General features: G+C 39.1%; 1 protein-coding gene, 1 non-coding gene and 2 pseudogenes across 2 annotated transcripts; 3 read left to right on the forward strand and 1 right to left on the reverse strand.

Annotated features, from left to right (window-relative positions):
- Positions 1-54,278: 54,278 nt before the first annotated feature.
- On the forward strand, positions 54,279-56,447 carry LOC126031347 (26S proteasome non-ATPase regulatory subunit 5-like; annotated as a pseudogene).
- Positions 56,448-64,007: 7,560 nt separating this feature from the next.
- Positions 64,008-64,142, forward strand: LOC126031985 (small nucleolar RNA SNORA51). The gene has a single exon (XR_007503788.1). It is a non-coding gene; the product is annotated as a small nucleolar RNA SNORA51 (small nucleolar RNA).
- Positions 64,143-66,033: 1,891 nt separating this feature from the next.
- On the reverse strand, positions 66,034-76,276 carry LOC126029714 (protein SET-like; annotated as a pseudogene).
- Positions 76,277-83,319: 7,043 nt separating this feature from the next.
- Positions 83,320-121,440, forward strand: TBPL1 (TATA-box binding protein like 1). The gene is made up of 7 exons (XM_049788033.1): positions 83,320-83,381; positions 110,050-110,228; positions 113,078-113,160; positions 113,502-113,565; positions 115,719-115,822; positions 115,910-116,004; positions 119,321-121,440. Exons 2-7 carry the CDS (start codon positions 110,094-110,096, stop codon positions 119,398-119,400), a joined length of 561 nt encoding a protein of 186 aa, XP_049643990.1. The 5' UTR covers positions 83,320-83,381; positions 110,050-110,093; the 3' UTR covers positions 119,401-121,440.
- The last annotated feature ends 456 nt before the right edge of the window (positions 121,441-121,896 follow it).

Genomic DNA, 121,896 nt, shown 5'->3' on the forward strand with positions numbered 1-121,896 from the left:
CAACAAGAAAGGACAAGATTAAAGTTTTAACAACCACGAAGTCCAGGAGAAAACATTCCCAGAAAAGGACATTTTGATTTTCCTGCATTGTACCATGTAAGACCTCCTAGGAGCAAGAAGAGGAAACTCCACATTTTCTGTCCAGAGTCTGGGGTGACAAACCAGAGAAGAAACCCTAGGAGCTCGGCCCAAAAGCGTTAATTCCCTATGGCAGCTTCACCACTTGCCAAGAGTGCCAGGCACACGGGCATTGCTGGTTCCTAATCATGAATTCTAACCACCAGCCTGCCTTGCGGTTAAGGTTAGCCTGGCGTTCAGTCCCTAGCCACGACTTCCGGAGAACTGGGTTTTAATTTAAACATCTTCCAGGCTAGGAACAGCTCGTTGGGGGGAGATTAAGTTGAGATAAACAGAGAGGCAAGGCCGGGGAGCCTGGGACCCGGTTCCCTCGCTGCCCTAGCGCAGCCCGCGGCGGCCAATGCGCCAGATGCCACCGGGGCTGTTTAATGTTCGGGGTTATGACCGCAGTGTTTACAAGACGTCTTCGGTTATTTATACTGTTATTCCTCACTGAGGGCCCTGAGACTTCCGCTTCATTTGCTCTTTCTTTTTGGTTCCCCTATCTCACCCTCCCTCCCATTTTTTTTCCCAGTTCCCTGGGTACCTGGAGTAGTCGCTCCCGCACGCTCCCTCTGGCACTTACCTTAACTAATCCCCAAGGCCGCTCAAAGAGGGGAGCCCACAGCCTCAAAAGCCGGCAAATAATCCTACAAACCCTTCCAGAACTTCCAGACCTCAATCCCCGCGCCTCCCGGTTCTCTGTTTCTGACAATTACCAAATTACCACTTGCAACTCTTGATGCTGCCAAAATTGGGCATTTTGGAGACCCGTCACCCACATGCCTCTCACTGGCACACAGAGGATTTCTGGGTTTCCTTCTGTTTCACTTTTGTCCATTCCTGTGCCCCAATCCCTGCCCATTTGGCTTTCTAGAGGCGCTCAAGCTCTGCCCACCTGTAAAATTGCATATTTCATCGGTTCTACCGGAGGAAGAGTGCCCTCATCCTTGCATGTTTGAAGATGAAGTCCACTAAATGAAGTCCTTTGCATTTCACATTCTGCAATTTTTACAGGCTCCTACTTCTGATTTTACAAGCCAGATACTTGCCTACAAAGAGCAGAGAATACCCTATTTACACTCATTCATTCTTGTGAAGTCCCCAAACGGCAACAATGTAGTTGGCTTCCAAAATTCTCTTTCCTTTTATCTCTTAAAACTTTTGCAGTAAGCATAAAGCAGAATCCATGAATACAGAACACTGAGTTTAAGCCTGAGTTTTGTGTCCAGCTTTCTTCTGCAAAGGTTTGGATACTCAGTTTTCTCAACTCTGCAAAATCAAGATAGAAATGAATAATAAAGGGATCAAGAATCATATTCATGCCTTTCTCTTTCACCGTTAAAGCCTCAGAAGGATTCTAATGAGATGACTCGATGCAATCATTTTGTAAAGAGATTTGTGCAAGAACCAGTAACATTTAGTAACCAGTAAACTGGTGGCACTGAGTTAATTGTACTAAAACCATCCTGAAAGTGCCCCTGGCCGAAATCTCAAAAGGATGTGTTTCTTCATTTTTTTTTCTCATCTGAACCAAAGCATCCCATATGAGATAAAGGTCATAATATTTCTCATATACCTCCATCCTTCCCTACTGTTCTCTAAATTTGTGCAGGGATATCTACACAGGTCACACTTCCCCCAGACTGTAGTATTCAAAGAAGAAAGATAGGGCCTATGGCCATCAAAGACACTGGCACCTGGACGGGCAGGAAGCCTCATTCTCCAGGCTGAGCCTCAGGAGGGTCTTATTCTCTAAGTTTTAGGGACTGAAACTCATGGTTGTTCTGATAGCACGAACACCGCAACTTCAGCTATGGAAGTGTGACCATCTGACCTCCCTTCATATGGTCACACATTTGTGATCCACCTTTCCGATTCCACCAGTCTTTCTCTGCCAGTTAGATGCACACACTCGACAAGCCTTTCTTCCCTGGGCTAGTTCTCCAGGAATCTGTCCCAGTAGGGCGTGGCCACCGGCCTCCTTGGGCCAGCCCTGATTTCTTAGTGTGTCTTCTTTTTGGATCACTTAGTTGCAGCAGAAAGGGGGGGAGTGAAGGGAAGTGAGGGCCTCCCCTCCATTGACGCAAAAAGCAGGGGTGAGGTGTGTTATGTCTGTGACCTCTTGTTATGAGAAGTAACTTAGGCTGCACTTTCAGAAAGAACCAGAACAACCAAAGCAGGTTGTAAACAGCTAAGGAAAATGAAGCATCTCAAATTAGCAAGACTGTGAATATTTAGGAGGTTAGACAGTTATGAAGGGAGATTGGGGAAGAAATTTTTAGTCTCTATCTCCCTTTTGGTTCTCTTTATTGGTATCCCACCTCTCACCTCCTATTTCCCACAAGAGAAATTTTATGTATTTCTAGCAGATTTTCCCATTACCAAATAAACCAGAGATATTTCTCGAAGAGAAGTGACAAAGTCTTGTGATAGATTTAACCACCAGTGGGAAACAGTTCCCAAGAAGACTTTTAAACAAGAGACTCATCAGCAGGTGACAAAAATCACCTGTTTGGCTCCAGGAAGGAGATGGTTAGTTCTTCCAATTCAGGAGGGCTGGGAATTTCTGACAAGAGTGATGCTGATGCAACTGGTCCAAGAAGCATACTTTGAGCTGTTGTCTCCTCAGGGAAATAAATACAGAGGCTTATGCAGAGGAAAAAGAGGGACAAAAAGGGGACTTCACACTTAAGAGAGTAAATGTCCTGCTTCCTCTGCAATGGCCCAGCATGCTGTGCTGTTGATTCATTAAATGACACTCCGGAAGTGAAACCGCTGGTCCTGGGGAAATTGTACTGAGTGCGACACTGATATGTGCACCCTTCTAAGGAGTCTTATGACTTGCAGGACAGATTATAGACATCAGGTGTTGCATTCAAGACCAGGGCTGTGGGGCCGGCGAGGTGGAGCTAGAGGTAAGGTGCCTGCCTTGCAAGCGCTAGCCAAGAAAGGATCCCCCCTGCGTTCCATATGGTCCCCGAGCCAGGGGCAATTCCTGAGCGCTTAGCCAGGAGGAATCCCTGAGCAAGCATCAAACGGGTGTGACTCAAAAACAAAAAACAAAAAAACAAAAACAAAAACAAACAAACAAACAAAAAGACCAGGGCTGAGCTGAGAGCTCTGTGGAAACCCTTTCAGGGCAAAGAAGGCGCCTGGGCCTCAGTCTGAGTCAGTCAAGAGGAAGGTCCCTTGTGAATCCTGGTCAAGAAAGGATCAACCCTAAGGAAGTCGCCGGGTTAGGTCCCGCGGCTGGGCAGCAGGGCGGGGCGGAGGTGCTAGGTGAAGGTAAGAGCTGGGGAAGGGGGTAGCGGAGGAATTGGGGAGTGGAACTGAGCACCGAGCTCAGTTTGGTGACTTTTCCCACTGAAAGCTGTGAAATAGGCGAGAGAAAGAATGAGTTCGGTCTCCATCGTTTTCCTGCCGCTCCCAGAGACCCTGGGCCAGCTGGACCCGCTGCATTTGTGCATCTGTGATACAGCCGCGACTGAACAGCCCAGAATAGGGAACTTCTGCCCCACGCAGTCGTCCTTTTTTCCTTCTTCTGCATCTTTTCTTCTAAAAGCTGGCAGCTGGCAGAGTTCTTGAAACTCGAGAGGTTCTGGCTTCCTCCTGTTCTGACACCACTCCTCGCCTTTGCTCTGTAGATTGGGGCAGATTTCACAGGTCCAACCTCTACTCAATTTGGGAAAGATTAATGCCCCCACCACATCCCCGAAGTCCAGGCTTAAAATGACATCCAAGTCCAGAGGAGGGGAAAAGGGCTGAGAATGACCCAGGAAAAATCCCTCTAGAAAGACTTCTAAGAAAAGGAAATGGAAGGGGCTCAGAGATAGTACAACTCGGTAGCCACTCAACAGAACCAAAGCCAGTAGTGATCCCGGAGCACAGCCAGGTGTGCCCAATAACAAAATGATGATGATGATGATGATGATGATGATGATGATGATAACAATAATAACAGAAAAGAAATTGGAGAGCAACATCTCTTGTACCCAGCTTCCAGTATAGAGCCTCACACCTTAAATGTTCAATCATGAGTCAATTATTAATTCTTTACAGCGGGGCTGCGGCTAGTTGTGTTGAAACTGAATCACCTGTGTTAAAGACTCAGAGTTTATCTTAAAACAATAAAGCAAAATCCAGCAAAAATAATAAATCACACATGATGGGACCAACTGGAGGGTGGGATTATTGAATTGTCCCACCTTCAGATTAAATCTATTCTTTCCTTTCCAGTAGAAATGACATTAGTTTCTGATCAGAATTATTAGCTTAACAGGCTCTTTAATAAAGTAGATAATTTGATAAGTTTAAATTTTAAAATGTTTAAAAGTTTAAAATGTTCACAAGAAATTTATTTTTAAGAGCATTCGCATCTACAGAAATGCCTACTTGTGTGTGCAATGCATAAAAAGCATTCCTTGCAGAATTATTTTTAAAAGCTTCAAACTATCGTAAATTATTTATTCTGGCAATAATAGAAATAAACACATTGTGGCATAGTCAGACAACCAAATATTTTAGATGAGAGATGAACTATTGTCACACATAACTATATGAATATCATAAAATGACAATGAATAACAGATGTCAGACAACTCAAAGTATCTTGTATATGGCTAGAATGCATGTAAGGTGTTTGCCTTGTACATAACTAACCCCAGTCCACTTCAATACCACCAGAAGTGATCTCAGAGTCAGGAGTTCCACCAGGTGTTGTGCTTCAACATTCCAATCCCTCCTCAAGTAACCTGCATACTAAAACAACAACTTATTTTAAATAAGGATGTGGGTGAATAGTAGATCGCTTCACCTTGCATGTCTGAGTCTCTGGCAACACAAAATTTAATAGATAAAAAGCAATAAAATGAATCAAGTTACACAGAGAAGGTAAAAACTACATGTGATAAATATCATATAACCTCTGATAAAATGGCAATAAGAAAGAGAAGAAATAAGTGTTGGGAGAATATGGAGAAATAGGGACCCTTGTGAACAAATCAATGAGACTGAAATAGTGGGTAAAGCTATAGCAGTAGGTCCAAATATGAAAAATAGAACTATCCTATAAAAAAGCACTATTCTTAGTGGATATTAAACTGAAAAAAAAAACCTGGAGCCAAAAACATCATCCCCATGTTTATTGCAGCATTAATTACAATAGAAATGACATAAAGTATTTGTATATGTACTAGACAGATTCACGAATTAAAAGATGTGGTATGGAGAGCACTCGCATGCCAGGATTTCTGGGTCTTTGACTGATATGTTGGGGGCTCTGGGCAGGACAGCTAGCCACAGGCCCCCTGGGCTGAACTAGTCCAGGGGACCAAGATCCCCCCAAACCTGGTGGGTCTTCAGGGCCACGCCTGGTTAATCGGGCCCTGGGGGGAGGGGGGAGAAATCCCTTCCTATGCATCCAAAAACTACAGTACCCCCGCGCGTACTTCATATATTAAGAGTATTCCTTACTGTTATGTTACGTTTTACGCATCCAGAATCTTTATTTTGTATTGTGCCCTTTCCCACATCCCTACAAAGCTCTTTTTTATTCCTTTACTCTCTATCCCCCCCAAACATCTCTAATCTACATTACTCTTTTTAATCAGTAGTGTACAAGCCTTATCACAGACCAAAGCCGTGTATTGTGTGTAACAAACCCAAACTGTTTCAAGATACATAAAATGGACACGTATTTCTTTAGAATATTTTATGTTTTTTCTCTGACAGCTATAATTCTTACTAAATGTTGTCTTATATAGTGACGATTCTAATCACTTTTCATCTTCTCTTTTTGAGCTGTTTAACAAGGAATCTTAGAGAAAGAGTCCCCCAGATTAATGCTTATGATTGAACCATAATTGTTCTTATCACCCCCATATGCGCCAAGAACACCACGTGGCATTGCTCCTTTTTTCATAGGCACATTAAAATGGGCAAATAGTATACATATAAATAAGATCCTATCTAATAGAGATTGGTACAGACAAATCTTATAGTGCAAAGGGACTTTACACCCTGAACATTGACATAACGACCTGGCACAGACCTCAGAAGAAAGGGCATTTCCCTGAACCAGGGAAGCCATCCACAAAACATCCAGGCTGGTCTATAGCATCAACTGGAAGCAATCCTCTACCAAGGAAGACTCTACACTGCTCAGACATTGTCCTGCTCAAAAGAGACTTCCATTAACACTGAGAAGACTTAACAACAACAACGACTTGCTTACAGGACAGGGCTCCCTGCATTGCCCTTTGATTGTGAGGTGAAACCAGGGGACGCTCCACATCCTGACTTCAATGTTGGATATACAGATACCAGGATCTTTAATACAGAAGCTTGATACCAACAACAGAGACTGTGTGAAAAATATAAGTGTGCTGGCACTACAGACAATGTCTTGGATTGATGTTGGATATACAGATACCAGGATCGTTAATACAGAAGCTTGATACCAACAACAGAGACTGTGTGAAAAATATAAGTGTGTTGGCACTACAGACAATGTCTTGGATTGGATGATCTAGCGTGCCTGGAGCCTAGAGTTGGTCTTGTGCCAGGAAACTTCAGGGGTCGGGTCTTTTTGTATTTAGGCCAAGGTTATTTCTTTCCATGTCCCTCATATTTTGGTGGGCCTATGCAAAGAACAATTGCCACTCTAACACCATTTTTACTGTGCTCCTTTGATTCTAATCCTTAAAAAGAACCCAGTTAAGATTTGAGGTTAACTTAAGCTAATATGCATGAATATGGAAATGTAAAAAAAATGCTATGCCTGTAATGTTTAAGGAGTTATGTAAGTTTTATGGCTTTAGATTGCCTTATGTGCTGTTAAGAAATATTATAGTGTGTTACAATCTTAATGTTCTTTGGATGAAATTTCAAAGTTGGGATATCAGCAAGGGGACTTCTGAGAATTATGTTATGTATTGTCCTTCCACTGTAACTTTACCTTGTCCTCTTTCTTTGCATCCTTGTTCTCATAATTAAAAATAAAAAAAAATATTAAAAAAAAAGATGTGGTATGTACATAATATACGATGGAATACTATTCAGCCATAAAAATAAAATCTTGTCTTTGTGGCCACATCTATCAACCTTGAGGGTCTCATGCTAAGTGAGATAAATCAAAGAGAGCTAAATACTATAAAAACCAAATACATAGAGAAAACCGATTGATGGCTTTCAGAGGCACTATTTCCCAAAGAAGTTAGCTAGCACAGTGTTTTTCAACCACTGTGTCATGGCACACTAGTGTGCTATGAGATATTGTCTGGTGTGCCATGGGAAAAATTCCAATTTCATCTGTAACATGCGTCTTTGGCTCACAAATAGACCATCCATTAGATTATTTCATAATAAACTAATTATAAAATAATTTCTTTATATATAATCAATATAGGCACAATTAATTTTTTAACATTTTCTAATGGTGTGTGCCTCATGATATTTTTTCAAGAAAAAAATGTGTGAAAAACTGTAAGTGTTGCCTGTGCGTGTTTTTCCACTGCCCTGTCTCCTGTACCTCTTGGAAGTGGGCCGAAAACGGCCCAGAAGGATAGCTCTCCCAGAGGCTGATCCAAGGGCCAAAATGCCAAGGAACTGTGTCCAACCATGAAAACTGGCTATCCACAATATTCTGCAGATATTTTTGTGATTTTCGGGCTGGGAATATCTATGCCCGACCAGTGATTTCTGACTGTGAGAAACTGTAAGTGTTGCCTGTGTGTGTTTTTCCACTGTCCTGTCTCCTGAACCTCTTGGGAGTGGGCTGAAAGGACCCAGAAAAATAGCTCTTCCAGAGGCTCCAGAAGAGCAGGGCTGCTCCACTTCGCTTTGTGGCCGTGCATTCTTTCTAACCAATGAACCACACCACAACATGCAGAAAAAATCACACTACAAGCGTGACAATGGGGAAACTTTGCAGGCAAATACCATGCACAGAGAATGAAGATGATAGCACAGATGACCTAAAGAATTCCAACCATCTGATTAACTTCATGGATAAGGAGTTTAGAATAGAAATATGGAAGATGTTTGTAGAACTCAAAGAAAGCATAGATCGATCTGAACAGAACACAAAGACAGAAATCAGAAAACTCCAAACTGAAATAACAGATCTGAAAAACACGGTAGCTCAACTAAAAACCTCAGTGGATGGCCTTGCCAGCAGGGTAACAGCAGTTGAGGACTGTAAGATTAGATGCAGAAAAACTCAACACAGCAGAAGAAATTGGAAAAGAACCTTAAGACAAATGATCAGGCAATGGAAAAAGTACTCAAGGAATGTGAACAAACAAAAAAAGAAGTCTTTGATAAACTCAACAGAAACAACATAAGAATCATTGGAGTTCCAGAGGCCCAGGTAGGAGATCTCCAGGAAGAATCAACTGTCAAAGACATCATCAAAGAGATACTTCCAGAGTTAAAGACTACATGCAATCAAATCCTGCATGACCCAAGAGTACCAGCTAAAAGAGACCCAAAGAAAAACACCCCAAGACACAGCCTCATTATGATGACAAATCCCACAGATAGAGACAGAATACTTAAAGCAGCAAGAGCAAAAAGGGAAATTACATTCAAAGGAGCATCCCTAAGACTTACAGCAGACATGTCACAAGAAACCCTCAAGACCAGAAGACAGTGGTGGGATATTGTGACAAGACTGAATGAAATGGGTGCTTCACTGAGAATACTGCACCCAGCCCAACTCACGTTCAGGTTTGAAGGAAAGATGCATAGTTTCATGGATAAACAACAGCTCAGAAACTTCACAAATGAAAAACCAGCCTTAAAGGAAAAACTGAAAGGTCAACTTTAAGAAAAGAGAGACCAACAAACATAGCAAACTTATCTACAAAGATGACATTAAATCTTATGACAATCATCTTTCTGAATGTCAATGGACTAAATTCACCAACCAAAAGACACAGAGTGGCAAAATGGGTCAAAAAGATGAATCCAACTTTCTGCTGCCTACAAGAAACACACCTGAATAGTCAGAACAAACATAGACTCAAGATCAAAGGCTGAAGGAAAATCATCCAATCAAACAACACCCTTAAAAAAGCTGGGGTGGGGCCCAGAGAGATAGCACAGTGGCGTTTGCCTTGCAAGCAGCTGATCCAGGACCAAAGGTGGTTGGTTCGAATCCCGGTATCCCATATGGTCCCCCGTGCCTGCCAGGAGCTATTTCTGAGCAGACAGCCAGGAGTAACCCCTGAACAACGCTGGGTGTGGCCCCAAAACCAAAATAAATAAATAAATAAATAAATAAATAAATAAATAAATAAATAAATAAATATATATATAAAGCTGGGGTGGCCATATTAATATCTGATGACACCAACTTTATACTCAGAAAAGTGGTAAGGGACAAAGACGGACACTATGTATTAATCAAGGGATATGTGCAACAGGAAGAAATCAGACTATTAAACATATACGCACCCAATGAGACACCAGCAAATTATCTAATACAATTACTGACAAATACGAAAGAAGACATCAATAATAACAACATAATTGTGGGAGACCTCAACACGGCCCTGTCTACACTTGATAGGTCAACCAGACTGAAACCCAACAAAAACATACTAGCCCTGAAAAGACTAATGGAAGAAAGAGGACTAGTAGACATATATAGGACACTCCACCCAAAAAACATGGATACACATTCTTCTCCATGTACATGGGTCATTCTCCAGAATAGACTACATGCTGACACATAAAACATACCTTCATAAAATCAAGAGGATAGAAATCTTGCAGGCTACTTTGCTGACCACAATGCTCTGAAACTAGATGTGAACTACAAAGCCACACAGAAGAAAAGCTTTAACAAATGGAAATTAAACAGCCTGCTACTGAACAACCAGTGGGTCAGGTATGAAATCAAGGAGGAAATCAAAACTTTCCTGGAAACAAATGATAATGAAGACACAAACTGCCAGAATCTATGGGACACAGCAAAAGGGGTCCTGAGAGGAAAATTTATAGCTTTGCAAGCACACATCAGGAAGGAAGAAGGGGCCTACCTGAATAGCTTAATGACGCAGCTCATAAAATTAGAATGTGCTCAAGATAGGACCCAAAAATAGGGAGAGAGAGAAGGAAATAACAAAGCTGAGAGCAGAAATCAACAAAATGGGAACCCAAAAAACAATCCGAAAGATCAACGAAAGCAGAAGTTGGTTCTTTGAAAAAGTAAACAAGATTGATAGACCATTGGCAAAACTCACAAAGAATGAGAGAGAGAGAAAACGATAACCTGTATTAGAAATGAAAGGGGGAGATATGGACAGATATTGCAGAGATCCAAAGGGTAATCAGAGACTACTTTGAGAAACTTTATGCTACTAAACATGAGAACCTAAAAGAAATGGATAAATTCTTGGACACTTATAACCTATCACAGTTAAGTAAGGAGGATGTAGCATATCTAAACACCCCCATAATTATTGAGGAAATTGAAACTGTAATCAAACATCTGACCAAAGAGAAAATTCCAGGTCCAGATGGATTTACTAATGAATTCTTTCAAACCTTTCAAGAGGAGCTACTACAAATTATTGCCAGGCTCTTCCATGAAATTAAAAAAAAAAAAACAACAGGAATACTCCCAAACAGCTTTTATGAAGCCAACATCGCCTTGATACCAAAACCAGACAGAGATACTGCCAAAAAAAGAAAATTACAGACCAAAATCCCTGAATAATGCAAATGCAAAAATCTTCAACAAAATCCTGGCAAATAGGATCCAATGCATCATCAAGAAGATCATACACTATGACCAAGTAGATTTCATCCCAGAAATGCAAGGATGGTTTAACATCCGTAAATCTATCAACATCATACACAACATCAACAACAAGAAAAATAAAAATCACAGGATCATATCAATAGATGCAAAGAAAGTATTTATAAGGTCCAACACCCATTCTTGATCAAAACTCTCAACAAGATGGGAATGAAAGGAACCTTTCTCAATCTAGTTAAAGCCATCTACCACAAGCCAATGACAAATATTTCCTCAATGGAGAAAAACTAAAAGCCTTTCCTCTAAATTCTGGTACAAGACTAGGCTGTCCGCTCTCACCACTCCTCTTCAACATAGTACTGGAAGTGCTTGCTATAACGATCAGGCAAGAAAAAGATATCAAGGGAATCCAGATAGGAAAGGAAGAAGTCAAGCTATCACTGTTTGCAGACGACATGATACTCTACTTAGAAAACCCTAAAGACTCTACCAAAAAGCTTCTAGAAACAATAGACTCATATAGCAAGGTGGCAGGCTACAAAATTAACACACAGAAATCAATGGCCTTTTTATACACCAATAATGATAGGGAAGAGATGGACGTCAAGAAGGCACTCCTATTCACATTAGTGCCACACAAACTCAAATATATTGGAGTCAACTTGACCAAAGACGTGAAGGACCTATACAAAAAAAAAAAAAACAAAAAAAAAAAAACAAAAAAAAAACTATTAAGCCCTGCTTCAAGAAATAAGAGAGGGCACATGGAAATGGAAACAAATACCCTGCTCATGGATTGGCAGGATTAACATTATTAAAATGGCAGTACTCCCCAAAGCATTGTACAGATTTAATGTGATCCCTCTAAAGATACCCATGACATTCTTCAAAGAAGTGGATCAAACACTTATGAAGTTCATGTGGAACAATAAACACCCTCAAATAGCTAAAGCACTCCTAGGGAAAAGGAAAATGGGAACATTACTTTCCCCAACTTTAAACTGTACTACAAAGCAATAGCTATCAAAACAGCATGGTATTGGAATGAAGACAGACCCTCAGATCAGTAGAATAGGCTTGAGTTCTCAGACAATGTTCTCCAGACATACAGTCACCTAATCTTTGACAACGGAACAAGAAATCCTAAGTGGAGCAGGGAAAACCTCTTCAACAAGTGGTGCTGGCAGAACTGGTTAGCCCCTTGCAAAAAAGCGAACATAGTCCCCCAGTTAACATCATGTATGAAGGTAAAATCCAAATGGATTAAAGACCTTGATATCAAACCTGATACCATAAGGTACCGTATTTGCCTGTGTATAAGACGACTGGGCGTGTAAGACGGCCCCCTATTTTTGCAGTTAAAACATAGGTTAAGGCCTATATTTGCTGTATCAGACAGAACGTTCCTGTGCTGCATGTGCTGCATGTGTTCCTGTGCTCATGTACCACAGTGAGCCAATCACAACAAGCAAAGGTTCAAAGGTTAGACTGTAATAGACTTCCTCACTGACTCTGGCCAGTCTGAGCAGGCTTTTGACAGTGTAGATTCGGGTCTAGAACATTGTCTAATTTGCATTCATAAAAAGCCTGCTTGGATTGGCTGAGTTAGAGAGGCGGTCTGAGCAGCCTTGCATTCATTGGTGCAGGATCGAGTTGGAAAATTCGTTTTGTGGCAATATTAGGACAATTTTCGTTTAGCGGCATATTGAAACATTTTTCGCCATATATTCGGCATATAAGATGACCCCCGATTTTTGGTTGACTTTATTTTTGTTTCAAAAGTTGTCTTATACGCTGGGAAATACGGTATATTGAACAACACGTAGGTAAAACACTCCATGGCATTGAGACTAAAGACATCTTCAAGGAGAAAACTGCACTTTCCAAACAAGTGAAAGCAAAGATTAAAAGATTGGAATATATTAAGCTGAGAAGCTTCTGCACCTCAAAGAAAATAGCACCCAGCATACAAGAGCCATCTACTGAGTGGGAGAAACTATTCACCCAATACCCATCAGATAAGGGGCTAATATCCAAAATATACTGGGCACTGACAGAACTTTACAAGAAAAAAAAAAACATCTAATCCCATCAAAATATGGGGAGAAGAAATGAATAGACACTTTGATAAAAAGAAATACAAATGGCCAAAAGGCACATAAAAAAATGCTCCTCATCACTGATCATCAGGGAGATGCAAATCAAAACAACGATGAGATACCATCTCACACCACAGAGATTGGCACGTATCACAAAGAACGAGAACAATCAGTGCTGGCGGGTATGTGGAGAGAAAGGAACTCTTATACACTGCTGGTGGGAATGCCGTCTAGTCCAACCTCTATGAAAAGTGATATGAAAATTCCTCTAAAAACTGGAAATTGAGCTCTCATTCGACCCAGCTATTTCACTTCTAGGGATATACCCTAGGAACACAAGAATGCAAAAATACAAATACAATACAATACAAAAACCCCTTCCTCACACCTATATTTATTGCAGCACTATTCACAATAGCCAGGCTCTGGAAACAACCAAGATGCCCTTCAACAGACGAATGGCTAAAGAAACTATGGTATATATACACAATGGAATATTATGCAGCCATTAGGAAAGATGAAGTCATGAAATTTTCCTATACATGGATGTACATGAAGTCTATCATGCTGAGTGAAATAAGTCAGAGAGAGAGAGAGAGAGAGAGAGAGAGAGAGAGAGAGAGAGAGCAGAATAGTCTCACTCATCTATGGGTTTTAAAAAAAATAAGTCATTTTTGCAACAATCCTTAGAGACAATGAGAGGAGGGCTGGAACTTTCAGCTCACTTCATGAAGCTCACCACAAAGAGTGGTGAGTGCAGTTATAGAAATAACTACACAGAGAACTACCATAATCATGTGAATGAATGAGGGAACTGGAAAGCCTGTCTAGAGTAAAGGTGGGGGTGGGGTGGGATGGAGGGAGATTTGGGACATTGGTGGTGGGAATGTTGCACTGGTGAAGGTGGGGTGTTCTTTACATGACCAAAACCTAATCACAATCATATTTGTAATAAAGATGTTTAAATGAAAAAAGAGAAAAATATGACTTTACACAAAAAGGTTGAAAAACACTGAGCTTTAATTTTTCTTTAAAAAAATTACTGTAATAAGGCCCAGATACAATAGAGTTAAGGACTGGAAGGGCTGGAAGGACTGGCTCACAATTTGAAGCTCACCACAAAAAGTGGTGAACTCTGTTAGGGAAACAACTACACTAACAACTAACATGACAGTGTTAAAGAAAGAGAGAAGTAGAATGCCTGCGGGGAGGAGAGGGACATTGGCGGTGGGAATGTTGCACTGGTGATGGGGGTGTTCTGTTTATAACTGAAACTCAACTACAAACATGCTTGTAATCATGGTGTTTAAATAAAGATTTATATTAAAAAATATGGGGCCGGGCTGTGGCGCTAAAGGTAAGGTGCCTGCCTTGCCTGCGCTAGCCTTGGACGGACCACGGTTCGATCCCCCGGTGTCCCATATGGTCCCCCAAGCCAGGAGTAACTTCTGAGCGCATAGCCAGGAGTAACCCCTGAGCGTTACCGGGTGTGGCCCAAAAAAACAAAAAAAAAATAAAATAAATAATTAAAGTGTCTAGAAGTGAAAACCAGTCTCCAAATTAACTCCCCACCAGAAAGAGAGATCTTCCTTTATCCAAAAGTGAAGGCTAGAAGGAGGAATACCTAGCAGCCTCCTAAATTCAGGCCCTGTGTGTAGGTGCTTTTGATTTCTATCTGTTATGGTTCAGCACCACACAGTAATGTATGCAAAGCTGATGCTTTAAGTAAAATCATGCTGTTAGCCAGGATGCACGTCATGCTGTGGAAGAAAGCAAAAAATGAAAAAGAAAAACACTGAGCTAGCCAATAGTAAACAATTAAAATGTTGTGGTGTTCCATTGCTTCAGGTCATCTTCAATACGATTTAACAGTTTATCATGTAGATCACTTACTGATTTCTCACCCCTTTATCTGCTGTGAATGCTGCCATATTCTTTACTTCCCTTTATATTTTTTCTTCATTGATCATTGTGAGATACACAATTACTCATTTATACAGATTCCTTACTTGTTCTTACCACCTTTCAAAAAAAGTTATTATTTTGTATGTTCACTCTGCTTCTTCATTTACTTTGCATCTATCTCCACTAAGTCTATCAGGCGAGGATCTGTTTGACTCATTTACATTTGTTTTACACTGGCAGCCACAATGATTAGTACATGAATGCATAGAAATGAGTACATATAATGTAATAACAGGTTCTTTTGAAAGAATAATGATTTTAGGCACATTCGTATTGTGTTACTATAGACACAAACTTGTTCAAACATGTCTAATTTTAGATGTTGGTAATTGATATGGCCTATAATAAAAATGAATCCATAATGAAGAAATCACTAGCAATCCTTTTGCAGTGGCACTAATCTGAACTATTAATTGTCATCACACATGGATTCCGTTTTTAGCACTAAATCACATGAAAGGGTTCAAGATATGCACTATCCTTCAAAATGATATGTATCTCCTTCCTGCATTCTTGGCATCAACGGGATTACACATGGCAAAACTCTCTGCTTTGCTCACCAATGAATCTCATTTATAATATTTTTCCTTTTATGGAATACCACCCATCTTTAACAACCGTCTAATATCTTACTCTCAGGCATTTATTTATTCTGTAACTTTTTTTTTTAATTTACACCTACCTTCTCTCCCTACCAAGGACTAAAAAGAAATCTAAGACATCTCTAAAGCCAGACAAATTTTTCAAACCAGCAAGGGTCATTTGGTTGCAAGAAAAAAAAATTTCTTTAAATTGACTCAAATAAAAAGGTAAAATGAAGCATTGTAAAGTTGGCTAAGGAATCTGTCTGAATTCTCCACGAAGAAAGTAAACAATAAGGGAAATCCTGGGAAACTAAAAAGTCAGACATAAAACTCTCTCTCCCCCTTTTTCCTTTCCACCTTTTCCCCTTTGTCCTCATCGCTGTTTTCTAGCCTGTTACATGCATTTTCTTCTCTGCCATCTGATTTTCTGTACTAGATTACTTTCTTACACTCCCCAAATATAGTTCATTTTTATGTTGTCCCAATTCTTCAAGAACTTTTATTTGCAGACTTTCATTTCCTAAGTTTCAATCACTTTTCTCTCTCAGGGAGAAAAATCTTTTTAGTGTTTTTAAATTTTAATTCATTACAAAGGAACCACTTTGTACCTGTTCTAGGGACTCCAATTAAATTCTCCACGTTAGCTGTAAGTTTCTGTCATGTTGCTGCAGTTGACTGGGAATTTGTGCAGAGTTTGATTGGTTTTTGAGATGGAAGTGGTAAGATAAGAATCCCCAATCTATTGGCTAGTTATTTTGATCTAACGCAATTTGGGTTATGGTGGCTGCATATGGACCAACTGATTTTTTTTCTACTACACCAATGGCAAATACATGTGTTAGGGAAACGAACCTATTTGCAAGTCTTATTTATTGTGTCTGTGATAGGGAGAGGAAGACAAATAACAATAGCAAAAAACATATGTTCATATAACCTTGAAGATGATTTTATTAAGAATATCACCACTAATGGGGCCAGTGAGGTGGCGCTAGAGGTAAAGTGTCTGCCTTGAGGCGCTAGCCAAGGAAGGACCGTGGTTCGATCCCCGGTGTTCCAAATGGTGCCCCCAAGCCAGGGGCGATTTCTGAGCACTTAGCCAGGAGGAACCCCTGAGCATCAAACAGTGTGGCTTGAAAAACCAGAGAGAGAGAGAGAGAGAGAGAGAGAGAGAGAGAGAGAGAGAGAGAGAGAGAGAGAGAGAGAGAGAGAGAGAATATCACCACTATTTTGTTAATAAAATACAATGTCAGGGGACCATGGAAACTCAATTGCAAAAGTGTCCAGGAGGTGGAAACATGAAGTTCTGAATCTTATCTTTGCTTTGCCCACATGCACAGAGCAAAACCTGGGTTGCTGTGCTATTTGAAACCTGAGACACAGAAGCAATGTGGAATTTTCAGCACACCACAACTAGGTGGCTGTGAACACTGAACCTAAAAACTATGACACACATGAAGGCACACACACACGGTGAGCACTTTGGTTAAGTGTGCAATATCACAGTCTCCATCATAACAACAAACAGGAAGAAGGGGAAAGAAATAAAAGACAAAAAACATTTTAAAATATTAGTATTTAACATATTTGATATCAGCATATTAAATTCAGTCTTCTTAATTTTCCTCAATTACACAGACACATTCATCTTCACTGCCATATGTCGTCTTTCAAACAACACTAGCCAGGAGGCGTCATTATCATCCTCAAGTTTCATACACAGCACCTGGAACTCAGGAGGGGCAAGAAATCACCAAACTTCACATTGTGAATAAGTGATAGAAAACTGGGTATAGAATTAATGTATTTACTTAAAACAGAAATATTTTCTTATTTTAAACGTTTTTGGAAAGAAAAGAATTAAGAAAGGTTATAACAAGAAAGAGAAGAAAGAAAGAAAGAAAGAAAGAAAGAAAGAAAGAAAGAAAGAAAGAAAGAAAGAAAGAAAGAAAGAAAGAAAGAAAGAAAGAAAGAAAGAAAGAAAGAAAGAAAGAAAGAAAGAAAGAAAGAAAGAAAGAAAGAAAGAAGGAAAGAAGGAAAGAAAGAAGGAAAGAAAGAAGGAAAGAAAGAAAGAAAGAAAGAAAGAAAGAAAGAAAGAAAGAAAGAAAGAAGGAAAGAAAGAAAGAAAGAAAGAAAGAAAGAAAGAAAGAAAGAAAGAAAGAAAGAAAGAAAGAAAGAAAGAAAGAAAGAAAGAAAGAAAGAAAGAAAGAAAGAAAGAAAGAAAGAAAGAAAGAATGGAGGGAGGAAGGGAAGGAGGGAGAAAGAAAGGCAGGGAGGGAGGGAGGGAAGAAGGGAGGAAGGAAGGGAGGGAGGGAGAGAGGAAGAGAGGAAAGAGAGGGAGGAAGAGAGGAAAGAGAGGAAAGAGAGGGAGGGAGAGAAGAAGAGAGGAAAGAGAGAGGGAAGGAAGGAAAAGGGAAGGAGGGAAGAAAGGAAGGAAGTTCTGTTGGTCAAAAGTGTTCTTAGGGACTGAAGTTTGAATGCACAAATAACCAAATCTGATCCTGACCCTATTTAGCTCTCCTCTAAATTACTAGGTATAGCCCTGGTAGGCCTCAGTACCTTTGGGCCCAAGAAGTAAAATTTTTTCTTGGCATGCATTGAAACATCTGGCACAACTATCTATCAATGGACATGATCCCTGGAGTCCTCAATGATTGTTTCGATAGTCATCAACACCTCCAAAATTAAATAATTTCAATAAAAGTATGACATTATTTTTTTATTTTTTCCTTATTTAAATATTTGCTTTAATCGGAAATAGATTTAAATATTTTTATATTTAAATAGATTTAAATATCTTTTATTCTATATCATACTTAAGGATACCCAGAAGAGAAAAATTATTGGCAAGTTAGTCAAACTACCCAGACTGTTTTATATGAGTCTAATTTATTCTGATTTATTCATTTCATCATTAAAATCTACTGATTTTCTGTCAATCATGCATCAATTAGTTTTTTGTTAGTTTTATTTTGGTTTTGGATTTGGGGCCACAGCCAGCAGTGCTCAGGGTCTACATGTGGAAAGGTTTAGGGAACCATACAGGGTGCAAGGGCTGAATACCCATCAGTCACATGAAAGGGAAATAACCTTCCCACTGTACTGTCTCTCCAGCCTTTCATTACTTTCATCATATAATAAAACCTCCCTACAACCCAATCAGTTAAAGTAAAAAGCATTTTTTTTATTTTTAAATTTAAAAATCTTCACATTTCAATGTTGAACAATTTGAAATCAAATTAGAGAAATTTTATCAGGTAGATATTACAGAGGCTAAAGTTTGTGCGACACATGCTCTCAGTCTGGTTTATAACCTGACACCACAGGGCAAAGTGGTCAAGGGCACTGCAGGACCAGTACAGCATCCTCGAGTCCTAACACAGAGCTCAGGTCAATTTCTAACCAGGAGTCCTCCTTCCCCTAAAAGTTTAAATTGACCTTTTTTGATTTTTATTCAAAAGAAATATAAAGAAAACACTAATATAAATGAATCACAGTATTTTTATTTTTAGAAATTTGGAGGTCCCTCTGACTTTTAGTTTTATTGCTTGGCGTGTATTATGATTCAAATGATGACTCCGAAGACATCAAATCTAATGCCCGAAGATGGCAAATGTTACTTTATTTAAAAAAAAAAGTCTCCAAAGATGTGTGTGATTAAGGACATTGTGGCAAAGAAATCATCCTTCATAATTTTGGGAAAAGGGTCCTAAATGCCACAAGGCATTTAAAGGTCTTTCTAAGGAAGCAAGAAAGAAGAGAGAGATTGATCATTGGTCTAAGGTTTGTATACTAGAAACCCAGATTTAATCCCTGGCTTTACCTGATCCCTGGAAAAAACACCTGATTTCAAGGAACAAGCCACCAATCACAGAACCAGGAGTAGCTCCTGAGCATTTTCATGTGTGGTCGAAAGCCTCCATCTCAATCCTCAAAATAATTAATACAGAGAGGAAATGTTAATGTGAAAACAAGGGTGAAGTTTAGAATTAGAGCCATCAGAAAGTGAAGAGACTTGGAATGAAGCTTCAGTGAAAAACTCATCATTGCCAACACCTTGATTTCCACGAGTGAAACTTAATATAAGGAGAACTAATAAAGAATAAGATCCTATTGCACAGTGGAATCAAGTTTATAGCCATTTGTTATGGTAGTCACAGGAAATTAAAGCAGCATGTAGTTTTTCCTCTGCACACATTTCAGAAACAGAATATGACAATGTGAGTTGTGTATGGTTTCTTCCTTAGCATGTAAACATTGCCTTATAAGAAAATACAGAACTATTATTCCTATAGTGAGAGTTCCCTTTGCTACTTCCATCCCTTTTGTGTAAAAAAATGTAACATACTGTATTATTATTCATATAAGTAAATTATTGCAGTACTTACTTGGAGTAGAGTCTTTTTAAAAACAAATTAATAGGCTTTATTGATTTACTTCCCTTTTCCTTTCCCTTTTATTGCTGTTGCTGTAGCTGTGATGACCAGGGGAATCACACTCTTTCTTGAAGCACTTGAACCCTTGCTTGCTGTTCTTTGCAGGGGAGACATATTTTTTTGGAGTGCCAGTCAGAAGTCACATGTTTTTGGATCCAAGGAGCACAGTAGGCAATACCACCAGAATTTCACTGAACATATGAGGCTTGACATGTGGGACCACGGTGGAGATCAAATTTTCTATCTCATGCCAAGAATGCTGTCTCCAAACCTCTGCAACTGAACCCTTCAATGTCTACTTCCCTTCACTGACGTGCTATATTTTCTTAAAAAGACAATTTGAATGGCAACTAAGCTCAGCATGTGTAATACAGATAATTCAATGTTAGAATGACATTTAATGTTAAGATATATCTCAGTTTATGGGGCCAGAGCAATAGTACAGCTGGTAGAGTATTTGCCTTGCACATGAGTGACCTGGGACCAACCTGGGTTCAATCCCCAGTAGTTCGTATGTCTTCCAAGCCTTCCAGGAGTGACTTCTGAAGGCAGAGCTAGGAGTAACCCTGAATGCTTTCTGTGTGTGGTACCAAAACAAACAAACAAAAGAACATTTGAATTTAGGAACATGCTTTCTATAGTGGCCTTTGCAATGTGATTTTTTTCCCCCTACACTTTGTGCTGATGTACATTGATTAGGGGATAAGCGCAGCCATGGAGTGAAACATAGTGGTTGTTCTCCTCTGCTTTTGTGTCTCTGGGCAGGAAAAACCTGTGTTCTATCAGCCGAGGAAGGGTGTTGCCTCTCAGGTTTAATATGTCCTTTGGAAAAAGGGGTATTGACCCCTCTGTTTCTCAAAGCTTCTTCCAGCCTTGGCCCAAGCTAGGATTCCTTCTGTTCTGTGTCTCTAGACAGAAGCAGCCTTTGCTCCCTCAGCAGAGGAGGGGTGTTGCCTCTCAGGTTAAATATGTCTTTAGGGTATAGGGCTACTTACCCCTTTGTTTCTCAAAGCTTGAGCCAGCTTCTCCTGAGCAGGGGTTTCTGCTGCTTTTGTGTCTCTGGGCAGGAGAAGCCTGTGTTCCAATTATAGGAAAATTTTAACAAAATTCTGTTAACAAAAGTTATACCAAATCAGTCATTAGCTTTCCTATATATGTTGTAATGGGCAAGTGAACTGTTTTGATTAAAAATAGACATTTTTACTAGTAGCTCCCAAATTGCAATATTAGATATGAATCTAAAAATACATGTGCAAGGTCTCTATGAAGAAAACTACAAAATTGTGATTAAAAATCAATTATCAAATAAATGTAAATATTCTATGTTCATAAATATAAGTACTCACTATTATTCAACATCAAATCTCAGATTAATCTAGATTCTAGTAATTGAAATTAGATCATGGCTCTATATGAGGTTACCTAGTGAATCTGGGGGTCACAAAAATTGGTAGTTATAAAATATTTCTGAATGTGCAGTGACTAGCCAATTAATTCAAGTGAAAACATAAAGATAGTACTAAATCGATAGTAAAACAAATATGTGGGTCACTTGTCTACCATATGGCAAATCTAGTTCCATGCCTAGCATCAATTAATCAACACCACTGAAAAGTGATTCCTAAGTACAGATTCAGAAGTAATCCCTGAATATTGTCAGGTATTGCCCAAAATAATCAAAATCAAATATATAGATGAGACTATATTAAGTTGAGAAGCTTCTGCACCTCAAAGAAAATAGTGTCTAGGATACAAAATCCACTCACAGAATGGGTGGACTATTCACCCAATACTCATCAGACAAGGAGCTATTATCTAAGATATACAGGTACTGACAGAACTTAGCAAGAAAAATATAATCTAACCCCATCAAAAATGGGGAGAAGAAATTAACAGATAATTTCTCAAAAAAGAAATACAAATGGACAAAACGCACATGGAAAAATATTCCTCATCACTAATCATCAGGGAGATGCAAATTGAAACAACAGTGAGGTGACATCTCATGCCACAGAGACTGGCACAAATCACAAAGAACAAAAACAATCAGTACTAGGGGATGTGGAGAAAAAGGAACTCTCATCCACTGCTCGTGGAAATGCCATCTCATCCATTTTTTATAGAAAACAATATGGAGATTCCTCAAAAAACTCGAAATTGAGCTCCCATATAATCCAGTTATACCACTCCTAGGGATATACCCTAGGAACACAAAAACTCAATACAAAAATATCTTCCTCACACCTATATTCATTGCAGCACTATTTACAATAGCCAGAATCTGGAAACAACCAAGATGCCTTTCAACAGATGAATGGCTAAAAAAAAAAAAAACAACCAAACAAACAAACAAAAAACCTTTGGTACATAGGCACAGTGGAATATTATGCAGCCATCAGGAGAGATGAAGTCATGAAATTTTCCTATACATGGATGGACATGGAAACTATTATGCTGAGTGAAATAAGTCAGAGGGGGAAAGAGACACAGAATACTCTCACTCATCTATGGGTTTTACGAAAAATAAAAGATATTATTGTAATAATGCTCAGAGATGAGGGCTGAAAGGACCAGCTCACAATATGAAGCTCACACAAAGAGTGGTGAGTGCAGTTAGAGAAATAACTACACTAACAACTACCCTGACAATGTTAATGTGTGAGAGAATTAAAATGCCTGTCTTGAATACAGGCAGGGGGGTGGGGGAGGAGGGATAAGGGGGTCATTTGTGGTGGGAATGTTGCATTGGTAAAGGGGGGTGCTCTTTTTATGGGAAAAATTAAAAAAAAAAAGCAAAAGCAAAATCAAACAATGAAATTGAAGAGTATCTGGCAATGCTCACTATTTTTTCCCTTGGCAAAAAAAAATGTTTGCAAATTGAAAAAATTTAAGAAGTTCTAATCAATATATTTATATTGATTATATTATGAATATATATGATATATATATATTGATTAGGGGCCAGATAGATAACACAGCGGAAATTTGCCTTGCAAGCAGCTGACCCAGGACCTAAGGTGGTTGGTTCAAATCCTGGCATCCCATTTGGTCCCCGTGCCTGTCAAGGGCTATTTCTGAGCAGATAGCCAGGAGTATCCCCTGAGTACAGCTGGGTGTGGCCCCAACCCCCCCCCCAAAAAAAAAGAAATAAAAAAAGAAGTTCGATTCAAGATTCAATAAAATCCCCATAAAATTCTGTTAAGTTATTTTCTTAATATTGACAAAATAAATCTGAAGTGTAGAGAGAAGGGGGCCAGAGCAATAGTGCAGCAGTAGGATGTTTGCCTTGCCTGCAGCTGACCCAGGACAGACATTGGTTTGCTTCCTGGCATCCCATATGGTCCCTCAAGTCAGGAGCGATTTCTGAGCACATAGCTAAAAGCAACCCCTAAGGGTCACTGGGTTTGGCCCAAACCCCCCCCCCCAATAAGTAAAGTGTAGAGAGAAGCAAAATTTACAGAACAACCAAAACAATATTAAAAAGAACAAAACTAGTGATCAAATATTATTCAACTTTAAGTCTTATAGCACGCAGTATGATATTGGTGAAGAGCTATCAGATCAGTAGAACTGAAAGAAATTGAGAAATATCACAAAATAGTCAACATATCTTTGATAAAAGAGCAAAAGCAATACATTATAGCAGAGCTAATATTTTATGGCAAATGATTTTGGAACAACTAGACATCCATATGCAAAACTGTGACTTTACACAGCACTTATATTACACAAAAATAAATACAAAAGAATCTCATTTCTAAATGTAAAATGCAAAATTGTAAAAATAGACTATAAAACAGAATAATAGGGCCTGAGAGATAGCACAGGGTAATGTACTTGCCTTGCACTTGGCTGACCTGGGGTTAATCTCTGTATCCAATATGGTTCCCCCAAGACTTCAAGTCTTGAGCTCAGATCTAGGGATCTAGCTCTACTAGATTTTCCTCAAAAATGTAAAAAAAAAAAAAAAAGGGCCAGAACAGTGGAGCAGTGGTGAAGCATTTGTCTTGCATGCAGCTGACCTAGGACGGGTGGTGGTCTGATCCCCTGGCACCCCATATGGTCCCCTAAGTCAGGAGTGATTTCTGAGTGCATAGCCAGGAGTAACCCCTGAGCATCACAGGGTGTGCCCCCCCCAAAAAAAAACAAAAACAAAAAATAAAAATAAAGAAAACCAAGAGTATATTGGGTTTGTGATGACCTCTTTGGGGTACACCAAAACCATATTCCATGGAATAACTGAAATTTTAAATTTTATTAAAATTTTATACCCAGCAAGATACTGTCAAGAGAAGAATATAAACCAATGAATAGGAGAAAATACTTACAAAAGACATCTCTAATAAAGGCCAAAACATATGACAGACTTTTAACAATCAGCAAAACCCAATCTAAAATAAGAAAAGAAACAAAGGCCTTAAACAACACCTTACTAAAGAATATATACAGATGGCCAAAAATATATGAAAATTTCTCCATATTGTATGTCATCAGAGAGATGGAATTTACATACTGCAACACATCAATTAAAATGACAAGTTTCATGACACTAACCACAAAATGCTGCAAAGAAAATGAAGAAATTGAAATTCTCATTCATTGTTAATGAGATTGCAAACTGGATAGCCATTTGAAAGGTTTGTCAGTTTTTTAGAAAAGTTAATATACACTTATCCTAAAATCCAGCACTCCTGCAACTGTGCATCTGTGCATTCACCTGTGAAGCAAAAGAGTAAAAACTTTTTCCAAAACAATAACCTAAACATTAATATCTATCTTTCACTTATAATGACCAAAAAGAGGAATCAACTAAGATATTCTTCAGTAGGTGAATCGAGTAAATAAACAAATGCATAACCAGTTAATGAAATATTATTTAAGATAAAGGTTCTATCATGCAATGAAAGAAACTTTAAAGACATATTGCTAAGGACAAGAATTTCACATGAGGGTGATTTCTATACACTGTGACTCTACCTCTAGACATTTTGGAATAAAAATCTATGGAAGTAGAAAAAATTAGGCAGAGAGGAGACCACATATTCTCGCAGCCCCGGGGGTGAGGGAGGAAGATATGGGAGGTAGGATGGAAATGGAGGTGTAGGAAGAACAATTCGGTGATGGGAATCCCCCTGATATTAAGTTAACATGTACCTAAAATATTATTGTCAACAATATGTAAGCCACTATGATCAAAATAAAAATTATATTATTAAAAAATATAGTGACTGTCAGAGGTTAGGAGAAATGGCAGAAAAGTACAGTGTGGAGGGGCTAGTAAGCAGAGCTCAGAGGATATTTAGGGTAGTAAAAACACTCTGACACAATAATGGTTAGTAAATGTAGTTCTATATATTTCCAGATTTATAGAATATACAAAATCAAGATTGAACTCTGGAGACCGGATATGATGTAGTGGCTAAAATAATTGTTTTGCAAATTTTACTCATGAGTTTGCTCCCTGATACCAGTGTCTGTATACCAAGCACACTCTTGGAAACTATTTTCTGTAACCCTGGATTCTACAAGTGATTTTCGACTGTTATGTAGTGTATCCAAGTAGGAGATTGTGATGCTCTGATAAACTCCATGACTAAAAAATATATGTGGGTCTATGGACAGAAGCGCATCCTCCAGAGAGCACTGTGCGAGAAAACCCTGAGCAAATCCCTAGGGAACATTTCAACCAAAATGAATACAATTTTCAGTACAAAGATCTATTCACATGTAAGGGAAGGGGGAATTTTGAAATAGCTTATCTTCCTCTCAATTTTTTCATAAACCTTAAACTACTCTAAAAAATAAATATTTTCAAATACACACAGTAGCACTAAAATTATAGAGATCTTAAAATTATTTTAGAGATATTTTCAAAAAACCATAATAAAATGTTTCAACAGTAGTTTCAAATGTGCAAAATATAAAGTCTCAGCAAAAATATAGGTTTCAAATGAGGAAGAGGAGAAGGGAAGATAACAAGAGCAAGGAAGAAGAAACAGAAAATAATCTAAACACTGGCAGTTTTATTCCTAACAGCTCCAAGCTGGACCCAAACATCTGTCAACAGGTATTTGATTAAATAAATTTTGGGACATCCATTAAAAGAATATTATTCAGTAATTAATACACTGTTAACATATATAGCATCCTGGACTCATTTCATGTAACTTTCTTGAAATGACACAATTATAGAAATTTGGAACAAAGTAGTGTTTATCCAGACACTAGGATATAATTGAGATGATGTAAAGTAAATATGGCTAGAAATATCAGCTTATGTATCTAGCAATATTTCAAAATTAAAACCTTTTACTGGGGTCGGAGAGATAGCATGGAGGTAAGGTGTTTGCCTTGCGTGCAGAAGGTTGGTGGTTCAAATCCTGGCATCCCATATGGTCCCCTGTGCCTGCCAGGGGCGATTTCTGAGCAGAGAGCCAAAAGTAGCCCCTGAGCACTGCTTAAAAAAAAACCTTTTACCAAGTGTGGGGAGGGGAGAAGGGCTGAATAGGAGAGACGCCTGGAATAAAAGTAGAAGGAAGCAAGCATATTGATGGAGAGTGTAATGTTAGAATGTAACATATCATAAACAGTATTTATAATACACAGATATTATAATTAATATTATGTATTACATGCATTCTATGTTTATTATATGCATTATAAATGTATATGTATCTTATATTATATATTAAACAGTATTATAAATCACATTGTCTCAAATTAGGAGAGGAGAGAAACTGAATTAAAACTGAATTAATTAAAGGGCGGAAGAGAGGAAATGAAGGCTAAAACACTTGCCGTGCATGGGCTAGGCCTGGCTTAGACACTGGCACCGCATATTCCCCTTTCTTGCCCACTCCCCAAGGCCAGCACCACCAGAAATGATCCCTAAATAAAGAACCACATAAGCTCTGAACTCGAAACAGAACAAAAAATACATTTGTAAAGAAACAGAAGATTAAATCTGAGAGATTAAATCTTCATGTCCTAATTGTTTCATATGCTTTCTTTAATCATCTATGAACTGAAGGGTTATGGTTTTATTTCAATTAAGATTAAATATACCACCTAGAAGTAGAGATAGCAATAAAAGTGTTATTTTGTTTGAAAGTGAAATCTACTTGTAATTAAAATTGTCATTACAGGGGCCACTAGTACTACTACTGCAGGCAGGGTGTTTGCCAGATTGAATTCCTACTTTTCCTGATTTATGCTCTCTTAATGCAGAGCTAAGAGTAAACCCTGAGCCCAGCCAAGAGTGACCCCCAAACAAACTAAATAAAATAAATAAAATCAGATAAAACAAAACAAAGCAAACAAGAACAAAAAATCATTTTCACAGGTAGCACTTGATAATAAAAAAAAAATGATTTAGAGGCCTAAGCGGTGGCACAAGCAATAAGGCGTCTGCCTTGCCCACACTAGCCTAGGACGGACTGTGGTTCGATCCTCCGGCGTCCCATATGGTCCCCCAAAGCAGGAGCAATTTCTGAGCGCATAGCCAGGAGTAACCCCTGAGCTTTTCACCGGGTGCAGCCCAAAAAACAAAACAAAAAAATTCATCGAGCACTTCTATTTAAGATCGGAACTTTTTATCAAGATAAAAACATGAACGTAAATGCTTCATTGAAACCTATTTCAAAAATCCACCATCCTATTAATTAAAATATTGTTTCATTATGTAATAAAAATTGACGCTACTATCTCAAGTCAGTAAGATTTTTACAATAATTGCTCCTGATACAAATATCAAAGTATTTAATAAACATTTTTAAATGTTATGAATAGATGTTCTTTTTCATTAATTTGTCATTTGAAAAATATTGCAAAATGTCAAATAAAATCTCATTCATGTGGAAATCATTTTTTAATAAAAAACAGTTTTTATAAAATGATTTAAATCAATGTCAGTCAATTAAAACTCATGCTGGGTATATTATGAGTATTAAGTTATTGTTTCGAAAAATCACTGCTCTGATTAGATAATGGATTCATTAAAGTTAGGAAAATGACCTTAGGGCTGAACAGAGAGTACAGTGGGTAAAGTTCTTGCCTTGTGTATGGTCAACCCAGAGCCAGTCCTGGACAACCTGTAAGACCCACATAGACTCACCAGGAGAGATCCTGGAGTTCAGGGTAGGAGGAATCCCTGAGCATAGCTGCATGTATATCAAAAATAGAGATTCAGAGGAGAGGAGAGGCAAGTTTTATCTTTTTATTTGCTTTTCTATCCATGAATTTTACACATAAAATAAAGTTATCCAGTGCACACCTTTTCCTTGTTTTATTTATTTTGTTTTGCATAATTCTCTCAAATTCCTTTCATTTTGTTACCAATGGTAAAATTTTCATTGGGTTCATTGCAGTCAATCATTCTCAGAGTAACAGGCTACTACTGTTTGTCAATGATGACAATCCATGTAATTTTACATTTTCTTTTTTTTATTTTTATTTTCTAGAAGTTTTCAATAGACACTTGTTAAGTGTCTTTCCTGGGCTGATCAATAGCAGTTTTGAGGGCTCTTATTCAGCTGGTCCCAGCAATAGAACTTCTGCATTGTACTGACCCCTATTGGCTTCATCCCCAGAAAGATAAAAAAAAAAAAAAAAAGACGGAGAATCAATTGTCTTATTTATTGCCTCACCTAAAAACCAGTGGATAATTCAAACATTTTGTTGTTCCATGTATGTGTATTGCTAAAAATGTGTGCAAATACAGATTTGGGATTATAAATACATTTTATAGTAATTGAGAGAATTTCAGAAATACAATGATAGAATCCCTTAACAATCACAACTATAGAATCCCTAAATAATGCAAATGGACTATGTTAGGAGGGTTCTCCAAAGAAACAAACCAGTAGGGTTTTATCTAGATGGCAATTTTCATTTAACATCTATAAGTAAGTACTTGGAAATTGCAACTTAAAAGGATGTACAGCAAAACCAAATTATTGAATAATGCCATTTTGTTCTGCCATTTGTTTGGAGATTTTTTTCCTCATCAACTTTATAAGAATACAGAATTGAACAAATTTATGTTATTCAAGAGCATGCTGTATATATGCACATGCATTTTAATTTTATAAATGACTCATCATAAGAAAATATTCATGTAACTTTGGAGGGTAAGCAGTTATAAGTCTGCCATGAGCAAGCTAGAGTCTCAGTAAAATATAGTTGTGGTCCAGATGTGGAGATCTGAGAACCAGGAGAGCCAAAAGCAGATATTCATATACATATCCCAAGTACTACAACCAGGGTAACTAATGCTATATACAAATCCTACTCTGAGTGATTCAAGAGATAGATGTAGTATTTGATTTATCTGAGAAAGAGGTTGAATTATTTTGAGTTTTTTGTTGTTGTTCTATTTAGGCCCTAAAGAGACTAAAGATGACTACTCGTTTTAGGGGGACAATCTGTTTTACTGAGAATATTGATTCAAATGCAAATATCATCAGCAAACACCCTCACACGTACCCAGAAAAAATTAACCAAATGCATTTATGCAAACTAAATAAATTGCCTGTCACATAGACACATAAAGTTAACCATTACACTATGTTATTGCACACTGTAAATAAATAAAAACCGCAACAATACAATTCAGCCACAACTACAAATGCTCCATCTCTTCAGGAATAAAAGCTTAGGTGCTTCTACCAGCAAAGAATTATGACCAGCTGATACTCATACTGAAGGCAAAGGAAACCCAATATGCATAACGAAAGATCCTAGTAAATACTATGTAACATATAACCAGATGCAGGAATAGGAGCTGTAATGGTATAAATAGATATTCCTTGATTTCATTAATGTTTAGGTTTTGAACAATTGATCATATTTTATTTCCTCTTATCTAGTTGTTACCTAGCATAAAAATAGACTAATGATAATGATGAGAGACAGTTTTATATCTCAATATTTAAGTTGAAATATATCAAATAGAAGAGTAAATATAACTAAAAGTTTTTCAGTCTTTTGGGGGGAAAATAATGAATTTTGGTTGTATACAGAATATTGATGTCAGGCAGAAATATCACTGTTTCCTCCTCAAAGAAGCCTTTAGTCTCAATGTCATGGAGTGTTTTTACTTGTTCTTTACTTCATTTGGATTTGACCTTTGTGCATGGTGTTAGATGGAGGTCCGAGTTGCTTTTTTACTTCTGGCTGACCAGTTATCCCAGAACCACTTTTTGAAGAAGCTTTCCTTGCTCCATTTTGTGTTTCTTGACCCTTTATCAAATATTAATTGATTGCATGTGTGGGGAACATTCTCTGAATACTCAAGTCACCTCTCCTATTTTGAGGGTCTATCTTTATTCCAATACCATGCTGTTTCAATGACTATTGCTTTGTAGTACACTTTAAAGTTGGGGAAGGTGATGCCTCCCATCTTCTTTTTCCTAATGGTTGCCTTAGCAAAGGTGTTTATTACTTCAAATGGGTTTCAGGAGTGCTTGACCTCCTTCTTTGAAAAATGTCATGAGTATCCTAAGAGAAATTGCATTAAATCTGTCCAAAACTGTGGAGACTATTGCCATTTCAATGATGTTAATCATTCCAATCCATGAACAGGGTATGTGTCTCCATTTCCTTGTGTCTTATTTGATTTATGGAAACAGGGTTTTGTAGTTTTCTCTGTATAGGTCCTTCATCTCTTTAATTAAGTTGACTCCAAGGCATTTGAGTTTGTGTGATTCTATGTGAATGGGATTATTTTCTAAATGTCCATTTTTCTATCATTATTTTTGTATAAGAAGGCTATTGATTTTTGCTTGTTAATTTTGTAGGTTGCCACTTTGCTGTATAAATCTATTATTTTAGAAGCTTTTTGATATAGTCTATAGGGTTATTTTTTGTTTTAATTTTTATTCTGATTAAAGTGTATTACAAATCTTTCACAGTAATAGTTAAGGTACATAGTGACAATGAATCAGGACCATTCTCACCACCAGTGTTGTCCTCCCTCCACCCTAATCTCAGCATGTATCCTATATATCCCCTCTTTGTCCCCTGGACTGCTAGTGTAACTGGTCCCCTCTGTGTATAGCTTGTTGTAGATTGGGTATTGATTCTGTTGTCATTGACTTTGGATTTGGTGTTAAAGTTTGATCATTTTTTATTTTCACTCAATATTCATACGACTATTTGCTCCTGATACCATCCATTTTCCCCCTCAATTTATGAGGCAGAACAAGATGATTCAAGTTCTATGGTTCTTTTGGGAAAAGAAAAAAATGAAAGCTGGGAGGACTCTGTCTAAAGGCTATATGTACAAATTTAAAAGAGGAAAGGGGAAAAAATAAAAACAGAACAAAACAAACAACAAAACAAGCAACTACATAAAAGCATAATAGCAACAAAAAACAACAACAACAAAGCAACAACCAAAAGAAAGGAAAAGAAGAAAGAAGAAAAAGAAAAAAAAAAGGGCTCGTGTGGCAAGGTTTTATGCCTTTTTTTTTTTTTTTTGCATAGGCACAGTAAGTATTGAGAAAATTAGGGAATTCCCTTGGTCTAACACATACAGAATTTTTCTGCCCTTGAAGCATATTGTCATGAGAACAACTAAAGGCTCCACACATGCTCAATATCAATGCCAGGAAATGTTCGACTCAGTTGTAGATGACAAAATCAGTCCTCTTTAGCTAGAGATCTTGTTATTTGACAGGTCATAAGATAAAGTCTAGAATAGAGTCTTTATGGTTCTAGAAGTTCTGTTCCATCATGGTTGTTGTAATCAGACTTCTGTGTAACTGCCTCTGCTCCTGCCCTTTACTGGGAGAGAATTCCGGCCAGCAGCTTTCTCTCAACCAGGACAGAAGGCAGAAAGCAGCTACAAATAATTCGTGAGTGTTAAGCTCTTTTGTGAACACCTAAAACATTAAGCTGCAGAAGTTAGTAAATGCTCAAGGTGCGTTCCAGTCAAGAGGCTTTAATGAGGGCAAGCAGGGTTTTTATGCCCTGCTCCTGTGGGAGGGGTAGTAACATAGGATTGAAACATAGACCAATCAGATTTGTACAAGTATAACAATTTTAACCAATGGGAGCATAAACACATTTTGATGGCTGGAAGGATAAAGAGGAACCTGGCGGGATGGGGGGAGGGGAAGCAAATCCTTAAACAAATAGCTAATTGATATTTACGCAAATACAATTTTTGTTTAGCCTATTTTCCATTTAAATCTTTCTTTTGTGCAAGCAATAAGGATCATAATTTAAACTTTACAAAAACCTATCTATAATTACGTTTTTGAGAGCAGTTACAAAAACAGGTTCCATGGAAAGGTTAAGGAATCTGGTTAAGCCAGATTCTGTGTGCCGGGCTAAATTTATTTGCAGAGTTTCTTTTTGGCTCGGGGCTAAGCAAACTTTATGGCTTGAATCAGGCGGTGGAAAATTCATACAGAGTTCCTTTGATATGTGGGATGCTCCGTCTCCCACACTTCTGTAATTAGTGGTCTTGGTTTTTTGTGCAGATCCTAGGATGTAGCCTAGGATAAAGTATTTTCTTGTGGTTCCAGTAGTTCTGCTCCATAGCAGTTGTCAAAGTCAGACCTCTGGAATTAAAGATCTTGGTTTTTGTACAAATCCTAGGCTGAAACCTACGTGAGGGTCTTTTTTATTGGTCCCAGAATAAGTTCTGCCCAATCATGGTTGTCAACGTCAGTCTTCTGTGTTAGCAATCTTGGTTTTTGCACATATTAAAGGATGATGTGTCTTCTGATTTCATTTTACCATGAGGTTATGAGATAGGGCAACCTGCTCTTAGGCCAAGTTGTTGCTTTTTCTCATTGTCAGGGTGTCACATCAAAACTGGTGCAAATTGGTGCCAGAGCAGTATTAGGAATTCCTCGGGGGAAATTTGGTTCCTGGTGCTGTTGCAGGGAACTGTATTGGTTCTGTTTAGGATCTGGGGGTTGGGGTTGGATGGTCACTATCCAATCACATGGAGTCTAAGTGGATCCACATGACACATGTTCAGGGTGGGAGGCACCCCTGTATTATAAGATGTATGAGTTCTTATCTCTAATAGATAAAAGCTTGTTTCTATACATAAAATTTCCCCTTTTGTAGTCTGCCTTGGAAAAGGGAATGGTGGCATATTATATTGCTTGTGCATTTAGGGATAAGAATGACAGGCCTCACAATCTCTATACCCTGGTTTTGACCTGAGCTTTTATTCCAAGCAAAACTTTTTCTTCTAGGTTTTCATACCAAGCAGAATCAAAGCAGGTAAAGTTAAAGAAAAAAATATAGAAGAAATAAATAAAAATAAATAAAGAGTAATTAAATAAAAAAGGATGGATGAGGCTACCTTTCTTTGGGAATAAACTAAGAGGTATTATGATAGGGTATTAAACATACAAAGGAAATATAGGTATCCCCATTTAGTCTTTTGAGATACTCTTGTTGAAAGTGAGATCCAGGCACATTTTTATCCCACACTGTGGTCTTCTTGAGTATGAGAAATGATTTGCAGCAGTAAGGGATCAGATAGTGTCCTTGAACTGAGGGTCCTTCTGGAGCTGAATCCAGTAGCATGCTGCAACAGCCACATTTGGGATGTGTGTCTGAGAATGACCACATAGAATGAGTCAGCAAGACTGGTGGTTGCAGTTTCTTGCCCGGGCATGGCAACTGAGAGGGTTTCCTTTGGTTTTGGGATCTGGGTGGTGGCTTATTGTGGCAAAAGGTTGGTCTCAACCTACTGAGTTGAGAACTGAGGGTAAAAAGGGTTAAATAAGGAGTGATAATGGATCAGGATTTGGGTTGGTGAGAGAATAGAAGGATTTCTGAAGGGGGTGGAGGAATAATATAAGAGGGGCTATATATAATATAGGCATGCATTGTTTACAATATAAGTTTGGCAGACAAAGTCCACTGTATACAAACTCATGCCCACATATAAACAGAACATTAGAGATCTATTCTTAAGTTGTTGGAGGCCTGACCCTCATTAGATGACTCTTAGCACTTAAGAAATAATTGAATTAAGAAAAGATAAATAGGGGCTGGAGCAGCAGCGCAAGTGGTAGGGCATCTGCCTTGCATTCACTAACCTAGGATAGACCGTAGTTCGACCCCCCAGCATCCCATATGGTCCCCAAGTCAGGAGTGATTTCTGAGAACATAGCCAGGGAGTAAACCTGGCAGTAACCTCTGAGGATCTAAGGTTGTGACCCAAAAGCCAAAAAAAGAAAGGAGGGAAGGAAGGAAGGAAGGAAGGAAGGAAGGAAGGAAGGAAGGAAGGGAGGGAGGGAGGGAGAAAGAAAGAAGAATAAAGAAAGGAAGGAAGGAAGAGGAGGAGGAGGAAGAAGAAGAAGAAGAAGAAGAAGAAGAAGAAGAAGAAGAAGAAGAAGAAGAAGAAGAAGAAGAAGAAGAAGAAGAAGAAGAAGAAGAAGAAGAAGAAGAAGAAGAAGAAGAAGAAGAAGAAGAAGAAGAAGAAGAAGAAGAAGAAGAAGAAGAAGGGAGAGAAGGAAAGAAGAAATAGGAAAAAAGGTAACGGAATAATAGTAATTTGCAAAAAAGTATTTGATGAGTCGGACCTGTAAACGTAAGTCTGTGGTGCACTGTTGACTGTTTCAGTGGTCTCAATGATCATATGTTATAGGTCCTAATCAAAGACATAAACAAAAGGAAATAGGTACATTAGAGTATTTTATCAAGACATTGTCATAATGAGCACTGTATATGGTATTTACTGTGATTGAGCACCGAGGCATAAAATTAGGTTCACCCTATGTTTCCTAAAACGACTGTGGACAAAGAAGCTGAAGGGTTATTTTATACCTAATAAGATTAAGGCATTAAAACATATTGTTAATAATCATTGCAGGGAGAGTCCCTGGCTTCCAATCATATTCTGCACCAGGTTCTGTGGATAAATACATTAGAACATAGGTCTTCGTAGTGAGAGGCTGATAGCACACCTGTTCACTATAAACCATTGTTTCTGTTGTTGCTGCTGTTCTGTTGAGGCTTTGTGTTGCTCCTCTTCCATTTGATTTGAACACTTGTTCTTGCTATAAGTCTTTAGGGTTTTCTAAAGATAGTAGCATGTCATCTGCAAACAGTGAGAGCTTGACTTCTTCCTTTTCTATTTGGATGCCCTTGATATCTTTCCTTGCCTAATTTCTTTTTTTTTTTTTGACTGGGAATTTTTTTATTTAAACACCGTGATTACAAACATTATTATAGTTGTATGATTACAGTCATGTAAAGAACACCCCCCTTCACCAGTGCAACATTCCCACCACCAATTTCCCAGATCTCCCTCCTCCCACCCCCCCCACACTTGTACTCGAGACAGGCTTTCTACTTCCCTCATTCATTCACATTGTTATGATAGTTTTCAGTGTATTCATCTCTCCAACTGCACTCATCACTCTATGTGATGAGCTTCATGTCATGAGCTGCACCTACCAGCCCTCATCTCTCTTGTCTCTGAGATACTGTTAAAAATGTCTTTCATTTTTCTTAAAGTCCATAGATGAGTGAAACCATTCTGTGTCTTTCTCTCTCCCTCTGACTTATTTCACTCAGCATAATAGATTCCATGTACATCCATGTTTAGGAAAATTTTATGACTTCATCTCTCCTGATGGCTGCATAGTATTCCATTGTGTATATGTACCACAGTTTCTTTAGCCGCTCACCTGCTGAAGGGCATCTTGGTTGTTTCCAGAGTCTGGCTATTGTAAATAGTGCTGCAATGAATATAGGAGTAAGGAAGGGATTTTTGTATTATATTTTTGTGTTCCTCGGGTTTATTCCTAGGAGTGGTATAGGTGGATCGTATGGTAGCTCAATTTCCAGTTTGTGAAGGAATCTCCATATCACTTTCCATAAAGGTTGTACTAGACGGCATTCCCACCAGCAGTGAAAAAGAGTTCCTTTCTCTCCACATCACCACCAGCACTGCTTGTTTTCCTTTTTTGTGATGTGTGCCAATCTCAGTGGCGTGAGGTGGTACCTCATAGTAGTTTTGATTTGCATCTCCCTGACAATTAGTGATGTTGAGCATCTTTTCATGTGCCTTTTGGCCATTTGCCTTTCTTCTTTTTCAAAGTGTCTGTTCATTTCTTCTCCCCATTTTTTGATGGGGTTAGTTGTTTTTTTCTTGTATAGTTCTGTCAGTACCTTGTAAATTTTGGATATTAGCCCTTTATCTGATGAGTATTGGGTGAATAATTTCTCCCACTCAGTGGGTGGCCTTTGTATTCTGGGCACTATTTCCTTTGAGATGCAGAAGCTTCTCAGCTTAATATAGTCCCATCTGTTTATCTCTGCTTCCACTTGTTTGGAAAGTGCTGTCTCCTCCTTAAAGATGCCTTTAGTCTCAATGTCCTGGAGTGTTTCACCTACATGTTGTTCTATATACCTTATAGTTTCAAATCTGATATCAAGGTCTTTAATCCATTTGGATTTTACCTTTGTACATGGTGTTAGCTGGGGGTCTGAGTTCGCTTTTTTGCAAGTGACTAACCAGTTGTGCCAACACCACTTGTTGAATATTCTTGCCTAATTTCTCTGGCAAGAACTTTCAGCACTATGTTGAATAGTGGTGGTGAAAGGGGGAAGCTTTGTCTTGTACCAGATTTTAGAAAAGAGGCTTTTAGTTTATCCCAATTGAGAATCATATTTCACATTGGTTTGTGGTAAATGGCTTAGACTATATTGAGAAAAGTTTCTTCCATTCCTATCTTGTTGGGAGTTTTTATCATAAATGGGTATTGGACCTTATCGAATGCTTTCTCTGCATCTATTAATATGATCATATGGTTTTTAATTTTTCTTTTATTGATATGATATATTATGTTGATTGATTTACATATTTTAAACCATACTTGCATTCCTGGAGTGAAATCTACTTAGCCATGGTGTATGACTTTCTTGATAAGGCATTGGATCCTATTTGTCAGGATTTTATTGAGGTTCTTTTCATCTGTGTTCATCAGGAATATTAGTCTGCAGTTTTCTTTTTCGCAGCATCTCTGTCTGATTTTAGTATCCTAGCTTCATAAAAGCTATTTGGAAATGTTTCTGTTTCTTCAATTTTCTGAAAGAGCCTGAAAAGGATTGGTAGTAATTCCTCTTGAAAGGTTTAAAAGAATTAGTTAGTAAATTCATCTGGGCCTGTGCTTTTGTTTTGGGGAAGACTTTTGATTACCACTTTAATTTTCTCAATAGTGATGGGTCTGTTTAGATATGCTAGATAATACTGATTCAACAGTACAAGATTATAAGATTCCAAGAACTTATGCCTTTCTTCCTGGTTCTTATGTTTTATGCATACTCTTTCAAAGTAGTTTCTGATTACCCTTTCATCTCTGTTTTATCTGTAGTTCTCCCCCCTTTTATTTCTAATCTGGTTTATTTAATTTCTATTCCTTTTGTTGTGAGTTTCACTAGTGGCTTATCAATCTTGCTTATTTTTTCAAAGAACCAACTTTGGATTTTACTGATTTTTCCAATATTTTTCATTTTCACTTCATTGATTTCTGCTCTAAGCTTTGTTATTTCCTTCTGCCTACCTATTTTTGGTTCCTTTTGTTGATCATTTTCTAATTTTATAAGCTATGTCATTAAGCTTTTTATGTAGGCCTCGTCTTCCTTTCTGATGTGTGTTTGCAAAGCTATAAATTTTCCTTTTAATACCACTTTTGCTGTGTCCCACAAATTTTGGTAATCTGTGTCTTATTTTGCATTCGTTTCTAGGAACCTTTTGATTTCCTCTTTGATTTAATCTTTGGCCCACTTGTTGTTCGGAAGGGATCTGTTTAATGTATGTACATGGAATCTATTATGCTGTGTAAAATAAGTCAGAGGGAAAAAGATAGATACAGAATAGTCTCACTCGTCTATGGGTTTTAAGAAAAATTAAAGACATTTTTGCAATAATCCTCAGAGACAAAGAGAGGAGGGTTCGAAGGTCCAGCTCATGACATGAAGCTCACCACAAAGAGTGGTCAGTGCAGTTAGAGAAATAACTACACTGAGAATTATCATAACAATGTGAATGAATGGGGGAAGTGGAAAGCCTGTCCAGAGAACAGGCGGGGGCGGGGTGGGGAGGAGGGAGATTTGGGACATTGGTGGTGGGAATGTTGCACCAGTGAAGGGGGGTGTTCTTTACATGACTAAAACACAACTACAATCATATTTGTAATCAAGATGTTTACATAAAATATTAATAAAAAATAAATCGGATAAAAAGAAGAGATCTGTATAATTTCCAGGTTTTATAGTTTTACATATGTCCCTTTGTAGTTTACTTCTAATTTCAGTGCATTTGATCCGAGAAGGCAGTCTGTACAAGTTCTATCTTCCTGATTTCATGGAGGTGTATTTTATTGGCCAACATGTGGTCTATCTTGGAGAATGACCCAGGTACACTGGAGATGAATGTGTATTCAATGTTCTGTAAATGGAGGGCCCTGTATATATCTACTGGGCCACTTTCTTTCATTTCTCCTTTCAAAGCTAGTATATTCTTGTTAGGTTTCAGCCTTGTTGGCCTATCAAGAAGTGACAGGGAGAGGTTGAGGTTTTCCACTATTATTGTGTTGCTATTGTTGTCTTCTTTCAAATTTGTCAACATTGTATTAAATATTTTGCTGGTTCCTTATTGTGTGCCTATATATTTAGGAGTGAGATTTCTTCCTGTTGTACATACCCTTTGATTATTACAAAATGTCCATCTTTGTCCCTTATAACTTTTCTAAGTCTAAACTTTGTGCCATCTGATATTAATATGTCCTCTCCAGCTTTTTTAAGGGAATTGTGTGCTTGGATAATTGTCCTCCAACCTTTAATTTTGAATCTATGTTTGTTCTGACTATTCAAGTGTGTTCTTGTAGGCAGCAGAATTTTGAATTCAGCATGTTTATCTATTTTGCCACTCTCTGTCTCTTAACAGGTGCATTTAGTCCATTGATGTTGGGAAAGATAATTGTCATGGAATTTAGTGTCATCTTTGTGTAGAAGTTTGGTGTGTCTGTTGGTCTGTCTTGTCTTAAAATAGATCTTTCAGTTTTCTATTCAGGCTGGTTTTGAGGCCTGTAAAGTTTCTGGGCTGTTATTTATCCATGAAGCTATGTATACTTCCTTCAAACCTGAAAGTGAGTCTGGCTGGTGCAGTATTCCAGGTGAAGCATTCATTTCAATGAGTTTTGTCACTATGTCCCACCACTGCCTTCTGGCCTTGAGGGTCTTTTTGTGACAAGTCTGCTGTAAATCTTAAGGATGCTCCTTTGAATGTAATTTCCCTTTTTGATCTTGCTGCTTCAGTATTTTATCCCTATCTGTGGGATTCAGCATTGTCACTAGGATACGTCTTGGGGTGCTTTTATATTGGTCTCTTTTAGTCAGTACTCTTTGGGCCTGGAGAATTTGGATTCATGCACTCTTTACCTCTGGGAATTTTTCTGCAATGATATTCTTTTTTTTTTTGTTTTTGGTTTTTGGGTCACAGCCGGAAGCACTCATGGGTGACTCCTGGCTCTATGCTCAAAAATCGCTCCTGGCAGGTTCAGGAGACCATATGGGATGCCGGGATTTGAACCACCATCCTTTGGCATGCAAGGCAAATGCCTTACCTGCATGCTATCTCTCTGGTCCCTGCAATGATATTCTTGACTATTGTTTCTTCCTGTGTCTCTGAACTCCAATGATTCTTATGTTGTTTCTGTTGAGTTTTCAAAGACTTCTATTTTCATCTATTCACTTTCTCTGAGAATTTATTTTATTGTCTGATCATTTGCTTTAAGGATTTTTTCCATTCTCTTTTGTTGTATGGAATTTATGCATATCACCTTCTAGCTCACCGATTTGGTCCTCAGCTGCTATTACTCTGATAGAGAAGCTTTCCAGAGAGGTTTATATTTTGCCTATTATGTTTTACAGTCCTGTTATTCAGTTTGTAGTTTTCTGCTTTCTATTCTCTTGATTCTTATTTGTGGTTTTGTTCAATTCTATCAATGTTTTCTTTGAGTTCTATGTACATTCTACATATTTCTTCTCTAAACTCTTTATCTGAAAGTCTAAAATGGTGGTTGGAGGGGCCGGAGAGATAGCATGGAGGTAAGGCATTTGCCTCGCATGCAGAAGGTTGGTGGTTCAAATCCCAGCATCCCATATGGTCCCCTGAGCCTGCCAGGTGTGATTTCTGAGCATAGAGCCAGGAGTAACCCCTGAGCACTGCCGGGTGTGACCCAAAAACCAAAAATTAAAAAATAAATAAATAAATAAAATAAAGTAATAAAATAAATGGTGGTTAGCAATTTTTGGGTCATCTGAGCTACCAATATCATTCTCTAAGCATGGTGTTGGCCTGTGTTGTTTCCCCATTGTTAAGCTTTACATGTTTTTTTTTAACGTGTTGTGGTGGGGTTTATTGGCTAGAAGATTTGTGTTACCGTGAAGGGAAGCAGAGTGACAGTGCTCTGATTCCGTTTTGTTCATTTGCTCTGATTTTTTTCTTACACATATAAATAAAATAATATGGAATTTAAAGGTCCATTATCAGTGAAATTTATCTTTTTAATGAAATAGTTTCCTTAGATAAATGTAAATAACCCATTAAATTAATGATATGTCCTTAAAAACAAAGCTGAAGTTTACTTGGGGAAAAAGAAACTTCACCTTCAGCTATTATTCACATAATAATTTTCTTCTATGATTGCAAAATTGCAGCTGTATTTTCAGATGGCCTGTTCTACATATTTCAGTTTTGCTTATCCAGCCCCCACAACCAAATAAGCCAATTCCTTGCAATAAATCTCTTCAAATAGATAGCTCCTACTCTCTGCTCCTCTGATTCAGCCAGGTTGACACACACACTAAATGAGCAATAAAACTGCATAATATCAAGTGTGCGCCAATCAGCTGCAAATGAGTTGAAATAAATGTTTCATTCTGAATTATCCAGGTGAACAAAATCAACCATAAAGATAGTTAGGTGTGAAGAAAAGAGGCACAGAATTAAATCCTTAGCAAAACAACACAAAAAAAGCATAGACTTCTATTGGTGCTTTTAAAGACAGAGGGACAACGAGCCAAAGTTCTGATAGCCCTTTGAAGTTGGCAAAAACAAGAAATGAATTCTTCTCTAGAGCTGCCAGAGGAGCTCCACTCTACTAAAACCTTGATTTTAGATCAGTGGTGAAGTACATTCAAATTCTGACCTTCCAGACTATGAGGTAAAAAAAAAAATGTAGTTTTCTGTTGTTCGCTTTTAAAATAAGGACCAGAACCAGAGGTGCTGAGAGTAGAGTGAGGCAGGGATTGGGCTAATATCAGTGATCCACATTTTTTTTTTTGTTTTGGGCATTGCTCTTTGGCAATACTCAGGGGTTACTCTTAGCTCTGCCCTCAGGAATTACTCTTGGGCGTTAGTGACCACTCAGAATGCTGAGAATTAAAACAGGTCTGCTGAGTGCACCCTACCTGCTGTGATACTGTCTGGTCTATGAGCCATTCTTCTGAGCCATAATCACAGCCTTAATTTGTAAGCAATAAGTCACATATTTGTAGTAATTTAAAACAGTGGCATTTGGAAACAAATAGACCAACTCTATGAAAGCTTTCTTAGACTGAAATGCTTGTATAAATTGCAAATAAATAAATATTTTAGTCCATGAGATAGATATAATAGATATATACATTTTGGTACCAAAACAATAGTATCAGTTTAATCAATTCTTACAAAAATTCAGAAAAGGGAACCATTATTATGATTATCTTGGGCAAGAGAATATTTAAATTGAAATTGCTACTGGGATATAATAGTTTCATGACAAAGCCTATTTGATTAATTTATTGAGAAAATGATTCATAAGAAATGAGTTTTAAAACACTCTGAAATGTCTAGATTAACTGTATAAAAGATACAACAAGGTATTTAAAGAAAGGAATTTGGGATTACAAACAGCGGCATTTAGGAGTTACCACTGGCTCTGAGCTCAGAAATTACTCCTGTAAGATTCAGGGGACCATATGGAATGCCAGGAATTGAACCCAGGTTGTCCTCATGCAAGGCAAATGCCCAACCCAATGTGCTATCACTGGTAGGAAAGTTACCCCAGGTTTACTAAGAGAGTTTTAGGTATTTGTTGTTGGTGGTGGCAAAACCCAAGTATAAAGTCTTCAGATAGAGCTTCAGGTGGTAACCTGAAGTAGGAAAGCATCTGTCAGAGATAAGGAACTATACCCACAAAGGTTATTATAAATATCTTCCAGGCTCACAACACCTATGCTATCTTCAAAATCCAACTTAAACAACTTCCCATCCATAAATCCTTTCTCAATTACCTCAGTTTAAGAATGATACTAGAGTGTTAGATTCTAAAATAGAGTAAACCAGAATAATTAAATCAACTAATAACTAGAAGAGGCCTTTAAGACTTTCATTCATTTGATCACTTAGTGAAGTAAATATATATCTGAATCCATGGATAAGTCCGCAAAAGTGATCTGAATTAAAAAAGTAAAGAAAATTGTCCAGTTTTATTATATTCAGAGATTCCCCAATCAGCGATAAAAAAATATGTTTCCATAATAGTATAGAGGTGGTTTAGTTTTCATGGAAGTTAAAATGAAGGATCCATACAGAAATCATATAGTAATTTGAACAAAGATATGTTAAGATGTTATTCACTAGAGTAAGAAGAAAAAACTTCAAGTTTGAGAAAGTTTTTTTGTGTTTTTTTTTTGTTTTGTTTTTGGGCCACACCCGGTAACGCTCAGGGGTTACTCCTGGCTATGTGCTCAGAAGTTGCTCCTGGCTTGGGGGACCATATGGGATGCCGGGGGATCGAACCGCGGTCCGTCCAAGGCTAGCGCAGGCAAGGCAGGCACCTTACCTTTAGCGCCACCACCCGGCCCCAAGGTTTGAGAAAGTTTACCCAGAGAAAAGTCTAAATTGAAATTGAAGTTTTCCTGCACAAGATTAGGATTCAAGCATTATGAAGAAGTTTATCGGGCAGAGAGATACATATGTTGTTCTAAGCCAAGACTGGTCCATAGAAGCAAACAGGTAAAATGGGACTAGCAGGCAAGTGGTACACATAAATAAAGAATGGCAAAGTGGGAACCATGATTGGAACTCAAATGGAAAATTTGTCATCTGAGAATTCTGCATGAGAAAGTCATCCTTAGAAAAGACAGCGGGGGGCCGGCGAGGTGGCGCTAGAGGTAAGGTGTCTGCCTTGCAAGTGCTAGCCAAGGAAAGGACCACGGTTCGATCCCCCGGTGTCCCATATGGTCCCCCCAAGCCAGGGGCAATTTTTGAGCGTGTAGCCAGGAGTAACCCCTGAGCATCTAACGGGTGTGGCCCGAAAAACAAAAAAAAAAAAAAAGAAAAGAAAAGACAGCGGAAGAGTTGCTGAGTAATGTCCTTTCTCCTCTCATAAATGCTATGGTCCACCATATGTGCTGTAGTAGCCAGGTTTGCTAGACAGAACAGACTGGAGAATCATCCTTTCCTTTACAGAATGTCCCTCCTGTGCCATCTACTGCCAAAGCTTTACATCTCGGTACTACAAGAGAGTCATTAAAATCCATGGGCAGAGAAACCATGTATCTCCAAGGCCAAGGGAATTCTCATTCTAATTTCCCCAATGTTTACTGTGCCTATGCAAAAAGACAAAAACAAACCACCAAAAAAAAAAACACAACCATTTTTTAAGAAGTTGCTGGTCTGTTTTTTTTTTTTTTTGTTTGTTTGTTTGTTTTTGGTTTGTTTCTTCGTAGCTGATGGTTTTGGTTTTTGATTTACTTTCTTTTTCCTTAATCGTTTTTGTACTTTTTTTTTGTTACTCCCTTATTGGTTTTTTTGCTTTGTTTTGTTTTTGTCTTGTCTCATTTTATTTTGTTTTGTTTCTCTTCTTTCCCCTTTCTTCTTCCAAAGGGATACTTACAGCACCTAGACAGAATCCTCCCATGTCCCTTCTTATATCGCCAATGGAGCCACATAACTGGAATCACCTGATCACCAGCATCATATTTGGAGGGAGAAAATAGATGGTACCAAGACCAAACAGTCGTATGTCCATTTGGTAGAAATAAAAGTGATCAGACTTGAACACAAAATCCAAAGTCAATGACAACAGAAATGATACCCAATCTACATCAAGCTGTATATGGGGGGAACAATTGCACTATCATTATGGGGGGTAGAGGAGGGGGAAGAGGGAAGCATGCTGGGAACAGGAGTGGAGGGAGGACAACACTGGTGGTGGGAATGCCCCTCATTCATTACTACTATGTGCCTTAAACATTACTGTGAAAGATTTGTAATTCACTTTGCCCACAATAAAAAAAAAATCCATCTCCAGAACTATGATCTATAAATTTGGGGCTCAGTGGGCTATCAAGGGTAGATTCAGGCAGAAAAGCAACACATTGATTAATGGAACACCCTGGAAACAATTTTGTTCTATCAACCTGACAAAATGAATGTTCAAGTCAGCTTCCCAGGTGTCTAAATTCCTGAGTTTCTTTAGATGATGACAACCACAATCACAATAATAGAATGTCAAGGGAAGAAAATAAATGACAGAAACTTATGCTATAATAAGTGTTTATATATAGATAGATGTTAGGTAATAGAATTCTCACTATTTTATATACTAAACCATATGTAATTAGAATCCAATGTTCTTTAACATGTGACACTTAAAGGGATGGAGTGTATTGGTTGCTTTACATGCAGGAGCCTCAGGGCTGAGCCCCAATACAGTAATATAAGGCCCCTAACATCTGTAGATTTTTCCCTACCAAAAAAAAGGCAAATTTAGGTAACAAGATAAATTTTAAAATTATTAACCTGAAAGTATCTGACTAGAAAGAAAATACATGCTTTCTCCACAACTCAGCCTGTATCGTCACTGGATTGTTTTTTTAGTGTGATGTGCCAAAAAAAATAAAGTCAAGTTTGAGGTATGGTGTTAAACATTGTGCATACCTTTCCTATAAAATACTTACACAATACAATGAGTAGGTATCATTAGTTAATTTTCCAGATTATAAAACTAAAGTCTAGAGGGCCTAAATCACTTGACTTAAGCTATCAACTGTGTTCGTTTCTCAACTTTTTTCCCCACCATAGTCTGCTTCTGATCTTCTTTCCTTCCTGTGATTCCTGGGCTACCAGTTTGTTTCCCTAATCTTGTGCCTTGGTACCCTATTTTAATTCTCATATGTGGCCTCTTCGGTATTTCTGGAGAGACACAGCTTGCCTCATGCTTCTGGTTGATCCAAGAAATGTAACTAGAATATGGACCTAAATAGGTCTGATTTTAAAGCTCAGATTCATTCCCTGAGACCAGGGCCCATTTGGTGATCAGGTATTATGCAATTTAAATTTTTTAGTCTAAAAATGTATGATGGGAATAATGCATTTTCAGTTACTTTCAATTAATGAACATTAATTATTTGAGATAATTTAAATCTTTTAAGATTACTACCTCCTAGAAAGATAGTGCAAAGGTTAAGACCTTACAGAAGCTGATCATATACCCCACAGTGCCTGATCTCCAAGCCTCGCTGGAAGCAGACTTGGAGGTTCCGAGCACTGCAGGGGTGGTCCAGGAAATACACAGAACTTCACTGAATTTTGAAGTGCTTGCACTGAACTTCAGGCCTGGTTGGCTGTGTGTTCTGAGCACTCTACCAAAAAAATGTTGCATTAAGGCTAGCGACATGGCTCATCTAGTAGAGCACATGCCTTGATGTGTCAGGTCTTGAGTTTGATCATCAACACTGTTAGGATTCTCAACAGGCTCACTCCCCTAACACTGCCAGATTAGCACCCTTGGATTTTACCTCTATTATTTAAAAAAAATACAAAGGAAAAGAATGTTGTCTTATAATGAATCAATAGAAAATTATATTTATAATACTTTTGTTTATTGAGAGAAAAGTTATGGGTATATCCCTTGCTTATTATCATTACTTCCAAGTAAGAAAAGGCTTGGGATTGTGGGTGCTTGATATGAACAGTTTGCAGTTATTTGGGGTGAATATATTACCAGATACAGTGAATCTTTCTGGTATGCTTGTTTTCATCACCTTTTACTTTCTGTCTGCTTTCTAGCTAGTACGATAGTATTATAGCCCAATAATGTCCTCTATCCAATGCAAATAATGCTCGTGCTTTATATCTACTTTATATCTAGCCAAAAACAGTGCACATATCCAATACTCAAACCCATGTAGAACTCAAGACTTGGTTGACTTACGCCTTCATTAAATTCTCTTGAATTTAAATGATCTCATTGATAATTATTATCTCATAATAATTATGTTCTCCATACTCGTAGTTCCTGATTATGAAAATATAAGAAAGAGCACTTCAAGAGTTTGATATCCAGTGACATATTGTTTCATTGAGACCACCACCCTCCTTCCTTCCCTTTCTTGTCGTTATTGTCATTACCTCAATGACATTTCTTGTGCTCACCAGAGTATGACAGCTCCAGGGACCCAAATAAGCAATACTGTTCTTGGCTCATTGAGTAGGCAGAGGATAGAACCTGAGACCATGATCCTGGAAGGCTGGGGTCCTCGTCTGAGCTATTCTTGGGCCCTAGAATTCATTTTACAATGTAAAATTGTATTGTTTCTATCTCTAGTCTTAGAAAAATTCCCCTTTTCTTCTCAGTGTTGCTACTGGTGCCATGACCAGATGTCAAACTCTTTGTGATAATAGCACACTTTTCAATAGTGAGGGCTTGCTGAAAATTCCACTATTGGACACGGAAGGATCTGATGGCAGAGCTCCATGATTGGAGCTGGCATGTGGACCAGCGCTAGGGATCCAACTCAAGACACAATGACCATAAGTTTAAACTGACTTACGCCCTCACTCCACAGCTATTTCAGATTTTTGGGGGGGGTCACACCCGGCAGCGCTCAGGGGTTACTCCTGGTCCATGCTCAGAAATCGCTCCTGGCAGGCTTGGAGGACCTTATGGGATGCCGGAATTCAAACCACCGACCTTCTGCATGCAAGGCAAATACCTTACCTCCATGCTATCTCTCCAGCCCCTTTCAGATCTATTTTAAAGAATATATAGTCAATTCATAATCTCAGTTATAGTAACATTTTAGGCTGCGTCACGAGTTGGTCAGGACTTTCTGAAATAGTCCAAAAAGATTTAATATCACTATAAATATCACTTAGAAGTATATTTAAAAGTTCATTTAAAAGTATCACTAAAAGTTGATTACTATTAAAATAAATGGACTTTCACGTTTTGTCATTTTCCCAGACATTTTCGTATACAATACATCCTTTTTCTTCTGTTCAAGTATCACGCCACTAGGTGGCAGCCTTGTCTCTCCTTTCTAGATTTTCACTTCAAGTATAAGAAGATTGAAGCACTAGGAAAAATAGTGTGACTATGTATCAAAACAAGGTAAACCCTAAAATTCCCTCTAACTCTAATTTATGATAGTACATCTGAATTGCTGCTGGACCAGTCCCTACTAAGATTGAGAGAAAAGGGTGTTGGGACTGTGGAGTGACCTTTCAGAACAAACAGAGCAAGCACTGTCAAAGTAGATGGAGGAAGCAGTGAGGTGTTCACAGGACTTTCAAACAAAAGATTTGAGAGCAATTACTGCAAACCTTTACGGAAGTTTAAAAATTTCCAGCACAAAAGGTTTAACTCTAGGAAGTCTCAAATGAGCTAGACAACACTGATCTTAAGTGCTTTATTTCCATGTCCTAGAAAATGTGCTAAAATTAATCTTATATATAAAAACTAGTCATTTTAAATGTATGCACTAGACATTTATACATTTTATAAATTTTAATTTTATACATTAATTTCTCATGAAAATAATTCTAATAGCTTCTGGGGAGAAAAACAAAAATATCGTAATTCAACCAAGCCATAGTTCCAATATGCTGGGATGGGCAACACCTATCAGTAGTAGTATAATTTCTGAAAATAAAATGAATTAACATGAAAAAAAAAACCGGCTAACCTTTGCAAAAGCTGGCTCCCTGTGTGTGACACCAGGCGGGGAAAATCCGCGAAAGTACACCGGCCCAGTGGGGCTCAGCTGTGAAAGACTGTGAGTGTGACCTGTCTATGTCTGTCTACTGTCCCTCTTGCGTGAAACTCTTGGCGAGTGGGGCAAAAAGAGGCTCCAGAAACCTCGCTCGCCCAGACGCCATTTTCAGGGAGGGACTTCAGAGCATAAAAACCGGCTATCCTTTGCAAAAGCTGGCTCCCTGTGTGTGACACCAGGCGGGGAAAATCCGCGAAAGTACACCGGCCCAGTGGGGCTCAGCTGTGAAAGACTGTGAGTGTGACCTGTCTATGTCTGTCTACTGTCCTCTTGCGTGAAACTCTTGCGAGAGGGGCAAAAAGAGCCTCCAGAAACCTCGCTCGCCCAGACGCCATTTTCAGGGAGGGACTTCAGAGCATAAAAACCGGCTAACCTTTGCAAAAGCTGGCTCCCTGTGTGTGACACCAGGCAGGGAAAATCCGCGAAAGTACACCGGCCCAGTGGGGGCTCAGCTGTGAAAGACTGTGAGTGTGACCTGTCTATGTCTGTCTACTGTCCTCTTGCGTGAAACTCTTGCGAGAGGGGGCAAAAAGGAGCCTCCAGAAACCTCGCTCGCCCAGACGCCATTTTCAGGGAGGGACTTCAGAGCATAAAAAACCGGCTAACCTTTGCAAAAGCTGGCTCCCTGTGTGTGACACCAGGCAGGGAAAATCCGCGAAAGTACACCGGCCCAGTGGGGCTCAGCTGTGAAAGACTGTGAGTGTGACCTGTCTATGTCTGTCTACTGTCCTCTTGCGTGAAACTCTTGCGAGTGGGGCAAAAAGAGGCTCAGAGGAGCACGGACCGGCTCCGCTTCGCTACGCGGCCGTGCACTCTTTCTAAGGAAAGAACTCCATTGCAACAAGAAGGAAAAATCACACTAAGAACGGCGCTATATCACAGAAGCAAACATTTCTCTCTGGACTGTCTTCTCTGTTACATGCTCGGGCCTAAGATTTGACCCAGTGTGAGGCTTCATCCACGGAGGACTCCCCTCCCTTAGAGGCAAGTCAGCCCATCCAGAAAGGGAGGAGCCAGAGGAGTGTGCTGCCTACATCATATAGACAATGAATACCACTACAACACGTAGAAAAACCCACAATACAAGTGTGACAATGGGGAAACAACGCAGGCCAGCATCAGACATAGAGAATGAAGATGACAATTCTGAGGACCAGATAATGACTGAACAACTAATCAACCTCTCAGATAAGGACTTTAGACTAGCAATATGGAAGGTGCTCAACAGACTCCAAGAAACCATGGATCGAGTTGAACAGAACACTAATAAGAACCAAGAAAATATGAAGGCAGAAATGACAAAACTCCAAACTGAAATAACATGTCAACTAACAGGACTGAAAAAGTCAGTAAACGAAGTGAATGACAAAATGGATAAGCTCTGGGACAGGGTATCAGAAGCTGAGAATAGACTTGGTGCTGTGGAAGATGAGATACATAACAATTCCATACAGCAGGAGAGATTGGACAAAAAACTTAAAGCAAATGAGCAGACAATGGAAAAATTAGTCAAAGAATGGGAACAGACGAAAATAGAAGTCTATGATAAGATCAACAGAAACAACTTAAGAATCATTGGAGTCCCAGAGACCCAGGAAGAAAATTTCCAGGAAGAATCAATGGTCAAGAACATCATTAAAGAGAAACTCCCAGAGCTAAAGAATATATGTGATCAAATCCTGCATGCCCGAAGAGTACCAACCAAAAGAGACCCCAGAAAAACCACCCCAAGACACATCCTAGTCACAATGACAAATCCCACAGATAGAGACAGAATTCTGAAAACAGCAAGATCAAAAGGGGAAATCATGTTCAAGCAAGCTTCCCTGAGATTTACAGCAGACCTGTCACCAGAAACGCTCAATGCCAGAAAGCAGTGGTGGGATATTGTGACAAGACTGAATGAAATGAATGCTTCACCCAGAATACTATACCCAGCAAAACTCACTTTCCGGTTTGATGGAAGAATACATGGTTTCACAGACAAAAAACAGCTCAGAAACTTCACAGGACACAAAACCAGTCTTAAGAGAAAAACTGAAAGACCTAATCTAAGACAAGACTACCCAAAAGACACACCAAATTTTGAAATAAAGATGGCGTTAAATCCCAGGACAATTCTTTCTCTCAACGTCAATGGACTAAATGCACCAGTTAAGAGACACAGAGTGGCTAAATGGATCAAAAAACTCAATCCAACCTTCTGCTGCCTACAAGAAACGCACCTGAATAGTCAGAACAAACATAGACTCAAAATAAAAGGCTGGAGTGGCCATACTAATATCAGATAATGCAAACTTTATACTCAGGAAGGTTGTAAGGGACAAAGACGGACATTTTATATTAATCAAGGGGTACGTAGAGCAGGAAGAATTCACTCTCCTAAACATATATGCACCGAATGAGGGGCCAGCAAAATATTTAATACAACTGTTGACAAATCTGAAAAATAATATCAACAACAACACAATAATTGTGGGGGACCTTAACACGGCTTTGTCAACACTGGAGAGGTCAACCAGACTGAAACCCAACAAGAATATACTAGACCTGAGGAGAGAAATGGAAGAAAGAGGCCTAGTGCATATATATAGGACACTCCATCCCCAGAAACCTGGATACACATTCTTCTCCAATGTACATGGGACATTCTCCAGGATAGACTACATGCTGGCACATAAAACATACCTCCATAAGATCAAGAGGATAGAAATTTTGCAGACTACCTTCGCTGACCACAAGGCTCTGAAATTATTTGTGAACTCCAAAGGGACTCAGAAGAAACACTTTAACACCTGGAAGTTAAACAGCCTCATGCTCAATAACCAGTGGGTTCGAGATGAAATCAAGGAGGAAATAAAAAGGTTCCTGGAAACAAATGACAATAAAGACACAAACTCTCAGAACTTATGGGACACAGCAAAAGCAGTACTGAGAGGAAAATTTATAGCTTTGCAAGCACACATCAGGAAGGAAGAAGGAGCTTACCTGAGTAGCTTAATGACACAGCTAATAGAACTAGAAAATGCTCAACAAAAGGACCCAAGAATAGGAAGACAGAAGGAAATAACAAAGCTGAGAGCAGAAATCAACGAAGTGGAAACTCAAAAAACAATCCGAAAGATCAACGAAAGCAGAAGTTGGTTCTTTGAAAAAATAAACAAGATTGATAGACCACTGGCAAACCTAACAAAGAAAGAGAGAGAGAGAAACTTGATAACTCGTATCAGGAATGAAAAAGGAGAGATCACTACTGCTATGACAATGATTCAAAGGGTAATCAGAAACTACTTTGAAAAACTCTACGCCACTAAAAATGAGAACCTGGAAGAAATGGATAAATTCTTGGACTCTTATAATCTTCCACGGTTGAAGGAAGAGGATGTAGCATATCTAAACACCCCCATCACCATTGATGAAATTAAAACAGTAATCAAATGTCTGCCGAAAACAAAAGCCCAGGTCCAGATGGATTCACTAATGAATTCTATCAAACTTTCCAAGAGGAACTACTGCCAATCTTGGCAAGACTCTTTCATAAAATTGAACAAACAGAAACACTTCCAAATAGCTTTTATGAAGCCAACACCACCTTAATACCTAAACCAGACAGAGACGCTACCAAAAAAGAAAATTACAGACCAATATCACTGATGAATGCAGATGCAAAGATCCTCAACAAAATCCTGGCAAATAGGATTCAATGCCTCGTTAAGAAGATCATCCACTACGATCAAGTAGGTTTCATCCCAGGAATGCAAGGCTGGTTTAACATCCGTAAATCTATCAACATAATACACAACATCAATAACAAGAAAAATAAAAACCACATGATCATATCAATAGATGCAGAGAAAGCATTTGATAAGGTCCAACACCCATTCTTGATCAAAACTCTCAGCAAGATGGGAATGGAGGGAACCTTTCTCAATATAGTGAAGGCCATCTACCACAAGCCAGTGGCAAATATTATCCTCAATGGAGAAAAACTGAAAGCCTTCCCTCTAAATTCTGGCACAAGACAAGGCTGTCCTCTCTCACCACTCCTATTCAACATAGCACTGGAAGTACTTGCTATAGCGATTAGGCAAGAAAAGGATATCAAGGGAATCCAGATAGGAAAGGAAGAAGTCAAGCTCTCACTGTTTGCAGATGACATGATACTCTACTTAGAAAACCCTAAAGACTCTATCAAAAAGCTTCTAGAAACAATAGACTCATATAGCAAGGTGGCAGGGCTACAAAATTAACACACAAAAATCAATGGCCTTTCTATATACCAATAGTAATAAGGATGAAATGGACATTAAGAAAACAACCCCATTCACAATAGTACCACACAAACTCAAATATCTTGGAATCAACTTGACTAAATATGTGAAGGACCTATACAAAGAAAACTATAAAACTCTGCTCCAAGAAATAAGAGAGGACACACGGAAATGGAAACACATACCCTGCTCATGGATTGGCAGGATTAACATCATCAAAATGTCAATACTCCCCAAGGCATTATACAGATTTAATGCCATCCCTCTAAAGATACCCATGACATTCTTCAAAGAAGTGGATCAGACACTTTTGAAATTCATTTGGAACAATAAACACCCTCGAATAGCTAAAGCAATCATTGGGAAAAAGAATATGGGAGGAATTACTTTTCCCAACTTTAAACTGTACTACAAAGCAACAGTTATCAAAACAGCATGGTATTGGAATAAGGATAGGTCCTCATATCAGTGGAATAGGCTTGAATACTCAGAAAATGTTCCCCAGAGATACAACCATCTAATTTTTGATAAAGGAGCAGGAAATCCTAAATGGGAGCAGGGAAAGCCTCTTCAACAAGTGGTGTTGGCACAATTGGATAGCCACTTGCAAAAAATTAAACTTAGACCCCCAGCTAACATCATGTACAAAGGTAAAATCCAAATGGATTAAAGACCTCGATATCAGCCCCAAAACCATAAGATATATAGAACAGCACATAGGCAAAACACTACAGGACATTACAGGCATCTTCAAGGAGGAAACTGCACTCTCCAAGCAAGTGAAAGCAGAGATTAACAGATGGGAATATATTAAGCTGAGAAGCTTCTGCACCTCAAAGGAAATAGTGCCCAGGATACAAGAGCCACCCACTGAGTGGGAGAAACTATTCACCCAATACCCATCAGATAAGGGGCTAATCTCCAAAATATACAAGGGCACTGACAGAACTTTACAAGAAAAAAACATCTAACCCCATCAAAAAATGGGGAGAAGAAATGAACAGACACTTTGACAAAGAAGAAATACGCATGGGCCAAAAGACACATGAAAAAATGTTCCACATCACTAGTCATCAGGGAGATGCAAATCAAAACAACGATGAGATACCACCTCACACCCCAGAGAATGGCACACATCACAAAGAATGAGAATAAACAGTGTTGGCGGGGATGTGGAGAGAAAGGAACTCTTATCCACTGCTGGTGGGAATGCTGTCTAGTTCAACCTTTATGGAAAGCGATATGGAGATTCCTCCAAAAACTGGAAATCGAGCTCCCATATGATCCAGCTATACCACTCCTAGGAATATACCCTAGGAACACAAAAATACAATACAAAAACCCCTTCCTTACACCTATATTCATTGCAGCTCTATTTACCATAGCAAGACTCTGGAAACAACCAAGATGCCCTTCAACAGACGAATGGCTAAAGAAACTGTGGTACATATACACAATGGAATATTATGCAGCTGTCAGGAGAGATGAAGTCATGAAATTTTTCCTATACATGGATGTACATGGAATCTATTATGCTGAGTGAAATAAGTCAGAGAGAGAGAGAAAAACGCAGAATGGTCTCACTCATCTATGGGTTTTAAGAAAAAATGAAAGACACCCTTGTAATAATAATTTTCAGACACAAAAGAGAAAAGAGCTGGAAGTTCCAGCTCACCTCAGGAAGCTCACCACAAAGAGTGATGAGTTTAGTTAGAGAAATAACTACATTTTGAACTGTCCTAATATTGAGAATGTATGAGGGAAATGTAGAGCCTGTTTAGGGTACAGGCGGGGGGTTGGGTGGGGAGGAGGGAGATTTGGGACTTGGGTGATGGGAATGTTGCACTGGTGATGGGTGGTGTTCCTTTTATGACTGAAACCCAAACACAATCATGTATGTAATCAAGGTGTTTAAATAAAAAAAAATTATGCATAAAAAAAAATGAATTAACATGGGCAAGAGATGCAGCACAGAAGTTAAGGCACGTGACTTGAACACAGCCATCCCTGCTTCCACTTCCCATAACACCAATGGTTCTCTAAGCATTACTAGGAGTGATCGTCAGTACAGAGCCAGGAGTAAGAACTAAGCACCACCACGTGTTCTAAACATCAACTTCCTCCCCCCAATCAAGAGGGTCTGCACGGTGTCTGAAAAGAGAACAGGAAAGGAGAATTGAAACTATCCTCTGCAAGATGGTGGCGCAGGTGGTACCCCTGGGCGAGCTCTGCGCCTGGGTCCCCGCTTCACTCTCCTCGGCCACGACAAACGGCGGGAACAAACCACTTTGTGTGTATCTATTCTAGAGAGATTGCTCCAAGCTGTGGAACCAGTTGATGTGGCTAGGAATTTCAGAGTTGACCCGCAGAAAGGACTGGCTCACCCCAAGGATTCTGTAAAGACCCTCTCTCTGTCACAGGTTGGAAGAAATGTTGAAAGTTCTGATACAGTTACTGAGATTTTGAACAAAGCTGATTTGTTAAAACAAAGTGTTTATTGCATTGGTGGAGAAAATTTGTCTCTACCTAAAGCGGCCATTAAATCTTTGTCAAGAATATCACCAACTCAAGCTGGACTGGAGACTTTATTTGAAAGTAATCTGCTAGATGATTTGAAACATGTAATGAAAACAAATGACATTGTTCGGAACAGAGTATATGAGTTAATTATGGAGATTCCTTCTATGTCACCAGAATCTTTAAACTAGTGGATTGATAACTCAGCTCCTCAGAGAGCTGACTGGTGAAGATGTGCTGGTCAGAGCTACATGTATAGAAATGGTGACATCACTGGCATATACTCACCATGGACGACAGTACCTTGCTCAAGGAGCGATTGATCAGATTTCCAATATAACTGTTGGGGCAGATTCAACCCTTTCTCTAGCTTCTATTTGCCAGGATCTGTGAAGGTTTTTGGAAGCCTAGCTGTCATGGATAGTCCTCAACAGATATATGAGCGCTATCCAGTCTTTGTGGGAAAAGTCTTTGAAATGACCGAGAGTCAGGACCACACCATGGCTAGCGTAGCGGTTGGATACCATTGGAATCCTGGGATCTACTGTAAAAGGGAAACAGGTTTTACATAAAGCAGGAACTCGCTTTGAACGCTTGCTCATGAAAATAGGATATCAAGCAAAGAATGCCTCAACAGAGCTCAAAGTTAGGTGTTTGGATGCAATTTCATCTCTTCTTTATTTATATGAAAGTAGGATATCAAGCAGAGAATGCCTCAACAGAACTCAAAGTTAGGTGTTTGGATGCAATTTCATCTCTTCTTTATTTATATGAAAGTAGGATATCAAGCAGAGAATGCCTCAACAGAACTCAAAGTTAGGTGTTTGGATGCAATTTCATCGCTTCTTTATTTATCACCTGAGCAGGAGACTGATGACCTCCTGGGGATGACAGAATCTTGGTTTTCTTTTTTATCACTAGACTCCTTGGAGCTCCTCCTGGGCATCAGCAATCAGCCTTTCCCTGAACTGCGGAGTACAGCCTTAAAGGTGTTCACGGCCATGGCGAACCAACCCTGGGCTCAGAAACTTATGTTCAATAGTCCAGGGTTTGTAGAACATGTGATGGACTGATTTGTGGAGCGTGACAAGACTTCAAAGGATGCCAAGTATGAACTGGTGATTTCAAGACCATTACTGAAATCTTTGGGAATCCAAATTACTTGAGGCTCAGAGCATACCTGAGTGAAGGTCTATAGTACTATATGAAGCCTGTCTCCATGACTGCAGTAGAAGGAGCTGAGTGATTTCTTCTGGAGGCTTGACCACTTTTTACTCAAACTTGCAAGGTACTTGACTCCACTGTGTTTTACAAAACGGAGAGTGCCTTCTTTGCAGAATTATTATAGACTGTCTACTATAATTTGATTTTCAGCATTTTTGTTTTTCTACAGTGAAATACAATACCAAATCAGGAAAGCAAGAAAACTGTGCTTATAATTAAACTAGATGTTTTCCAGAAAAATTTGACTGCCTTAATCTTGGGAAGAAAGTGTTGTTCTCATCCCAGAAAATTTCCATGGACTTACAGTCTTATTTAAAAGTTAGTTTCAAGGGCCGGAGTGGTGGCACAGCAGTAGGTCATTTGCCTTGCACGAGGCTGACCTAGGATGGACAGTGGTTTGATCCCCTGGAGTCCCATATAGATCCCCGAGCCAGGAGTAACCCCTGAGCGTCACAGGCTGTGGTCCAAAAACCAAATAAAAAAAAAGTTAGTTTCAGGTAAAATGGAACCAAATTGATTCTGAATTTTCTTCATCACCTCTTTTGCTTTTTTGCAGTGTGAGACATTGAACTAAGGGCCTCACACATGCAAGGCAAGTGCTCTTCCACTGAATTAGATTCCTTACCCATTGTTTCTTATTGTTCTTATTCCTCATTCTATTTTTATTTTCAGCATCTTAGATATAAGTATTTTTTGAAAAAGAAAAGCAACATGCAATCTTTAATTTATGCTCATTGAGAATAAATATTTTAATAAGGTCTCCTGATTTTATAACGTTATTCCTGTGAGAAGCAGTAAATCTTCAAAAAGTGTTTTTAGTCTTTATGATACTATTTGCTATTTATCAGTGAGTTTTATCTGTACTTGTTAAAGGAGGAGCAATAGCTTGCTAGACCAGAAAGATCCTGTCTGTTTACTGGCAGGTCACGGTTCTTGAGTCTTGCTCTTGGTTTTCCAAATCTGTCATATCAGCATTGAGTGGATAAGAGATAATATGGCTCCTAATAATTTTTGCTTGCTTGTTTGCTTGATTTTGAGCCATACATGATAGTGCTCCTGGCTCTATACTCCAGAATCACTTGTGGCAGAGGTTGGGGGACCATATGTGCTGCTGGTCACAGATTAGGCTCATGCAAATCTAATGCTCTACCCACTGTTATAGCACTCTGGCCCCTGATTCCGAATAAAGGGTCTACTGTGGGTAAACCAGAATACCTTCTCATTGTTCAATAAAGGATCTACTTAATTTTTGATTGGTTCTCCATTTTCTAAAGCCTGCTTTCTAAATGACCAGTCCAGAGTTTTCTGCTCACACATGCTATCTCAGTAAGACGTTGTCTTAATTAAACCATGGTAACTGGCCATTCTCCCTGGTCTATAACTAAATGGTTTTCTATTGACTAGAATTCTTGTGTCTCTGTATTTATAGTCTTTGTGGTATTTCTGGCCATTAACCATATTTTGCATTCCTTCATTTCCTTTTTTTGGTTTCCAAACCGACTGTTTGCTTATTGTTACAACAATAATTAGATCATAACCAGATCTTTCCTGGCCTAGGAATATTCCATTTTGGGTTTTTGGCCATGCCTGGTTCTGCTTGGGAGTCACTCTGGGGATCATTCAGTGTTAGGTAAAACCCCTGGCTCATATATGCAAAGCAGTAGCTCTGGCTCCCTTAGTCTTTTCTCTGGTCCACACCCATCTTTTTAAGGTAACTTGTTTAATCTCTTTATGAAGTTGATTTATTTGTGTAACATCAGTGTTCAGAAAATTTCCCTCCTTGTGTATACTCATTCTTGATTTTGTGTGAGATTTTTAACAAGTAAAACATGCAAACTATTTTGCATTTAATAAACTCATTGTATTAATTAGGAAAGAAAGAAAGAAAGAAAGAAAGAAAGAAAGAAAGAAAGAAAGAAAGAAAGAAAGAAAGAAAGAAAGAAAGAAAGAAAGAAAGAAAGAAAGAAAGAAAGAAAGAAAGAAAGAAAGAAAGAAAGAAAGAAAGAAAGGAAGGAAGAAAGAAAGGAAGGAAGGAAGGAAGGGAAGGAAGGAAGGAAGGAAGGAAGGAAGGAAGGAAGGAAGGAAGGAAGGAAGGAAGGAAGAGGAAAGAAGGAAGGAAGGAAGGAAGGAAGGAAGGAAAGAAGGAAGGAAGGAAGGAAGGAAGAAAAAAGAAAGAAAGAAAGAAAAAGAAGAAAGAAAGAAAAAGAAGAAAGAAAAAGAAAGGAAGGAAGAAAGAAACAAAAAGAAAGAAAGAAAGAAAGAAAGAAAAAGGAAGAAAGAAAGAAAGAAAAAGAAAGGAAGAAAGAAAGAAAGAAAAAGTAAGAAAGAAAGAAAGAAAGAAAGAAAGAAAGAAAGAAAGAAAGAAAGAAAGAAAGAAAGAAAGAGAGAGAGAGAAAGGAAGAAAAAAATAAAGAAGAAAGAAAGGAAGAAAGAAAGAAGAAAGAAAGAAAGAAAGAAAGAAAGAAAGAAAGAAAGAAAGAAAGAAAGAAAGAAAGAAAGAAAGAAAGAAAGAAAGAAAGAAATAAAGAAAGATAAGAAAGAAAGAAAGAAAGAAAAGAAGAAAGGAAGAAAGGAAGGAAGGAAGGAAGGAAGGAAGGAAGGAAGGAAGGAAGGAAGGAAGGAAGGAAGGAAGGAAGGAAGGAAGGAAGGAAGGAAGGAAATATCCTCCGCCAAGTAGGTTAATCTGCTGATGGGTGTGGTGTTGGAATAATGCTTGCATGAAATCATCATTAACAGTCTTTTAAATCATATTACACCAAAACATTTAAATAACTAAAATGCCCACATTGCTCAAAAACAAAGTCCTGATCATGTTGCATATCTACATAACCCACCTCATGTGTATACCTAAAAATAAGATTTGTTATTCTAATTTGATAGCACTATATGTAAAAAATTTGTAAACTTTTCCCCCAAAATTTGGAATACCAGCTACTTTTTTATATAGATAAAATATCTTAGGTTTAGGGTCAGAGAGGTGGTGCTAAACATAAGGCGTCTGCCTTGCAAGCGCTAGCCTAGGATGAACATCGATTCGATCCTTTGGAGTCCCATATGGTCCCCCCAAGCCAGGGGCGAGTTCTGAGTGCATAGCCAGGAGTAACCCCTGAGCGTCAAACAGGTGTGGCTCCAAAAAAAAACAAAAACAAAAACAAAAAACAAACAAACAAAAAATCTTAGATTTAATATTTAATTGGAGGTTTTGAATTGAACTGAGGTGAGTAATCCCAGGAAAAATCATGGCCAGGAAAAAAAAATATACAGAGCAACAAAATGAACCAAAATTTTTGTGAGTTACAAAGTTATTCATGACCAAGTTTCATGTGTACAATGTTCCAAAACCAATACTTTCACCACTGTTTCTTTACTTCCATCAAAGTTCTAGGTTCCTCTCTCATACACCTCTTGATAGGCATAATTCTATTTTACTTTTCCCTCTTTTTTTTTTTTTTACTTTTTTTATCTAACTCGTGGCTGCAAAACTATATTTTAGAGAGATGGACACAGAAAATTCTCATTTCATCTCTGGAATTTAAGAAAACTAAAAGACAATATGATATTTATACCCAGAGACATTAGAGATGAGGGCTGGAAGGACCAGCCCATAATATGAAGCTTAGTACAAAAAGTGATAAGTGCAGTTAGAGAAATAACAACTAGACTTATCACTATTGATAAAATTGAAATGGTCATCAAAAGGCTTCCTTTTGACCAAGCCCAGGTGGATTCAGTAGTAAATTCTTTCAAACATTTAAAGAAGACCTGCTGCTAATCCATTTCAGGCTCTTCCAGGAAATTGAAGATACAGAAACACTACCAAAGAGTTTCTCTGAAGTTTCCCTGATACCAAAAGCAACAGAACCGCCATAATAAAGAGAGACAGACAGACAGAGACATGCAGAGAGAACTACAGCTTGATATCCCAGATGAACACAGAAGCAAAGATCCTCAACAAGATACTAGCAAATAGAATCCAACAGCTCATCAAAATAATTATACTGAATGACGAAGTAGGATTTATCCTAGAAATACAAGGATGTTTTAACATATCCAGGTAAATCAATATAATACACCATATCCATAAAAAGAAAAAGAAAAATCATATGATCATATCAATAGATGAAGAGAAAGTATTTGACAAAGTCTAGCACCTGGTTATGATAAAAATAACTCTCCAAAAGATGGAAATAGAAAGAACTTTTCTCAATATAGTCAAAGCCATTTACCACAAGCCTATGGTAAACATTATACTCATTAGCAAACAACTTTCCTTTAAGATCTGATACAAGACAAGCAGTGGTGAGGTGTCTGCCTTGCCCACACTAGCCTAGGACAGAACCCACGGTTTCATCTCCCAGAGTCCCATATGGTCCCTCAAGCCAGGAGCAATTTCTGAGCTCAGAGCCAGGAGTAATCCCTGACCATCACTGGGTGTAGCCCAAAAACCAAAACAAACAAACAAACAAACAAACAAAAACAAGAGGATATGGAAATAGAAATCAGAAAACTACAAACTGAAATAACAGGTCTGAAAAATTCAGTAGGCGAAATGACAACAGAGTAATAGCACCTGAGGACCAAATCACTGAGCTGGAAGATGAGGTTTATAACAACTCCACACAAGAAAAGAAAATGAAAATGAGCCTTAAAACAAATGATCAAATAGTGGGAAAAAATCCTCAAAGAATGTAAACAGATGAACATAGAAGTTTTGATAAACTCAAAGAAACAACCTAAGAGTCATTGGAGTCCCAGAGACCCAGAAGAAAATCCCCAGGAAGAATCAACCGTCAAGAAAATCATTGTAGAGAAACTCCCAGAGCTAAAGCGTGCATGCAACCATATTCTGCATGCCCAAAGAGTACCAGATAAAAGAGACCTAAAGAAAAGCCCCCCCCCAGGACACATCCTAGTCACAATGATAAATTACACATATAGGGATAAATTACTGAAAGCAGCAAGATCAAAAAGGGAAATTACATTCAAAGAAACAGTGGTACACATACACAATGGAATACTATGCAGCCATTAGGAAAATAAAGTCATGAATTTTTCCTATACATGGATGGACATGGATAATATTTTTCTGAGAAAAATAAGTCATAGGGAGAGAGATAGACACAGAATAGTCTCACTCATCTGTGGAATTTAAGAAAAATAAAAGACATTATTTTAATAATACCCAGAGACAATAGAAATGGGGGCCATAATGACCAACCCAAGATATGATGCTTACCACAAAGAGAGATGAGTTTAGTTAGAGAAATAACTACACTGACAACTATCATGACTATGGTAGTGAGTGAGAGAAATAGAATGCCTGTCTCAAATATAGGTTAGGGGGTGGGGGAGGAGGGTTAAAATGGGGGCATTTGTGGTGGGAATGTTGAACTGGTGAAGGGGGGATGTTCATTTTTATAACTGAAACCCAACTACAAACATGTTTGTAATCATGGTGCTTCAATAAAGATATTAATTTAAAAAATCAAATAAAGTGAAATGGAGTTTGTGAATACCTTGCTAAAAATTAGCAGTTTCTTTCTGATTTGATAAATATGTTCTAAAATTTATTGTGCTTATAACTGTTATATACTAAAAGTCACTGAATTGTATGCTTTAAATGAATACATTATATGGTATGGAATTTATGTCAATAAATCTGTTCTGCAAATAAAATATTTAATTGGAAACAACTTATATTTTAGAGCACAAGTGTGGAATAAGATAAAACAGTTTAAACCACAATCTTGTCATTAGATCAATCTCAATCTTTCCCCTGTCTTTTCAGAGCTATTATATATACCTCAGAGGATTGTGAGTTGTACTTGCAGTGTTGATTTTCTTTACTGAATTTTATTATTTCTTATTCCCTTATTTTTCTAGTGCCAGTTATTGATATCCAGGGTATGATACATTTGAAGCATGCATTCTGTCATTGAAATATATTACAGCTAGTAATAGATTTTATTAGTTTCTATGGTTTCCCAATGGTATGTGTGGTACATTCCTTTGTATAGCATCTGATTTTGGGGGGGATCTGGTTTGGAATTCCACTGAATCTACAGACCAACTAAGGAAGAAATAGTCACTTGAAAATAATGAATTTATTTCAATACCATGCTGTTTTGATAACTATTGCTTTGTAATGCAGTTTAAAGTTGGGGTAAGTAATACCTCCCATATTCCTTTTTCCAAGTATTGCTTTAGCTATTCGTGGGTGTTTATTGTTCCAAATGAATTTCAAAAGTGTTTGATCCACTTCTTTGAAAAATGTCATGGGTATCCTAGAGAGATCACATTAAATCTGTACAAAGCTTTGAGGAGTATTGTCATTTTAATGATAATAATCCTGCCAATCTAAGAGTAGGGTATGGATTTCCATTTCCATGTATCTTCTCTTATTTCTTGTAGCAGAGTTTTATAGTTTTCTTTGCATAAGTCCTTCACATCTTTAGTCAAGTAGACTCAGATCAGTGGAACAGGCTTGAGTACTCAGAGAATGTTCCCTAGATATACCATCACCTAATTTTTGATAAAGGTGCAAGAAATCCTAAATGGAACAGGAAAGGCCTCTTAAATAAGTGGTGTTGGTACAACTGGATAGCCACTTGTAAAAAAGTGAACTTAGACCTCCAGTTAACAACATGTACAAAGGTAAAATCCAAATAGATTAAAGACATAGATATCAGACCTGAAACCATAAAGTATACAGAACAACATGTAGGTCAGAAACTTCATGACATTGAACCTAAAGGTATCTTTAAAGAGGAAACAGCACTCTCCAAATAAGTGGAAGCAGAAATAAATAGATGGGACAATATTAAGCTGAGAAGCTTCTGCACCTCAAAGGAAATAGTGCCCAGAATACAAGAGCCACCTACTGAGTGGGAGAAACTATTCACCCAATACCCATCAGATAAGGGGTTAATATCCAAATATACAAGGCACTGACAGAACTTTACAAGAAAAAAAAAAAACAGAAATGAACAGACACTTTGACAAAAAAAAAAAAGAAATACAAATGGCTAAAAGGCACATGATAAAATGCTCCACATCACTAATGATCAGGTAGATCCAAATCAGAACAACTAGGAGGTACCATCTAACGCCACAGAGATTGGCACACATCAGAAAGAATGAAAGCAAGCAGTGCTGGCAGGGATGTGGAGAGAAAGGAACTCTTATTCACTGCTGGTGGGAATGCCTTCTGGTCCAACCTTTGTGGAAAGTGATATGAAGATTTCTCCAAAAGCTAAAATTGAGCTCCCATACGATCCAGCTATAGCATTCCTAGGGATATATCCTAGGAACACAAAAATACAATACAAAAATTCCTTTCTCACACCTATATTCATTGCAGCATTGTTTACAATAGTCAGATTCTGGAAACAGCCTTGATGCCCCTCAATAGATAAATGGTTAAAGAAACTATGGTACATATACACAATAAAATATTAGGTAGCCATCAGAAGAGATGAAGTCATAAAATTTTCCTATACATGGATGTATATGGAATCTATTATGCTGAGTGAAATAAGTCAGAGGGAGAGAGATAAACACAGAATGGTCTCCCTCATCTATGGGTTTTGAGAAAAATGAAAAACATTTGTGTAATTTTCTCAGAGACAAAATAGAGGAGGACTGGAGGGTCCAGCTCCCGACATGAAGCTCACCACGGGGATCGTTTAGTGCAGTCACAGAAATAATTATACTGAGAACTATCATAATAAAATGTGAGTGAATGAGGGAAGTAGAAAGCCTGTCTAGAGTACAGGCCGGTGTGGGGTGGGGAGGAAGGACACTTGGGATATTGGTCATGGGAATGTTGCACTGGTGAAGGATTATATATATATATATATATATATATATATATATATATATATATATATATATATATATATATATGTTTAAAAAATCAAAAAAAAGAAAAGATAAGATAAAGCCTCCCAATTCTTACCACAGGCTGTGTTCTTTACACCGAGTGTTGTAGAAAGAGGAGGTACAGTAAATGCACCCCATATACACCTCAACCCAGGCCCTTTGCCTGGTCTGTATTGTGAATTGGGGCGGGGCAAAAAATAAAATAATTAATTTATTTTTTAAAACTTTATTTTTGTTCAAACAATCAGATTTAATCTCAATTTTTTCCAGTGTTCAAAATAAAATCCAAGAATTACATGTAAGTTCATGACTAGGTATCTTGACATATAAATCTAAAGTCCCCCATTCCCAAGTTCCCAACTATAGTGAGAAGAAAACCAAAAATTCTAGGTTGTCTATTCAAAAGTAACAAATGTATCTCTACAAATCAAGCCAATGACCCCAGTTCAAAAATGTTTCTTTATTGGAGGACAATTCCTGGCTGGTATAGATAGCCAAGGATTGACTCAAGAGGCCAAAGTCAGTATAGCCCATCTAAGACAGCTTTGCCTAACAATCAGGTCTTTCCACTGAGTTTCATACATCAGCAAGCTTTGAAGAAAAACAGTACTTTACAGCATTAGACAGCTACTTTTTTTATTTGGAGGGAGCCCACACCCAGCAGCAACCAGGGGTTACTCCTGGCAGGCTTAGGGGACCATATGGGATGCCAGGAATAAACCTGGGTCTATTCCGAGTCTCCTGCATGCAAGGCCAGCGCCCTACCATTATGGTATCACTCCGGGGCCCCAGCAGCTAGCTTAGTTATTCTATTCTATGCACGCTGGCACTTGACAGAACAGTCAAACATCTTAGCCCCAATCAAAGAAGGCTTCCATGCAAGAGGAAGAAGCAAGTCTGGGGCTCAGCAATCAGAGTATTCTGAAGTGCACTAATGGTGGTGGCAGGCACTATTATTCGGCCAGTTCACTGTCCATCACCTGAGCTATGCAAAGGGCACAAGATATCCAGTACAGAATTCTCTGGTCAGCTCAATGTGAATGAATCTTAAGGAACCCACGGCAAATTGTGCCCCGTTTGTTTCCCAGCTGCTGAGACACAATATGATCCCTTTGCTCAATCCACGTAGCCCCAAGTTCTCTTTGCAACATGTGTCGTCCAAAAATGAATTAGGGTGAGCCTGCCATGTCACACGCCAAATCTGGAAGTCTTCATGTCCAGCTATTTTGAGAGAGAAAAAAAATTCAATCCTTTGTGTACACATTGAGTTTTATTGTAACAAAGCAACTTGTACACTTTTAACGTTCAAAACTGAGCATCTTTCCTTTCCAGTGAAGCAAAAAAGAAATTTTAAAAATGAACAGGAACAAAATTACAATAGAGAACGTCAATTCCAGAGAAGTTCCTACAGGTTTCTGCTGGTTCTCCCTTCCAGTGGCAGGGCTCAAGTCATCATTAGGAGAGAATTTTATTTTAAAAGGATGTCCGTTAAACATCACAATTAAACATGCCAAAGGAGAAGTCATGTTGTCCAGATGCCCACTTAACCCACCCAAACATCTCAAGCCCACCCTTTTGCTGCCGTTCTATAACCCCCTTTTACTTTTTGTAAAGTGTTTTTCTTTTCTTAAACAAGAGAAAGTAGACGGATACATGTTGGCAAATGCTAACTGTCCATATGCACACAGAGACGGTGTGATCTCTGAGCCCGAAATGCAGAGAAAGGAGGGGGAAAGCTAGACTTCTGTGCACTACTACACAGGGGCCCAGCACCCTCGGCTTCCAGCGCATCAAAGGGAGCAAAAGGGCTTTCTCTTCCCCACAGAGCACGGCGGTGTTGATTCCACAGTGTTTGCAGAGGCAAGAAGGGATACAACGAATTTGGAACAGAAAGCGGTAGAGATCTTTTTCCCCCACTCAATTCTGTTCAAGGTTTCCCCAAATGAAGTTGAGAACCATGGTGTAAAGGAGAAAAGAGACCTCGAAAGCGGAGAATGAGCACAAGAGGGCGGGGAGGGGAGAAGAAAAGACAAGGCTGCAACTTGCTCCCAGGGATCGGAGGAAATGAGAAGGGACGGAAAACCGTCTGTGTTCCTTTAGTCGTCTTCTCCTTCCTCCTCCTCTCCTTCCTCCCCTCATCATCATCTTCATCTTCTTCACCTTCATCTTCATCCCTTCTCATCAATATCTTCCAACCCTTCTTCCTCTTTCATCTTCTTCTTCTTCTTCTTCTTCTTCTTCTTCTTCTTCTTCTTCTTCTTCTTCTTCTTCTTCTTCTTCTTCTTCTTCTTCTTCTTCTTCTTCTTCTTCTTCTTCTTCTTCTTCTTCTTCTTCTCCGTCCCCTTCTTCATCATCCATGTCAGGAACCAAGTACAGGAGTTGGCCAAATGCCATCCTTGACAACCTCGCCCAGCTCGCCTGCCCCAGCATCAGAGTGGTCGGTGGACCAGGGAAAGCAACTCTCGGGTTCCTCCTGCTGCCTCTTCCTGCTGGCCTTATTCTGCGTGTGACTTGAGCGTTTGGTCAAATCCTTTCCAGATTTCCATTTGACTTCAGTGGCCTTCGAAGATGGATCACCACTCTCATTCAGATGGAATTCTTTGGAGAGAATTTAGTTTCGAAATAAGGGTTTTCATCAACATAAAAATCTATTCTGTTACTGATTTAATATCTTCAAACTCTGTCACTTCAACTCTTGTCAAATACTGCAGCGTTTCTTCATCCTCCTCCCCATGCAGTGCAGACACTTGCGGATGGTTGACAAACGTCGTTACCCCAAATTGGGGATGTTGGCGATCAATTCCGACCTCTTCTCAAGAAAGGCTGACGGAGTTTGTTATATTTCTGTTCTACTTTCAAAATCTCCTCACTGGCGTGTTCATCAAGTCTGTGTGTTTCATTTTGTACTTCATTGATATGTTCAGTTGCTTCCTGTTGTTCTTTTTCTCCCTTCCTCGGGCCCAGCGAGCTGAGCGCCTCCTCGGCCTTGGGGTCGGCGGCTGCACCCCGGGGCTGGGAATCCGGGCAGGTGCGGGAGTCGCAGCGGCGGGGCCAGAGCACCTAGCTGGCCCAGGTGAGGCCCTTTAAAAGCCGCCTTTTGGAAACTTTTAATCTAATTAAAGGACCACGGTTTCCAAACCTATATTCAGCTGAGTTTTAGGTTCATCATACTTCAATACCAATTCCACACTTGTTTCAACTCCCATCACTCGAGTTCCTATTCTCCATCATCCCGCCATGTTCCGCATACCACCTTGGCAGACATATTAAAGGTCAGTGGTTTCAGTTTACATTCTATGTTTTCAGTGTTGAATCTGTTCTTGGTATATATAGGTAGAGCACTCTCCTATGTCTTCAATAAAATTGAAGTCCATATCTCTGTCCTCACATTACTTCCCTTTCTCATCTTCTTCCTTCCCGCCTTGATTTCTTTTCTTCTCTGTCCTTTTCCTCCCTAAGTTCTGGCATCAAAAGTGATCTCGGTATGCCACCTTTTGCTACATTGCATTTTCTCATCCAGTTATTCTACATACCACAGATAGGAGAGGTAATTCTGTGTTTGCCTTTCTTCTGGCTCAACATATCTTCTAGTTCCAATCAGGTTGCAGCAAATTACATAATTTTATTTTTCCTTATAGCTGTATAATATTCCATTGTGTATATAATCCTGTCATAATCTTTTCATCTGCTGTTGGAAACCTAGATCAATTGCATGTCTTAGCTATTGTACAAAGTACAACCATGAATAATAGTGTCCTTTTGAATGAGTGTGGATAGATTCACACATCTTGAGGATAGACAACACAAAGTGGAATTACTATGTGTATTATGTTTTATGGTAGCTCAATTTGGGGGGGGTGGATCACACTTGGCGGTGCTCAGGGGTTACTCCTGGCTCTGTACTCAGAAATTACTCATGGCAGACTCGGGGACAACATGGGGTGCCAGGATTTGAACCAGGGTTGTCCTAGATAGGCCACACACAAGGCAAACGCCCTGCATCTGTGCTATCTCTTGGGCATTATGGTAGCTCAATTTTAAGTTTACTGAGAACTCTCTATACCGTTGTCCACAGAGGTTGAACCAGACCTCATTCCCATTAGTAACAGCTGAGAATTCTCTTTATTTTTCCACCACCTCCCCAAATGCAGATTGTTCCCATTATTTTGGTTTTGTATTTTTGTTTGTTTGTTTGTTTCAGTTTGGGCCACATATTAGCTGTGCTCAGGGGTTACTCCTGGCTCTGCACTTGGAAATCACTCCTGGTGGGCTCAAGGAACGTTATGGGATGCTGAGAATCCAACCTTAGTTGGCTGGGAGCAAGACAAGTACCTTACCAGCTGTACTACTGTTCTGGTTGGTCCCTTTATTATTTTTGATCTGTGTCATTCTCATTGGTGTGAGATGATATCATTGTTCTCTTGATTTAGATTTCCCCAATGTTGAGTTGATGAGCATTTTTTTCCATGTGCCTACTGTGATCTGCTTGTTTTTCCTCTGAGAAGTGTCTGTTCATTTTTTCTTCACATTTTTGATAGAATTTTTAAATTTGTTTTTGTTAATTTCTGTTAATACTTGATATGTCCTAGATATCAAGCCTTTATCTAGATTGCTGAATATGAATGTAATATTTTTATTATTTAGCTAGCTGTCTTTTAGTTTTAGTTCATGTTTCTCTTGCCATGAAGAAATTCTTTAAATTAATGTATTACGATTTGGTTATTTTTGTTGTTATTGCCTTTGCAGAGTATCAAACCACTGAAGATGTCTTTGAAGTCCAAATCTTAAAACATTCTGCCTATTTTTTAATGCACTTTATAGTTTCTGGTCAGATGCAGAGGTCTTTGCTCCACTTTGAATTGACTTTTGTGTAAGGTGTGTGATATGTATTGATCTTTAATTTCTTACAAATAGTTATCCAGTTATCCTAGCACCATTTGTTGAAGCAGCTATCTTTACTTTATTTCATGTCCTCAGCTCTTTTCTCAAAAATATCAAGCCTGAAACCATAAGATATATGGAAAAACACGTAGGTAAAACACTCCATGACATTGACACTAAAGGCATCTTCAAGGAGGAAACCGCACTCTTCAAACAAGTGAAAGCAGAAATTAACAGATGGGAATACATTAAGCTGAGTAGTTTCTGCACCTCAAAGGAAATAATGCCTCGGATACAAAAGCCACCCACAGAATGGGAGAAACTATTCACCTAATAACCATCAGATCAGGGGTTAATATTGAAAATATACATGATACTAAAAAAGACCATCTAACCCCATAAGAAAACGGGGAGAAGAAATGAACAGACAATTCCTCAAAGAACAACTACAAATGAGCAAAAACACACATGAAAAACTGTTCCACATCATTAATCATCAGGGAGATGCAAATCAAAACAACAATGAGGTACCATCTCACACCACAGAGAATGGCGCACATCACAAAGAACAAGAACAATCAGTGCTGGTGGGGACGTGGAGAGAAAGGAACTCATACATATGGGGTTTTGTCATTGAGTATTCGACTGTGACCCACTGATAGGAGACCCTATTATTCAAACACTTTTAATCGCTATATCTTTATAATAGTGTTAGTATATTAAATTTTCGTAAGAAATTATTTCATACAAATGTTATAGCTTTAGACCAGAGAGATAGTACAGAAGGCAGGGTTCTTACCTTGCATGTGGTCAACCCAGGTTCAATTTCTGGCACCACATATGGTCCTCCAAGCCCTGCTAGGAATAATCTCTGAGCACAAAGTCAGAGAATTTCATGAGCACTGGGTATGGCCTAAATATCCAAAAGATAAATTATGGCTCTATATTTATAATATATGTCATTATTCAGTAGTATAATGTTTACATCAATGTCTTGCATACTTACTTATTCATTGATGCTTTTTGTGGATTCTAGAAAGATTCCAATATTTTATATCACATTCAACTATTCATTGCTAGTTGAAAATAAAAGAGTTGTCTATCCCTTTTCACTTCCACTCTTTTCTAGTGTCACTGCTGGGTTAACACTGTCATTTCCAGTAAAGGCTAGAACAGTAAAATCTACATCCTGCAAGTGCTCCTGAAGTAGCTGTATCATTGTGTTTTCCAAATTCTTTTTTTTTTTTTCTCTTTTACTAATTTTAGAAATTGATGGGAGATTTGAAAGGCAAAAGTAACTTAAAGGTCACATTTTTGTTGCTTTCATTGTTTTGGCTTGTAGAAAAGGTCACTGAGAGAAGGAATTTTTGTGGTGGAATTTTTGTGAACTAAAATTGGCTAACATTTCACAAGAATTCAATAAAGAAGCAACTTGGACATATGGTTTACTCATTTTGGATTCCTAAATTGCAGCTTTGGTGGCATATTCTCTGACTTTTATTACATTCAGTTGATTATATGACGATTTGTTGTGGTATTTTTGAGGGATCATGTTTATGTGGTTCGGTAAAGCCAGTGACTTTATATGTATCCTAATCTCCTTTATTAAATAGATATTTAATATTAATATTTAATATTAAGTATTCAGAATCATATTTCTCTAGTTCCTATTTGTCAGCTTTTACAGAGAAATGCAACTAAGTTTTAAATTTAACGTAGCATTTTTATGCAATAGTCTTGTCATTTCAATTATTTTATATTAACGATTTACCCATAACTTACTTTAACTTTCTATGTATATGAAATTTCTCCTGCTAGTAATGATTAATCTGAATTAATAATAACTGTATGTTAAATCTAAAGTTTTGCTTGGCTAATGTTTCAATGAAGGGCTTTTTGGAATAAAATTTAAAGGTTATTTTCTTAGTTCCTCTCTTTTTTTTTTTTTTTTTTGGTTTTTGGGCCACACCCGTTTGACGCTCAGGGGTTACTCCTGGCTATGTGCTCAGAAATCGTCCCTGGCTTGGGGGGACCATATGGGACGCCGGGGGATTGAACCGCGGTCCTTCCTTGGCTAGCGCTTGCAAGGCAGACACCTTACCTCCAGCACCACCTACCCGGCCCCTTAGTTCCTCTCTTAAAGGGAAATAGTCTTTGATATTTCACCATTATGGTGAAATAAGGTTGTTTGCAATAAGGTTGTTATATTTATAGATTCTTTTTTCATCAGTATATGAATGTAAATCAGTATCTTGGCTTTGTTAAGGTCATATTTTAAGCCTTCATTGCATTTTTTTTTTATTTTTTTGGTTTTTGGGTCACACCCGGCAGTGCTCAGGAGTTACTCCTGGCTCTACGCTCAGAAATTGCTCCTGGCAGGCTCGGGGGACCATATGGGATCCGGGATTCAAACCACTGTCCTTCTGCATGCAAGGCAAATGCCCTACCTCCATGCTATTTCTCCGGCCCCCCTCATTGCATTTTGAAGCTTATTAAATGAATTTTTCACAAATAATAGATCATTGTTATGATTTTATTTAATATAGTCATTTAGTGGATCCTGCAATCACTCACTTTGTCATGATATAGTACCTTTTAAATATATTGGTTAGTACATCATAATCAGAATTGTTACCTCTTGTATCAGTATCTATCAATCAATATCTGGATAAATATATTGCTTATTATTTTATTGAGTTACTTTTATTATTGTTAAAATTCATAAGATCTGGGGCCGGGCGGTGGCGCTAAAGGTAAGGTGCCTGCCTTGCCTGCGCTAGCCTTGGACGGACCGCAGTTTGATCCCCCGGTGTCCCATATGGTCCCCCAAGCCAGGAGCAACTTCTGAGCACATAGCCAGGAGTAACCCCTGAGCGTTACCGGGTGTGGCCCAAAAACCAAAAAAAAAAAAAAAAAATTCATAAGATCTAACAAGTTGAGAATTGTGTATTCAAGAATATGGTTTAACTTTCATTTAAAAATTTTGCTGAATCCAGTATATATTCCTTTTGTTTCTGAATACTATATTTTCTATGATGCCATCATTTATTTACCAAACACTTGTGAATGGATGTTTGGATTTTTTTTTGGTTTGTTACAAATATAATTGCTATGAATATTTGAGTGAAAGTACTTGCATTGTTTTATTTCTAGAGAGAAGAAGAATGGCTAAATCATAGCATAAGTACTGACTTAAATTTTTTTTTTTTTTTTTTTTGGTTTTTGGGTCACACCCGGCAGGGTTCAGGGATTACTCCTGGCTCTATGCTCAGAAATCGTTCCTGGCAGGCACGGGGGACCATATGGAATGCCGGGATTCGAACCACCGTCCTTCTGCGTGCAAGGCAAACACCTTACCTCCATGTTATCTCTCGGGTCCCACCATCAATTTTTGAAAATAATTGTAGCTATACTAGCAGTGTGAAAAATATCTTTATTTCAGATTCTGTTAATTTGATATTATCAGTAATTTTTTGCGGGGGAGGAACACCTGATGGTGCTCAAGGGTTACTCATGAGCTCAGAAATCGTTCTTGGCTCTGTAGCTACAGAGACATGATTTTATCATCCACGATGGAGTGGAAAGTTTCCAGACACCACCAAAGGACCAAGGGGAGAGTAAAAGAACATGTATGGAGCCTGTAGTTATTCCCATGACAGTATACTTCAAGGGCGGAGAAACCCTGTATCTCTTAGCCCAAGGAATTCCCTAACTAATTTCCCCAATGTTTACTATGCCTATGCAAGAAAAAAAAAAAAAAAGAGAGAAGTACAAATTAACTTTTTTTTGTTTTGCTGTTGTTGTTTGTTGTTTTTTTCTCCCATGTGTTTTCTTTTTTTGGTGTGCTTTGTTTTGTTTTTATTTCAGGACCATGGTTATTGTGTGATTGGTGTCTTTATTGCTGTCGTGCTTTTTGAGTTTTTTGTTTGATATTTTTAAATTTTTTTTAGTAGTGTTGCTGTGTTTTTCTTCCCTTTTTTCCTTTCTTCTCTTAAATTGATATTTATAACCTCTAGAAGAACTCCTCCCATTTTTTGCTTGTTTGATTTTTGCCCCATTTTATTTTATTTTTTTCTTTCTTTCAAACAGAACAATATAATTTGAACCATCTTGTTCCGTGTCACAAATTGAGGGGAAAATAATGTAGAGTACCAAGACCAGACAGTTGTATGAAAATTAAGTAGAAATAAAAAAAAAATAATCAGACTTAAACACCAAATTCAAAGCCAAGGACAACAGAATCGACACCCAATCGACCCCCCATGCTAGACACAGAGTGGACCACTTATACTAGCAACCCAGGGGGCACAGGAGGGGGATATGGGATGCATGCTGGGAACAGGGGTGGAAGGAGGACAACATTGGTGGGGGAATGTCTCTGATTCAATGTCACCATGTACCTAGAAAATTACTGTGAAAGATTTGTAACCCACTTTGGTCAAAATAAAAATTAAAAAAAAAAAAAAAGAAAAGAAAAGAAAGAAATTGCTCTTGGCTAGGAGGGCCATATAAGATGCCAGGATCGAACCTGGGTTCATTCCAGATCATCTGCGTGTAAAGCAGATGCCCTACAGCTGTGCTATCACTCCAGCTCAATATTATCAGCTTGTTTAAAATAGTCATTCTAATAGCTGTATACCTGATAAAAGTTTATGTGCATTTCTCTGTTCACTAATGGTATTCATTTACTTATTTGACATCTTTAGAAATTTCTTGATGAGGTGTCTGGGTATATATTGCTTATTATTTTATTGAGTTATTTTTATTGTTAAAATTCATAAGATCTAACAAGTTGAGAATTGTGTATGCAAGAATATGGTTTAACTTTTCATTCTATTTACAATGCTATTTAAATACTAGTAGTTTAAAATTTTGCTGAATCCAGTATATATTATTTTAATAAGTATTATTTTGATATTGTATAAGAAAGAATATTGATTCAGCTAGATTTATAGTCCAACGCAGTATCATTTGCCTTGCTTGTGTCCGTCCAACTTGGGTTTGATCCCTCACACTGTACATGGTTCCAAAGTACTGCCCGGAGTGACCCAAGCACAGAACCAGGAAGAAGTCCCGAGGTGTGGCCCCAAACCTTCTGAGCTGGCCTTCCTCTTCACCAATATTTGTTTAATCCAAAGCCAAATTTTTTTCTATTACCTTCAAGAAGTTTCATAATTTTAAGATCTATGCTTAGATAAGTTTTTTGTTTGTTTGAGGGTTATATTTGGTGGTGCTCAGGGATTACTCTTGAGGAAGGGTTCCTGGACTAATTAATATAGGGTGACAAAATAGAACCCGAGTCCACAGGGTGCAAGACAAGTGCACTGCCTGCTGTTCTACTGCTCCAGACATTATTTAAGATATTTTTTTATTCTATAAGTATGGATTCAAGTTCTGTTGTTTTGCCTTAAATTTCTGTTTGAATTGTGTAATTGTTTTTGTGGTGTTTGGCCAGTAAATTGCTTCGACAGTATTAAAGAATTTTGCCAAATTGGATGAGAGAGAGACAGAGAATAGAAGATAAAATACTTGTCTTGTATGCAGCCAGCCTTTGTTCATTCCTCCGCACTACTTATGATTCCCTAAGCATTTACATGGGTCATTCCTGAGTAAAAAGTTAGAAACAATCCCTGAGTACTCCCAGGAGTGGGTCACATATAAAAATATATTTGCCTGATTATTAAAACTGGAAAGACATTCTCATGTGTAACATTATGTGTCATATTTCAGTAACAAGTCATTCTGAGAGTTCATAAAATTAATTTAGGAATATTTTATATTTCCATTTTTTGTAATATCTTTATTTAGGCACCAAGGTACCAAAATAAACATGGGTAAATATGTTTGTAGTTGAGTTTCAATCATAAAAAGAACACTCTCCTTCACCAGTGCAACCTTCCCACCACCAATGGCCCCTATCTTCCTCCTCCCCCATCTCCTGCATTTATTTGAGATAGGCATTTTATTTCTCTCACTCATTAGCATTGTTGTGATAGTTGTTTGGATAGCTATTTCTCTAGATGCACTCACCAATCTTTGAGGTAAGCTTTCAAATTTCATCTCTATTGTGTCTGGGTATTTTCGATTGACAGAGTTAGAAAAATCCCATAATCCCAGAGATATTATTATCATACTTTTATTTTTATTATTTTTTGGGGGGTCACACCTGGCAGCTACTCTGGCTCTACGCTCATAAATCGCTCCTGGCAGGCTCGGGGGACCATATGGGATGTCTGTATTCGAACCACCGCCACTCTGCTTGCAAGGCAAACACCTTACCTCCAAGCTATCTCTCCGGCTCATGTCTTTTATTTCTCTTAAATCCCATAGATGAGTGAGACTATTCTGTGTCTATCTCCCTCTGATTTATTTCACTCAGCATAATAGTTTTCATGTTCATCTATGTATAGGAAAATTTCATGAATTCATAATTCCTGATGGCTGCATAGTATTCCATTGTATATATGTACCACAGTATGTGTAGCCACTCAGCTGTTGTTGGGCATCTGGTTGTTTCCAGATTCTGGCTATTGTAAATAGAGGTGCAAAAAGCATATAAATATATAACTTGTTGAAAGATAAAAATTAGTAAAATAGATATGAAAGTTTTTGTAAAACAATGAATAACATTACTTGTCTGAAAGAAAATTTGAAAATGTTTGAGCTAAGTAAATATTAGAGAAGAAAAGAAGAAAAAACTATGGACTCAAATACTCCAGGTATGTTGGTATTTGGGCTGTTATCAGCAAGAGATTTTGGATTGAGTGCATGCATCAGCCCCCTGCCTTCTCCTACTCCCGGAATCCCCGGTAGCCAAAACACGCCCCACAAAAACTGCAGCATCAACAATAAATAGTACTTGGAACTCCAGGACTGTGCAGCCACAAATAGCATTTTTATTTAATGCTGTCATTTCTTAGGAACAGGCCAATGTGTAGTTAAAGTCACCCTATGTTCAGAAATAAATGAAGTAACAGAATGTTCAGCTAGCAACAAGAGCTTACTAAACCTTCTGATAATGATTTAATAATCTCATTGAAGATACAATAATTTTCATAAATTTGCTTGTCACTATACTTTTATTCACTTCTTTTTAATTTTTCTCTTTTAAAATAATTTTTCTCCCATTTATTTGGAAGCAAATGTATTAAGATGAACTATGTGATACATGCTCTTTAAATAAAGTACATTTAGGAGGGCCCGGAGAAATAGCACAGCGGCGTTTGCTTTGCAAGCAGCCAATCCAGGACCAAAGGTGGTTGGTTCGAATCCCGGTGTCCCATATGGTCCCCCGTGCTTGCCAGGAGCTATTTCTGAGCAGACAGCCAGGAGTAACCTCTGAGCACCGCTGGGTGTGGCCCAAAAACTAAATAAAGTACATTTAGCAGGGAGGTAAGGTGTTTGCCTTTCTTGCAGAAGGACGGTGGTTCAAATCCCGGCATCCCATATGGTTCCCCTGTGCCTGCCAAGGGCGATTTCTGAGCATAGAGCCAGAAGTAACCCCTGAGCGTGCCGGGTGTGACCCAAAAACAAAACAAAAAAAAAGTACATTTAAAAAATAAGTAAGACTTCCGCTGGCCAGAAGTCAGTATCTAGGACGGGACGGTGGGTCCTCCTGCCATCTAAATCTTGGCTCTCCATTAATGACAACAGAAGTCTGAAGGCACAGCAGTCAGAGGCGATGGCTCATTCAGGCTTCGTGGCATAAATTGTGACAGTAGATCTGAAAGAAGGGACCCAAACCTTCCATTGTGCTTCTAGAGACTCCTTCGAGTTTAGTTCTAGTTCAGCACATCCTCCTTGAGCCTCCAACTCTTGCAGTGTAACCGTGGCTCGTGGTCCCAAGAAGCATCTGAAATGTGTAGCAGCTCCAAAGAATTGGATGCTGGATAAATTGACTCTTCCACTCATCCTTTTCTTAAGAAACAGACTTAGGGCCGGGCGGTGGCGCTGGAGGTAAGTGCCTGCCTTGCCTGCGCTAGCCTAGGACGGACCGCGGTTCGATCCCCCGGCGCCCCATATGGTCCCCCAAGAAGCCAGGAGCAACTTCTGAGCGCATAGCCAGGAGTAACCCCTGAGCGTCACAGGGTGTGGCCCAAAAACCAAAAAAAAAAAAAAAAAAAAGAGACAGACTTAAATATGCTCTAAGTGAAGATCTGCGTGAAGATCTGCATGCAGAGGTTCATTAAGATTGCTGGCAAGGCCCACCTTGCCCTACAGGTTTTATGGATGTCATCAGTGTTGATAAGGCTGGAGAGAATTTCCTTCTGATTTATGACACCAAGGGACACTTTGCTGTTCATCGTATTACATCCGTGGAAGCCAAGTACAAATTATGCAAAGTGCGTAAGGTCTTGTTGGCTTCAAAGGAATCCCTCATTTGGTACTCACGATGCTCGCACCATTCGCTATCCTGATCCTTTTTATCAAGGTGAATGACACCATTCAGTTTGATTTGGAGAGTGACAGATAACTGATTTCATCAGTCATGACATCTCTTTCCTTCTCAAAATTAAGTTAAAATAACTAAAGAACCACAAAGAGGAAAATCAATATATAAAATTTAAGGCCAGCCTGGCATACCATGAGAATACCAAAAGAAAATAAAGTTACTTTGTGTGTTGCTTATTTTGACCCAATTTCTACAAAGAAAATGTATTCATGTATAATTCATTAGAAACTATTGGTACGTTGTCATTAATAAATAAGCTATATGGGTAGAGTTGTTATAATAAAATTTAACAGCTAAGACTCTAAAAGTCACATGTTTGACAAATGTCATAAAGATGATCTTCAATAAGGACAATGATCAGACTAAAGATCCTTACTTAATTCATGCGGAATTTATGATACAATAAAAATCTAACTACATATATTTATTTCAAGTGAAATAGGAAATTGCATCAGTGACATTTACTTATTTTTATAACCTTTTGTTTTTGTTTTTGGGCCACACCCAGTGATGCTCAGGAGTTCCTCCTGGTTATGAGCTCAGAAATTGCTCCTGGCTTGGGGGACGATCTGGGACACCAGGGGATTGAACCATGGTCCGTCCTAGGCTCGCGCGGGCAAGACAGAAGCCTTACCCCCTTGCATCACTGCTCCGGCCCCATAACCTTTTCTAATAGAGTTGAAATGTTAACTCTTTAAAAGAAGTTACAGTTGTGTCAATACTTTTATTATATACAGTTATAACATCTCCACCCTGTCTTATATTTTGAATTATTATAGTTTAGGTCATACATTTACAATAATGTTGGCATTTTTTGTTTGTGTTTTGGGCCACACCAGTGACACTTAGGGGTTACTCCTGGCTATAAGCTTAGAAATCGCCCCTGTTGAGGGACCATATGGGACACCGGGGAATCGAACCGCAGTCCATCCTAGGCTAGCACGCGCAAGGCAGATGCCTTACAACCTGCACCACCACTCAGGCCCTATAATGCTGACATTTATACAGTTGATGTATAGTTACTTCCCTCTGTGGCCTATATGTCAAAGATACTCCATCAGTGCTCTAGTACTATTTCTAGTCTATTATTTTTATGTTCCTTTAGATACATGGATCTTTCTTCTCTAGTCCTTATTTTTGTTCATCTCTGTCCAAGTTCTATTAATTTTTATTGCTTTATCATATCTTGTATTTCATAATTTAACATTCTTGTTTTGCAAAATTGTCTGTTGGATTTTGCATTTTTATTTAGATAAAATTTAGAGTATTATTAATAAAAATTGACACAATTTATTAGAAAAACACTAGAATTCTAAATACATTAAAGGATTATTGACATCATTAAAGTATCATTCAGTTAATCCATTGCTTCCAAGTGTTAAGATGTGGCAAGATAAGTCAATTCCAAAGATATAAACCCACTTTTGCCCTTCTTTAGTTCTCTTATTAGATGCAGTAGTGTGAGATACTAATATAGAGAAGTAATCTTGAATTTACAGATATTAATGTGCAGTTAATTTATTAGCAGTAAAGTCTTAGGTATGTCTAGAAAATGTTGTTATTCCAATGAAGACTTTTTTCCCCTTTATTATGAAAGAGGTTTAGCTGAGAAAAGAGGCCACATCCAGGGCTCAATGTTCTTTTCACCTCTTAACAAATTAGATGTTGGCAGTAATGTCAGTCAGGTGAGCCAGAGAGTTTGAGTACATCACAGCTACATCCGTACCATTAAGGCCAATTTATTAATGGGTCCACTGAGCAAGCATTGGGCAAAAGAGGCTGGCAAGCAAGCTGGATGGCACCCACAGGCTGCTAATGTCAACCTGTGAGATCTCCTCTCCAACAAATAACTTTAGTGTACAGAAAGATGGGAACCAATATCATTATAGTTTGTTCAGAAAAATCTAATAATTTCTTCCCTGCATTTCCTTGCCAATCTTCTATTTCAAATTCTGTCCATGTATAAAAGCTATTCATAAGTTCTCAGTTGGTCATCCTTCACTCCAGTTGTGGAAGAATTATTCTCATTTAGAAGATTTTCTTTCACCACTGATTCTCCATCAGATAATAAGCAGACTGGGGATGTTGCAGTGGGGACTGGGAGTAAGAAAACTATTACTATTGTAAAAAGTAGATGCTAGGGTATTCATCCAGTTATAAACTTGTCAGAAGAACACACTGGACCCAGAAAGCAAAAGTCCATCCCACTTCAGAGTTTCTCTAGCTAAATATAACAATACTGAAAGGCTACTGACTTATCTTCACAGCAGAGATACTGAAAGACTAGATTTGAAAGGGAGAGCAATAATCAACTCCACGGTGTTTTCTGTTTGTTTGTTTTGCAGGAGTGCACACCTGGGGGGTACTCAGGGGATCATTTGAGGTACTGAGGATTGAACCTGGATTAGCCTCATGAAAGGTATGAGGCTATCAGCTATAATATCATTCCAACCCTTTAACTTTTGTAAAGTATTACTTAGCCCCAAAAGCCATTTTACCTCGAATAATGGTGGTTATTCCTGCATCAGATTGTAGGTAAGCAGAGTAGAAGTAGGTCCTTAAAAGGGGAGAACAAAATATTTCACAAGTGTTCACACACATACACACACGCACACACACACACACACACACACACACACTGCTCTTTTAAAATGAAATATTCTTGTGTGTGTGGGGGGGGGAGGGTTAGGCCATACCTGGCAGCACGAAGGGGTTACTACTGACTCTGTGCTCAGAACTTACTTCTGGCAGTCTCTGGGGCCATAAGAGATGCTGGGGATGCAGGTTGGCCTCATGCTGTACTATTGCTCTGTGTCCCCCACCCCCCCAAAAAAAAAAAAAAAACAACTTTCTTTATTCCTATACTCCACCTTGCCCCACTTCCCTCCACTTTCCTGTTTTTGCAGACTGGAGGTCAAATACACCCTAGTGGAGGAGTTTATACAACTTGATTGTGGTCTTCACTAGGGGGTCTCCACTCCTGGACTTCCTTCTTTCTTTTTAAGTTTTGGTGATTGCTGTAAGTTACACAATTTTTAGTTATGGTGTTTGCCTAACCGTGGCTCTTGCCCGTGTGTGGTGTTCTGGTAACTGCTAAGGTGTCAAACAGTACCACACCCTGGGTACTGCTGGAGCATGTGTCAATACTGGAAACTATATTACCATATGTTTGTTAGGCAGGCACCTGTGCCTCTGAGTCATCCTTGGGACCCTCAATATTTTCTAAAAAAGCAATTGTGCCATAATCCATCGAAACTAAACAATTATTGCCCAGTGAGAAGAACTTAAAGTCATAACTACTTATTCCAGTTCCAAAGATAGGATCCTCAAATAAAGTCAATCTTGATTAGGTTCAAGTTTGGTTATAAGATGAGTAAGTTTATCCCTCATGCTTAAATATATAAAAAATGATGTGGAATGGGACAATAATAATAAATGATCAGGGGCAAAACAGAGACGTGGTATGCTATGACTGTGAACAGACACCCTATCCTGCAAGACAGATTAATAAGGGTAAGAAAGAACTACAACACAGAACCGAGACCTTTGATCATACATCAGGGTCAACTTTTCCTTTGTCCACTGTGCTTAAAACTTCTGCTCTTTGAAAATCAGTAAAGAGGAATTTTATCTGGGACATTAATGTTGAGACAGATGATCCATAGATACCTTCATCAGGCTAAAGGCTTTCTGGTAATCATTTAAACTATACTTGAGCTACCAGTCTGTATCACTTGTGGAAAGTTATTAGCTTATGACACATAAGTTTTGAATATGAATTCCATGTCTTTCCTGTTTTCCATCTGTTAAGTACTGACCGAGTAGTTCTGTTAATATCCCTAGATCTTAGTTCAGTATCTTTGCCATATACTATTAGAAGAGATGGTTATAGCATCGGAGTCTATCTGCTATTTTATACCTTTCGACTGGCATCAGGAGTAATTTATTTTTTCCATTGATAAGGGAACACAACAGAGAATATTTGGAAAGAAGCCGGAGGGGTAGGCTTCACTGATTCTATTGTTCTGTTGGGTCTACATTCTTAGTGTATTCATTACCTAGGGCAGGAAATTCATTTGTTTCTATTGGCCGCATACATAGTATCCAATGCTAACCAGGATAACTAGAACATGGAGTAGAAGGGCAACTCGCAATGATCTTGTATATTTGGTATCCCACTTTAGCTGTGTCTTTCAGTAAGACCAGAATGAGCTCGTTTGCAGGGGTGGCAGTATGTCATTGATAGAAAGGGTCGTGGCCCATGCTCTACCGGTGCGCCTTGTTCTTTTACTTGGTTGTCCCCTAGCTCATCTAACTAGTCCTCTTACACAGAAGCCGGCTGTCCACCCTGTTCCGTCTGCCTAGCCTTTCGGCCTTTTCTCGGCTTGGTGGTCGGCTGGCAGCCAAGTGTCACCTCGCACCCCCACTCGGACGTCGCTGGGGCGATTCGGCCTCTTGCACATAGTGTTCTAGTCGACAGGAGCCAGGGAATCTTTTAAAGCTAAGCTGGAAAACATAAAGCGAATGGAGATGCCGATGTCTAAGGAGTGTGTGTGTGTGTGTGTGTGTGTGTGTGTGTGTGTGTGTGTGTGTGTGTGTGTGTGTGTGTGTGATGGGGCCGCCCTGGGGGTGCTCGGGGACAGGCGGGGGGCTGGGGGCAGCCCGGGTTCCAGGTGCCCAGGCCTTCCTTCCTTCCTTCCTTCCTTCCTTCCTTCCTTCCTTCCTTCCTTCCTTCCTTCCTTCCTCCCTCCTTCCTCCTTCCTTCCTTCCTTCCTCCCTCCTCCCTCCTCCCTTCCTTCCTTCCTTCCTTCCTTCCTTCCTCCCTCCTTCCTCCTTCCTTCCTTCCTTCCTTCCTCCCTCCTTCCTTCCTTCCTTCCTTCCTTCCTTCCTCCCTCCTTCCTCCTTCCTTCCTTCCTTCCTCCCTCCTCCCTCCTCCCTTCCTTCCTTCCTTCCTTCCTCCCTCCCTCCCTCCCTCCCTCCTTCCTTCCTTCCTTCCTTCCTTCCTTCCTTCCTTGCTTTCCTCCCTGCCTTCCTCCTTCCTTTCTTCCTTCCTGACTTGCTCTCTCCTTCCTCCTTCCTTCCTTCCTTCCTCCCTCCCTCCCTCCCTCCCTCCCTCCCTCCTTCCTTCCTTCCTTCCTCCCTCCCTCCCTCCCCTCCCTCCCTCCTCCTCCCTCCCTCCCTCCCTCCCTCCCTCCCTCCTTCCTTCCTTCCTTCCTTCCTTCCTTCCTTCCTTCCTTCCTTTCCTCCCTCCCTCCCTCCTTCCTTCCTTCCTTCCTTCCTTCCTTCCTTCCTTCCTTCCTTCCTTCCTTCCTTCCTTCCTTCCTTCCTTCCTTCCCCGGGTGGGGAGCGCATTCCCGTCCGCCGGGTGCTGCTCGCGGGTCGCGCCGCCTGGGGAGCCTTGGAGCTGGGCGCGGGCCTCGGCGGCGGCCCTGTCCGGCTCTGTGGCCGAGTGGCCTCCGGGCCGGTTCCGTGCGGCTCGGCGCCCTGCCGCGGGCCCGCAGCGAGGGGCCCGGGCTGCGGAGGCGCCGGCTCGGCTCGGCTCGGCTCGGCTCGGCTCGGCTCGGCTCGGCTCGGCTCGCGGCCTCAGCCGAGGCACGAACGCGCGTGCAGCCGCTTCCGGCCCGGGGTGTCCTCCGGCCGCGGCTTCCGGCGTGGCGTGCCGCGGCGGGGGGGGGGGGTGGGGAGGGGGCGGCGCTTCGTCCCGAGCGGGGCGGCGCAAGGGGCGGCGGAAGGGGCGGGCTCGGGCGGGCAGCGAGAGCGGAAGCGGGCGGCTAGCGGGCCGCCGCGGCGGGGGCGCTCTGGCCGGGCGCGCGTCTCGGTGGCGCCGGCGCCGGCTCCGGCTCTGCTCATTGTCGCGGGCGGCGGCGGCGCGGCCAGGCCCGGTCCCGGAAGCTCAGCTCGGCGGACGCTGGGACTGCGACGCGCGAAGGACGGGAGCCCGCCGGGCCGGGCCGAGCCGAGCCGGGCCGCGCGGCTCCTAGCAACGGCGGGCGGCGTTCCATGGAGACGGGCCGCGCGCCCGCCCGCCGCGTCCTCGCCCTCGCCCTCGCCCTCGCCCCGCCGCTGCAGCTCGTCGTCCGCGGCCGCCGCTCGACGCACGGTAACGGCAGGGCGGGCGGGCCGGGGAGGCGAGGCGAGGCCAGGCGAGGCCGGGCGGGCGGGGGTCGAGGCGAGGCGAGGCCGGGCGAGGCCGGGCGGGCGCGGCTCGAGGCGAGATCGGGGCCGCTCGCTCGGGCGCGGAGGCTCCGGCAGCCGGGCCGGGCCGGGCCGGGCGGAGGCGGAGGCGGAGGCGGAGGGCGTCGGGCCGGGCGGCAGCGGGGCCGGTCCCCGCGGGCCCCGTCCCCCCTCCCGCCCGGCCCGGGCACGACAGCCGAGGTGTGCGTGCGCGCGCGCGTGTGTCGCTGTGTCTGTCTCCGTCTCCGTCTCTGCGTGCGCGTCCGCCCGTCCGCCGCTCCGTCTGTGTCTGGGGAAGGGCCCAAGGCCAAGAGAGCGGACTCGGCCCCGCACGGGCGCGCCCGCCTCTCCCAAAGTGCGGGGCGGACGGAAGGGAAGGGCGGCAGGACCCTCGGGCCTGCCTGGTCCGAGGCACGATCGCCCTGCCGAGGCCCCGGACGGGACGGGACGGGACGGGACGCGCGCTCGGCTTGGACCCCCGGCTCGGGACGCGCCCCCAGGCCCAGATCCCCGGCACACACGGGCCGGACCGCGGGGCAAAGTCCCAGGGAGAAAGTTCAACGCCCTCGCACGGCCCTTGGGGCGTCTACCCGCCCCCCCCCCCCGCAGCCCACCCGGGCCCAGTGCCCGCAGCCCACGCCCCGCGGCCCGAGTCTGCCCGGACAGCGCCCTCGCACCGCCTCGTTTGGTCCCCCATCTCGACTGCAGGGAAGGAAGGGACCGGAGGGAGTCGCAGCTCCTGGCCTTTCTGGCGAGGCTGGTCTCCAGCACTCTCATTCCGTAGCCCCTGTCCTCCAAATCAGCCTCCAAGGGTGACGACCTGCTTGCGACTCTGTGCTCCGGGCGGGTCGGCTGACGCTTGCTGGGATCCAGTATTGAACTCAACGACCAGCAGCCCCGCTGCGTCTTGCTTCACGCCCGTGCACAGACGGCTGGTTTCCTTTCAGAGGAGAAAGGTCTGAACGCTGACGGCGAACTTACCATTGCGTTTTGACAGGCCGTGAACGACCAGATGCTCCTTTCTCTTCTTTAGCTTACTAAACATCACTGGCAGCTGCTTAGTCCGTCCATACAGCTCGCCCTCGGCCCTGTGCTCAGGGAGGACCACAATGCAGGCTGTTGGGTAGTAGTGGCGCACGTGGGATTGCTTGCACTTCCTCTTCTGTCTCACTGTCATCTCTCCCTCCATTCTGTGTTTGAGTGACGGTGAGCTCATAAAAGTGACTTTTATGGAGTTTGCCTGGTTTCTTGTGAAGTTTACTATAGATATCCTTGGCCTTAGGCTCATCTTTATTGTCTTGACTTTCTGTGTTTCTCCCCTCTGGAGAATTGGAGTGGCTGTGTCAGAGTCTCTCTTTCTTTCTGAACCACTGCTGCTTGTGTAGTATGGCACGTAAGGGCCTTACCGTGTATCCAAGACTTATTTATTGAAATAAATAAATAAATGTAAAAACACTTGAAAATTTCAAAATAAAGATAGTCGAAAAAGTCCAAATAGTAAAACGATTTAATTGTAGGCTGGTCTCTTCTTAAAAGTCAGACTATTGTAGTGCCTGGCATGTGCTTTTAATTGCACCTTCAGGTTCCATCATTCTTTTTCTTGAAAAAAACATTGCATTTGTTTTTTTGTTTTTTTTTTTTGTGGTTTTTGGGTCACACCCGGCAGTGCTCAGGGGTTATTCCTGGCTCCAGGCTCAGACATTGCTCCTGGCAGGCACGGGAGGACCATATATGGGACGCCGGGATTCGAACCGATGACCTCCTGCATGAGAGGCAAACGCCTTACCTCCATGCTATCTCTCCGGCCCCATCATCTTTGTACCTGATTATTTTACTAAAACTGAATTTTGCTAACTTTAATCTGATGCTAAAAAAACTTCATGTCACTCAAAATTTTTGCATTTTCTGTTATGCACATGGAATGCTAAATTTGGTGTCACATTGTTTGAATACGTATAACATAGTTGAGTATTTTTCAAGAACTGAATATTTTCTTAGGAGTGAAGCGCATTATTTAAAAAATCAGCAAGTGCACTCAGTAATCTAGTTGAGTGAATGTCGATGTCGAATGCAACATTTAGATGGAGACCTATAATACCCTACGATCTATTTCCTTTTGTTGCATCATAGACTGTATGATGAAAGTATGAGTGCTATGAAAAAACAAGGTGTCAGTTTACTTCAAAGTTATGCTAAAAGATTTCAGTATATGTGAAAAACCTGTAGTACTCTTTAAGATTTAGCTGTATTGTGAAACTTGAGCTAATAAGAGTTTCCTGAAATTTATGCTCCTGTTTGTTGTACTTTTGATATGCCTGATGCCACATCAGTGTGGAAACCTAGATGAAAAGTGTCTTCAGGTAGTTTATGTGCCCTCATAGAGAACATGGGTACCAAAATACAACAGGCACAACTTGAATTTGAAGAATTTTATTGTGAGCATCCTGATTCTGTGTAGTCTGTGGATTACATCAAACCTGCTAAATTAGAAGTCTGAGAATCAGGACTGTGCGTTGTCATATTGCGTTCATGTAGAATAGGTTATGTGTGATAAATAAGATCAATAGTGAAGGTTATCTTTAGGCATCTATCTAATCAAGGTGGACTTCTAATTCTTGCTACATAAAGCTTCAGTTTTTTTATCCTGGTTGTAGGGATGCAAATATAATCAGCAGGCATTTTTTAAAGATGTTTAGTATTCTGCATTCATCAGTTCAGGTGATTGAAACAATGGTTATGGTCTCTTGCCTTAGATAAGTAAAGTATTTGCTCTTATTACTGACTGCCACCAATGGAAATTTCAAAAGGATGAAAGAATAGATACATATTTGAGGTTTTTCTTAGCTAGGTAAATTTGGATTTTGGATTTTGACACAGCTTTTTAAAAATAGGATGCCTCCTGGCCCGACTCCTACAGAAAACAGTATGGAGGGTTCTCAGTAAACTCAAAATTGAGCTGCCATATGACCCAGCAATCCCTCTTTTGGATACCTATCCCCAGAATAGATACTTTGATCCAAAAGGATGTATGCACACCGCTGTTCATTGCAGCACTCAGTACAATATCCGAGATTTGGAATCAACCTAGATGTCCAACAACAGAGGAGTGGATCATGACAATGTGGTACATATATAAAGTTGATGAAATCATGCAATTTGCAGCAATGTGGATGAAACTGGAAGATATAATGTTAAATGAAGTAAGCCAGAAAAAGAAGGATAAATATAGAATGATTTCACTTATATGTGAGATTTAGAATAACTGCATGAAGAAATTCAATAGTTTAAATGGGAGTTTAAATGGTCTAAAACACCCCAGAAGTATAGTGGCCCCAGAGTATAGTGAGGAGAAGGAAAGAAACTGAATGGAGGAGGAAAAACAACTATGAAAGGATGGGGCCAAGGAGCCAAGTGTTCTCCAAGTGGTGCATTGGTGGAGATAAAAAAAAAAAAAAGGACAGAATTAGACAGCCAAGCCAAAGTAAGCAACAGTCGAATCAAAGGGTGGTGGTATAGGATGCTCTCTGGGAACATTGGAGGGAGGTCTACACTTGTGGGATTGGCCCTGATTCTGTTGCGTATGTGTGTGTGTGTGTGTGTGTGTGTGTGTGTGTGTGTGTGTGTGTGTGTGTGTGTGTGTGTAAATGCAAAAAAGTAAGCTAGGTCAAACATGTCATTTGCCAAAATTAATTTGGTCATACTAGAAAGTGTACTCCTTTGGTCTGAAAATAAAATTCGGAATTTAGTTTGTTTCTTTTACTTCTTTTTATTTGTTTTTAGGCCAGCAGTGCCCAAGGCTTTTTTTTTTCTGACTCTGTGCTCAGAAATCACTGGAGCGCAGGGGGTTGAGGGAAAAGCAGGGCAACTATATGTGGTAGGGGGGATCAAACCAAGTAGGTAACATACAGGGCAGACACTTTACTGGTTTTATGCTGACAAAGAATCTCTTAGATATTCCGGTCATTCAAGGTTTGAAAACACACAGAGTGAGTTCTGGAGCAGTTCAGGTCTATTTTCATATGAGAATCAAGAATACAATAAAATTTTTACTGAATAGGGCCAGAGTGATAGTATAGCAGGTAGGGCATTTGCCTTGCATGTGGCTATCTTGGATTTGATCCCCAGAATCCCAAATAGTCCCTGATCCTGCCAGGAGTTATTCTTGAATGCAGAGCCAGAAGTTACCCCTGAGTGACACTGTGTTGTCAAATAAACAAAAATTACTGAAAAAGCATCTCAGAATTTTACCATGTGTATTCATCCATCAAGAACACTAGTGCTGGCGGCCAGAGAGAGAGCACAGTGGTAGGGCATTTGCCTTGCATTCCCAGCATCCCGTATGGTCCCCCAGCCTGCCAGGGGCGATTTCTGAATGCACAGCCAGGAGTAACCCCTGATTGCTGCGGGGTGTGGCCCAACAACCAATCAACCAACAAAAATAAAGTTTAAAAAAAAAGAAAGAAGACTAGTGCTGGGGAGATCAAACATAGTGCCACATGCTTCTTCAGCTTCTAGATGTAATATCTTCCTCATCATTATCGTTGTCATTTCCCCTTCCTTACCTCCCACCCCCAAACACCTTTGAATCATTAGATGGAGCTTAATTTCGCTGAAGTGTCCCTGGTCACCTTCACCTCCCAGCTTGTTCCTCCGCACAGTTGGAGGTGACCCATATTCTTAAAATGAAACTAAAAGACTACTGAGAGTGGGTAGTATTAGTTCTTGGTGTTTAGCACAGTAGACAACTGTTCTCAGATATTAGTAAATGGCTTTTAACTCGGAGAGGACTTAGCATTGTGAAGGAAGTACAATTTCGTCCAATAAGTTAAAAGTTTTGTTAAATACTTTAGAAGAATAATGTTAACCTTCCTCCTGAAAACTTACCAGTGTTTTCATTGCCAAGCAAGTGTTAAACTTTCTTGGGCTTAGGGATAATAGAGTCTGGGCTCTGGGTCTAGGCTGCCTGCATGTAGCAGTGTGCTTTGCTAGTGAATAGAAAGAAGATTTGAGCTAGTTCTTCGCTGCTATGACTATTCAGTTTCCTCAACTGTAGTAGAAGGTTATTATTAATTCTCCTTGTGCTGCTGTGAGAATTATGTAAATCATGTAGAAAACATGCTAGGCATAGTGAACTGGGAAAAGAGTCGCCTGTGCTACTTAGTAGTAGCAAAGGTACTGGTAGTAAGTAGTATATTAAGGTGAATCTTTTGTTTATTTCCTCTGAAGGCTTTCTATTCATGCCTTGAAATTCTTTGTTGTCAGACCATGGGATTCACCTCATGAGGGAATCACTTTTGTTTAATTTTGTATTGTCACCCAGGCATCTAGTTCTCACATGGCAGGTGGGACAAGGCAAAAGAGACATCTCCATTTCTTAGAAAAAGTAGTCCAGCAAAGTCTGATCTGGCACACTGTTGCAGCTATTGAAATGTTATTTCCCTGTGGACTTAACTGATTGTTGAGCTGTATGGTATTTCTGAATAAAGGAATAGACTCCAATGGTTTCATTTAACAGACTTAGTCTTTCTTTAGAAAGACTTTTTTTTTTTTTTTTACTTGTATAGCCTTTAAGTGAGGGTAAATTTGAAACTTGTTGATGTCATTGTCAAGCCATTTAACCTGAGATTTTTTTTTTTTACTATATAAACATTCTACATAGTAGTTTGATAATTTTAGAAGGAGCAGAAATTGCTGTTCTCTGGCAATAATTCAAATGGCTCAAATGACTACATAAGACTGCAGAATAGTGTGTTTATGAAAATGGTCAACACCAAAATCTGAGGTCCCCTATCTAATTAGAGAAATAATTTGATAATTACAGCTACTATTGCTCCAAGTTTAGTTGTTTAGTTTGCTTATATGGACTTTTTGGAGCACCTTACTGTAACATAAATGTCCTACTTAAACACAAATAATTGCAAATCACTCTTTCCTATTTTGACAAATGCCAGGTCTTACAAAAGATAGAGGCTTATTTACCATGATTAGTAAAGTATTACTTTAAATGTCTGTGGTAAAGTTTTATAATTTTCCATGTTGGACAGTCTTTGCCTTATTATATCTTATATATGTATATAAGACATATATATCGTTATATATATAAACATAAGAAATATATATAGGGGATATAAGAAATCTATATCTATATATTATATATAATTATATATTTATACATATAAATATATATACCCCTGTATACACCAGAGGAGATTAGCAAAAGTTTTTTAAGTTTAGACAGGTGATTGTTGATTTTCTGTTTTAAAGAAAGAAGAAAGTGAAGCCTGATGCGATTGATTTAGTGGCATAATCACTACACTGAATGGAATAGATTTATTTAGTAAACTTAATGTCGGAATTATTTCCATAGTCATGCATTTTAGTAAAAAGAGGAAATATTCATGATAATTGATATATATGCATATACATGTAGATGTATCTTTTAATTTTATTGTTTCAACAACTAAGAGATTCGTAGAAAAATAGGCTTCTAAGTTGTCACTATAATTGTCCAAAAATAAAACTTGCCCTGTCTTTTATCTTTTTCCCTGTTGTTTTTCCATCAGTTTCTCAGGAATGGATGTTGCTGTCCTTCATATATAAAGTTAATAAAGCCAATGTCCAAATTGAAGATATATAGTTGGTTTATGACTGTGGTCAACAGTTATTGAACTGTTTGAACCTTATAACATTGCTTGAATCAGAAGTGATTCGAGGTAGACCTGAAGCTTATGGGAAACGAGTGTCTCCATTCTTGTAAGTTTGTCTTGTTTTCAATGAGCCACTCATACCTTTTCTCTCTTACCTCCTGTTGTCTCCTCTGACTTTCTTGTGTACAGATACAAGATAGTGAAATTATCATAAATATGCCTTAAATGCCTGTAGATTGACCATGACCCAATATCCTCTCCGGCTTCCTGAAGTGCCAAGGAGCAAAGTTTAGGCCTGTATTTGCAATGCTTGTGCTCCACCCATTTAAGCTCTCTTGCTGGCCTTGTACAGCCACATTGAAGGTGTTGTGACCATTTCACTAGACCTTCCTATGTACAGACTTAGTGTGCTAATTTTAAAAGTACACTGGGCTTAATCGTTCAGTTTCCTGCTCATTTTTTGAGGTGATGGTCATGTGTGTGTGTGTGTGTAGAACAGGAATGGAACTTGAAGTGTAGGATATTTTACGGGTTAGTATCTTTCATTAGTGTGTTGCTAATATACATCATTATAGCAGAGAAACCTTTGGCTAGTATGTAATGTTGAAGATATTGCTTCAAAACATAATGCAAAATTCCTTAAATAAATATTTATTTTGTCATACATTAAAATGTGTACGTTTTATTTACTCTTTCAAGTTTTTTGCTTGGAACTTGTTAAATTAATTGGAAGGGTTTCAAATGTCTGAAATTACATACTTAGCCTTTTCTGTCCTAAAGCAGAATAATGGCTTTTACATCAATCCCCATTCAACTGAATGGCTAATGCATTGACAGTTTTGATAGGATAGCCATTTTATGACCCCTTTCAAAGATGGGTATTTGGACATGGGTAAGTTAGGACCATTGAGGTGAATTGGAGAATATCTCTTGGGGAAGCAGGACATGAATAAATAGATCAAAAGTGCTAAGGTTGATCTGGAGAAATAATAAAGGGGTTAAACTGTTTAACTTGTGGACAGCGTACCCTGCTTCAAACTCTGTCGCTGCATGTTTCCCTGAGACAGCCAGGTGTGGCCCAAATACACACACACACACACACACACACACACACTCTCTCTCTCTCTCTCTCTCTCTCTCTCTCTCTCTCTCTCTCTCTCTCTCTCTCTCTCTCTCTCTCTTGCTCACTCGCTCTCTTGCTCTCTCCTGTTAAGGGCCTATTTATGTATTTCAGTTAAAATGATCTCAGTAGATAAATGTATTCTACAAAAGCAATTATAATTTATTAAGTGTAGGAACTTTACACAATGCCAGAAAATGATGTAAAGAAATAGGATACATTTAAGTGAACTTAGTGGTTTAGGGCTATTGAGATTCTTATTGTTATAGGGAAAGTATTTAGTCTTCCTCACTTACTCCCCAGCACTACAATTCTCTTTTGTTTTTAAAACATTCGTTAATGTTCCTACTGTTTACCGTATTTATTCGAGTATAACGCACACCCCTAATTTTCGATTAAAAATTGGTATAAAATTTTGTTTCATGCCAAGCATTGTAATTGAGAAAAAAACGTTTTTGAACGCTTGCGGCCATGATAAAAATCATTTATTGACAACATAAACTGGTATAAACACAATACCGAAATAAAATGACTGGTAACTATTTATTTAAAATGCTTCTAAGTCAGATTCATCATCAAATACACTAAAGAGTTGTTCCCATTCTTCTTGAGTTAATTTTTCATCAGTGTCCCAGTTGGCAGGAACATCTGTTTCTCCAGTTTCTTCGCTTTCTTCTGAGTCTGAATTCTACAACAGGTCGTCTTCTGTGCCGTCCCATTTTATTGCTGAAGCCTGTCTTCAAAAAACTCTTGATGATCATTTCTTCTGGTATGTCTTCCCATTGTCACGAGAGATAGGCCAGGTTTCTTGAGGTTTTTTTTTTTTTTTTTTTCTTCACCCTGAGTACAGTGCACGGCTGCAGCCTGGAAAAGGCACAGTGCAAATTCACAGTTCGCCTGCGCCCTCATTGGACCAGCCGCCACTGCCACTCCTCCCCAGCCCTCATTTATAACGCGCACCCAGACTTTGATTTCTTTTTTTGGTAGAAAATTTTGCGTGTTATACTCGAATAAATATGTATTTAGTTTTGATCAAATGCCAGCTACTGAGCAAAAATTTAAAGTCACATTTATAATAAACAGTCCTGGGCCCGGAAAGATATTACAGTCAGTAGGGTGTTTGCCTTGGACTCTAGCATCCCCTGAGCCCCACCAACAGTGATCTCTAAGCTCAGAGCCAGGAGTAAGTCCTGAGCAACTGAGCAAGCATACTAAGTTGTCTAACTTCAAAGTCTTCATAGTCCCAGGGAAAATTCTCCACAACCACTGTTGTCATAGTCCGGCTTCAGTAAATAGGGGTCTTGTTTTTGCAAGGGTGTCATGAAGCGTTTCCTGGTTTCATCTCACTGTTAGGTGTTGAGGAAGGGAAACCTGCCCTGAAAGCAAGTTGTTGCTGTTTCAGAGTCGTCAGGGTGTCCTGTGAACACATCCTGGAGCAAGTCTGTGCCAGGGCAGCATGAGGGCCTTCCCTTGTAGAAGTTTGTTTCCTGGTGCTCCTGCAGAAAACTGCTGGTTCCAAAGGTTGGATACCTGGCTCAGGGGTGAACAGCCAATGTCCAATTGATTGAAGCTTAAGTCAGGTCACTATGACAAGTGTTCAGGGTGAAAGGCTCCCCTTCAATAAAAATTTAGGAGTTCTCGCTCGGGGCCAGAACGGTGGCACAAGTGGTAAGGTATTTGCCTTACACGGCTAACCTAGGATGGACCGCAGTCTGTTCCCCTGGCATCCCATATGGTCCCCCAAGCCAGGAGCGAGCCATTTCTGAGCGCATAGCAGGAGTAACCCCTGAGCATCACTGGGTGTGGCCCAAAAATAACAACAACAAAATATCTGGAGTTCCTATATCTATTAGATAAGAACGTCTCTCTAGATGTAAGATTTCCCCATTTTAATGTATCTATGCATAAAGAAACAATGTTACAGGTTACTATTGATGCATATGGGGCTAAATCAAGCTAAATAATCCCTATAACCTGGTTCTAACAGAAACTCAGAACCCAAGAGAAACCTATGTACTAAGATTTCCTACTAAACAAATCCAAAAAAGGGATGGTGTAAACTACATCTACATAAGGAAATACACAATACGAATTATACCTATTAGGGCCGGAGAGATAGCATGGAGGTAAGGCTTTTGTTTGCCTTGCATGCAGAAGGATGGTGGTTCAAATCCCGGCATCCCATAGGGTCCCCCAAGCCTGCCTGGAGCAATTTCTGAGCATAGAGCCAGGAGTAACCCCTAAGCACTGCCAGGTGTGACCCTCCCCCCAAAAAAAAAACAAACAAAAGAATTATGCCTATTAAGGAAATATACCTAAAGTAATAAACAAAGGAAATATACAATTCTCCTTTAAGTTTTTTGAAATAGTCTGTGGCGGGGCATAAAATCTGGAGCACAGCTTTAGCCAGTTACGTGGTCTTATGGTGTCTGTAAAACGACTCGCAGCAGTCACGGATCAGGAAAGGATCTAGCCAAGGGTCTCTCAAAAGCTGAATTTGGTAGCCAGCAACAGTCCACAGTGTGAAGGGAGGGAGGTGGGAGAAAAGGGGCCACATAGAGCAAATTAGGAGCAGTGGCAGCATCAGCTTCTTCCCGGAGCTCTCTATTCTTGAGGAGATGAGAGAAACTGTTTGAACTCTGCATTCACACTCCTATAATAAAAAATGACTACAGAGACATTTGAACTTTATGCATGCCAATCCTCATACCAGCTAGAAGCTGAAAGAGGTTTTATTTGTTGACTACCTACTGAAGTATGAATTCTTAGTGGTGATATCACTAGCAAGTATTTGCACTTATCAGTACTTGCAAATGTATCGGATTTGCCGGTGTATGAGACGACTGGCGTATAAGAGGACCCCTAATTTTGCAGTTAAAACATAGGTTTAGGCCTCTATTCGCTGTATCAGACAGAACGCTCCTGTGCTGCAACTGTATGGACCACAGTGAGCCAATCCCAACAAGCAAAGGTCCAAAGGTTATGCTGTCATAGACTTCCTCTCTGACTCTGGCCCATCTGAGCAGGCTTTCCACAGTGTAGATTCGGGTCAGAACATTGTCTAATTTGCATGCATAAACAGCCTGCTTGGATTGGCTGAGTGAGAGAGGCGGTCCGAGCAGCCTGGCAGTGATTGGCGCAGGATCGAGTTGGAACATTCGTTTTGTGGCAATATTCAGACCATTTTCGTTGAGCGGCATATGGAAACATTTTTCGGGATATACTCGGCGTCTGAGATGACCCCCGACTTTCGGTCCACTTTTTTTTTGTTTCAAAAGTCGGCTTATACGCTGGAAAACATGGTAAATCTAGGGCTCTGTGTTTGATCCTCCATAGGCAACTCCACTGCACCCAAATGTAATTTGATGAGCATTAGCTTCAGTGTCAAAATTAGTGTTCCAGAATTTAATCAGTTATTACAGGTAAATCAGAACAAGTTTTTCTCCAAAGTAGCCATAATATGGGCAAATAGGGACACCCTGCAGAGCATGTCAAAGAAAACTACTTGCACTTCAGATAAAGTGACCCTGTGAACAGTCTTATTTGTATACTTTCTTATATAGAGGCGTCCAAGTTTATTTCTCTTGGGATATTTCTATTTTGCTTATCCTTCGCTAAAGAAAAGTGAACAGATACCTATTTGTAGAACGAAGCCCTCCAGGTCTGATATTTTTCCCTGTCTGTTCTTCTATTCCACTCTGCCCCTATCCTCCTCCTTACAATAACTACTGTTTATATTTGAAAGGATGCTATTTGAGATTTTTCTCATTCAGTTTCTTAATGCTCATTTATGTGATACATCAGATTTGTATTGTTTTTGCCCATTGCTTTCAGTAGGCTTGAAGAAGCATCTGGTTTTGTGTTTTTGTGTTCTGAAGCTTGATGACTACAGTAACTAAAAATTCTTGCCAGTTTTGAGCCTTTGTGAACAGTGATGGACATAATTACTAATTCTGAGAATAAATTAATCATGTGCAATATGTGCTATATATTTTGCATGAGATTTCAGTTTTCACAACTCATTATAATCAATACTGTTATGATGAAAGACATTAGGTATAAAGAGATTAAATAAACACCATTGTCACACCACTAAAGGGTAGTATCTGAATTTATTTTTGTAAATAACATCTTTATTTAAGCACCATGATTACAAGCATGTTTATAGTTGGGCTTCAGTCATAAAAAGAACACCTCCCTTCACCAGTGCAACATTCCCACCACCAATGCCCCCATATTCCTCCTCTGCCTCTGTATTCAAGACAGGTATTCTTTTCTGTACCTCAAAGGAAATTGTGACTAGGATACAAAAGCCACACGCAGGATGGGAGAAACTATTCACCAAATACCCACGAGATAAGGGGCTAATATCTAAGATATACAAGCTACTGACCGAACTTAACAAGAAAAGCACTTCTAACCCCACCAAAAAAAATGGGGAGAAGGTATCTGAATTATTTAACCCAAGTAGTTTGTTCAAGGATTTACTCTTTTAATTTGACGAGAGAGAGAATTGCTTTTTTAATGATGTTAAGCCTTTGCAGTTTATTAGATATCTTTTGGAGCCAGAGCCATAGTATTGTGGATGTGGCACTTTGCTAGCATGCAGCCAACCCACATTTGATCCCTGGCACCACATATGTTCCCCGACCTTCCACCTAGAGTGATCCCTGAGCCCAGGAGTAAGCTCTGAACACTGCCACTGTGTGGCCTAAAACAACATTTTTTGAAAAAAGGTGTTTAGTCAAGGCTGGGATACGAAGATGTATAAGATTTGATTATGTATCTAAGGATTCTAATCTCTTATCAAAGAGACAAGAACATCTCTATGTAAGAAAAGTTGCAAATGTAAGCATTAGCTATTCAGTAATGGAATTCATAGGAAAGGTACTTGGGTTCCATTTTAGGGATCAGATTGTCTCAGTTCCTTGCATTTCTTATTTATCTTGGCTTAATTACCTAGTTTGTTAGAATGTCCAGAATTTCACCTCCAGCCTAGACCTTATCATGGAATTCTCAAAATCTCTTTCAGTTTGGCATATTGAAGACTCATACCTCTTGTTTTTTTCTGACTTCCTTGCAAACTTGTACTCTAGCCAGTGTTCCAGACTTAGTAAATATTCTCTTAGGTCATAGATCTGGAGTCAGCCTATCTCCTTTCCCTTACCGACTTGTAGTGACACAGCTCTGATCACTATCTCTTCTCAAAATGCCATTATTCCCTTTACTTTCCATTTTCTTCCACCTTTGTTCCCACTACTGTCATATCTTGCCATGCCTGTTGCACTGGGCTCTGTTGCACTGGAGTTTCCTACTCATTTTTTACTGCCCCCTGGGGGATCCTGAACAAGGACAAGAGTGGTATGGTGGTAATCACTAATGTAATTGGGGCCACTTTCAGTTTGCTTAAAGAAGATAGATTGGGGGGGCACACCCAGTGACCCTCAGGGGCTACTCCTAGCTATGCACTCAGAAATCGCTCCTGGCTTGGGGAACTGTACGGGATGCTGAGGATCCAACTGAGACCATTCCTGGGTCAGCCGCTTTCAAGTCAAATGCCCTACCGGTGTGCTCCGCCCAAGAAGATAGATTTCTTTGGCCACACCGCGAGATACTTTTTTCCCCTGAAAATGAGTGTTTAGACCAAGTAAGTCTGGAGACTTAAGTGTCAAAAATTAGTTTATTTTCCTTAAACTTCATTTTCAGGGCCCTGAGAATTAGTACAGGGTGTAATGGCACTTGCTTTGCATGCAGCTGACCTGGACTTGATCACCACTATCCCATATGTTCCCCTGAGCACTGCCAGGAATGATTGTTGAGTGCTGAGTAATCATGTGACTAGGTATGCCCTAAAAGCAAAAAGTACATTTTCACAAAATCAGCATAATTTTTTGAATATAATTGCTGAGAGCTCTCAGTTGTTGATTTTCAATATAAAAGCAAGAACTATGCAGTCTTCTTAATAGAGATGTTTCATTGTGATACTTCATTTTGATGCAAGCTGTGTACATAAATTTCCACGTCAGAATTTGTGTTTAGATTCATCCAGAGACGGTGAGTGGAGATTTATGTTACAATGAAGGTAGTTTAACATAATGAATGTATTAATGGTTATATCTATCAAATACCTTTGCTTTTATTTAAGCATTTAAACATTTTTAGATAATAAGGTTGGTAAAGTCCTTTCCCTTGGAAAGCACAGAGGTTTTTGTTAATTTTCTTCATAGGAGTTAGAAAAAAACAACACTTTATTATAAGTCTTTGGATTCTGCACAGAAATATTTTCCTTCTAAAATATCACCAACAGATTATCCTTCATGCATCTGAATTTCTATCTTTACTGTCCAATTTAAGCAAAGTATATTTTGACAGGGAAAGTGGTGATTTCAGAATTTAAATATAACAATCTGATTTCGAAATTTTCTGCAGTATGTCTTCATCTGAAATGCTTGAATTCTGGCATTTAAAGTTAGATGGGCTCTTAGAAACCCCACATAGTGGACAACTTTTCTGACTTCCCTAACTGTTGTTCCATTTTCTTAATTCATTTTTTGAAACTTACCTCCTGGGGCATCTACAGCTTTATAGGGTTTTGAATTTGGAAATACCTTCTAACACTTTCTGTTATATTCAGATTTAGGAAACAATCCTCTTTCCTTTCTTGCCTTTAATATCCTGAGATTACTCACAACCAATTATATATTTAATATTCTCTCACTTTCCTCTGTTACCTTAAATTGATAGCAGTGCCCCTCTTAAATGATCAGCACAGCCAGATGTTGCAGGAGCACAGCGAGTATTCTTGCTTTGGTCATTGCTATCATACCTAGGGTTTTGTTGTTTTTTCTTTTCTTCAATAATTAAAAACGCTGTATTGTCTTACTGTGACCAGTCTTTTGTCTTAAATAACTTTAATTATGGGAAATTTAAGAAGAAATGTTGAGGGAATGGTACAGTGAACATCTACATTTGTATCTGAATGTGTATAGTATGCGTATCCACCACCTAGATTTGGCAGTTAGTAAGATCTGAAGTGGTAGCTTATTTGTGTCCGCAAAATACAAGTATATCCACTTTATAACTTTATTTTATACCTCAGGATAGTTCTGATTTGTTTGGTTCCTGTGACAAGATTCCAGATACTGAGGGAATATGCTGAAACTTTTTAAACTCATGTTATGCAAGATACATTTAGTTTCAGGAAATTGAAGACAAGATACTCCCCCCAAAATAATTCAGTATTTTATCTCTTTAAAAAGACCATATTGTGTATAAACTAACCATCCTATTATTTTACCTAACATAATTATAGTAATTTTCTAATATGCAAAATCTCAAGTATCTCATAGCTATTTTGCTCAAATTAGGATTTTATTATTAAAAATGTGAGCTTTTCACTTATCAGTATTAAATTTTATTTTTGATTTGCCTTAGAGTCTACCTCAGGAATCAGCAAACAGTTTCTTTTCTTTTCTTTTCTTTTTAATTGTATTTTATTTTATTGAAACCTTGTCATTTACAAGGCTTTCAGACATACAATGAAGCAGGGACGATCCTCCCACCAGTTTTGACCTCCTTCCACCAATGTTCCCAGAGAGTATCCCAACCACCACCCTTTGCTGCTGCCCTGCCAATATAATGGGGGCAATTTAAAGTTTAAATTGTTAAGGTTTGGGTTTCTTGGTGCCATTGTTGCTGACTTTGGCTTGGATATTTCGTTCTGTTCTTTTTTTTTTCCTCTCCATGAATGCACCTGAGAGCACTTGGCTCCCTGGCCCCCATTCTTTCATAGTTATGTTTCTCCTCTGCCACTCAGTTTCTTCCCTTTTCCTTACTCTACACTGGGGCCAAGGGTGTTTGAGTCAACTCCCATTTAGACCACTGCATTTCTTCATACAGTTATTCTAAATGCCAAATGTAAGTGATATTCTGTATTCATCCTTCTCTCTGGTTTACTTCATTTACATAATACCGTCCTGTTCCACGCATGTAGCTTCAAATTGCATAATTACATCATTCCTTACAGCTATTACCACGTATACTCGAGTTTTTCAGCATAAAATTTGTGCCAAAAAACCAAACTCGGCTTATACTCAGGTCATACAGGTTGTATATGTGCACCGAGTCAAATGCACATAGTCTCCAGTCGTCTCCTGCAGTCTGCTGGAGGGGCCGGTGCTTCAGCTCAGTCCACAGGTGGTGGCTAAGCTGAAGAGGTACGTGGCTCAACTGAACTGGATGCCACTGAACTATTTAACCCACAGCATTCAATGGCAAATTTAATTAAGTGAAAAACCCATTTAAGGCGGTAAAGTCATGTAAAAAAATGTTTATAAATCCTGAATCCTTATAATCAGGGGTTTGAAGTATAAGGATTCAGGATTTTTAACCATTTATTTACAATGCTTTACTATCTTAAATAGTTTATTCACGTTATTAAAGTTGCCATTGAATACTATGGGTTAATGGGATATGTTAATGGTATACAGCATATCAATCATGTATTGTAAATGCAATCACTTTTTTCTTAGTTATTTACTGATTCTTCAATTATTGTAATTGTTTTGGGTCTGTATTTTTATTTTTGAAATTTGCCAGTGGCTGCTGCATTTTCCACCTTGGCTTTTACTCAAGTCACTACATTTCCCCACTTTTTAGTGTAAAGTTGGGGGGTTCGGCTTATACTCGTATATAGGTATATAACCATTGTTTTTATATACCACATCTTCATGATCCACTTGCCTGTTCTTGGACATCTAGGTTGATTCCAAGTCTTAGCTACTGTACTGAATGCTCCAATGAATAGTGTTGTGCACACATCCTTTTGGGTGAATGTGTTTTCACTCTGATTGGTACAAAAGAGGGAATGCTGGGACATATGGCAGCTCAATTTTGAGTTTACTGAGAACCCTCCATATTGTTTTCCATAAGTGTTGGACGAGGCAGCATTTCTACCAGCAGTGGATGAGAATTCCTTTCTCACCACATCTGCACCTGCACTGACAGAGATTTGTTCCTCTTTTTTTTTTTTTTTTTGAATTTTGGGCCACACCTGTGACACTCAGGGGTTACTCCTGGCTATGCGCTCAAAAATCGCTCCTGGCTTGGGGGACCATATGGGACGCAAGGGATCCAACCGAGATCCTTTCTGGATCAGCCATGTGATGTTCCCATTATTTTTTGATATGTGCCATCCTCAGTGGGGTAAGATGATACCTCATTGTTGTATTGATTTGGATTTCCCAAATGATAAGTGATGATGAGCATTTTGTCATGTCTGTTGGTTTTCAGAAGGGTCTATTTGATTGCACAGCAGGGACTGGGTTTGCCTTGCGCATGTGGCCTACCTAAGTTTTATCCCTCACATCCCATGTGATCCTGAGTCTGCCAGGTGTGATTTCTGAGTGCAGAGCCAGCAGGAACACCTGGATATGGCTTGAACACTCCCTCCCTGAGAGACAGAGATGACAAATATCAGTTTTCCAAAGTCAACAATTAATGAAATCATGAGACCCAAACTTTAACAATCAAAACTTAAAATGGACCTGTTATCCTGACACACTGGGGGCAAGGTTGGTGGCCGGGGAGGTGGTAGGATTGGCCCTGAAACATTGTATGTCTGAAACCAACTATGAAGTTCTTTGAAAACCACAATGGGTTCAATAAAATATTTTTAATTGAAATAGAAAACACTTGCATAAATATATACACCCTAAAGGACAGGATAGTAACTATCTTTAGATTATGAGTAGTTTAGTCTGCACAAATGATACTATCTATGCCAATATTTATAAATAAGTGAGCTTGAATATATTCTAGTAAATAAGACTTAAAAAAGGCAGTGTCTGGAGCATAGTGAATTTTCCTTGCAAATAAATTATCAACCTGGTTCTGAGCACTACCAGGAGTGGCCTTTAAAAAATAAAATAAATAAAATAACAGGAGTAGACCATTGTTGGTCATTTGCTGACCTTTGCTTAATCTATATCATGGTTTTCTTAGTTTCTAATAGCATACCTTGCTTTTAAGTAGAGAATTGTAGAGAACTGTTTCTTCAAATGGGTTCATATGGAGTTTATAAGTTGGTTTGTATCTAGTCTTCCTCTTCTTTTGCTATACTGAAATACTTTATGATTATTTTCTGGCTAAAACTTTGAAGCACCAACCTTTAGTATCCTTAAAGACAACTTGAATACACCTAAAGTTGCTAGAACCTAACTATCTTTTCTTGGATTTATATAGTTTTATTCTTTAGGCTAAAAGTTAGATTTTAAAGTTAATTTATCTTTGTCTTGTGTTATTCATATTTTCCTTTGTTTTTGAGTTTATTGTGATTTGTTAAGGTTAAACACCATTTTTCCTGGTATAGGAAATTTTTTTTTAATAATTTTTATTTTGACCAAAGTGTATTATAAATATTTCACAGTAATATTTTAGGTACATAGTGACATTGAATCAGGGGCATTCCCACCACCAATGTTGTTCTCCCTCCACCCTTGTTCCCAGCATGCATGCCATATCCCCTTCCTAGGCTGCTAGGATAAGCGCTCCACCTCTATGACTACCTTGTTGTAGATTGGGTATCAATTCTGTTGTCATTGGCTTTGGATTTGGTACTTAAGTCTGATCATTTTTTATTTCTACTTATTGTTCATATGACTGTTTGGTCTTGGAATCCTCCATTATTTCCCACTCATTTGGTGAGGCGGAACAAGATGATTCAAGTTATGTGGTTCCGTTTGAAGGAAAGGAAAAGTGGGGGGGGGTCAAAACTGAAACAAGCAAAAGAACGGGAGGAGTCCTTCTAGAGGCTGTAAATAAGAAGAAAGGGGAAAAAAAGGAAGAAAAACATAACAATACAAAAAAATAATCAAAAAACCTGAAAAGCACCACAGCAATAAAGACAACCAAACAATAACCACAGTCCCGAAATAAAAAAACAGAGCACACACATACACCAAAACAAAACAAAACAACAATAACAACTAAAAAATTAATTTGTGCTTTTTTTTTTTTTTTTTTTTTTTTTTTGCATAGGAACAGTAAATATTGGGGAGCTCAGAAAGGGAATTTCCTTGGGCTAAGACATGCAGGGTTTCTCCACCCTTCAAGTATACTGTCATGGGAATAGCTCCAGGTTCCCTACATGTTCTTTTACTCTCCCCAAGGACCTTTTGTGTTGCTTGGAAACTTTCCACTCAGTCATGGATGATAAGATCAGGCCTCTGTAACTAGAGATCTTGGCATTTGCACAGGTCATAGGATGGAGCCTAAGATGGAGTCTTTCTTTATGGTTCTAGAAGTTCTGTTCCTTCACTGTTGTTTTAATCAGTCTTCTGTAGTTGGTGGTCTTGGGTTTTGTACCGATCCTAGGACAAAGCTTAGAATAGAGTTATTCATTATGTTTACAGAAGTTCTGCTTGGTTGCAGATGTCTCAGTCAGTCCTCTGGAATTAGATATCTTGGTTGTTGTACAAATTGTAGGCCAAAGCCTAGACTAAAGTCTATTTTATTGGTCCCAGGACACGTTCTGCCCAGTCATGGTTGTCACAGTCAGTTTTCTGTAGTTTGTGATCTTGGCTTTTGCACAGATCAAAGGATGACATGTCTTCTGATTTCCTCTTATCGTTAGGTGGTGAGGTAAGACAACCTGCTCTTAGATCAAGTTGTTGCCATTTCCTCATTGCCAGGATGTCATATCAAAACTGGTGGCATGTTGGTGTGAGAGCAGTATTAAGAACATCCCAGAGGGATTTCGCACCCAGCTTCCAAGCGAAAGGACACCACTCACTCAACCCCCCGGGGGGATACATCTCGTTCCCGGCAAGAAACTACAACCAGCACTCCTACTAACTCATGCTCTGTGGCCCTCCTTCTCACCCCCTAAATGTGGACTGTTGCTTGATACCGGATTCAGTTCCAGTAGGACCCCCAGTCCAAGAACTCTACCTGAACCCTTTCTGCCGCAAAGCATTTCTCAAACTCAACAAGACCCAGGGTGTGTGATGAAAATGTGCCCTGGATTCCACCCCCCACAAGAATATCCCAAAAGACAATGGGGAAGCCTGTATATCCTCATATCCTTTGTAAGTTTAAGACCTCTATAATACTACCTCTTAACCTGTTTATCTCCAAATGTAAGGTAGTCTCCTGTATCACTTTGTTCCCTTAATTACTTATTTTTAAACTCATTTTTATTTATTTTTCCTTTATATATGTGTCTTTTGTTTTTGCTTGCTTTTGGTTTTCTTCTCTTCCTTAACTTCACCTGTTTTGGTTCTGCTTGGTACAAAAACCTACAAGAAAAAGTCTTGCCTGGGATAAAAGCTCAGGTCAAAACCAGGGCACAGAGGTGATGGAGCCTGACACTCTCACCCCCAAATGCACCAGCAATATAATATAGCACCATATCTTTTTGCAAAGGCATACTGAAAAGGGGAAAATGTTATGTATAGAAACAAACTCTTATCTACTAGGGATAAGAACTCAAACATCTTTACAATACAGGGTCACCTCCCTCTTGAACATATGTCATGTGGTCCCAACGCAGATTCCATGTGATTAGAAAGCAACCGTCCAACCCTGCATCCTAGATCTCAGACATAGAACTGACGAGGTTCTATGCAACAGCTCCAGGTACCAAACTCCCTCTGGTATAGGAAATTTTAAATGTGCATAGGTTTAGATGCAGTTTTTCATCAAAGCCAGAAGGTGGCATCGTTTTCTTGGTACCACCGTTAAAGGCCCTAAAATGTACATACAATATGATCTTGCTCATAAACTCATTTAGTAAAGTAGAAATTGCCTCAGTTTCTCTGAAATATTTCAATAGAAAGTTAGAAATTTGACGTTTTCTGGGGTTGAGTCGCATGTAGGCTTGAACATTTCTTAGTAGAGGAAACTACCTTAAAAAACCATTCTTGACATGGACTTGCGAAGCAAGTCAAAAACTACCTGAATAAGCTTAACATTAAGTCTTACACAGTGCAAAATTGCTGGCAACTTTATTTCATCAAAATTTAGTTCACTTTAGTTTTCTTAAAATTCCAATATTAATTTTAAAAATCTAGCATCGCGGTTCTCCCTGTCCCAAAGCTCATATTTTCTCTTGAAATTTAAACCCATATTATCTCTTGAATTTCTTTTTCTCTTATATCTAAGTCCTTTCAATAAAAAACATCTTGCCTCACTTAAAAAAGGCAAAATGAGGGGCCGGAGTGATGGCACAGCAGTAGGGCATTTGCCTTGCACGCAACTGACTCAGATCAGACCGCGGTTTGATCCCCTGACCTTCCATATGGTCTCCCAAGCCAGGAGCAGTTTCCGAGCTCAGAGCCAGGACTAACCCCGGAGCGTCACCGGGTGTGGCCCTCCCAAAAAAAAGCAAAATGATTCTATGAAACTAGAAAAAAGGGTTTTATTAAAGTTCTTTGATGGTAGCTAGCTCTGAATAAAACAATCATTACAAAAATAAACTGAAAGGAACTTACTGTATATGTACATTTTTATATTATGGACCTCTGTCCTCACTTAAGAGTTTATCATTTATTATGTCTGTTTTGCACTGTTTAGAGGCTATATAGTGCATTTGTTTCAAACGAGGATTATCTTTATTCTCAAAAGTCATCAGAAATGAATGTAGAGTCCTATTTGTTTTTTACTCAGTTAATTATTTCTCAAAATGCATTTTTGGAGCTGGGGGACTGTCGGGCAAGGCTCTCTTACATAAAAAGCATGTGCTCTTCCAGATGATCTCCTTTGAGACGGTTTTGCATGAGACTTGTAACTAGCAATAGCTCAATGGTAAAGCTTTTGCGTTGCACTTGGCTTACCTGGGTCGGACCTGGGTTCGAGTCCTACGATTCTATATCGTCCCCCAAGCCTGTCTGGAGTGATTCCTGAGCACAGAGACAGGAGTAATCCCTGAGCACCACCAGATATGGCCTTAAAACAACAACAACAAGTGAATAAAAAGAAAAAAAGGTTTTGTATTAGACTATGGGAGACTAGCTCTATTTACTGTTTGTCTGTATTAGTAAGTGTGACTTCAGTCTTTTAGCTAATCCGTTGTGAAACTTTGTGTTTCTAGAGGCAAGAAATTGTATATAAATAATGGGGCCTGAGAGATAGCATGGAGGTAAGGCATTTACCTTGCACGCAGAAGGACAGTGGTTCGAATCCCAGCATCCCCTGTGGTCCCCCGAGCCTGCTAGGTGCCAGGAGTGATTTCTGAGTGTAAAAGCCAGGAGTAACCCCTGAGCGCTGCCAGGTGTGACCCGAAAACCACACACACACACACACACACACACACACACACACACACAAAATAGTAAAGCGTATTTATTTAACTATTGTTAGTTTCACAGGCTAATGAAACAGGTCCAAAATTCAGCTGTTCTAGTAATTAACACATAAAACTTTAATATAAGAAAAGAGAAAACTTTTAAATGATATATTGAACATCTAATTCTAACTTTAAGAAATTAGAAAATGAATAGATATATGGAAAGAGTAAAGTGATGAACTTAAGCAAATTTAGTACAGAGGATCAAATAGTAGCTTATGATTTGTTTTTTGAAAAACCTTGATAGAAAACTGTCAGCAAAACAAAGACCACAAAAACTTAAGAGATACTATAAAACAATGAAAAAATAAGGTTTCTGTTGTATTTTGATTTTTTAACATTTTGATTTAAACACCTTGATTACAAATATGATTATAGTTGGGTTTCAGTCATATAAAGAACACCCACCTTCACCAGAGCAACCTTCCCGTCACCAAGGTTCCAAATCTCCCTCCTCCACCCCTCCCCCACCTGTCTTTGAGACAGGCTTTCTACTTTTGAGCCACACGGGGCTTATTCTTGGCTCTGTATTCAGGGATTACTCCTTGCAAGCTTGGTGGACCTGGAGGCCTAAGTGGTAGTGGAGATCAGACCTAGGTCAGTCAGTCATATGCAAGGTATAGTACTGTATACTGTACTGTCACTTAGGCCACAAGAGCAGGGTTTTTTTAACTGTGTAGAAAAACTGAAAAAATTATATGCAGAAAATTTTAAGAAAATTGACATAAAAATAAGAGTATCCAAGCTGTATCAAAAAAAATCTTGAAATTGGATTGCTTTTTTAAAAATCCAGCAAACTAACCAAAACCAATTCAAAGTTTTCAAAAGTGGTTGTCAAAGTTTCTTATGGGAATTTGTTTTGGGGCCACACCAGCAATATTCAGAGGTTACTTCTGTCTCTGTACTCATGAATCACTCCTGGTGATGCTAGGAGATGCCCGGGATAGAATCTAGGGCAGCTACATGCAAACATCCTAGCCACTGTATTGCTCTAGCTGTGATAATTTTTTAAAATTTACTTATTTAAATTTAAATTTGCTTATTTAGTTTTTTTTTCACATAGACAAAGTTCTTCATGATTGAATTTACATTTGAATTTACATATTGCAATGTACAATACCCATCACCAGTGCACATTTTGCACCACCAGTGTCGCATTTCCTTCCTGCTTCTTGTCCTCTACCCTGCCTAAGAGGGAGTTTCCCCCTCACACTCTCACTCCCCACACCCTTTAGACACTATGGTTTGCATTATAACTGAGGGGTATCATGCCAATTACTTGATCTCCTTTCAGCACCCAATTCTTGTTCAGAGTGATCATTTCCAACTATCACTGTCATAGGACCTTCTGTTTTAACTGCATTTTATCATTATATTTGGGAGGCTTGTACCATGGAAGAATTTACCTGAACCTTATCTCTTTGATACTAATAATTATCATTAAATATAATTATATAATAGTTATTATCTTTTTTCTTATATCCCACAAATGAGTGAAATCATTCTGTTTCTAGCCCTTTTCCTCTGACTCAGTTCACTCAAGATATACTTTCCATATACATCCATGTATAAGTAAATTTCATGACTTCAATTTTCCTAACAGCTGTAATTATGAGACTCATCCTTATCCTCACATATATGACAAAAAATGCAAAGTGGAACAAGGAAAGCCTACATGAAAAAAGTGAACTCAGACCTCTTTAAACTCTGTGCACAAAAGTCAAATCAAAATGTTGATATCAGATTTGGAACCATAAGATACATAGAGGAAAACGTAGGTAGAATACTCCATGACATTGAAGCTAAAGGCATCTTCAAGATTGAAACACTGCTGACCAGGAATGTGTAAACAAAGATAAATGGGACTACATGAAACTAAGAAGCTTTGGCAAAAAGAAGAGAGGCGGGGGCAGGGAGAGTAAGAAGAGGAAGAGGAAGAAGAAGAAGAAGAAAAAGGAGAAGAAACTTCTGCATCTCAAAAGAAATAGTGACTAGGATACAAAGACTACTCAAGAAATGGGAGAAGAAATTCAGATGACCAAAAGACACATGAAAAAAATGCTCAACACCATTAATCATCAGGGAGATGCAAAGCAAAACAGCAATGAGATATTCTAGAGAGACTGACATACATCACAAAGAACTAGAACAATCAGATCTGGTGCAGATGCAGGGAAAAAGGGACTCTCATTCACTGCTAGTGGGGATTCTGATTGGCTTAGCCTTTTTGTAAAACAATGTGGTTATTCATCAAAAAATTCAAATTGAGCTTCCATGTGACCCAGCAGTTCTACTCCTAGGAATCTACCCTAGGAGCCCAAAAGCACAATGTAGAAAAGCTGTCTGCATCCTTATGTTCACCACGGCACTACAATAGCTAGAATCTGGAAACAAACCAATTGCCCGAGAACAGATGGTGAGAGGATAAATAAACTAGGGTACATCTACACAATGGCCCTGGGAATTTTTAAAGACATGACACATTAGGGACTGGAGTGATACAGCATAGAGGGTAGGGCATTTATCTCTCATGCAGTGAACTCATCCCCAGTCAGGTGTTAATTTTTTTTTTTAAATAAAGGAAATGCAGAAATAAAGGAATTTCCCTGCATTTGGATTCTCAGGCTTCTTCTGTCTTATAGTTCTACCCCCCCCCCTTATCTCTTCATAGTTCCTGATCCTTTTAGCTCCTAAAGTTTTGTCAAAGGACACAGGCCAAAGGGCTCGCTTTCCTGACTTCGTTTTTGCCCTCTAGGATTATACCAGAAGGTATAAATCTTACATTTCACTGACCAGAGCATATTCATATAACATTTTGGCATTCCTCTGTTACTGAGACTGGAAAGTATAGTCAGTGGTCCCCTGCTTTCTACTGTTTTTGTATGAAATTTTAAGTGTTTTGTATAATATTATTTTGAGAGAACATGTTCACATAATCTTGATTCCAGTATGTTGTTATGCTTGTTCTTTTATTGCTGTTTCTCTCTTTACTGTGCCTTGTTTAGGTGTATATAATTATTCTGTGCCTTTTGTAGGAAAAAAACAGGTGGTATAGTTTGTGGGTTCTGGTATCCACTGGGGGGAAAAAGTCCTGATTCTTGGAATGTGTCCCCTGAGACTGTGTTATATGAGACCCTCAGTGTGTTAATACCTGGTTCTTTGTGAAGAAAGGGTGGAATGGATGGGGCAAGCAACCAGGATCCTCTACATTGGTTAATTCAGTCTTGAGAGAATAACAGAAAATCTGTTAGTAGCCAGGTGGCTCAATATCTGGGGTATAAACTTGGAAGTAAGTGATAACAAACTTCTGCTCTGCCTCTTGATGTAATCCTTAAATCAATATCACTATTGTGTTATTTGTCAGGCATGTGTGCTATTTGCTTTGTATACATTTGCTACCTAGTTGCCGCACAGTGTGGTAGGTAGTTGACAAAAAGTCCATCTTAAAATTGAGAAATCTGAGGCACAAATAGGTTATTTAACTTCCCTAAGCTATTTTCATTTTGAAGAGATGAGTCAGACCTTAACTGTCTCGGCTTATGAATATGCCCATTGCTACCCCTATCCCACCTTTGGTAAAGAAACAAAACAAAAAAATCATCTGTGTTAGAGGTCATCTCTGCATCAATGGGTTTGTGAGCTAGAGAACAAAGATTTTGCCTTACTCAGTTATTTCAGTAATCCTAGTATATTTTTCTGTGTAGATGTATATATGTAATATATAGGTTTATATATTATTCGTGAATATAATGAATGAATACCTAGAGAGAAAAAGTTTTTTATTGTTGTAATTATATTTCTGCTCTACATGTAAGTTAAAGCACTTGAAATGGGTCAGAATAGCTTGTCCTTTTCTATACCCTGACAAGTTCTGTGAAGTGCTTATATCAATTCATGAGGATTGGTCACTGAGACCCTAGCCTAGACTCTACCCATTGAATATGGTATGTTTGAAGAATTGTCATGCTTATGACTGGAACATAGTGGTCATAAAAGCAACTAGGAGACCCCTTTACGCTATGTAAAAGTTACTTAATAATTTTAAGGAAGGTAGTTGAGATACAGATTTTGAAGAATTTTTATAGAGATATTGTTTTTAATATTTGAAGTAGAGACTTACTCATGGCTTTGTACTCTGCAATCACTCCTATTCCCTGTGGTGCTGAAAATAAATTATAAATCCGTCTCTCGTGTGTGTGTGTGTGTGTGTGTGTGTGTGTGTGTGTGTGTGTGTGTGTGTGTGGTTTTTGGGCCACACCATCAGTGCTCATGGGTTACTCTTAGCACTGCGTTTAGAGATCATTTCTGGTGGGCTCGGGGGACCATACAGGATGTCTGGGATTGAACCTGGGTTGGCTGTGTGTGAGGAAAATGCGCTCTCTTCTTTGCTATATCACAAACATCTCATATTTTAATTTTAGCTTTCCTGTGAAAAACAAATTACAGCACATTTACATTTAATTATTTTGTTTTTATTTTTCAGGATGTGATCTTCGTGGTTGGAAGCTAAGTTTTTAAACTACCCCAATGGATGCAGACAGTGATGTTGCATTGGACATTCTAATTACAAATGTAGTCTGTGTTTTTAGAACAAGATGCCATTTGAACTTAAGGAAGATTGCTTTGGAGGGAGCAAATGTAATTTATAAGCGTGATGTTGGAGTAAGTATCTAAATTTTGGAATACATATTTCCATAGCCTAATTGATAAAACATAATATTAAATTATTTATTCTACAGATAGTTTTAGTATGTTATTATGCTATATAACAATAACTGTAGAAGTGACCTTTTAAGAATTAGTTTGTGGTCCCCCCCAAGCCAGGGGCGATTTCTGAGCACATAGCCAGGAATAACCCCTGAGCGTCAAACGGGTGTGGCCCAAAAACCAAAAAAAAAAAAAGAATTAGTTTGTAAGGGACAGAACGATAGCACAGTGGTGGGGCAGTTGACTTGCATGCTGCTGACCCGATGGACCTGGGTTCAATTCCCAGTATCCCATATGATCCCCTGAGCCTGCCAGGCGTGATTTCTAGAAGAACACAGAGCCAGGAATGCTTCCAGGTTGGCCCAAAACCCAACAAAAATAAAAAGGGAATTAGTTTTTAGAGCTAGATAACCTTTCTGCACAAGAAGACAGTAGTGGGAATGCCTGTGTATTTCCGTACATATTCACTCAAGCATGACTATACTTGATGATGGTCAATGATCTGTCTTTCTCTGTACTAATATAGTGTTCTAACCTTCTGGGAGTAGCCAAAACATTTGGTCTTCTTTGCCTTGGGGGGCATGGGGTCTGGGGAAGGACTCTCCAGCACTCCTAGTGACACTTGTGCAATTGTGCAGCTTTGTACTAAAGCCCTGTGATGCTGTACTCCTCAGATCTGTCTGGGATCCACCAGGCCACTGGGCTGTGCAAGGATGAACATGTAGTTGCCAGGAATTGAGTCCTGGGCCTCATGCGCAGGCTCCCCAGCTATGAATTATTTCCCTAGTCCCACAGTTGGTATGCTTTAGTGACAAATAGCTGGAAACAATGGTTCATATCCTAAACTGGACATTTTTGGTTTGGGGACTATAACTAGGAATCACTCCTGGCTTCGCACTCAGCAATCACTCCGAGTGATTAAGGTACTAAGGACAGGACCCAGGTCTACTGAGTACAAGGCAAGCATGTGCATGCTCCACTCTCTCTCCGGCCCTTACTTGGACTTTTTGTTTCCTTAATAATGCAATATTTCAAAGTCAGTAACTTGCACTTGGCCTTAATGCTTTGGTCGTAATATAAATCTCAATGATGTTTCATTGGGTTTTCATAAACTCAGAGTAATGATATATATTTTGTGTATCTTACGTATTCATTATGAAAATTCAGAATGTAGGGGCCGGCGAGGTGGCGCCTTGCAAGCGCTAGCCAAGGAAGGACTGCGGGACCGCGGTTCGATCTCCCGGCGTCCCATATGGTCCCCCCAAGCCAGGGGTGATTTCTGAGTGCTTAGCCAGGAGTAACCCCTGAGCATCAAATGGGTGTGGCCCGAAAAACCAAAAAAAAAAGAAAGAAAATTCAGAATGTATGTGAAGACTTGATGTTCTTTTTAATGAGTCACTTCCAACTGTACTCAAGAGCCTTGGAGCTCATTTTCAAGTAAATTCAGAGTAAATTCAGAGGCAGTGGGTGTGGTGCTTGCATATTTTGGTGTTCTGCAATTAAGAATTATTGATTTCATCAATAATGCCTATTTTTTTCTTAAAAGGGAATGAGCTACTGAGAAGTTTTGAAACAACTTCCTAAAATGGCTTTGAAAACTTAGCATTTCCATATACCAGGAAATATGGGTTATATTGATGGACCAGCAAGTAATGAATGATTATTAAATGTAGAGTAAACAGTCCAGTGTTTCTCCATTGTGTATATGAAATTTTTTAACTCAGATTTTATTTTTGATGCTTGGTAAATTCTCTAGAGGCATATTAATCATTTTCAAACTTTGATAATGTGGAATATGACAGCAAAGAGAAACTTTTAACAAAGTTTTACAGAAAAAGATCTGGTTATGTTTTCATCTATTCTGTACACACCTTCCTTAAACTTAGAGGCTATATATATATTTTTTTCCATTTTTTGGACCACACCCATTTGATGCTCAGGGGTTACTCCTGGCTAAGCGCTCAGAAATCGCCCCTGGCTTGGGGGGACCATATGGGACGCCGGGGGATCGAACCGTGTCCATCCTTGGCTAGCGCTTGCAAGGCAGACACCTTACCTCTAGTGCTACCTCTCCGGCCCCATGAGGCTATATTTTTATAAATAAAAAGTTACAATGAAAATTTAAATTCATATATTATCTTGAGTTTTAGTCCTTGAGTCTTTAGTCCATTGGCAGATTTATTCAGTCTGTTTTAACTGTTTTTCTATAAAGGAATAAAGATGTACTGTTACATCTTTAGCTCGTATTTTTCATTCAAGATTTGCATATTGAACTTGAATACATAATAAAACTTCTTAACTACAATACACAATAGAATGTAGTGAGTGATGAATATCGTGAATAAGTAGAATTTGGAGTTGAAAACTATGACGGAAGACTGGTTTGGATGGAATAATCAAGAAAGACCTGTTTATGGAGGCCGGCTCAGATAAGAGACCTGACAAAAGTCATGAGTTTTATACCATGACTATTTATACCATGACTGAATGGTATAAATAAAAGTGACAGTGACGACAGTGCTCTAAAAACATGAACTTTGGGCTGTTTGAGAATTCATACATACTGCAAATTTTGGCATGTGATCTAATTGGAATGAGAGTTGAAATATTTAGAGTACAGTTTCACTTATATATGTCTTGTTGGAATAAGTTCTTTGTATCTTTTTAATATATGTCTATCTTTTAGAATGGGTGACTTGGAGAATGGTTGAGTCTTGGTAATCCTGGCTGCATAGAGCTTTAAAACCAGGTGTGGTATATTTATGTAATCAAGATTTTTGTTTTTATTTTTATTTTTTTTTCAGAAAGTATTAATGAAGCTTAGGAAACCTAGAATTACTGCTACAATTTGGTCCTCAGGAAAAATTATTTGCACTGGAGCAACAAGGTAAGTGTTAGTCTGAGGCTTTTATTTTTAAATTTTCTCTTACATTGATATTTCCTTGAATGTAAAAGCAAATTATATATAGATTTCTTTTTGGGGACTGGGAGAAGGGTGTTGGGTCATACTTAACAATGCTTCGGGGTTATTCCTGAGACTGCTTGGGGATCACTATGGCGGTGCTTGGGTGGCCGCATGGGATGCTGGGGATGGAACTCGGGTCAACCACATTGCAAAGCAAATGCCCTACTCACTATACTATTGCTCTGTCCCTTTGTGAAGACTTTTTCACAGTCCTCAATTATTTCTATGAAACTGATTATCTTTTTCTTTCTTTAAAACCATAGTGAAGAAGAAGCTAAATTTGGTGCCAGACGTTTAGCTCGCAGTCTGCAAAAGCTAGGTTTCCAGGTAAAAGTACCTAAGCTCACAATATGTGAAAAAGTTATTTTGTAAACTGTTTTATTAAAAGCCTATAAAAATTAACTTCATAAGGTCTTGACATTTTTCTAGAGTTGTTTTTGGTATGATTATTTGACTTAAAAATACAATAGCAAAAACTTGCCCAGATGGGTATCTGTAGTGGGTCTTTATTTCTAGATCCTTCCCCACAGACATTTGTTTTCTCACATCCTAAGAGCTTTTTTACTTCTTTACATTTTTTCCTTTGGTACTTTTCAAAAGTAAAAAAAATGGATTATTTAAATTATCTCAGGAGGGTATGTTGGGCTGAGAAGCAGAAACCTGAAGGACTCTGTTGATTTTTACACATGGAATGAGGAGACTCTCGTCCATGATGGTCGCTGCCAGGTTGACTTGATCACCTCTGATTTTGTAGAGACATAAGTTTTATACACATTATATACTTGCCCATTAAAAATAATGAGTAAATGAAAGAAAGATAGAGATGAGTCGTAGTCCCAACAGGTGGACCCAGGCTTTAAGGAATGTGGATAGGTCAGTAATGCAAAGTCAGTTTTCAGAATTTCTGGTTACTTCTCTGATATCTGAGTGCCAGGAAACCTTGAAGCATGGGGGTGAGAGGGCAGCAGGACTTGGAGAGAAGGATGGTCTAGGGAGCCACATTTTCTGTTACTCCCCTTTCCACAATTGCATCAGTCTCTTCAAGCTTTGTGCAGGTACTTACTTGGAAGACAGATTATGTAGATCGATTGTGGTCTCATAAAAGCTTTGGAATATCAGGAGATAAACCACTGGCAGAAGTAGCATAATTAATATATATAAATATTAATTGTATTGGACATTCTTGGCATATCAAGAATGGGGATGGGGGGATTTGGAATAGTTGGGTTTTGTTGATAATATTTTATTGTTGTTTTTGTTTGTTTGTTTTTATCATTGTTTTTGAACCACATTCAGAGGAGCTATTTGGGGAGGCTGTCTTCTGGCTATGCACTCCAGGAAGTGCTTAGCAGACCATATATGGTGCTGGAAAGCGATGCCAAGTTGGCCACCTGCAGAACAAGTGCCTTAAGTGCAGTATTCTCTCCAGCCACAACATAAAAAACATGAAAGAAGCACTAGCTAAAAAAAAAAGTTTTGTGACCTAGAATGATAGACCTTCATGTTTTCTCTCCAAAGAATACAAATCTCTAATTAAATTCACAGAAATGTTATTTTACTTTAATGCATCTAAGGAAATAAAAACTTTGGAAGCTCCCTGTTTATTCCTGTTCATTTAAGTGACAACTTTCACGATTATTTTACTTTGTTTGCTTTACGTCTCTACTTTAATTTTCTTCCTCACTAGTCTCTCCTATCCTAGTAACTTAAATATCCACACAAAGTTGTTGTTTTTTTTTTTTAATAATTTTCTTCATACATCTTTACAAGTAATACACAAGTTATAACATGACCCACAGGCCTTTGTTAAGTTATAACTTTTAATGAGATTGAAGCCCAGTTCATTTTAGAACATGCCTGTACCAATCTACTTGCTACCCCTTTGAAAGATCTCCTTATTGACAACCTGTTTGGGGGAGTTCTTTGTGTCCACACGAAGTTTTTACAAAAGGAAAAATAGAATCAAAAGACTGAAAATATACAAGTTCCCAGACTTTGTTTAGGAGGTGTAGGGCCCCACCTAGCAGTGTTTGGCTAGTTGGCGGAGTCGTTCAATGCATTGATGCCAGGGCTCAAGGATGTGGTACTTCTTAGCCCTGCAGTCGCAGAGATGCTCTGGGACCTCCAGAGCTGCACCAATGCTAATGAGGATCACATCTAATTTGCCTCCTATAAGGCAAGCTTCATGATCCCATAACCTCTCTGCAGCATCTCAGGTTTTACTTTTAATGACTTTTTGTAGATTCTCCACCTTCGTTATGACAGTAAGTAGTTCTTGATAATTTTTTACATTTTAAATCATGGAAATGTAAGTTATTTCCTGTCATTTCATTGAAGATGAAAACTTTAAAAATATTTTGCTGTTTTTTTAAATTATTAATGTGTTTCTGTGTTAAGATTAAAATTAGTTATTAAAAATTGCCCTGCTAAATAGACTTATTTTCTGAAGTAATTTATTGAGTTTTATTTCTTTTCCAAAGGTAATCTTTACAGATTTTAAAGTTGTAAATGTTTTGGCAGTGTGTAACATGCCATTTGAAATCCGTTTGCCAGAATTCACAAAAAACAATAGACCTCATGCCAGGTAGGTGTTTGAAGAATAACTTCAAATTTGAAATTACTTATCAGGTTACATGTAATTTTATTAATTGTGACTTTTTTTTTGGCATAGTTATGAACCTGAACTTCATCCTGCTGTGTGCTATCGAATAAAGTCTCTAAGAGCTACGTTACAGATTTTTTCAACAGGAAGTATCACAGTAACAGGTATTTTTTCAGTATTAAAACCAAGCTCTCTGATATGAGTAGAATGAGATAAGAAAAGTTTCATAGAAATAAAGAAATAAAGTTGATTTGCTCTTTTCAGTTATTTTCTCTTTTTTTTTTTTTTTTTTTTGGATTTTGGTTTTTGGGCCACACCCGGCGGTGCTCAGGGGTTACTCCTGGCTGTCTGCTCAGAAATAGCTCCTGGCAGGCACGGGGGACCCTATGGGACACCCGGATTCGAACCAACCACCTTTGGTCCTGGATCGGCTGCTTGCAAGGCAAATGCCGCTGTGCTATCTCTCCGGGCCCAGTTATTTCCTCTTTTTAAGGAAAACTATAGATTGTTTTGTCTGCTTTTTTGTGGGAGAGGTTGTTTGTGTTTTGGTTTTTTGTTTTTGGGGGGGAACACGCAGCAACGCTAAGGGATTATCCTGACTCCGCACTCGGGAATCACTCATGGTGGTGCTCAAGAGACCATAAGGAATGCTAGGGTATCAAACCCGGGTTGGCTGCATTCAAGGCAAGCAATCTACCTGCTGTACTATCTCTCTGGCCCCTTATCTGCTTTTTTATATTATTTAAAAAATTCTCACATTAGTAGGAGGCTCAGAGGCCACTTCAGGTAATATTTTTCCTGGCTTTTGGGACGCTCAGGAGCTATCGAGAGCCACACCCAGCAAGGTAGAGAGGATTATGTGGTACTGAGTATTGAACTTGGAACCTCTCTTAAGCATAGTATACACTGTGGCACTGCGCTCCCTTTCCAGCCCTCCTCCTCATCATGTAATTTATTTACATTTATACTTCTGTTTCTTGTAGGTTGTTGTTTCTTATTGCTTTGTGGTAGTCTAGTGTTTTAATATGGCATTTTAATAACCAGTTGAATGCTATAAAGGATATTCTATTTTGTATAAAGGGAACAGTTAGAGACATAGTACAGTGGGCAAGACAATTGCCTTGCATGCAGCCAACCCAGGTTCAGTCCCCAACAGACTAATTGTTAGGCACAGCCTGAGCACAGACAAGAATGATTCCTGAGCACGAGCCAGATGTAACCCCTTTTTATCGCCATATGTGGTTCCAAAACAGCCAAAAACAAAAAAGCAATAGTAGCATATAGTTTCACAATGTGATTTTTTTTTTTTTAATTCATTTAATTCTTCATTTAAAATGCTGGAAACAGGAGACAGCAAGGAGGTAGGGCGTTGGCCTTACACTTTGGCTGACTTGGGTTGATCCTCGTCATCTTATATGGTCCCCCGATCCTGCCAGAAGTACTTTCTGAATGCAAAATCGGGAACAACCCCCCGAGTGCGACTGGCTGTGGTCCCCCCAAAATAAAATACTGATAGTCCATTTTATTAATAACTTCATTAGAGGTTTTGCTTTGCAGAATATTTAATTAAGATTATTAGTATGGGGCCGGAGAGATGGCATGAAATGAGGCGTGGTTCGAATCCCGGCATCCCAGATGGTCCCCCGAGCCTGCCAGGAGCGATGTCTGAGTGTAGAGCCAGGAGTAACCCCTGAGTGCTGCCGGGTGTGACCCAAAAAAATTAACAAAAAATAAATAAATAAAAATTAAAAAAATTAAAAGATTATTAGTATGTCTTTTATTTTGGAGCTGTACCTAATTGTGCTCAGGACTTATTCCTAGCTCTGCCCTCACTCATGATTCACTCTTGGTGAATGCTGGAGACCACATGGTATCCTGAGATTGAGATCATGTTGGCAGTATGCAAAGCAAGCACCTTCCCCTCTATGCTATTGCTGGAGCTCTAGATTGGCATTATGTTTTATGTGACTTTATTGTAAATCTGGGTCTTTTAAGTATTTAGAGAAGGTATATTTGAAAGGTGAGATAGAAATACCAAAGGAGATCTCCAAATACAAGATGATTTTTAAAGTTATTATAATTATAAATTATACAGGGGCCAGAGAGATCATTCAGGTTGTAAGACACTTTATCTTTAATGAGGCCAATCAACCTCAGTTACAAATACTTGGCACCTGATATGGGTCTCCTAAGCACTGCCTGGGATCACTCGAGCACAGAACTAGGAATAACCCTGAGCACTGCTGGGTATAACTCAGACCCCTTCTTGTCAAAATAAATAAATCATACAGGGGTGACAAGTTCATCCACAGGCAAAATTGATCTTAGAAGAGCTCTTTAGCATACTTGATTTTTTTACTTTAGGGGTAAATTTATTTTATGCTCTAGTCTAGACCCTCAACAGATAAGCTTGAACTGTGACTCATCCTATGGGGGGTTTTAACATCCTTAGAGTCATGAGTGAATCTTAAAAATGTAGTGATGGAAACAAGTCTTATTCCTTCTTTCCACTGTCTGCTTCTACATTATGGAATCCAGACTTCTGAAAGGTCCCAAAGTCTATTGATATATTCCTACTAAATAGAAAATAAATCAATATATGTTCATATATACGTACTCTATTTATTAAATAACAGATAACACGGCGATGAACTGAAGAGAGTTGACTTGGCTAAGTAGCATGCATTTTATAAGTTATATGTTATTATGTAACATATATCAGTGTTAGCAGTTTGTACTGAGTGGTTCCTTTGAGCAAAACATGGTACAATGCAGATAAGGTAAAGGAAGGAAAGAGCAGACCAGTATATCTTAAGAGATTAGTGCCCTTGGGACTGGAGAGAGAGAGGGTGGGATCTTGCCTTGCACAATGATGACGACCCAGGCTCAATCCCCAGCATCCCATATGGTCCTCCCAACACCGCCAGTAGTGATTAAGTGTAGTCAGGACTAAGTTACCCTGAGCATCTCTGGGTACAGAGGGGAGGAAATTGCTTTAGTTGGGCATGTGTACAGGAGGGTTGTTTTCCTTTCGTGTATTAACTGACTAAGCTTCCCCGGTAAAAGGGCCTGAATATGGGATTGCTGGGAATTTGTGAGTACCAGGTGGTGATCTGTGGGGACACTTAGTTGAAATTGTGTTCTGGGAGCAGCTGTTTCGTTATGTTGATTTCTCAGATTCTTGGGAGTTTCTGTAGAAAGCCAGCCATGGGTCCAAAGAGATAATGAATTAATAGTTGTCTAGTCTCATTTGTCATTCCTTTAATAAGAATATTATAGGGCTTTTGATTGTATCCCGTTTTTTAATATAAGCTTTTTTTCATAATGGTAACCAAATGAGTCTAATTATATACTTTTAAATATACTTATATATGTATATATATATTCTATGATATTCTGAATGACCTATTAATTTTCGATTCTGAAATAAACTTTTTCTTGGTGTTCTCTTCTCACCCCGTCCTCTTGCATTTGTTACAGGGCCCAATGTAAAGGCTGTTGCTACCGCTGTGGAACAAATTTACCCATTTGTGTTTGAAAGCAGGAAAGAAATTTTATAATTCACTTCATTGGTTAGAATCCCTAACTGAGCACCTTTTAAAACCTGCTGCACATTGGACTCAAAAGGAAAACTGGACCAACAGTAATTGAGAAAATAGACTCTTTTATTCATTCGTGGGTACAGTGTAAGCTCCAGTCCCTCTGGATTTTATTTCAAACTTTGCTGTAATATAAAAAGGAAGTTTACAAGACATGGCATTGCTGCTTTTACAAAAGGACATTCTATTTATTTTCGCAGTAATACTCATGTCCCTAAAAGCAGAGCTGTCACAGTGTGCACTACCTTGAATTGTTTTCGTTGTTGTTATTTTTTCCAGTTTGAGCTAATGTGTTTTATTTGTGAATAGTCTTTTACATTTTTGTATGCTGAATATGGGCACCAAAGAACCTGTAAAAGTTATCTTTTTCAATTGAATGTGCACAAATAAAAGTTTGGAAAAGATCTCTCTTCATATCCATTCTCTAACTTTTAGTCCCCATTTTCTATTTTAACAAAAATTGTATTCATGGTTCTTTTTTTAATCTATGCAAGCTTCGATTTTTGCTGAATTGTGTGGGCTTCTTTTTTTGAAGTGTATTTTGTAAATATATATATATATATATGCTCCATGTGTATAGTATCTTTTAATGCTCTGTTACCAAATATCAAATAGGAATTTTTTCTTGCAGATTAGAAATAAAACATGTACATAAATTTTAGAGAACTGCAGTAGGACTTTATAGAATAAGCATAATGTTTTATGTTACTAATTTAATATGATAGAAATGTTAAATATCTTTTGAAGTTGCAAAATTGTAGTTTTAAAAAGAGAAAAACTCTTGCCTACAAAATGGATGTGAGAAAGAAGCCGTGATGGGTTGTACCTCATTTGTACCTTTAATTCTGGAAAGACTCAACTCTGTAGGAAAGTTAATAATCTGAGAAGATTGGTGCTCAAGGCTGAACTAAGAGTCTTGTCAGAAAATGATACATTTGCTGTTTGAACTAGAAGTGCCCACAAGCTGCCTCTGTGCCACAGTGTAATTATTATATAGTTCACTTTGAACTTGAAAGCCATTGTACAAGATATGTCTTTCCCCTAGCTGTGTCTTATTTAATGGAGCTGAAGAGTGACTAGACAGATTCTTGGATTGCTACTCTGAGAGTCATAATAAATATGCATTTGTGAAACTGTCTGGCTCACCCATGAGACCTGGAATGGTGAAACAGAAGGAAGCTGTGGTGTGCTCTGGCTCGGAGTTTATTATAACCAGTGATGATTTCACCTAGAAATAAAGCTGAGTGGAGAATTGGATTAGCTTTTCAGCAGAAACCTAGAATATGTTTCAACACGATCAAATCCTGAATTTTTCCAAAATGTTTTGAAACCTTTGTGGAAAATTGCAACATCGTAACCTCCATGTTCTTGTATGTTTTCCTTGGAAAACCTAATCTCAACATTGCACTGAACAATACATGTACTCTTTTATGTTTGTTTCGTTTTGATGCCTTTCCTGGCCCTGCTTTTCACTCCCTCAAAAGTAGGGAGCAAATGCGAGTTTTTGTATTTTCTTTCTTGTGAAAGACTTAATTGTGATTTTCAGTTTTTCTTTTAACGTTTGTGTTTTATTTGCTTTAGTTTAAGACCCAGTAGAATAGGCAACTTCATCAAATACAGAGAAGGAAACCTGGTCTGGGTAGACTAACGATTTTCAAAGTTTAGAGATCGTCTACGTGGTTTTCCTATTTAATGTTCACTACCACCCAGAAAGGCAGGCAAATACAATTACATGTGGCCAGTGTGCAAGTCTAGATTTAATATTTTCAGTATTTCAGTGATTTGAAGACTGAGTAGATTAGTAAGCATATTGCCATGTTTTCTCAGAAGAGGAGGACAGACAATCTGGCCAGTCTGGTTCCAAGACTGCAACGTGAGCATCTGCTGGCAAAGTGTCACTAAACTTTTAACAAAGCTGGTAAGAAATGAGTGTATCTTGTGTTTTCTGCTGGCTTTTCACAAGTGCTGTAAATTTTTTATAAATAAAAACTGAATATATAATGTAAATTATAAGCATCTCCTTTATTTTTGAAAATGAGAACATTGGAACATATTGGGTGAAATTAGCTTGACGACAATTTAAATACAAACTCGATGCTGAGTAAGATACTGACGGACATGAAATGACTAGCATCACACCTACGTTCATGAAGTTTCTTACCCATTTGTACAGAACAGTTAACTGCAAACTAGCTAAAGCAGATACAGTTTGAACTTAGACAGAAATGCGTGTGACAGTCATGATGCTTGGCAAAGAATTCATGTTGTTTACCTGCCTTTTTACATCTCTGATTCCATTGAAGCTTGACATAATGTATTAAATTGATCCTCTTCAGAACATACTTTTCCTTCTCAAACAGAAAACAATTACATGCTCTCACTTGGAAATAGAATGGTAAATTAAGATTTCAGATCTCTCCTTTTTTCATACACACTGCCCCAGCTAACTATAATTTA

The sequence above is a fragment of the Suncus etruscus genome, chromosome 15 (assembly GCF_024139225.1).
Source record: "Suncus etruscus isolate mSunEtr1 chromosome 15, mSunEtr1.pri.cur, whole genome shotgun sequence".
In the NCBI taxonomy this organism is placed as follows: Eukaryota; Metazoa; Chordata; class Mammalia; order Eulipotyphla; family Soricidae; genus Suncus; species Suncus etruscus.

Excerpts from the sequence above, each read along its gene's own strand:
- TBPL1 (XM_049788033.1), top strand. The coding sequence starts at position 110,094 with ATGGATGCAGACAGTGATGTTGCATTGGACATTCTAATTACAAATGTA. Across the intron at positions 113,566-115,718 it reads TGCAAAAGCTAGGTTTCCAG|GTAATCTTTACAGATTTTAA; the intron begins GTAAAAGTACCT and ends TCTTTTCCAAAG. Across the intron at positions 116,005-119,320 it reads AGGAAGTATCACAGTAACAG|GGCCCAATGTAAAGGCTGTT; the intron begins GTATTTTTTCAG and ends CATTTGTTACAG.